Consider the following 133273-nt stretch of genomic DNA (forward strand, 5'->3'; position numbering starts at 1 on the left):
AGGAACAGGAAATCAGAGGAGTATGTAAGGGGCTGCAACCAAATATCAGGAAATGTGTTGTAGTCTATTCATGTAACACAAGGCTTAATAACACTGACAACAGAGCGTGTTTATACCCTGACACAGAAATAATTAAATTTTCTATTTTTAGTATTCATGCTGCGCCCCACTGTTTGTACAAACTGCCTCAGAGGTCCAAAGAGGAGAAAATTGAAGATGCCTTGCTGTGTCTGGGTCCACTTGTAAGTAAAACCAAACTTCTTTTTTTTTCTAAATTAAGTTTGTTCCTGTGTTATTGATGATCTTCCCATGAACAGATTTTAACCACCCAGTTGCAGACTGTTGTTTCATCTTTCTTTTTTTTCCCCTCAGGGTGAAACGTTACCTTCTCCTGCTGATCAGAAAAACAGCTTCTTAGGTTTGACAGCCAACAACTGGCTGTATCGCCTCTCAGCTGAAACAGGAGAAGAGATGCAGAGGGTTTACCTCTCTTCAGACTATAAGTTCAGGTATCTTTAAGGTTTTGAGTTCTGTATACTTTGAGATTGCTAATTTAATTTTCAGTTGGTTTTTTTATTTTATTTTAAAATACACACTAACTTTTCAGCATGTTATTGTTTTGTAGATATCTTGGCTGGGATATTTCACAGGAGCGATTTTATGTCAAATCTGTTCAAAAGAAAGACACACCTTTAGCTAGTCAGGTAAAGAGAATTTATTTACTCACAACATTTGTGCCTTAATTAAGAGAGAGAGTACACTTTATAAAAAATAAAATAAAACCTAGGATTTTACTATAAATGTTTTTTTTTTAAAAGTTAAGAATTTTGAAATATATACATAGCACCCTGAAATTACTTAAGGAATTGAGCTATCACTAGTCAAGTCTCTATAACTTAGCATTTCTGCTGCTCTTTAAATGCACTAATTATTTGTTTAGTCTTCAAGATGTTATAAAATATTAAAAAATGTCTATTATAATCTCCCAGATCTCAAAAAGATGCCCTCTAGTTGCATGTTTTGTCTCACCAACAGTCCTAAACGCAGTACATTCAGTTTACAGTAATAGGCAAATCTGGATAATCAGTGAATCTTCACATTTGAGGAGCTAGAACCAGTAACCCTTGGCAATTTGCTTTGTAACTGTCTGCTTTGATCTAATTAAACAATATAATTTTACTTCTAGCTCTACAAAAGGATCTCTCATGTATTAAAGACATTTTACCATTTGCTTTTTTTTTTTTTATTCCACAGGCAGATATCACTCAGAACACAGTGATGCACCTGGCCATTTTTACTGTCTTCCCCTTGCAAGTTGTGGGCCTTTTGGAGATCAACAGAAAGGTCCGGAGATATATTTTTAATTTATGTTTTTTTTTAAACATGTCTTATGGGCGTCATATGTTTTTAAAACGTAAATCTTTTTCTTACAGCAATTTGGGAATGGTGTTACTGACGTTGTGCTGTCTCAGGGTGTCCTTGCAGTGTCTTACAACAACAAGTCAGAGAAGATGTACAGCTTGGAGTACATTATTGAAAAGGTTTGCATTTGTCTTGTCCTGGGCTTACTGCAGTGTTGAAGGCTGCATGTTTACATCATAATTTTGTTTTAAAATTTGCATCAAAAATACATTTGTTGAAAATAGTGCGTCTGTAAATATTTGCAAATGTAGTCCTTTTTTTTTTTTTTTTTTAATTACTGTTCTCGCTCATCTTGCTACTTAGATCTATGTCTGTGTGATCAATACTGCCCTGGTTTTCAGTACTTGACAGAGAAGGTGACACTTGGAAAGCAGAGCGCACTACTTGGAGGCAAAACAGTGGGAGATGCTCCATTTGGGATCCCATTAAACATTCAGATCACAGGTGGGTCAGTGTTTAGCTCTAGACCAGTGCTGTCTTTGTGTTGAAGATTTGATTAAAACTATTTTTCTGCTGTGAGCAAGAAACAAAATAAGAAGGTTCTTCTTTTTCTTATTGCACAGACTGCCCTCCGGTGCTTTTCGAGGTGTCGTGTTCTAATGACGGTGTGCAGATTGGAGGCTACCCTTGGCACTACATCTACACACCACCACAGAGACGTCACAAAGGGACCTACCACGTCTGTTCACTCAAGGACAGCACTGTGGTATGTTCAGAGAAACCTTTAACTATACAACATCATATTTAAGTAGGAGTGGCAATTAGAGATCGACCAATATGAAATATTCTGGGCTAATGTTGATGCAGATTGTTGGCAGTTAAGAAAGACAGATACCTGATATTTGAAACCAATACATTACATGTTATGTTATAGCAGCATGATATAGCAGAGAACCTGCCATTCATTACTGGCATTCTTCAATAATGATTACTATAGCTGAATATGAATGCTAGCAATGGTGTCAGAGCATCACAGGATGTAAGGACACTCCTTTGTCTACTGTGAGAGCAATAACTGTCCTCCTGCTCTTAAGTCTGTCACTCTTCTCTGTTTTGATCTGCTAGAGAGACATTGCTGAGACCATAGAACGACTACAGAGTCTGCTGCATCAGACCCAAAGTAGTGCATCTAATTTATCGATCGGTTGTGATCAGTCAGTGGAAATCTGAGTGCAAAACGTAACACGTGCTTGACTATTTTAGATAAGTAGCCCCAATCCTGCTGTGTGATAAATTTAACTGCTGCCAAATTGGTCAGGGTCTGTTGAAAGAGTCTGGGTAAGAAGGGCCACAAATGTTTTTGACAGTCTTTGCATTCAGCTGCTGGACAGAGCAGGACAGAACCAAACCTGTAATCACTGATCAGACCCAGTGTCTGGTCCTAATCTTCGCCTAATCACACAGGCTTCTCTGTATTTTTGCTAGATTACTACTAATTTTGTTTTTGATGACACTACTTTTTTTATTTTTTTTTCAATACAGAGTCACATCACATTTAGCTGTTGTCACTTGTAGACATTCTGCACAGCGGTCTAAAAGAAAAACACATTTGCACCACTGTTTTTGAAATAGTAGCAGGAGACATTATTAACAGATCTTATTAGACTCATATCAAACAGCAGCAGCATGTTTCACAATCATGTTTAGACGACACTCCAGTTAATCTGCACTCAGTCATTTTTGGGTGGAGTATCACTTAAAGGGACAGGTTATGGTCTCTCCCAGCAACTCTGATCTAAAGACGTGCTATCCAATCCCATTGCAAATCAAATGGCTTTATAGTCATTGTGAATGGCCAAACAGGAATAACTGCACATTTTAAGACGATCTCTGAGTGGACATGATAATAACATGGCATTGGGTTTCCATGGAAAATAAATAGTTAATTAATACATTTAGTGTCTGACTCTATCCAACCCTCTGACATGAGGTTTGGACGGACCATAAATCCAGTTTCAGTCAAGTGACGCTGTTTCCCACATTGTGAGCCATTAATCATCATTCAAAGAAAGTCATTAAATCCCTCCAAGAACGAAGGCATGCTCGAATTTCCTGTTGAGTTTTTAGAAGAATTACATGATCAAAGCTATGTAGTCATGGTTTTGAGCACAGTTTTCTAATTAGTAACGTGTCATTATTGAGTCATATGTTATTTTGTAATTTTGTGAAATTAGGCGACAAATGGAATACGGAACATGAACTGCTGGTCTCTGGAGAGCGACGGGATTTTCTTTCATCCTGATGACTCGGGAAGAATCATCCATATTGGACCCACAACTATAAAGTGAGTGCTTTAGTAAACATTTACATATCATTTAGTCAAAGAGTGCAGAGTGACATCATTATCATTCTTTACATGTACATACAATGTCATTGTGATGTTTTTTCTTTTTTCCCCCCTTTTACTCAAGTTTCCTAAAAATCCTTGATGAACTGAACGGTGCTTTGCCATCAAAGGTGGTTGAGATTTTCTCCATGGCAACCGATCGGACTGAAGTAAGTTTAATTTTTAACTGCTCAGAAGTTTCACACTGTGCTGTTGTGACAGGGTAGACTTTGCTTCAGATGATCATTGATCAGCTTTGTGTTTATATTCTGTCTTTACTGCATGCAGTACTTCAGCCTAAGCAGAGGCACAAAGCTGATAATCTCCTCAGTGTAGGGATAAAACGTACATGTATAGTCTCAGAAAACACATCGTTTCTGCTTTCCCTCTGCTGCAGTCTGCCCCACAAGTCACTGCCACCTCAAGAGGCCGAAAAGTGAAGAGACGATTTCGTCGGCTGGATGATGACCCATCTCAAGAGGTACCAACAGGATTACACTTGGACTTGGAGCTTAAAGTGTACAAGCACACAGTGTGGTGCAAATAACTTACACAGACCTACTGTGTGTGGATTATAGTGTACTATGAAATCCAAGACGCATTGTGGGCACGTGTGCAAAACATGGTGGGGTTTTTTTTTCCATTAGCAAATCCCATGAAAAGTCTAAAATAAATGGTTTGATCATAGTATTGTCTGTGTATTCAATGCCTAATGCAGGTTGTTTCTCTGAGTCATCAGCTGTCTAAAAACTACTGAAAGACTCATAAATGAGTCACATCTCAGCACAGGCCTTACAGTAGTTTATTTTTAGTCATTCCCACCTACGATTATCATTTATAAATGCTCACTGGAGCAGCTCATCTGTGGCTGAAAATAGACCTAAATGTAGTTTTAACATTTTCTGTAAACTATGGTGTCCAGTGGGAAATTATCATTATTTTGCTTTTGGTTTAAAATAAGTTATATATTTATGACTGTTATTTTTAAATTTATTGATTGAGAGTCGATAGCAGGTATTCAAAACATATTTAACATATATTAGCAAAGTTTTGCAACAGCTTTGTGTGCATATCCATCCCTGTACTAAGTACTCAGGCCTCTGCATATTTTTATATGTAAGAAAAAGTTTTCAGGGGCATTCTTTCTAAAAATTTAATCAAGATCAAACCAGTGATGACTAATAACACAAGCGAATATCCTGAGAACCATATTTACAGCTGAGTAGTAAAAGGTAAATGTGGTTGCTGGATTTCAAACAGCATTTCAAGTGCTAAGTCCCCAGAAATATTACCTTTAATTCTAAGCAGGAGCTCGATGCATTTAATTGTGTGAACAGATTCCTTCAGGCCACATCATTGTTAGATATTGTATTTGTAACCATTGCAAACACTGACGTCAGAGTACCGATCGCGTCTCCGTGTACATTTGTGCACTCAGGGCTTAAATGTAACCACTGAAGGGCAGTACGGAAATGTTTTTTCAGCTAATGTGAAGCTCCTGAGGATACCGATAAGTAGCAGGACACAGGGTTACTTGTGGAGTTGGTACCAGCAGTAGTTGTAAATACTTAAAACTCCACACAGTGTCTCCGATGTCAGAAATTCACAACAAGCGTTTGATGTTGCAGACTTTCCGAATGGTGGAATATGAAGATGAGCTTGACCTCCTGGCCGTCGTGATAACTAAGGGTGATGAGGGAGAAGGACGGGCTCACGTTCGACTGCACGACAACCTGAGCGGACAGTTATATCGGAGGATTGATCTGGTTGAATCCTGGGATGAGGTGAGTAACTTTCCATGAATGTACCAGCGTCAGGCTGCATTGAATAGTCTGTGCATGGATTCATGGGCGCTCCTTATCTTTTGTTTCAGACGTATCGACACGAGCTGTTCTTTGACAAAGACACACTTGTTCATATTGAACAAACGAGCAACAAGTTCTACTGCCACGTTTACAAACTCAACCCGACCAGATAATAAGTGGTGCAAGACTGAACCGACGGTGCTGGAAAGCATTAAATGATCGCATTTAAGATTTTGTACATGTTTGTTTGAAAGTTGTACACCTTTTCTGTATAGCTGATAATGCTGTTTTTTTTCACATCCACATCATTGCAGAATTTCTTTTGTGTGATGTACTCTTGATCACTAAGTTTTTAAAAAAAAAAATTAAATCACTAAGTCTTTGCATTAACTGTCACACCTATAAACATTTTTTAAACTTTTTCTAAAATTAAATGTTATATTTTTTCAATTTTCTCTTTATATCTGCTTTCGTCTTTCTTTCCATTACACACATCCAAATAACGAGCCTTTAAAAAGTTGCCCTGAGTCAGAATCTGAGACAGTTGTGAGGTTGTTTGCTTTTGTTAGCAGGCTGGTGTCAATCAGACCTGATGAAACCACCCCGACACAGTCCTGATGAAGTAGGTTTCACAAAGTGATTTGCCAGCTGCGGGGCTCTCGTGCAGATTGAATGTGGCGACAGTGTCACGAATGATTGTTGCTTGCAAATTGCAGATCAGTTTACAGGGCTCTTTCATCGTCAAGCATGGCTTGCAAATATGGTGTTTTGATTGGTGGAAAGTGTTTAAATTAACATGAGAGAAAATGATCTTCTTATATGTAACCTTTACTTCCACTGAGGAGGAGGCCTCTTGCACATGTGCTGAGTGTACATCAAACACAACAAACATAACAGCAGCCAGCGAAAAGAGAGATATATTGATGAGATATAGTAAAAGAAAAGAGACCGTACCTGTTAAAAAAAACTAAATAAAAATACACTTAAGCATGTGGAGAGACCAATAATGTAAAAACAGCTGATAACGTAATAAATTTGCAGTTTTTAAAATGTAATAGGCCAATAATGTAATGAAAGTCCTAAACTGATAACGTAATATCTTTTGACCAATAACGTAATAACTTATTACGTTATTGGTCTGGTAAAAAAAACTAAATCTTTGCAAATAACCAAGCGGAAAGTTATTACGCTATCGGTTCAGGACTTTCATTACATCATTGGCCTATTACATTTTAAAAATGGCAGATTTATTACGTTACTGGCCGTTAATACGTTATTGGCTTCTACAGCATGTATAGAATATTGTTGGAAGAATGTGTGTAGCTAAAATAAATCTTGCCCTTATGCCCTCATACACTTCAATAAAAAAAATAATGTGTAATTTATTATATTAATATTTGTAAACAGTTCTGGGGCTCTATGCTTGTTTTTTTATGATCTAAGGCATCAGGAAAGATTTTTGTCTCATGTTTTAATAGTCCTAACCTGCATGTTTAATGACAATTTTTTGTGGTTTAATGCACTCAGCTGCCAGTTTACACGGTACATCTGGCTAAAAATATGAATATTAAGTCTAAGACAACAGTGCTGCCTTGATGACGCTTGTCATGTTCCGTTTTGGTTGAAAGAAGTATTGATTCAACTGTGAGCTCACTGACGACACTGAAATTAACTTCTGATATTCAGCTTCATATTCAGCAGTTAGGGCTGCAAGATGGAGCGGTGGTTAGCGCCATTGGCTCACAGCAAGAAGGTCGCCGGTTCACGTCACCCAGGATCTTTCTGCGTGGAGTTTGCATGTTCTCCCCGTGCAGCGTGGGTGTCTCTTCCTCCCACAGTCCAAAAACATGTTGAGGTTAATTGGTGATTTTAAATTGTCCGTAGGTGTGAATGTGAGTGTGCTTGGTTGTCTGTCTCTAAGTGTAGCCCTGTGATAGACTGGTGACCTGTCCACGGTGTTCCCACCCTAAATCAGCTGGGGTAGGCTCCAGACCCTAGTGAGGATTAAGAGGTGTATAGATAATGGATGGATGGATGGATTCAGCAGTTAACAAAGCATTAACTTAATTTAATCCACATTTTTATGATGTAGATCTATGTAAGATATTTTAGATAAGCCCTTAATGCTGCCTGAAACCTACTTTCAAATTTGTGAGACTTCTTTTTAATGCAAATGTAGAAAAGGGAGATCTGTTTTTCCCCACATTAGACCAATTCCAGAGCCTAAAACCAATACAAACATACTGTTCAAATCTGGATTAGGTTGTCCTACAGAGGCTAAAGAGGCTTTCAAACACAGTCTCTGAGTTGTGAAAGCTGTCTTTTTTGTGTGAAATGCAAAAAAGTAAGCTTTCACTGCTGTTTTAGACATTTGAACCACATTAGACCAGAGTTTTTAAAACAGTCTCTGACTTGTCAAACCTTTAAACTTGTGAATATTTATGAAAATGCAAAAGACAAAAGAAAAAACAGGGAGATTTCACTTCACTTTTCCACATATGGACCACACTAGACAATTCCACATTCTAAAACCACTACATGTACACGACTGGTCAGATTTGAATTAGATTTCCCTACAGAGGCGAATAAGTCTTTAAAACACAGCCCCTGATTTGCAAAACTTTTCTTCTATTTAAGACATGCAGAATAAAAAGTGTTATTTTGTTAACATGATGACCACATTAGACCAAATTCTGATTTAAAAAAACACCCCCAAAACTGGACTATATTGTCCTACAAGAGTCTTTAAAACAGTTTCTGATTAGTGGAATGTTTGTTCTATTTGTGAACATTTAAAAAAGGGAGATTCCATTCTTTTCTTTTCTTCTTTTTTCTATCTGGACCACATTAGATGAAGTCCAGACCTAAAACCACTATCTACAGACTGGTCAAAACTGGTCTAAAGTGTCATAAAACACAGTCTCTGCTTTATGAAACATTTATTCTAGTTGTAAAAGAGCAATAAAGGGAGACTTTACTTCCCTTTTTTTCTTAATTTGGGCCACTTCGAACCAACTCCTCGTCTTAAAAACAACGCTATTAAACTGCACCACAAAGTGCAGATGACCAGTCAAAGCAACATGTGTGCAAAAAAAAAAAAAGCATTAAAACCTTTTTGTGCATGACTAACCTGGAGCTTTAACTCCACACAGAGAGGCTGTGATTAAGTTTTACTGAAGCCAGAGCGTGACAGAGCACAAAAACAAACCCATCGCAGTAGTTTTGACTGGTCCCAGACTCTTCTGTAACCACCGAGGTTACAAAACGCCTCTCCTCCAAACATGAGCGCGCCTCGGGGTCACGTGACCGCGCCGTCCTCAGCAGGCTCCACTTGAACGCGTCGCAGCTCCGACGGCAGCTGCTGCAGCTCAGACTGAGGAGGAGGAGGAGGAAGATGGACAATCTGAAGCAGTTCCTGGTCGCCCTGTGTGCTGCCGCCGCCGTCGGCTTCGTGGCCATAATATTCGTGCTCAGATGGGTCCTCCACTTTAAGGAGGGTTTAGCCTGGGACGGAGGACTGGCTGAGTTCAACTGGCATCCGGTGTTAATAGTCACCGGATTCATTTTCTTGCAGGGGATCGGTGAGGAGACTCCTTTTTTTCTCTCTCTCTAGGAAATAAGGCCTGGAAGTGGAATGTGTTGTTTAAAAGAAAAAATGTAAACAGTAAGTGGAAGTTATTGCTAAAGGCCAAGTTACACAAGGCTCCCTGTCCAAGGATCCTGGGGGAGGGGAGGTGCTGATGATAAGTTGGTGATTAGAAAAGCACAGATCAGTCAGTAAACTTTCACTGAAACTGGCTTAAAAAGAGCTTAAGTTATTGCATCAGCCACAAACAGACACTGTGCTTCCCCTTAATGTGAAGTTATGAATTGCTCTGAAGGAAACATGAAGTTTACACATGGCGTAGAGGTCTCACTTGATCTTAATAGCCTCAGGAGTAAATAGTATAATCACTATAATAGTATCTGAAGTGGTTCATATCAGCCTCAGTATGTGCCTGACAAACAGGAAATCTCACTTAACCCCAGCAATGGAAAATGACTTTGCTGTTTAAACAGTAACAGAGTCAAGTTTTAAAATTGTGCATCATAGTTACAACTTTACAAACATCCTTTTTCTCAAGCTGTGACATTAAACTTTCCTCTATACAGCAGTTCAAACACCTAAGTGTCATTTACAGGCTGCTAGACCTTCTGCAGGAAGATATTAGACTGTTAAGGTGATTCTCAGCCATCAAGAACTAGTTCTTTTCCAAAGCCTGTTTCTGTGATATGCTTTTGGCAGATGACCTCTTCAGTGTCGACTTTATCTCCAAACTCAGTCTCTCTGTGCTCCACAAGTACCACCTGCTCTTTCTTCTACTTTAACTGACAGCGAGTGATCCTCTCTTGCAGCCATAATAGTCTACAGGCTCCCCTGGACCTGGCAGTGCAGCAAGCTGATGATGAAGTTCATCCACGCAGGCTTGAACCTGACAGCATTTGTTTTTGCTGTTATATCCTTGGTGGCCGTTTTTGATTTCCACAATTTTGCCAATATTCCCAACATGTACAGTCTGCACAGCTGGCTGGGCCTGACTGCAGTTATTCTCTACTGTCTGCAGGTAAATACACGCTATTTTTCAGTGTTTATTTTGAGTGTTTGATTTTATAGCAACGCAGAATGCTGACATTTCTACTTGTACTTGACATTTGTTACCTAAGCAAACTGTTTTCATGCTACTGTACCATTTCCAGCTTTAGTAATATGTCTTTAATGGAGCTGGGGATTGGTTAAACACCTGAGAAAGGACATACAGAGTAGTGCGGTATCGCTTTAGGATTCTCTCTAACAGCCTTTTGCCCTTGTGGTCGTTTCTAAAAAAGCTAAGTCACTGTGATAAGTGCAAGCATTTTTTTCTCTCCCTCTCTCCTTCAATGAGCAGCTTGTTCTTGGAGTTGGCATGTACCTGATACCTGTTACACCTGTATCCTGGAGAGCAGCATTCATGCCCATCCATGTCTACAGTGGTCTCTTACTCTTTACCAGCGTCATAGCCGTGGCACTCATGGGCATCACAGAGAAACTCATTTTTGGCCTGTAAGTTTTAAAAAGTAAAGGCTTAAATAATCTGACCAGTATAATACGAGGTGTGTCAGAAAAAGCTTCAGGATTGGTGTCCCAAAAGATATATTTCAAATCCGAACAACAAGCTGCAAGTTTTCCCCTTCGAAGTAATGCCCCTGGTTGATCGTCTGAAGGGGAAACCTTGGGACACCAGTCCTGGAACTTTTGTGGCACACCTCGTAGAAATGCTGCTTAACAATATGTGTAACTTTTGTCTATTTTTTTGTGACAAAGGAAAGACCCAAAGTATAAGGACTCCCCTCCAGAGGCAATTTTTGTGAATGTTCTGGGACTCTTCCTGGTGATTTTCGGAGCTTTAATCCTTTGGATTGCCACTCGACCATCTTGGAAACGTCCCAGCGACCAGATCTTACATACTCTGCATACCAATGGGGGAGGTGAGGACAACAGCAAAGTTGGTCCAGCTATGTCTCAACTGTCTGATGAAGCTGAGGCTGGAGGGGATGTCAGGAGGAGGAGCAATAAATTGGATGAGCAGGCTAACTAATAATATTCCTGTTGGAGCTGATAGTGTCTTCAGCGTTGAATGTATGTACAACCAGTCTACACTGGTCAGAGAAAGTCAGAAGGAACACCTGGAATTGTTCTGCTCCTCCATTCATAACTTTCTCTTTTGCACCTTGGAAGTATTTTATTATGAGCTTGTTTTCTCTAACATTTATTATTTCAAGTGCTTGTAAATAATGGTGTATTAATTAAAAAAAGATTCAGATGATGGTGAGGGAATGGGCTGTATTGACATACACTGTCGTACCAAATAATCATGACAGATTTTCTATACTCTAACTCTAAATCTCTGTATTGTTGGGTTTTTTTTTTTTACCTACATTATATTTTGTAATAAATATTTACTTTTTCTGACTATGAATTACATGAGTATTACATGAGTGTGTAAACAAACATTGTAGTCGCTGTAATAGAGGAAATGTCTGTGTTATGAGCATCAACTTGTTATTATTGTAGATTTACAACACTAACCATCAGCACTTTGGCTCCTTGTTTCAATCTCATATTAATATGTTTCAGTGACAATAGAGTAGCATTTATTCATAACATGAACAACTACCTTTAATAGTATTTCTAAAACCACTATATAGACACTGGTCATATCTGGACTGGTGTATTCTACACACAAAAAGAAAAAGTTTTTGATTTCTGAAACCTTAATTTTATCTTTAAAAATGCAAAAATAAAATGCATGCCACATTAGACCACGTCCACCATACACATACTGGTCAAATCTGGACTAAAAACTTTAAAACACAGTCTCTGATTTGTGACCTGGTCCAGATTGTGTAGTTTGCAATGCAGTCTATGCAGAGCAGTGTTTCTGATGCTTGCCTTCACACCGGTAATGCTGTCTGGAGGTTCTGCCAAACTCACAACTCTCCATGCATGGCCTCAGATGACCGCAGCCACGTCAAAGCGAAGTGACTCTTTTTGGCTCCTCTCAGCACCTGTAGTTGGTTTGGCAGCCCGATTGTTTTGGCAGTTTCTGAAAGGCATTAAGTGTCGGGTCGAAAACCTGCTACAAGGTTTGTTATCTACATATTAGTGCCGTTATAGCTGCAGTATCACACACCTGTAACATCGTGTCCGCCTTTGTCGCTGTACTTTTAGACGAGCTATTTATTCATCGTGTGGTCAGTTCAGTTGAAGGCGCATGACAGTGCTGCGGACCGGGTTAGCCGCTGGAGCTAGCTGCTAGCTAAACGCCGCATCTCCAGTCAGAGGCGGTGTGTTCAATTATACGAGTCATTTTCTTTGACTTTAAAAACACCGATTTACGTAGGAAACTACATTAAATCACTCACGGTGCCAGTGAAGATTAGTTATAAGGTGTACAGCTAAGATGGCTAATTTAGCTTTGTAGCTAGTCACAATAAGGAAGGCTAACTTTAGCTGAGGCCGAGTGGATGCTAGCATGTTTTGTTCTAGACTGCGGTGTGATTTGTGAATTAGAGCATTATATGACTTGCAGCTGAAAACGTAAACGTCAAGCTAACAAAACGAGAGACAGGAATCTGAAACGGATATCATAAGTCCATGCTAAGCTAACCGGGTGTGAACGGTGTTGTGCCAACTAAAGGGTGGGGCTCTCTGTTAGCTGACAATGACTGGTCATCAGAGGCTTACATGGAACTGGGAATTCATGTCTGTCAGCGAACAGAAGATATTTAACTCACCCAGATGCACAGAAGACACTGTTGGACGGCCAGTTTAACTGTGAAAGCTGTGAAGTTGGGCAGCTAGCTGTCTGCATTGTTGTGCAAGGTGGTACTGAAGCTGAGAGTATCAGCTATCAGGAATTGATCGGCTTTTTAAAGAGCCTCTGACTTTATTTGTCAGGAAACAGCAGAGAAACAGGAGAACACTAGACCTCATGATGCTTAGCTTTTGTTGGACAAACTGAGTTGACACTTTAAGCTGTACTAGTTTTGGCTTAGACGTACCCTATTCTTAACTGAATGTAAAGATAATCAGAAATGTTTTGTTTACATGCAGCTGTGGCATCATGTCTGACAAAAGTGAGCTGAAAGCAGAGCTTGAAAGGAAGAAGCAACGCTTGGCCCAAATCAGAGAGGAGAAAAGAAGAAAGGAGGAGGAGCGCAAGAAGACGGTATGTTTAGGTTTTTGTAAATGTTTTGAATATTCTCTAAAACTGCAAAAAAAAAAAAATCACTATGGAAAATGAACACACTAGAAACCACTTCCTCAGCATCACAAAATAATGTGTTTTGATTTACATGCATTTCTCTTCCCAGATTGTTGTGAATGTTGGCGGTCCAGATGTTGCGAGAAATTAGTATTAGCCACTCAGTTTATCAAATGCAGTCTAGAGCCTAAGAGAAGTGCACAACTCCTCATGTTGTAAAGAAATACACACAAAAAAGTTTCAAGGCTTCTTTGCAGACATATGAGCCTCTTCTAAGAAAATTCCCATACTTCAAAAATGTAAAAAATAAAATAATCAGCTGTGTTTTTAAGAAGTCTTTCTTGCAGACACTAGTTCTGCAGCTGTCAAGGATTTCAGAATCGTACTGTTTATATATGTTTGTGTCTGCATGTAGTAGTTATAATTCTGCAGATCTCAGTTCAAGTGCAGTTACCTGGTGTTCAGACACTGGCAGGAGAAATGTCACGACTTGTTAATAACACATCTAATTGTGCAAAATATTTTGGAAATTGTAGAAACAGTCTTCAGCTTCAATGTGTGGTCAGGGACAAACATACTTTTAACAGATGATGGTCATGTATAAAAACTTGTCTTCTGTTCAGAGGCCTTACATCAAAAGAAGGTTTTGGGTGGCTTCTATCAATCAGTTTTCTAAATACTCAGGTTTTATGTATGATCTGCCTCTTTCTTGCTGCACTTTCAATCATCTTTGACACTTCCAAGGTTCTTGCACAAAGTTCTATTCATGCAATTTAGACAGATAATATTTTCTAATTTACTTTGTTAATTATTTGAGAATGTATTCAAGTCCCAAAGCTACAAACCACAAAACCTGCAACCAGAATAGTTTAAATTATGATCAGGTTATTGTCTGAGATCTTTGCAGTGTAACAGTGATATTTAGAGATTTAGATGAATGTGTGCTGTATTGTTGTGTTTGTAGGCAGACCAGCTGAAAGAGACTGTAATTCACCAAGATGATTCTGACCTGGAGAAAAAAAGACGTGAAGCTGAGGCTCTTCTGCAAAGTGTGGGCATCACCGCAGATGTATCTGTTGGTATGTTTTATTTGACATTTTGGACAACACAAATACTACCAACTGTTATATCTGCTTTTAAGTTCTATACTATTAGAAAAGAACTTATATGTCACCAGGGTTCCCAGAAATATCATTTTCAAATATTTTCTTTTATATCTATTTAGAGACGAAATGGTTTGAGCAGCTTGTTTGCCATTATATCTCACATACGTTTCAGTCGCTGTGTCAGTGAGGGTGTCCATTTTCATTCTAGATGAAGAGTGTATGAATTTTTACACAACAGGATAAAAAGTTAGAACAAACACATTTTCATGGCCAAACAGTGGAGTTTAGGTAATCTGATGAAGCTGAAGAAAAAAATCCAGAAAAGACTGAGTAATAATCAAGCTGTGGTAACCCTCCGCCAATCAGCCTTCAATCTATGTACATATGACATATTGCAACTCTTTTTATGTTGTTGTTTTTGTGTACCTGGCCTATTACTATGTCCTAAAACTGGATTACCCTGAGTGGAAAAAGATCAAATATTTTTATACTTTTCATCGCTTATGGATGGAAACAACCTCATATTAAAGCTGAGATTAACATTTTAATCCAGCATTTCTTAACAGTCATTTCAGATGTAATGATCAGAAGCACAGAGCCAAAGGAACCTAAATATGCTACTGTCTTTCTGTATGCTGTATGTTACACCATTTTTATAGGCTGCCACAAAGAGATTCGTCAAAACATTGCGCTTTAAGACAAAGCTAAATGATGAAGGTAACAAAAAAGAGCCAAAGAGTGTATTTCTCTTCATGAGTATATACATAATAAGGCTTTATGTAAATGACTAACTCACAACAAATATAAGTGCCACTTCAGATAATAATAGAGTTCTCACAAACATCTATGTGTCATCAGGAGGAAGCCCTGAATCATTTTTGTAAAACATTGCTGGTGTGCAGCGTGTGCTGTCTTTTAAAGCACTGTCATGTTGCTAACAGCAGGTGGCAGAAGAGATCCATACAAGAATCAGAGTGAGGGGTCGCAGAGAAACCTGAGGCAGAAATTAAAAAACATCATAGTTGTGTTTTTAAAGTTAGCTGCTCAGTTTATTTTTTTGTCTGTTGTGCTTATTCAGTTTCATTTAAACATAAATGAATGATTATATATTTATGTTATTAAAGCCTCTTTTTTTACAGTATGGTTTGAGCTCGCCACAGTTGAGGTTTGTTGTTTACATACTGATTTGTGGATTTTGCTCTCTTTGCTACTCATTTAATGGTTTACACACATTGCAACATGCACATTAACAGTATATCTGTCAGAGAAGTTTAATTCCAAGGTTCAGTAGCTTTCTACCAACATTTAAAACAACAAAGCACTGATGCATCTGCACTGTAGTACCATGAACAGCTTAGCATCTTTATATTCTAACAGATGATTATTGTCTGTCTCTCTGTGTAGTCCCTCCTCCCATGTCTCCAACTGCCAAATCGGCGGGCACGCCAAGTGAGGCAGGGAGCCAGGACTCTGATGGAGCCGTGGGACCCAGGTACACACACACACACACACACACACACACACTTCTCAGCAACTGTTTGTACAGTACTTTACAAGTGTGGAAACAATGCAAGTGTCCCTGTTTAGCAAGGATTAAAGACTTACTCTACCCAAGGCAAAATGTTCAAATGCTCAGTGCTTTGCTGATCTCTCTGCATCTACAGCATGTTATATTTGTGCTTTTTTTTCTTCTTTAACAATAATGCTTATGCAAGCAAGAACACGTTTGCAGTGTTTGTTCAGTTGCAGATGTGTTGCAGAAAAAAAAGTTAATTTTAAGAATGTAATTTATTTCTGCTTTGGATTGCTTTCTGCCTCTAGACAAAGATGATGAATACCTGTAAAGCATGATTGTATGAGGAGCCACTGAGCTAAAACTTTACATCATTACAGTGAATGATGACAAATTTATGCCAACTGAGTACATGTTTATTTCATTTGTGTACCGTTGAATTAGAACGATCCTAAATTAACAATAAAACAGCAGGCTGCTGTGACGCCTGGGGGACTTCTTAACCCCTAATTAGAGCCCCTTCCCTGGGCTGAAATTCAAGCTCCCCCAGTGTCCCATCAGGCCCAGTGAGCTGTTCCCCCTACGTGTTGACTCATTTCCCTCACCAGCATGGCCATTTCCTACACACATGGAGGTCATGTTTTCTCCCTGAGGGTTCTCGCTCTCTCTCCCCACTCTGCGTCTACACAACACTCAGAGCTTTGGTGTGAGACAGTTCAGGCTGTATCAGCCCCACAGGCTGCACATTACACCCTGTGTCATCCCACTCAGTGGATCTGTGTGTCCATGCATTTAAGCAGATACATTCTTCCATCTCTGGGTTTTGTGTAAGCAGATTCAAGCCTAATTTGACAAGAATAAAAGAGGTCCAGTTTGAAGTGCGCTTTGATAACATGGACATTTAATGGATTTGTGTTCTAGCATCCAATCAGCATGTTGTGTGCCATATTGCTAACTTTATTTCCTCTCCTCATTTGTGCTTGCCTGTCTCTCTCTCTCTCTCACTAATGCTGCCTTGTTGCTGTGACACTAATCAGGACTCTGCACTGGGACTCTGACCCGTCCACTCTTCAACTTCACTCTGATTCTGAGCTGGGGTACTGGACAATCTCTTCTCTCCTTTCCTGGTCATTTTCCCTTCTCTCAATCTATGGCATGATTACTTTGTCTTTCAGAGTCATTATTAAACACAGTCCAAGAAAACAGCGAAGTTGTGCATGCAAGTACAGTCAGACAGGCCTTTTAATTAATTCACATTGGTTGTTAAACTAATCTGAAGTCTTTGCCATCCCATTAGGGACTAATTTACATACTTTTGATCAGCACAAGATTCCACTTGCCAAGTGGTGGGAATGGTAACAGAATGAGCTGAGAATGGTTACAGTTTTAGGACTGTCTGTATGTTTTTGACTTGTTCAAATTGTAGCTGTTTAATAGTGATTATTGTGCAAAGTTTGAGTTGTTCTGTGCTTTTAGGCGTGGAACTCCAAAGCTGGGAATGGCCAAAGTCACACAAGTGGACTTCCCACCACGTGAAACTGTGTCCTACACAAAAGAGACCCAGACACCTGTCATGACCCAGTCGAAAGAAGGTGACTCACATCATGTTTTTAAGGTTGAGCTTGAAAAGCGCAGACAAAGGTTGTGTGTGCATGTGTGTAACTCTGTGCTTTAATGTAGGGGTGAAAAGGGAGCTTTGACTAAATGTTATTGTTCATTAAAACATGCAGTTTCTTTGCTCACAAAAGTTTTCTTTTCCTACATGAAGGGTACACCGCTTCTTGTGAATTATTCATAACAGGGGTATTGTGGGCTCTCTGAGAGCACAAGTGGGTACCGGAAGTGAACAACAAGGTGAAGAGGTTTGATTTTACTGAGATGAAAGTAAAGGGAAAATGGGGCCCAGGAAACATAAGAAGTCAGGGCAGAGATTAAATTCAGACAAGCTCTGCTCCTCTGAACCTCCCAAGCAACTCCGCTTTGGTGTAATTAATGAGCAGGATGAGAAAACCAGTGACAGGAAGGAGAAATGAGATTGGAGGGGAAGATATGAAGCCTTGTGCATACGACTGCCTACTGCCTCTGAAGCGTGTCGATATGTATGTAATTGCTGCACTGAAGCTTTCATGTGGTTAGACAAAGAGAATATTTGGGTTTATGCTAAAATCCACATGTTGAACACATGTTCTACAAAATATGCAATATTTGTGATCACGCTGCTTGTTCTTGGCTAATGTTTGTAATGACAGATGGTGAATATTGCACATGACTGAAATCTTGATTAAGATTTTTGTGTTTTGTTTCCACTCAAACCTACTGGATGAGTCTGTCTTTTTAGCTGTTCTCTCAATTTATTTGCACCAGCTAACACATGTTTGTGAGCATCCTTGAAAGCCTGGTTAGGATTTTTTAAACAGTGTACTGATTGGTAGTTGTTGTCCGATCAGGTGATGTGTAGAAAATCCTGAGGTGGCATGCAGCGCGAGTAAGACAAAATTGTGTGATTTTGTGGAAAACTATGAGCAGAACTAGTGAAGGATGAAGAGCATCCCTGCGTTCCTCATCGCTCTTTACTCTGGACTCTACTGGGCATTGTAAAACTGTGTTAAACAACGATGGTTTCTGCCAGCTGTTCAACGCGGGGCCCCCTTCCCCTCTCTGCCACTATGTAATCATTTCATCAACTCCCTCGCTTCCCTGTCTTCTCCCTTCACCGAACAGGCACATAACAAAACACACTCAGTGACATTGTGCATTTTCACACCATCACTTCTGGCACTCGATGAGACGGCATCCCCTTCCCAGCTTGCTCCCCTCGGCGCATTTTTGATGTGTGGGGTGGCGTCAGGCCTGGTTTCTGATTGAGCGATTTATCATGTTGTCAAAAGGAGGCAACGGCGCAGCACTCTCAAGGTCAGCAGGCGGTGGCATTAGAGGGAGCGACTGCCATGCCCTGGCTGCTGCAAACTGAGGGTTCCCACAGTGTCGCAAGACATCTCGGAGAAAGGAGTAAAAGATTTAGGATTTTACCATCAACCGCCCTATTGACGCAGAGAAAATCCTCTGAACGGTGAAGGAGAATGCATCTTCATTTGTATATTGTTTATTGGTGAAGGTGTCATTCTCCCACCAAGATGAACTGGACACTCTTTGTTATCTCACCTGTGCCATCTCAGAAACCTGTGAATTAATCCATTTGTAAGAATTTATCAACATACAGTACCGTGCAGATGTTTAAGACACTTTAGGTGTTGAGGTTGTCCATCAGGGAGACCTCCGATTGGTCCCACATTCGTTCAACAACAGCCCCAAACATACAGCCGGAGTCACAAAGAACGACTGTATCCTCACCCATGAGAAGAACATTGCGTTCTGTGACAGATTCTGTGGCTCCCACGGAGCCCCGATCTCAACATCATGGAGGATTACATAAAGACACACACTAAATCCACCAAACAGTGACACGTTTTCCAAGATGATTGGAACTAACTCCCCGGCAACTAGCTTCAGAAATGTGCGCGGAAAATCGGGGCTGTTTTAATGCAAATGGTGCAAATATTGATTTCGCTCTTTCTCCTTATCGCACATATTCAAAGTTAATTGATGACATAACAAAAACTCTTGGTGACATTATTTTCGAAAAGCGTTATCACCTTCCTTTCAGCTCCTGAAACTTATTACCGTAGATCCATTTTTTTTCATCTGTAGGTAGTTTCAGAAAATGTGTCAATTTAAGCCATTAAACTGGTAAATGTGCCACCGCTACAGTATTTCCCAGACTGCACTAGTAGGTAATGTGCAGCATCAGTATGCGCTCCTCAACAAGAGGCTGTAATTATAGAGTAAGATATTGTTGAAGGTTGGGGTGGGGAGGGGGTGGTGGGGCGGCTGTGCGCGGCTGGACTGGTTGGTGTAGTACTGCATTTCAGATGGGCTCGTCAGGCGTACGAGTACGTCGAGCAGTTCAGTAAATCTAATATTTAATTGAATGTGATTGTTTTAATCACTCTGAATTCAGAGGCAGGTCAAAACTTTTAATCACAAAAGCCCTTAATGGCCTTCTTGTTTTAAGTGCCACTTGTAATCGTGGTCAGCTTTTATGCACTTGATGATTAGTGCAGTTAAATATCTGTTGTATCCTTCTGTCATACAGTAGCTAATCATTTCGAACAGAAAATTTGCTATATTCTTTCTTTTTTTTTTCCCCCTCAGGGTGTGAGTCAGTATCTGTACCTTTCATGACCTGCTTTTTGTTCTTAATCTCATGTAACAAGATTTTTGAGGCAAATGCTGAGGTTTCCATTTGCATTATAGCCTCGGTAAATTAGCTTCACTGCTACGTGCAATTTTTTTTGGAAATGCATTTTGAGAAGTACTTTGTTCAGGAAACGAGAAATGATACTGCACGTGTATGTTTTTATCGGTGGAGTTCTGCCTTCTACGCTTTCATTATTGGCCTGTGTTTGGCTGAGAAAACTCATTTGCACGTGCTGCAGTCAGACCGTTGTTCTGTCTGGACATATAGAAAGTGGAAGACACCTGCAACAGAGAGCAGAGGTCATTTAGTTTTATAGTTCATCACTGGCCACATGCCATGTTTGCATTAATATATTGTCCATTGACTAAGACTTGTGATTACTCCCCCACCTCCCCTCCCCCCCTCCTATCCGTCTCCCCCCCCCTCAAAAAAGCTTTTATTTCCTAAGTGGTACAAAAGCCATAATTGGGCCTGCTTTGAGAGGAGGTGTCAGTGTATGGGACATCGGTGATCCGGGTGAATTCTGTTAAATGCAACCCACCCACCCTTGCTACTACCCCCCCACACATCCCCAGCGGGGTCACCAGGATCACTAGCTTTTCTCCAAATGGCCATTTTGGCTGGCAGGTGCATTATACCCTTTATTTTCAGATTGTCTATCCGCTCCTAATGCCTGGCAGGTTGATTGCTCTGGCTGCCTCACCAGGGAAAGGGCTGACGAGCACAGCCGGGACTTGCTGAAAGACAGTGATTACTGTTTTCCTTTAAGCCTGATTGAGGCCCTTGAAAGGAAAGATTTTAACCTTCTCCTGTTGGTTGCAGAGTATGGCCGCACATTGAAATGGCTTGTGTCATCAACCCAGTTCTGTAAACTCATCAGTGCACCCAATAACCTTCATCCCCAAACCTCCGTTTGAGAAAGGGGATAAATCACTTTATGGACAAAGTGACAGATGACATTATCATTTAGATTATCTCAGTAGGAAGGAAATTCTGGCATGTGGTGCTGTCATTTTAGATTAACTGTAAAGCTCATACCAAGATAAACACCTGTAGGAACCAGGCGAGTATTTTCCTTTTCCTTCTGAATCTGTTTTGTCCTGCTCTTGCACTTATTTTTTTTTTTTTTTACATTGAAAGCATAGGCTACATACCGTCTCTAAGAGATGTGTTTTGAAAAAGCGTGTTCATCTTCTTTGAGGTAGAACCGGTGTGCAGTTTGCCAGCTGGTGTGGCCTGTATTTTGTTGTACATTCTCTGAGGTTGAATAGGAGTTGCAGGACCTCCTGCTAGGATGGTAATTGCACAGGCTTGTCGTTCAGGGAGAAGCTTGTCTCGGGGCAGCCAGGCGGAAAACCTCTGTGCCATCCCCATGCCACCTCTGAAGAGCACAAGACAATCCCAGCATCACCATCTGCTTTTGCACCATGCCGTCATCTGGCCGGTCCAATGGGACGGGACGGGGCAGCTGCTCCACACCCTCTGCCCTGCTGCCCCGTGGCCTAGAAGGGGGCAACCTGCTACTGGGACACAGAGGAAACAGCTACACTGACAGCTAGACTCTATTGAATGGAATGAGTCTCATTAACAGTTGGGAAAGACAGGGGTCCCTATGACAACAAGACACCCGCTGCGCTGTGTCCCTTTAATACAAATGACAAACTTCCCTGCTTTAGAGGAGCAGGTTCTTTTTGAAAAGCGACATTGTGCTGGCAAACCAAACAAATGCAAGGCAGAGATACAAAATCAGCCCATTGCTGTGCCCATAATCACTGGGTGGAGCTTTTTTTTAAAAGAAGAAAATAATGAAGGTGGAAAATGTAGTGACTGAAAGGTATGAAACTGTATGGAAGCGTAATCATGTACATTGTGAAGGTTGTTGCTTTGAATTTGATTTTTATTCCCTGTTTACATTAGGAATTCCAACCACAGCGTAAACAAAATCATTTTGCTTGCAGGAATGTAGTTTTTACGGTGTGGCTCAGTGTGTTTTCTGATGTTTAATAGACTTCACTTTTTGATCCACAGAGGAAGAAGAAGAGGAAGAAATTGCTCCATCTCAACCGGTAGTTGAGATTCAAACTGAGAAACTGGACCAGAAGGAGGAGGAAGAAGGTATTTCATTACCAGTGACGATAACTGAGATATTCTACTGTAATTGAGCCACTTGCGTTCTTCTGTGAATGTTAAAATGACATGTATAATTGTTAGTTTTCTGTAAAAAGTACTTAGAAACCTCTCTCTCTCACCTTTCTATTCTTCTAAAGGAGGGCATCAGATTCCATATCATAATGGCCACGAGCAGCAGGGAACCTCAGCCAATTCAGTGTGTTTGTGTTTCTCTGTACAGTACCCCCCCACGAGCTGACAGAGGAGGAAAAACTGCAGATCCTGCACTCGGAGGAGTTTGTAAATTTCTTCGACCACAGCACTCGCATTATTGAGCGTGCTCTGTCTGAGCATGTGGACCTCTTCTTTGACTACAGTGGCCGTGACCTGGAGGAGAAGGAGGGGTAATAATTGGACAGCTAGTGTTTTTAAAACTTGTAATTGGTTTCTGAAGAAGTGCTTTTTATTGATTTGTGCTGCTTTGTTTTTCCTCAGTGAAATTCAGGCCGGAGCAAAGCTCTCGCTTAACAGGCAGTTCATGGACGAGCGCTGGTCCAAACATCGTGTTGTCACCTGCCTGGACTGGTCTCCCCAGGTCATTTTTTTGTATTTTTTAAACAACTCCTTCTTAATGAAACCAACATTTTTAAGCACTATTAAGAAATTGACGGTCAATTCTGTTTCTCCTTGTGTTTTGTGCTAAAATAGAAGCAATATGAGCATAATTGTTTCTAATTGACTGTTGAAACAACTTAGATTTGCACAGCCTTAATGCTTTATGATTACATCGCTTGAGTTTGACAGCATTTACTTTCAGCCGCAACTCCCTCAGGAAAAGTAAGTTATGTCCCATACAAATTGTCACTTAGTCAGAGGCCGTAATGATTTGTTTCCTCTTGTGTCTAAGGTCATTTAATGCATGATTCTGCAATGACTTGTGACAGTGATTGAACACCAACTCTTTGTTCACTGTATTTTCTTGCTCAAAGCGATATTCGCACCCGTGTGATTTGAAATTATGTATTTACATAGTGTAAATCTCCGATTCTAGTATTAAACGCAGTGGAGGTTAATGGTTTGTTTACATCTGGCTAGTGTTTCTGTAGTCTGTGTTTTTAATATGCACTTAAGTGGGTTTACATTTTAAAAAATCCTCGCTGAGCTGCTGAGTCTACTACTGTGTTCTCCTGAGCCCCTGCAGAACTGGTTAGAATTATGAAAAGGAATTAAAACACCATTTAACAAAGTTAAAGTGGGAGCAGGTCGACAGAAATGTGCCATAAATCTTTGAGGAAATGGTTACTCATTCTTGAAGGCATTCACAACACCACGGAGGGCAGGCGAGGCTTTTCCACATGGAGCCTAGCCTGGGGGGCATGTCTGCCTCCCCCTGACATTCATTCAGCCTGATTTTTTTTTTTCTTTCTGTCACCAGTATCCTGAGCTCCTGGTTGCCTCATACAACAACAACGAGGACGCTCCTCATGAGCCAGACGGCGTGGCTTTAGTGTGGAACATGAAGTACAAGAAAGCTACACCGGAGTACGTCTTCCACTGTCAGGTACCAAAAACAACGTTTCTTTGCTCTTTAGCTCCCCCCCTCTCTCTTTCTGCCCCGCTGTCCTCACCAGTGGCTTCTTTCACGACAAGCTTGGAACATCATCAACCATCCCGTTCGCTCACCCTCTTGCCTCCTCCTCTGCTCGCAAACCCCCCCCCTTCACCCCTCCTGCCTTTACCCACATCGTGAGTTCACCGTGCTGGCATCCACCTCCACCACATCTATCCACAAACACATGTTAGTGAGGCGCCGGAGAAGACCTGTGGTGCAGGAGTTGAATGGAATCCGAGCGCTGCAGCAGGATTAAGTGTGTGGGGCAGGGCTGGTTATCATGTGCATCTAAACAAGGGCCCTGTGTTCAGACAAGCTAGCTGGGAGACCAGTTGAGCTCCTCCACTCTGCCCAGCCTTATTATAATGCTTGCCCTGAGGCTCCTTCACCAAGACAAGTTGAGTAGAACCACATGTTGTTGCCTCCAGAGCGGATGTAGACGCAGGCGTGTTGCTCAGATGAATAAAACTGAGCAGAAGTGTGAATGCAGTTTTCCTTGTGCCTCCAAGTTGGCTCCAAAGGAGATTTTCCTCATCTATGTGCCACAATCTTGTTAATAAACTCCCGTAGAAAAAATATTTATTGTGATAAATGAAGTGAGTGTGTTTAGGCCACCTACGTCATAATCCAAGAATATATACTAATCCAGTTGGCCCGCCTCGAGGGTTATTTGCTTACACTGTAAGAACCTAGGCTCAAGTTATGACAGATGTTTGCTTGTGTTTTTGGAAAAGAAGCAACATGTAAAGACAGATATTTAACTTTGAGATGAAGCAGAGGAAGAAAACTGCAGATTGAAGTTGATGTTTTCCATGTTATTGGAAGATTTTAAGTGCTGCTGATATTCAGTTTTGGCATACATAGATTTGACCTGTGGTTAGTTACCTCAGTGGAAAAATAGACCCAAGTTATGTTCACATAGATTTATATTTCCAATCATTTCTTTCATTGTTTCATCGTTTTCAGCAAAACATAATGTAAAATGCCTGTATTGTTAAAAAAATGTTTACAGTGGTGTGCGTAAGGGTAATCAAAGTTCATGTTCTATACATAAAAATGAACCTTAGTAAAGAAAATACATTAAAAACAATCTAAATACTTACAAATATTGAACTGTGCTTGTACAGATTGTGTTGAGTTGGGAGTGAGTATTGAAGATGAATGTGCATGATAGGTGGTTAATTTAACAAAGATGGACTTTGACTGTGGATCAGACTAATTAGCTGGATTTCAGGGAAATGTCTGTTTGGTTTTTAGAAAGGTAAATTAAGTAAACTGACACTTCCTTTCTAACTACGAATATAACTGATGGAACAACCACATCAACCTGCTCAGTTCCCCTTCGCAGAAAATATTAGATTTTTGGAAGTAACAGGAAATTTTACTGGAGAATTCAGTGACAGCAAAATCTTCCAGTGACATAAAATCTTACTGAGCTGATAAGCTGTTGCTCTGTACTGCGCCTGACAACATCCTCACCGCTGTGTATTATCCTTCTCATCACTCGCTCTGCCAACACTGTTACCAAAACCGCAAATTAGGAGCCTTGTCTTCTTCCTTTGTTTTGGTCATTTTGGTGTCACTGTTTGTTTCCATGGAAACACTGGTCAGCCACTGTCACCGGCTGTTACCATGGAAGCGCAGATCAGCAGGTGTTACCGTGCGTTACCATGGAAACACTGGTCAGCCAGTGTTGCTGATTATCACCGTGGAAACGCTGCTCAGCTGGTGTCACTCTGTTTGGGGTGGAGCAGTTAAATCATTTAGACTGAGATTAAGTTAGTGTTCAGTTTTGTGGGATTGTCTAACTTGTGTCATACCTACACACCAGTTTGTAATGTCTTCATGAAGCTGAGCATCATGGTGCATTGTGACTGTCTCACTGCCTGTTTCACTTTTTTTAACCTTCTTCCTCTTATACTTTCTCCTTCGCTCTGACAGTCTGCTGTCATGTCTGCTGCATTTGCCAAGTTCCACCCCAACGTTGTGGTGGGGGGCACATACTCAGGGCAGATTGTACTGTGGGACAACAGGAGCAACAAGAGGACCCCTGTGCAGAGGACTCCCCTGTCAGCAGCAGCGCACACGGTAGAGAAAACACCTGACACAGCGGGCCGGGATTTCATTTATATTCATCAGAAGAGTAAACTTTCACCTTCATTGTCTTTGCAGCACCCGGTATACTGTGTGAATGTGGTCGGGACCCAGAACGCCCACAACCTGATTAGCATCTCCACTGATGGAAAGATGTGCTCCTGGAGTCTGGACATGCTCTCCCAGCCACAGGTAGCACATATACATATAAATCCAGCTCTATATGTGTGAATGTGTGTGTCCTCAGAGCAATATTTCTGAATTACCTAAACAACCTTGGATTAAAGTGTTAACCATAAATTTAAATTGCTATGTTAATGATACATCACATTTTAAAGAGGAGAGGTTATTTTTTATGGTTGGTCTTCCTGTCTCTTCACTTTCACGTTGCACACGTTTCCTGTCCCTCGCATTCATGCTAAATGTCAGACGTTTTGGCTGGACTCCTTCCTTTTCGCATTCCAGTTTGGTATTTCCTCCGACTTTACCCTTATTTTTTCTACAGCTCATTTTTCACTTTGAAGGAAATTATTTTTGCTAGCTGTGTCATTTCATCCGTGCTGCCAAGACCTCAATGTCAAACTTTCGTTTTTTATAAAGTGCTAGTTGAATTTAGATTATGCATTAATAAACTGTCGAGTGATTTTTATAGGTTGTGCTTGGCAGCGTGTGTGTTAACATAAAGCCTGAGCAGGGAGCTTGTTATGGATGTTGTTCCATGTTCCCTCCCCTCCACAGGACAGCATGGAGCTGGTGTTCAAGCAGTCCAAAGCTGTAGCTGTCACCTCCATGTCTTTCCCTCTCGGAGATGTCAACAATTTCGTGGTGGGCAGCGAGGACGGCTCTGTCTACATGTCGTGTCGTCATGGAAGGTGCGTCTGTATGCAACCACAGTCCCCAGCGTCCCTCCCGAACACCAACAGGAAACTGAGGCGACTTGTTAGGCCCACCTAGGACCGAGTGTCAAATAAATATAGCCCACTCACTTCCCAGTGCAGCACAAATCCAACACTTGATCTCCTGCTGTTTGAGGTTTCACTCCTGCCCAGTCATCCTGTTTTTCTTTTCCGCTTGTCAGTTGTGTTTGTAAAGGTCGTTCAACATAAACAGGGCACACATGCAGGGGAAACAAATCATTTTTTCCCTGTTCTCTTTTTTTCTTTTCAGTATGTTTCTTTGGGTGAGAGAGTTTGTTTACAGTCAGTCGTCCCAGGGAGAATTAAAAGTGCAGTTCATCCCACAATGTTCTCATTTAAGAGACTGGGGCTCCTCTCATGGTGGATGGTCCTCAGCAGAGAAATGTGGCTTAAATCAGAGCTGCCAGTGAATAGCGTGTCAGCCCCACACTAAATGTCCTGCAGTATGCCCAGAGACCGCAGAGAGGGGATAGCTGCTAGGTTTTGCACAGCAGAATCACCTCTGTAATTGGGGGAATAATTTTCCACCTCATTTACAATGGTATGATACTCTCATCGCAGTTAATAATGCATAAGCATCACTCATGCTGAGTATTTACCTCTCTACGTTAATTATCTGAGCCTCAGTTGGGTAACAGCTCTGCAACATGTGGTTGAAGGGATGCAGGCACTTTTGCCACCCTGCTGGTAATTACATGATATAAGTAAATGATTACTGTGAATACGTCCAGCAGAGGTCCATCTGCGCCTGTTGCTTTCTTTCATGCTTAATGTAACACCTAAATGGTTAGAAACACAGTGTTAACTGTTAACCCTTTGAAATTTTGTTGTTAGTTTGTCTTGTTTCTGCAGTGCAGAGAAATGCATATTCAAACATTTCAACTGAAGGTCACTGCTGCACATCTGCTGCTTTTAAATAATACATATGCCATGCTGTTGTGTTTAATCTATCAGTTTGTCTGCTCTGACTCCCTTCTTCGTCTGTGCTCTGCAGCAAAGCGGGCATTAGTGAGATGTTTGAGGGCCACCACGGCCCCATCACAGGGATCCACTGCCACACAGCTGCAGGGCCGCTGGACTTCTCCAATCTGTTTGTTACCTCTTCTTTCGACTGGACTGTCAAGCTGTGGACCACCAAGGTATGACTGAGATCTGAAAAGTCAGAGCAAACCTCTGAGTTCATTTATTTGATTGAAAAAAAGACAGCTGTGTGTAGGAAAAAGTCTCTGCCTGCTGCGTGTTTTGTTTGTCTACAAGGTCCCATATAATCCAGTTATTGTTCATTTTCAACTGTAATATAGCTCAGGGGAATAATGATTCTTTTTTATGATGAATTTAAAGCCACATACTTGTTTTAAAGAGGTATTGATTGGATTTGAAGGCAGATGTCCAGACACCCACAGCAGCAACAATAGTAGATCCTGTTTAGCCAAAAGAATTAATTTGCTCCCTCTAATTTAACGAGCATAAGAGTCTTCAGCGACAACAAGCTCACTTAGGCTGAAAGCTCCTTTAAAAAGAGAGACAGAGAGATAAAAGTTGAGATTTGTTTTGTGAAATGGAGCCAGAGTGTGCAACACTTTATTTCCTACTCGAACGTTAAAAACCAAACAGAGAGGTGTTATGTTTAATATAATTAGATCTCTGTTTAGCTCATGTTGGTAGTGGTCAATGTGCACCTTTGATTTTGGAATGAAATAGGAGTTCAAGGAAAATTAAATACTCCAGAACACTCTTAAATCTGATATTTAAATTAGACAAGAAAGAAATGATGAGAAAGTTAACGATAACAATTGTTACTGCAGCTTAAAACCACTCTACCTGCTGGTAATTGATTATCAGCTGATAGAGGTTTGAGGTCTTATCTGCTTGCTGCACTCCATCACCTTTATTTAGCAGTGACTAAACACAACAGCTGATTAGTTTTTAGGGATTCAGTTACAAAGTGAATTTGACAAATTGAAAATTTTTGACTTGCTGATGGGATGGAAGAGAAGATTACAAGTCATCCATTTTGGCCTTTTTAACAGAATGATGTTGGTAAACAGGAAGATATCAATCAAACTTTTTTAAAATAGAAACCTTGTGACTTAATTTTAAATATTTCGCACTTCTTACCGGTGATTTAATGGCAACTAAACATGTCAGTTTCATGTCTGAACACCATGCTCACTTTTCTCACTAGTCAGTAGACTTACTAACATGGCACAACTGCAGCATTATTTATTCATGTGTGTAGCACATGATAATATCGTTATATTATAGATACACACAATTAAGGAGCCGATTTATTAAGAACATACAGCTACGGCTAATTCCGTCCTAATTTAACAGCCCTGTAATAAATCCTACTTTCATGAAGGTTGCAAGGTTCAGTTTTTATTGGGAGGTTCAGAGAAGTGCTGATTAAACTTTGTGGTCATCTTGGAGGCAGCAGTTTGTGGTGCTATAGGATTGTGTTGCCTTATGCTGACAGGCGTTTTCTATTAATTCGTCGAGCCCATTTCTATAAGTGATGGTTGGCAGGATAACAGAAACACCTCTCTGTATAATCCAATCTAGTTCAACAGCACTGAGAACGTCACTGATGGACACCCATATAGCAGAAACTGACCACGTTATTAAATGGGGTGTATAAAATAGTGTTTTTCTTCTCCCCTCTACAGAACAATAAGCCGCTGTACTCATTTGAAGATAACTCGGATTACGTGTATGATGTCATGTGGTCTCCGACTCACCCTGCTCTGTTTGCCTGTGTGGACGGAGTTGGTCACCTCGACCTGTGGAACCTCAACAACGACACTGAGGTAATACATTCCTACTAACTGTGCACACAGATGTCAGATCTTAAATGGAGACTTTTTAATAGAAGAGACACTCTTCTGTAGACATTACTGACTATAAAGTTCCATGTTGGATACAGTATGTGTTGCAGAGCATGTTTCCACTCACTGATTGTTATTCTATGTTATTTTAGGTTCCCACTGCCAGCGTCACTGTACAGGGTAACCCAGCCCTCAACAGGGTCCGATGGGCTCATTCTGGCAGAGAAATCGCTGTGGGAGACTCCGATGGACAAGTTCTTGTGTACGACGTTGGAGAAGTGAGTAAACTTAACTCAGCTTTTTACATTCCAATTTCTGATTGTATTTTTTAAAAATAATAATCACAAATCAGCCTCATCTGCTATAACATGTACTTTACTGATGAGCAAATAATTGCACAGCATGGCCAGCTCACCTTAATGAGATCTTGTTTTTCTTTTCAAGAGCGTCTCAAGAAATTAACTAACAACATCCGGTGGTGGTTTGAGTCTGTTGTTTGCCTGTGATGCTGCAGCCGAAGCCTGCGTTTTGTAATTCGAGTCTGTTGTTGCCTCTCCCTCACAGCAAATTGCGGTTCCACGAAACGACGAGTGGACCCGATTCGTCCGCACACTGGCAGAGATTAACGAGAACAGGGATGATGCAGAGGAGCTGGCAGCTCAGCGTCTGGCTGCATGAGCTAATCGCCACGGACGCACCGATTAAGGGACCAGTTGTGTGCTTGTTAATATCAGCCATGTTTTGATAGAAGGAAAAGATGTGATGACAACACGAGCGGAGGAAAAGACGGAAGTGTTTATCAGACAGAAGTACGGACATCTTTTGATTTCCAACACTCTTCTTGTTTAGACAACTGCCTTCTCAGTTAGCTGGATCGTCACCAGTCTTCCTCGGGATAACACAAGCGACAGGGCTATCAACCTCAGACACTAACATTTAAGCCATATTCACAAAACAGTCATCCTTTCTTCTACCAGATGCCTTAAAGTTTAGTTTTAATCTTGATTGTAAAACCCTTACCTGTCTTTATTTACAGCATGATTAAAAAGAGCCTTAATTTTGAGTTACGTCACACCAGTGCTCCACTCCACGTATTGATGAAGATCAGTCAGAGCTGTTCTCTATTGCCACCAAAGTTGAAGTAAAGCAATCGCATCTTTAAATACCCAGGAATGTAATTATCACATAGCTGTAGCCCATGTTGACATCTCTGTTGCTTTAGATCTGATCACATTAACATTCACGTTTGTAAAATAGTGAAATGGTCTTTCTACTTCGATATCGTTTTATACTGCACTTGTTTCCCGTTAATCAGTGCAGCATGAGTTAGTACTAAGATTGGTGGAATATCCCCAAATGTCTAAGAGGATGATCATGTATGCTGTAACTGCTCCTGTATGTTGATGGGATCTCAATGGTTTGTTTCCTCAAAGCTTGGTGTCAAAACTGAGAATGTACTTTTCACAGTAGAAACAGTTTGAATGATTTATTTCAATAAAATACAATAAATACATTTAAATTATTTCCCAAGTCCCTGGTCATGATTTCAAAATAAATACTTTGAAAATATCTGTACATCCTCGTGTCTCTTAAACATAACTGACACATGCACACCAAAGCTATTGCACGCCAGAAAAACGCAGTAACAATCTTTTTCAGTGCCATAATGTCCCTCTGTTGAGAGGTACAATATGTACAATAAAATTGTGCAAGCAACGCAAAGAAAATGCAACAAAGCCATACTCATGCAGCATTTTAAGTAAGACAGCCGCTCAAATGCATCGAATTGAAACGTGGATCGGTAAAACCATTTTGAAGGAAACGTGAGGACTGGAGAAGCATGCAGCCCTCAGTGACGGTTTATGAGGCTTGAGGCTCCGTTTCGGACGCCGCTGGTTTGATTGTCGGCTCTGCAGAAGGCTTGAACTTTGGCAGGTGCAGACCAAACTTTCTCTCCACGCCAGCAAAGGTTGCAGCAGCCAGATGGTAGCCACCCACGTGGTCTGCAGTCACGGAAGGCAAGTCCTCGATCGCGGGTTTGGGAGTGGGCTCAGATCCGGCAGGACGACTGAGGAGAGAGTCAAGTTAGGGTGAGATACACCTCATGATATTAATGAGGGATTCATTCTTGTTAAAGTACTTACTGTCCTCCAAAGTCTACGTAGAACCATCTCTGTAGCAGCTCATAGGTCACCAGGGTTACACCAAACTGTGGTGACGATCTGCAGACACGAGCTGATGGAAGAAAGTTTAAGCTGTTGGCTTTGATATTTCCGTGATGGAGTTGTAGATATTTACAGCCACAGTTTCATTTCCTGTCATGAAAGCACTTCTAGGACAATGACTGTTTGTGTGCAATACCTCCTGCTCCCTTCCAAAATGCCCTGAAACCTTCCTCCTTCAGGATCTTCCTGAAGCAGTCGATGACTCCATTGTACGTCGTCTGGCCTGCTCGGGCCGCCACCTGGAGCCTGGTCTTGATGACATCAGCAGGGGTCACCAGCGAAGCCGCCGGTATACCTTGTTTTTCACAAAAACACATAATGAAGTGCTTTCACTATGCACAGATGGTGTCACATTCTGATATCCCCACCGCAGCATCACGCAGGGCTTGAAATGGCTATACCTTCACGATGCGATAGGACAAAAACGCTGCATATACAGTCAGACTACTGAGAGACTGAATGGATGGAGAAAGCACAAACAGGGAGGAAACCAAAATGCATTTTTTTTTGGAGAACAAAATGTGACACGTCCTTTTATAAAACACACAACATGGTGCTGTTTGGATGTCCAGACACACTCAGCTTTCCAGATGTTTGTTACCTGCAATAGCTCCAGCAGTGAGCAGCTGCAATGCCCCCAGCCGTCCTTCCTCATCTGCCAGCTTCTCCTTCGTGTGGGCATAAACAGGGAAGTAGATGGCCGAGAAGGGGATGTCACGCAGGAAGCAAGCTTTGGCTCCCTGAAAGAAAAACAAAGATCATGTCAGAAATACATGCATCCCTACAGGACTGATAAATGAGCAGAGGCAGTGTTTGAGCAGGTTTGTGTTGGGGATTAAGTGGCCGAGGAGCTGATTTATTCAACCTACAGGGGGCTTTAGTGCTGATGATGGAGCCAAAGAGCCCCGGGCAGAGCTGCAGCACTGGGCCTCCAGAGAGAAATCCATCACACACACACACACACACACCATGGACCTCCGTGTGCTGGCTTCTTCTACAGAGAGGAAGTCAGCCTTTTTTTTTCTTTTTCTTTTTTTCTTTTTTTTTTAACAAGCCACACACTGTCTGCCACTCATTAAAATATGGAGTATGAACACATGACTCGAGCTGTAAGTGAAGCCACAAGGATCTGGAAAGGAGCAGTAGCAACGCGTAATCCCTCGCTAATTTGCTGTTGGTCGTTGGCCGCAGTTCCGTTTGCATGTTTAACACTGTTTTGGAAAATTGCAAACAGTCAGCAAAGCAATGTTTGATCTTCAAATTTGTGTCTCTGATCTCCATTATGTCTATGTACACATACAACTGTTGGTTCGAATACAGTAGTGTTTCGTCTGTGCATCATTACAGGAATCAAATAAATGCACGTGTTAATAAAACAGAAGCAGAAAGTAAAGCGCATTTGCATATATACTTAACTGAAGTACATTAATCCATTAAATGTATTCAACAGATAGAGTTCATACAAAAATCTAAATAATGAAGCTACAACCAGCTCCACCTTTACCAGTTACAACATTTAAAAAGTCCTTTCATGCTTCTGATGACCTAATAATAAATTCTTTCAATGATTTATACCAGTATTTTCTTGTTGCATGTTATTTGCAACTACACTGAGTGCTGTAAAATTGTTGTATTGCTGCCAACGCTGCTCAGTTAATTAACTGCAAACTATTTAAAATAATCCAGTAATTGTTCAAGCAAGAAATGTCTAAATTTTCTAGTTCCATGTTTTTAATTGCAAGACTTTGTTGCTGTTTTTTTTAATGATATACTTATTTGATTTTCTTTGAGCTTTGGGCTGTTGCTCTAGCAAAACAAGACATTCTAATACATCAACTTTGGGCTCTTTTTTTTTGCAATTTACTTATTAATCGATTAATCAAGAAAACAACTAGCAAATTATTAGATGATGAGAATAACTGTTAGTTTTAGCACGACTTCTTAAAAGACACAGAAACTTACAAGTGCAAACCCTAAAGTGAACAATAAATGTTGTTGGTTTTGTATCCGAGGAACATCGAGCGCCTTTCACTGCCCTTGTATGACAGCGAGCAGAGGTTGATGCTGCAGACGTCATGGTGCTGCAGAGGTGCTGACCTACCTTGTAGAGGCCAAAGAAGCCCAGGTCTCTGACAACACTCAGGGCACTGACCCTGGGGCCTGTAGTGATCTCTCCAGCCACCTGCAGACGGATCTTAACGATCTCCAGAGGATTGGTGAAAATCACCTGGGAAGCTCCAGCCTGCAGGATGCAACGAGGGGGAAAGAAAAAACAAGCAGCTGATGAGCAGTTTGTATGCAGAGATGGAGGTTTCTAAGTGGATTTTCTGTGGTAAGTGAGGTTACACATCTGAGGGGTGAACTCTGGGTGCAAATGGTAATGATGTGTAAGCATTTCTTCCTCGCAGGAATTTTTAAATTATCTCAGCGAACTTCAGCACAAAAGATACTATTTTTTCCCTCGTTCTGGCCTGATATTGTCAGAGAGTGGCCTTGACGGGAGGAGGAAAAGGCAGGCATTGATGGAAGAACAACTGGGGTCACGCTGGAGCAGGAGAAGTCCCGGCTCATGGTTGGGAGGCTCTGACCCTGGCACCGGCCCTCTGCCCCCTCGCCTCCCCTGAGGCACCTCCTGTGGCAGGGTGAGCGGCCCAGCCTGGCCTCACCCTGCACACTTCCCCAATTCACCCCCCATTCCCAGGGGAGCGCGCTGAATCACCCGGACGGCTCGGGGTCCAGGAGAGCGATGCCCTAAAGGCACAGCACCCTCTGACTCAGGCACATTTATCACCCTCCCTGAATCTAATCAGGCCCCAGGATGGCTGCTGATGACATTCAGGGCAGGGGTCTTATCTGTAAACATCCGAGCAAAGGTCTAAAAAAAGCTCTGGCACATTTAGTCATTTTCAGAGTGGAGGGGGAATATCCGCCGCTCTGAAGATTGATGCACTCGTCCCTTCTCTTTTATCTTCTTCAGTTCTCTCTTCTGGTGGAAGCGATAATTTAACAAGTTATCAGATTAACAGGACTTTAAGGGCTCGTGAAGCAACATGAGGATGTGGGACACTTCAGAATGAATTAGGGAAGCCCATGGATGGAAAATATTCTTAGCTGTGCGTAGTGGAAACATCCTTGTTGTCCTGAGCGGGGACCTGTACGCCTCAGGTATATACGGCGTTGTCAAACTCAATCACACTGAGCTGGGCCCAGCTTCATCCAGGACCCTCCAGGGCCTCTTCCTCCAATTACACCCTGACAGGGGTCACGACCCCGCAGACCCCGATCCTCTGAGTCCAACCTGCGGCCTCGGCTCCACGGCCCGTCTGTTTCATTTCAGCGCAGCCGGTGGAGAGGCCGAGTGTCGGAATTACATCTTTAATCCAGTGTTGCACTCACTAAATGTTAGTGCAAATTAGCCGGGATTAAAAAAAGAAAAAAAAACAACTAAAACTAACTTTTGTCTTTCTTGTAGCCACTCATGGGCTGACATGAGAATCTCTCACATGTGTCATTATCACTGATGGAAATAAACTGATACATGAAGTCAGATAGAATAATGAAATAAAAGTAATGTTCTTAACAACTTATTAAAATAGTCGCATAAATTCCACATTATTACAAATCAAATATGAACAGCTCACAAAGATGCTAGTGAACTGTTTGAACGAGTTTCGGTCACCTGCTTCTCTGGCGGCTGTTTTTAGGTGAATCAGCAACATTCACACAAACAGTTTAGACGTATTTTATCTAAATGAAGAAGTGCATCAAATACTCGACATCAACAACAACAAAAGCCAGTTGTACATCACTTGCGTCTATATTTCAGTGGGGAATGTGCCAGATAGAATGTAATGTTTTCAGAGATGCTTTTTTGGTTCCCACACTGTTCTTCTTAAAAGGCAGGACACTGTTCTCTAAGGACGTTTTAAAAATGTTTGGTGATAACGCTGTTAGATGATTATGTCTCAGGATTCTTACACCGTTTTCTGAATGTTGCATTAATAATGGTGCTCCATTGTTATCATGTAACATTGTGGGAATGTTTTTATAATGTGTCACCTTAACATCTCCAAAAGCATCCTCAGAATATAGCAAGCACAGTGTTCCACTGTTGTTAGAATAACGTTTTCGATAAAAACATTCTGTCATCTGAGGCCTTGATAACATCTTGAAAACATGTTTTTGTTAAATTTGCTTAATCTGTGGCCCTGACAACATTATCAAAGCATTCTCTGATTGATGTGGTTAAAGTGTTTTGTTGTAGTTAACTAATAACCCATAGCAACATTATTTGAAATGACTTTTTAAAATGTTCTTTGCACATCAGATAAAACATTTTCTTTCAGACAGACTTTGTAGGTAATGTTAGCCAAGGAAGTCGTGGGAACAAGCCCTGCTGGTTGGGATTATACAGAAAGCTGCTTCACAAATAACATTTCTATTATGTATTGTAATAAAACAGCCAATAATAAAATGCTACTCATTTATAATGTTGCAGCAATAATGATCCAATTATACGTCATATACCACTTGCATGTGCATCTGCTTTATTAGTATTCTGTTGTTGTTTAATGCTTTGTGTATTTAGCTTATAGTACCTTGTATGCACTTTTAAATAAGTGACATCATCAATGCAGGAGGTTGTAACAGAGGGTTTTTATGTTTTTTGCTGTATAAATACTTTTACTTTCAGAATCTGAATACCTCATCTGTCATGCCATGTAATCACTGTTTCTTGCCTGTTAAATACACAGATATCTGCATGCAAACAGCAGTTTGTCTGGAATGAAGAATGTGTTTTGACAGGAGAACGCTTTACATCTCAAATGCCTGCAGGTAATTTAACATCTCTTGCAACGAACTGGAATTTCTAGTATTCCTTCACGTTAATCACTTTACATCATGCGTGCTTTGCCTATCTTTGAGGTGTTCCTTGACATGGTTTTGTGTGCAGACTGAATTTAAAGGATGACTAAAGTAATGCTTACACATCCACCAGCCAGAATCTCTGCAGGAAGAGGGATGGTGTCATCTTGTCTGGTGAACTTGTCTCTGACAAAATCATTCATCTGGAAAAAAAAATAAAAAACAGGGAAGAAGACATCAAGAAAAAAGGCAGATGAGACACAATCCCAATCTTGATAGCAGGGCATTAATGTTAACTTGTGGTTGCAGTCACATTTTGATTGTGAAGTGTGTCTTTCTGCATGTTTCTCATTCACAGTGAATCACTGAGAGCAACTTTTTGAGCACTCTAAGCTACACAGTGGAATGACTTGCCGTGAGTTTGATAGCTTTCTCCGGGGCAACGCCAATGAGCTGCGGGAGGAGACCTGCAAAATATTATTCATAGATACCATTAGAATACCTGACAGAGAGAGACAAAGTCTGGCTGGAAATGAATGCACATTTTTATCTTCGCTGAATGAATACATCCACTGACAGCTAGAACAATATAAGCTGCAGGGTTCTTGTGTGCGTAAAACAAACCCATAAATATTTACAGATGGTGGCTGATACATCTGATGCACCAGAACACAAAGGTCCCATTGAAAATGAACAAAAGTCCAAAAATATGACACTGCTGCCGCGGATGGGATCAGCATTGTTGAGGCTTGATCCCACTGTTGGTGGGGAACAGAGAGAGCTGTGTGGTCACGGACAAGATCGAGGGGGGGGGGAGGCTGGGTGCTACAGTGGCGATAACTGCCATACTGTTTCACCGTCTGTCCTTCATCAAGCCAGATAAACTTCTGAAGGAGCTGCTGAGTGACTGCTGCTGGTATGCAGCCAGAAAACAGCCGAGCGTGTCTGTCTCTGAGTCAATCACCCTCTTATCATGTGCAAGAGAGGAGGAAGGGGGGCAGAGGGAAGCGGATCAGAGCAACAAAGCGCTGCAGTGGTGGAGGTAGCAGTAGATGGCAGTCTTGACTTCCTTCATATGAAGAGCCTGAGGGTAGAAGTGTTGTATATCACAAGCCTTCAGCACCATTATCAGTACTCGGGCAGAGGCAGATCAGACACTGCTGCTACATGAATACTGCTGGTCATTTTCCTCAGGGAACTCTCCCAGGTACTGAGATAATGAAAACGTGACCCCTGGGTGCTGCTTTATTCACTGCTGAACAGGGAAGGGCAAAGGTTTCTGGTATCAATTAGCAAACCATGTTCCTGATATTAGTACACTGGCGAATCCTGATGCTTTCCCATCAGATGGTTTGTGTTGCACATGTTGGCTCCGCACATGTCTTTTATACGTACTATAAAATCTGCAAAGGATTACCTCTGTAAAATCCGAAAAAGCCCTCGTAGCGGAGCACTTTCTTTGCGCAGTCGAAGCTGTTCTTGTACATCAGCTCTCCTACGAAGGAGCCTGTGGAGCGCTGGTTCTGCATGCGTGTCTTCACCAGGTCGATGGGGTACACAGCCGTGGCGCCGGTGGCTACGAAAACACACAGATTGTGACTGATTGAAATCTTTGTTCTGTTTTTTTCTAGAAAGAAAAAAATGTGTTCAGAACATGAACATGTTCCACATAAAGTAAACGCAGAGCTTTCTTTAACACTACTGAGCATTAGGGCTGAAACAAGGCACAAGGCGGCACCTAGAATTTTATCATTTTGTCCGACCAGCCGTCTAAAATCTAATTAATGTGCACAAACAAGACAAAGTAAATCAGCAAATTCTCATATTTGAAAAGCTAAAACTAGTAAATATTTGGTCTTTGTGCTCGAAAAATGTCTGGAACTATTAATCATTGCAAAAAAATGGCCACTTTTGATCTAATTAAGTAATTTTTCTGTTGATCAGCGGATCAATTAACTAATTATTTTAAGTCCTCTTGACACATATAAGCAATCGTGTCACACTAATTCATTTGTTAATGTCCCCTTCTATTAAAATTTACAGCAACAATTCAGCAGCTATGTTTAACGATGATGTTTATTGAAGTGTGTTTGTGTGTAAACTTGAAACAGACAGTTATTAAGCTCAGAGTAGGAAGTCTGATGACTGTGGGAAAACCTATTTAGAGCCTGTTTTGCAGGAGCGACGCTGAAGCAAGTTCGACGAAGCCCCAGCCATCAGCTCTACTTGCCATGTCTTGTCTGACATCAAAGGCTGCTGTAATGACTCTCCCCAAACATGCAAACAGCTCGGTCAGCACAGAGGGTGAGAAACAGCTCATTATCGCAACAAAGACACGGCAGTTTCACCGCATGTCTCATGATATGTATCTCTCTCTCTGACCCAGCCTGAATTGGCCGTTGCTGAATGACGGCTGATAAATCTTTGCGTGTTTGGGGAGAGCGCACACACACACACAGAGTCAGAGTGTGTTCCTATCTGTGGGGCAGTTATGTCAGAGGTTCCTTGTATCAGTTCCCTCCAGTGTAATTAGAGAGGGAGATTCCACAGAGTGCGGTTCCGGAAGATTTGTGTCATTCCAAAGCTCCGACTCCAACGACAGCCTGGAGCCACCGGTGGCACGGCAGCACAATGCCGGAGCCTCACATCACAGCCCTTCTCCTCGCAGCACAATGGCCGGCCCCGGGGCCTCAGCGCGCCAGTCGGCCGGCTAAGGTTACCCCTCGGGCGGGCCGGGGGCTCCGCCGCAGACATGTCACTCACCTCCAGCGATTGAGCCCAGAGTAAACCTGTAGGCAGACTCCGCAGCCTGGAGCCAGACGGGCCGAGACGTTTCGTGAGCGTGCTGTATGGGAGAAAAAGACACCAGTGGTCAAATGAATCTGGAGAAAGACGGGAGATCAGAACACTAACCATGAATCGGCCGGCTATTAAACTATAGCGAACCAGATACATTGTGGAAAGGAAAATGCTACGGAGCACTCAACAATGGAGGAAGGCGATGGAATGTGGACTTGTCATATAACGTCTGATTCATCATCAGCCAGTATTAAATGTCACAGACAGACTAGCTCTGGATACAGTAAATGACTGTGTGAACCTGTTGCCCAGTTTTCCACACATGCTACATGTGGTGGGCTACAAGCTCAAAGTCTTCTCCTTTTTTTTTTTACAACAAAGAATAATTTCTCTCTTCTCTGCTGGATCTCTGGATTGGTGTTTGATGTTGAAAGCGGAGCCCTTTTGTTTTCACAGTGGTGCGGGGGAACAGATTAGCCCCACAACCCTTTTCCATGTACCGATAGGAATCTACATGAATATTACACAGTCCGAGTGAGACTCCGTCCAACTATGTGTGTGTGCAGGTCGGGGGAAGTGAGCAACGTCTCCCACACCAGATGAGAAGGGGAGTCGAGCAGATCGCCCCTTTCCTCTTCCCAGATGCTTCCAGCGAGGGTTGCATGCTAACAACATCGAGGTCTTGATCAAAGGGTTTAAACAATTAGCCTACTTCCACTAAAGGGCAGGCCTGAGAATTGCAGCATCCCCCCCCCCCCCCAAAGGAATCAAATTCCAGACCTCTGAGCACGAGTCCCAGGAGCACGAGTGGCCTGAAAGCTCTGACCACAGTCCTGATACGAAGCCATCCAGTGGAGGCAGGAACTATTTTGTTCTCCCACACCCACCTTGACTCCCACTCCCCTCCTGCCATTAGCAGACTTTGCTAAAGGCTCCTAAAACTTCTCAAGCCCCACACTGATAAAAGCCTCTTATTAGCGTCTCAGATGTGTGATTGCAGCTGATGTGTATGTGCAGCTCGGATGAATAAAATGGGGAGAGCCTTTCACGGAGAGGCGCAACGCAACAATCCATTCCTCTTCTATGACTATAATTGGTGTACTTTTATCTGGGAGTTTAAGAAATGCACTTCACAAGGGAAGAAAAACATGGGCACTCCGCTAATTCAGTGCCTGAACATTCTCTCCCCCTCTTTTTTTTTTTTTTTTTGGAGAAGGAAGCCGCGGGAGAAGAGGAAAAGGCTTTGATGAAAGGCAGGAGGATGTGAGGTGTATTAGAGGAGTCACTCAGGCTACCTGTCTATGGGCGTCTGCTAGGTGGTATGGCATGGCTCCTTCCTCCAGCGGGGCTATCCTCTCGATGTCTGCATGGTTCAGCCGCCTTAACACACAGCAGCAGGGGAGGGAGGGAGGGAGGGAGTTAGGCCAGGAAAAAGCCCTGCATCTACTTTGAGCAGCAGCCAGTGATGTAAGATTTTCCACAGACCTTTTACTGCCATATAACTCGGAGTTACTGTAACTTTAATTTGAGCTTATATAAACAACAGACAAACAAAGCTGGATGCGTGCCCGTGGCCCAACAAGTAAATGAAAGTGTTTTGTTACTAAATGGTTTGAGAGCAAAATATTCCCCGCTGGCCTGACGCATCATAAAGTCTGTATCCATGTTTTATGTTGGGCTTGTAAATCAGACAGTGGAGCCACCGTTGTTAAACTGAACGAGCAGTAACTTTATCTTTACAGCCAATAAACAGTCCAGTAACATACTTGTTCCATTCATGGTGGAATTTACCAAAACAAAACAAACGAACAAAAAAAACGGTTTTGCATGAATTTGCACCATTTGAGGGCTAACGGCGGACTCTACCTTGGAGATTGCAACATATTAGGGAAAACTTGTGGAGTCCAGGTTGATTTCGGTTCACTTTCTATGCATTGCCCTCCTATATCGTATCCTTTATCAGCACAAATGCAGCTTTATGCTTTAAGCATTATGCTGCCAGAAAACGAAACAAGAGCCTATAAAAATGAACGAATCTTCAGTTATATTCACTCAAATTATTATTAGAATTTGTTCACACAGATGAACAAGTCGTGGCAACATTGCACAGACGATATAAAAGCAAAGTTTATCTGTGCTTTTTTAGTTTTTGGGGTTTTTCAGGATAATTGGAAGCTTCAGAACTTTGTCTATTGTCTGCACAGCTGCTGCAATTAGTCGATTAATCGATTTGTTATTCAATATTTTATCATTATTATTTTTTTATTATTTAGACAATTGACAACTATTTTGACAATCGATTAGTTGGTTTGAGTAACATTTTTACGAAACAACAAAAAATCAATATTTTCTGATTCCAGGTTCTTTACTGTTAATTTTTTCCAGTTTCTTTCCTCCTCAATAGCAGTAAACTGAATATCTTGGGCTTTGGAAAACACAAACTGACATTTCTCACCATTTTTGGACATTTTAAAAACCAAGAAAGTAACTCATTATTTGAGAAATTAAAAAGTAATCGACAATGGAAATGATAGTCAGTTGCAGCCTAATCGTCTGTGTTGGGTTGTAAACTGTGTGAGGATGCCTTACCTGAACCTGAGTATCCAACAATTCAGGGGTGTAAAAAATATAAAATTAAGATTTATACACACAAATACGGCAGAAACAATATATCAATATATCTGCACCCTTAATATTCTTGTAAATAAAACTACCGTTCTATGGTTCTTATTTTATTTTTTGCTTCTGCTTTGCACCATTAGTTTTTATTTTCAGCTACTTTATTTTACTCTATATTTATTGTTTACTCTATATTTTTATTGTTGTATTGTTGCACCAACCCACCAGAACAAATTCCTCGTATTGTGTAAACTATACCTGGAAATAAATCTGTTTCTGATACTGATAAAAACATTCAATCATCTTATTCCAACTCATTTTTGTGCCTTTTTCAATGACAGTCCATAAACATCTGTAAATCACTGAAAATATGAAAAATAAAATATTCTAAATAAGAGGGTTTAAATAGCTTTTTTCCCCCATTTTCTCTCTGCATGTACATATACAAACAAAGTTTTGTTACTGCTCAGCACAAAATATGTTCACTGGTTAACACACAGACTCCACAGATCTACAAGTAGTAATTCAGGATCTTACCCGGAGTGAGAGTGGAGACCAACCAGCTGGTACAGGATGTCAATCTCCATGGGAGTGATTTGACCAAACTTATTTGCAGCATGAACAAACTCCTCTACGATTCAACAGAGAGACGAGATAACACAGTCACGCAAAAACAGAATTTCAGTCATTTCAAAAGCTTCAATGTTTTACAGTCAAACAGGAGGCTGAGAGGTTAAAACACGTCAGGAATTTTCTACAGTAGGCTTTTGTTATATAGTATTTGCAAATACTGTTCCTCGTTTATTTTGGTGTTATTGTTTTAGTATGGATGTTTGCTACCAAACAGGATATTTAGAGAGGTTACAGGAAAATATTTAAAACCAGTTCTGTATGTGCTTTACCTCCTTCTCCCGGAGCAGCGCTAACTGAACATGCATTCTCTCTGCAGCACCCTGCATCACTCTTTTATATGTGCTCTATATTCAGTTCTTTACTGCTGCCCGCTGAGAAGCTCCATTGCCATCAGGTGGTCTTTCTAAAAGGAAACCTAATGGTAGTTGTTGAAGGAGGGAAAAGAGTTAGTTATTCACTTCCCCCACAAAGAGCTTCCTGTCAGATTCAAGGATTGCAACCTCTGGTTAGAAGCCTGCTTCGCTTGATCTCGGAGACTGCAATGATATGCTTTCCTGTGACTGACAGCTGACATGTGAGTGGCTGCTTTAAACTTAATGATATTTGATATGTTTGGGACCAAATAACAATAATTATTTGCAAATACTATTTGCCCAAAGTCTTTTCTACAAGGAGGAAAGCCATGAAGAGGAAGTCTAAGGTCTGCATCTCAATGGAAAACACAATTAGGAGAAGATGCGACTGACAGTACGACTATCAGTTACTCAGGTATACATGTGGGGAGGGGTGATCTGATTACCAGATTAAAAATGTTCATTTACCTTCGTAATTTAGTGCTACAGTAAATGTTCCCTGTGTGTTCACTCACACCACTCTGTCAAGAAAGTCACAGTATGATCGAACAGCTACATTTCATAACACATATAAAATGCACACATGATTATTTCAGGAGACGCTCACGGGTACCTTTGGTAACAAGAGTGTCTCTGTGAGTGCCGGCCAGGGTGCTGTAAATCTTGCGGACCAGCTCCATGTTGTTGAGGAGAGCATTGAAGGCATTGAAGTAGGAGAAGCTCACCATGTGGGAGGTGCTGCCTCCTGCAGCCTACAGAAAAATCCAAAGTCTGTCATTCCTTCCGGATAGGAGGACTACAGATGGGTCATATTAGGTTCCTTTAAATTCTTCTCTACCTGCTAAGTGCCTGCAGTTGTTTGAAATATAAATTACTAACATGGATGTCCGAGCCAACTGCCGTGTTGTTTTAAAAATTGAACAACTAGTGTGGGACGTTTTTGTGCAACTCACAGAAACCAGATTCTCCTCAACAAATGGAGTCAGCATGTGGTGTCTGATGGTGGCCATGATGTCGCTGAAGTCCAAGGCAGTGATGGTGCCACTTTTGTTCTTGTCTTTCTGTGCAAACGCCTGGCGAGCGTGCTCAAACTGCAGCTCCTGCAACACACACACACAACACACACACACACCCACACCCACACAGAGGAGGTCAAGCTGTTAGCTGACAAAAAAAAGCCAAGAGGAACGAGGAGCATCGCATTACGAGTCAGCGCTGAAATGGAACTTTTCAGGAAGAAAGTATAATGATATCAGTGTTAGACAGATGTGAGAGTCATCAGATGTGACAGTGTCAGACACTGGCTTTTGTAATCACCACCGTCTCTCCGGAGACTAATGGAAACCATGTCCCGAGGAGTCTGATCCCAGAGCCGAGCAGAGCGGCCGGCGAGATGGTCGGCAGGTGTGTCTGATGATTCAATATGACAACCATGCAATCAGAAGGGGGTGCAAGGGGAGGGCGACCCCGGGTCAACGTCTGCTGTCAAAGCTCATCGCGCATAACCGGAGGATTGTGGCGCAACGACGCTGCAATACTGAGCCGTTTCCTCATCCTCACACTGGTTCTGATAACATAATCAGTGAATTGTTGCTGAAGATTAATTCTCACAATGTTTGCTGATTATATTGTTGAGAACCCCTGATGGTTCTTCGTCATCACCTCACAAACAAACTTTGCTGCACCTTGTCTGCGCTCCCTGAAGTTTCCAGCCCAACGCTGCAACAAGCACAACGCGGCAGAGCCAAGACTTTGAATAACAAACAGTCCAATCTACACACAAAGTTGTACTTGCCCGTATTTTAAGTAATACTCTGAAGAAATTAAATGTGCTTGGACATGACAGAAAAACAAGATAATAATAATGATGGATGTAAATGAAATCCTGCACACACAAGGGTCTTTGGTGTAGCGGTGGGAAGCTCTAGTCAAGTATGATAAACCACAAAGTGCTCTGAGGGATCCCACACTGAAGTGGAGACGGAGCGCAGCCTGCATAACTCTCGGACCACCCAGCTTCTGCCTTCGACCACAGGTTCCTCCATCGCACTGCCGCTGCTTTTGCTGCACAGAAGTCTCAGCGAGGTACAGGCAATGACCAACAAAGCAAAACAACAACATTAAGCGTCCTAATGGCACACTAGGCGACCGCAAACCACCACTAACGATGCAACTCCCCGCTCGCCTCCCTTTCAATTACTCCAAGAGATCATGTACGACATGGAGTTCACTTTACGTCACGTTTCATTTGTCCTCCAGCTGCATAAAAATGTTTTACCACAGAAAGAATCATTTCGCATGTGTTGCTGCACAGGCTTTCTGTTGACAAAAAATTACAATCCATCTGCTGCCAATATGTTTTATCCCACATCCTGTTGCATTTCTGTACAAAACTGTGTCAAGCTTTAGCAGAAATGTACGGACTTTAGAATGCACATTATTTTCAATGATTAAGCAATTAGTTGTTTGGTCTATAACATGTCAGAAAATTGTTAAACATGTTGATCAGTGCTTCCCAAAGCCCAAGATGACGTCCTCAATTCAAAGATATTCAGTTTATGATCATAGAGGAGCAAAGAAACCAGAAAATATTCACATTTTTGAAGCTGGAAACAGAATTTGTTTACATTATTGTCTTTTTAAAATAAATTAAATGGATTAAAACGTTTTCCAAACAGCTGCTAATTAATGTAATAGTTGAAAACTAATTGGTTAATGATTAGAATATTTGATGTCTAAAGATTAAAAACAAAAAAACTTGACCAATCCCCACTTTAATTCACTAACTAGTGAGCTGCCAGTTCACTCTGCATAGTATAAAGATTTACAGTTTTAGAGGGGATTATGTTCTTGAATATCTTGGTCTGGTGCCGTATAAATTATAAGCAATGTACAAATAGTTTGTTGTTGTGATGCAAGGTGTCATTTTCACTCTTTGGTTTCTGAATGGGTTCAACAAACACAATATCAAAGGATGTAATACTTTGTGAGCTTTAGAGGTTTTGCTAGGTGTATTTGTTTTTAGCTTTAGACAGAGTCAAGACAGCTGTTTTTATGCAAAGCTGAGCAAACTGGTTGCTGGCAGTAGTTTAATATTTACTGTGCAGATATGACAGCTGTATCTTCTCTTCTGACTCTGCATTAAAACAAAATTATTCCTCCTAAAAATATTCATTTAATTGTATAAACTGGATAATTGTCTGTGACACTTTATCATGCAGCTCTGAAAAAAAAACTCAGGATAAAAGTGGATACCTGCAGAAACTGAGTGAACTCTGCGTAGCTGAGGTTCTTGTTTCTTTCATGGCCGAAGTGTAGCCTGATGAACTCACAGTCCCAGTTGAAGGGAATGTGGTGATGAACTGTAGTCTGGCTGAAGATGTCGCGTACATTTTCTGGAAGAGTGAGACATGAGTCAGCAATAATAAACCACAGGAGGACAAACATGCAGGATGCAGCTCTAACGTCCATCTCGCATGCTCACTGCATTTGCACAGAACCTCGTTAAAGGAAAGACTCAATTTGGAAGCTGAAGAGGTTGTTTGACAGCCCCACACTCTTTTTTTTTTTTTTACTATTTTCAGGGTTGCGAGTTCTTCCAGGAAATTTTCCTTTATGGAGGCCCATTGCACAGAAAGAGCACAGCAGCGACTTCTTTGTAAGACTGTCTTGGTTTATGACTCACTGGATTCATTTCTCTTTGTGTCAGATGGGGCTGGGTATAATGTGATGTTCCACACAGCTTGATGTGGTCCTGCCCTGAGATGAGACCTGAACAATCCACACTGCTGTGACACCCTACGGTAAACCCAAAAAACATGCCTACCGCTACATTTATTGACTGCACATGCTTTAGTAAGAACAGCAATTCCACGGTGTTTAATGTTACACTCAAATGCACCTCGAGCCCCCTCTAATAGTCATTTGTCAGCTTTCCATCATCATTGTTTTCTATTATCCATCAAAACGATGACAAAACAATACAGCGCCTTCTGACACCCTTTATTACCTGCATGAAATCAACATCTGTAGTCAAATTGAGTTATTATAATGCTTTGCTGTTTAAATGATGCTTTATGTGTGCAACATTAAGCTTAACCTCCTGTAGCCTGAGCACGAAGTACACCCCCACACCAGTGTGCTGACATTAACTACCATGTACATACCAAATGAGATGTTCCCTGTGCCAGTCTTGTCAAACAATTGAAAGGCAACTATGAACATGGCATCCGGGGCACATAGTACTGATTCAAAGGCCAGAAACTCCTGGAAAGAGATCAATCTGTTTGGACAAGAAAGAAAAAGTGCTCTCTGAATAAAAGGTGCATGTATCTTTGACAAAGTTACAAAAGCTGCAATTAACATCACAATCTATCCTGCCAGCTGGATTGACCAGAGAAACAAACCCACTAAGTACTTACTGATGGGGACACTAATGTCAAGCAAGAAAATGCAGTAATGTGACATAGCTGAGCTTCAAAGTTCACTCTTGATTGTGGAAACAGCAGCTGAAAAAAGGTGCGTTTAGCAGCTCTTCTGGAGCTTTCGATCAGCTATGACGCAGGTCGTAGATGTCAAATTTGCATTTTTTTTTCCTGCAAATTTCTACTCTGTTTACATTATAGATTCCATTCACTGGCCACTTTATTAAGCACATCTGCAAAATCTAATGCAATCCAATAATAACAACTTATTAGCCATAAATCACACTTCTACAAAGCCTCCACTTTGTCAGTTTGTTGGGATTGTCCTTTCTTTACTTTATCTGTATTATTGACGTCAGAAATATTAGGAACTCTTCTAAATGTAACGCAGCCCATTTCAGCACCAGCACTGGATTGCATCAGATATCACAAGTTTAAAGTAACCTGTGGTTGTATATACATATATCATTCTTAATAATAAACTACAATGAACTTTAAAGCTCAACTTTTAAACCAACACTGACAAGACGTCCCCATTGTACTCAGAAAAAAAGGGAATGTGGACGTCTCAGTACTATTAGATGAACTTGTGTTGCTTGCTACTGTGGAAATCCAACTACTGATATAGATTATAATTAAAGAGTAATTAAGTTTTGAGTTTACTGTATGCGCAGCTATGATCAGGTACTTCACAGATAATTTGGCTTATCAAAGGATCAGCCACTGACTGATACAAGCGGTTATTTAACTGTGCAAACATCCCTGATATCAATCATTAACAGTCTCTTTGGCATCTGCTATTGTTCTGTCACTGAGCAGCTTCAGTGAACCTGTAGAATATGTAATTAACAATTAAGTTTTAAACTAACTGTAACAGGTCGGGTACAATAAAGCAAAAATAATTATGCACGTCATGTGAAACACGTCCAAGGTTTGCTTTGTCATAAACACAGACATAAGCTACATTTAGCTTATTATAAATAGATGCAAGTCATGCGTGCCCTTTAAGAAATCAGAGTTACAAGATTGATGTAATGGATTTACAGGAACATGCCTCTATGATATAAGTGCAGGGCTATATCAATAGATAAAGTACTGACATAATTACATATTCACATTTAACACAACATATCCCTCATATAGCAGCTAATAAAGCATTGTTTTGTGCATCTGCCAGTTAAGACTGACAGGCTTTTTGTGTAATAATTCCTGTTTGTGTACTGTAGGACTGCGCTGACAGCTTGTAATCTGCAATTTCCAGCTTTACTTGGAACTTACACGGCTCTCGGGACAAGCTGCATAAGTGGAAATAGCGTGTTCAATACGCAAAGAAAGGCAAAGAGGCAATTTAGCACCACAAAGGGTATTAGAGCGGACACCAGAGATTAAAGAAAGAAAGAAAAAAAAAAGTGAGAGGAAGCTAAATTCAAAAACATTTCCTACAAACCATAAATACAGGAAAATGCACATGTTTGAAACCTCTTCAACAACAACCCTCATTGCGTGCTTGTCGTTACTAACCCATCCTTAGTGGTGTCGGCCACTCCAGCTATCAGCTCCACAGTTTTGGGATTGTGTTGAGGCTGTGTGTGCAGACCCAGGTAACTCTGCACAAAGTCCCTGGGGGTCATGTAATGCTCTCCATCCTCCACCACGCTGGCATACTGCGAAGGAGATTCAGAAAGAGCTTGTAAACGCTGCGTGGATGTTAAATGTGGAGCGATGTGTGGATTTAGATTGAGCATCTGCAAGGTACAAATTCTATTGTGTGCATACAAAGATGAGGACGTGCAGCTCTCTCAATGGATATCTCTTTTCTTTGTGACAATAAGATGTTTGTGCTCTGCTTTCTGTACAAGCACATAGAAATCTCAGTTTACTGGCCCTACACAGTATTTTACATTTATACAATGCTTTGCTGCACCCCATAATGACAGACAGTAGTGAAAAGCATCAGTCTCTTTCAAATCATTGTCATCCTTTCACTTCATTTAGTGCAGACTAGCAGTACATCTCCTGACGCTACACACAACCATGTGCATCTCATTCTCAGATAAGCTATTAAAAAGCAAAATAATAGAACAAAAAACACATTTTTAAAAAGATATAAAATTGGATATTTTAGCCATAATTGCTACAAAACATAAACACAATAGTTAAATGTAATCACTACCAGGGATCATCAGGGTATCAAGTCTCTTTTATGTTGAAGGTCAGAGGTTGAAAAGTTCAGGACCCCCTGAGCCATACTGTACTAAATATGTTCTCCAGTGTTTAATAAATAGCTGAAATAAAAGTGTCTTCGTGTCAAGTGTACTGCTATGTTTTGCCCTTTATCTTTTCAGGGTAGGACTGCTGAGCATTCACATTCATCAACACCCTGTTCACACTCATTCAAACCTGGGAGCTGCAGTGCAATCAGCTGGCCGCTGGACCGCTCCAATACAGCATTTGGAAGTTCAGGGCTTTGCTCAGGGCCACATCAGAGGAGGGCAAGTGTTGCTGTTTCACTTTCTCCACACAAAGTCATGCTGCCTGTCTGGGGCTTGAACAGGGGCTTTCTGATCACCTGTCTAACCTTCAAGCTACCAATGACAAACATCAGGACAGCTTGTTTGTGTTTTCTATATGTGCTGTTACATCACACAGTGGATATATGTTGCACCCCAGTATATTTTCTAGAAACTAACTTGAGCAAACATTAGTGGACGCAGTGCTAACATTGTGAATCAGTGTCTGAAATTCAAGTTACTTCACTGCACTAACAAAAACAATTCTTTAACTCTCAAAACCCCAAAACCAGCCAGCAGGTTTGAAAGTCATCTTAGCTTTGTCAAAAAAAAAAAAGTAAAAATTCCACCACTTATTGGCACATGATGAAAACAGAGAGTCTTTGAGTTTCAACCCTCCACTGGTCCTTAAACTAATCATGTGTGTCGTGCGGCTATGTTGAAAACTTAACCAAATAGAAGCTGAAATCCTGATATTTTATCAAAACCACCCTATTCCTCAAGTTTCATTTAAAAATGTGCCAAAGATAAACAGTTGGCAGTAATCAGAGTCTAGAAAAAATACATTTAAACATCTGTGATCCCGTCTGAGCTTCGACTAACAGTTACATGACACACATTTAGAGCCTTTTTCGACTGAACTGCAGGCAATGTTGACACGGAGCAAATAGGAGACACGTATGGACGCAAATTAACAATGTCAGTAGTCAAATATCTATCGTAAGTAGGGTCAGTATTTGTTTCAGTAACACTCGTGGACACTTGGAGGAATATTGTACATGCTGATTCCAGGTGTTTTAAATTTTTGTAAAATAAATATTCCAATAAATTCAACTTGTTTTTTGGTTTTATATGATTCATGGCATTACAACTGTGTCAAACTGTACACAATACATTCTAGTGTCTCTCTCCTTCTAGTCATGGTTGTGCTGTTTCCATTGAGATGCAGGACTTTATATTGCAGTGAAAAATGAGCCCACAGTGAGAAAATAAAATGTGACAAAGAAAAAAAATACCCAGAAACTGCTTGGGGTTTAGAGGGTTAACATTACCAAACCAGTCCTGCTCACTGATTTTAAAACCTCCGGGGTAATGTGAATTGACAAAATACAATACTAACAAACAAACAGCATCAACTTCTGAGCCCGGCATTGAGAATGTGTTTGACTCCACGTGACCAAAGCCAAACATGCAGCGCAGCACTGTGCTGAACCTGAGATCTCCTTCAGGCTTTAAGACGTACGGTCATTTTTAGAGTCTGGGTTGGGTTTCAAGTTGGAACCGAGATAGCTCTGTGGAAACACAAGCGCCGCATGAACTGGCAACGGAAAGGCCAAACTCATGGGTCTGAGCCAAGCCCAGATAGAGAGAGCGTGAGATGAACAGAGCAGGAGTGTGGGAGGAGATCTCCACGCCAAGTGGTTTCAGGGCTACAATTCAATGCACTCTGCTGAATTAATGTTTTAAGTGAAAATATTAATTCCGAGCAATTTATTGCCACATTTCTCCATCACATGATTGTGTATCTATTCACCCTCACAGTAGGCCTCAAGTAGTTCTTAATTAAATTATACAGGCAGGCAGAGTGAGCTTTCAGTAATTGACTCTTCCACCTGAATATGCATCGCAAATTATGCAGCCCTGTTATAAAGCTAAGTGAAGAGATGTTCAGGGACTATAAGGCGACTTGCAACCCAGAGAGAGTTTCAGGAGCAGGTTTGAACTCCAAACAAGACCTGTTGGGCGTAAACAAGCCTACGAGGTGGCCAACGGACGAGAAGAAATTCATGCTGAAGATCAACGCAAAGTCAAAGTGAAGTCAGATTCTCTGTTTAAGCAGATCCAAAATTAGTCAAAGCATTTGTGTGACCTTTACTGAACTATGTACCCCAGTGGACACCCCACAAACTACTGGGCGACTGGAACGCCTCTTAGTACACTTTCTATACACACTTTCTGAATGTATTTGTGCGTTTTTGTTTGTGTCCAAATGTTTCTCTTACCTTCAGAAAAATAGCCTTCAAGTCATGGGGGTCGCCTCTTTTTGTTGCTTGCACCTACAACACACAAGGAATTTGCTGTGAACAGAAAAACATCACGACTATAGTTTGTCTTTTCAGCAGGCAGCTGTGCCATCAATACAGCTGAAGTTCAGCCTCAGTGTTTAGCTTTGATTTTAACGCAGGATTGATCACAGGCGACTCTGACAGCCACAGCAGCCCCCTGCATGTGGAAATAAACCGTGCTGCGACTCTCTTTTTCAGGCTGCAAAAAAAAAACAAAAACAAACCCCACAGCTCTCACATGTACAAAAGCAGCAGAGGAAAGAAATGACAGCAGCAGCAGAGTGAGCGAGGCCGGCGGAGATGCGCCTGTGTAAAGATGCACAGATTGAGATAAAGGGGGACTCCGCTGCCTTTTTACACAGAAGCGCTTTTAAAGCCGCGCAGACGAGCTGTCCTCCGCGTCCCGCAGCGCGAAGCCCCGCAGCCGCTTTAACCGCCTTTAAAACGAAAATCTGATAAGAAATATTGACGGAGTCACCTTGACCGCCATGCTGGATGTGACGTCAGCTGCAGTGAAGTGGCGCAGGCGCTGGACATCAGGAGGACAGACTGACAGACGGACAGACGGGACCGAGACAGGACCGAGACAGGGCGCTAAATTTAGCCGATATTGTCCCTGTGAGTGTGAGCAGGAGCCGCTGGATGCTCCGGACACAGAAAGCTGCTCAGCACGTGTGTTGCAGCGTTTCCTGACTGCTGGGGTCAGACGAGGACACTGAGCTGCAGACAGACAGTCCTCTGCACTGGATGTGACCGAAATCATGTGTGGTGAAAAAAAAAAACAAAACAAGAGTGTTCATCTCTGTTGTGAGGTTTGTTTTTTTTTCTTGTCCCAGCCCGAGGCATGGAAATGCCACTAAATAATGAAAAATTTCCAGATGAGTTTCTCATTGTCCAAAAATATCCAGAACATTAACCATTAATGTGCAGGCGACATCCTCTGCAACCAACATCTTTATAATCATAATAACTTTATTCATATGCCACTTTATATTGCACCAAAAAAATAAAGGTTTACAAACTGCTTTACCAGACCATACAAAAGCAGACAAGACACCATAAGAGCAATAAAGACAGAATTAAAACAAAAAGGCTGTTCACATTTTTGAACAACAGTCATTTAGCCAAAGTGCTCTACTGTAAATGAATAAGAATTTACCTAACAAGGTTAAATATTAGAGTCCAGATCCAACAATAATATATAAAACACACATATACCTAAGTTAAACACAAAGGTTAAGACCCTACAGTATAATGAGTAATGCACGTTTACCTGACTAATTTAAATGTTATAGTTAAAACCCTGCAATATTATTTAAAGTACAAATTTACCTGACTAAGTTAAACAATTAAGGTTAGGACCCTAAAATATGATTAATTTGGCCACTCAATTTACCTGACTTAGTTAAACATTAAGGTGAAAACCTTACAATGTTATATAAAGTATAATATTTCCTGATTACGTTAAATATTTAAGATCTTACAATACTGAGTATGTAAGAGTGCCTCACTATTTATATTCACATATTTGCCTGACAAAGTTAAACAGTAACTTGAAGACCCCACAATATTATTAGTTATGCAAATGCATAAATAATGCAGCTGCTTATATATTTCAGAGGGCCCTACAATATTTTAAACTCTAACAAATTACGTGTCTGATTTATAATAATAAAGGTTAAGACTTTACAAAATGACACATGAAGAACCAAACAAAATGTTCCCTGAAAGCAGCACACTGACGACAATGGAGAGGAACAACTGTCTTTGGCAGGACCCGGCTCAGGGAGGACAGACATCTGCCTCGACTGGTTAGGGTGAAGTAACAGGGCAAAGAGAAAAGGATACAACAGACTGAAGGACTCCTGCACACTGTCTAACTTGCAAAAATAGATTTATTCATGTGTGACTTGTAAAATGCAGCAACTGCACTTCATGTGGATTACAACCTGCTTGGTAATCCTGAAAGTATACAGACTGGTGGAATTTAACTAAGTATGTTCACTCAAGTAATGTACACAGGTACAAATTTGTTGTCCATTTATTACATCTCAGAGGGACATATTGTACTTATTGCTTTATTACATCTACCTGACAGCTTTAGCGGCTAGTTACTTTACAGATTGATATTTCTGCACACAAAACATGAAGATGAAGAACTTACAAGATATGATGCTTAATGTTTTACAACTAAAATGATCAGTCTATTAATCAATTAGTGAACTGAGAGAAAATTGACCACTGATCTGATAATTATGTAGAGGGCTTGTGATGATAGTTCTCACAATTTTCATACTTTTATTTTTATTTTTTACAAACAAAGCAATCAGACCCTTAATGGAGAAAATAATCAGGAGATTAGTTCATAATGAAAAATAATCATTAGTTAGTTGGGTATGATTCCAAATGAGCACTACCTCAGCCAACTACAACAGTAAAACTCTGCTTTTACATGGACAAATAAATAATAATGATGACAAAATACAACAGTCACAGGGGACATATTGTGATAATACATACGTTTCAATGCAAGGGATTTAAGAGAGTCATTATACATTGTGGTATTAATCTTTTTACTTGAGTGAAGGAGGTGAGGACTTTCTCCACCGATGCACTGAAGTTAAGGTTCCATGTGTCTTTATAAAAAAAGAGGGGGAAGAAATGTACAGATATCACTACACAAAATGCTTAACCACCAATACCAGCACCTCAACCGATACCCTATCATCTTGTTTTTAGCATACTTGCTGTCAGTTTAGGGTTTTTAGGCTGTGCTGTCTTATCTGCTATTATCAACGCGTGCAGGAATTAAGAAATTAATTTCGTTTTGGCAAGTCACTCTACAACAGTGTTTGAAATCCACACTCATCCAAAATGTGACTTGCGGTCATGTGGGGAAGTAAGCACTTCCCATGGAAACTGGATAAGCCACTGAGCCTCTGCCTTTCCATGGAACTGTGTAAAAGTGTGCTGTGTTGCTGTGTGCAACTAGAAAATACAGTTCAACCAAGTTATTCATGCATACTGGAATAAGCACCTACAGTAAATATAAGCGGATCTAATTTAAAAAAGTAAAGATTTAATATTTTATGAACTGATTTTAATGCATGCTTAATACTTATTAGATCATGTAATTCAGTATGAAATGTTTTGATATTGTTAGAAAGTATAGCTGCAGTAAAAAATTTACAGTCTGTTAATTTGCATCTCATAATGTGTACTTGTCCCATTGATTTTCACATCTGCTCGCAAATTCTTAGTTTGGACATTCTCCGGGTTTTCTGTTGTTAAATAAATGTCCTTGCTAAATAAATTGAGGCCAAAACATGATATAACATTCGGACACTGTGTGAAAAGCAATTTGGGGTTCAGTGTCTTGTTCAAGGACTTGTCAGGGATCAGCCCACCGACCATAAACGTAATGACCAACACTTTCATCACCAATCGACTCCAGTCAGAAACACTGTTGAATTTATTTGAGAAAATCTCTACCAGGAATTGACTGTGCCAAAATTCTGTACCTCTACAACACTGTATTTCCCACCTCCATTGTGGAATCTTCTAAAAAAAACTCTAAACAACTGTAGTTTGAAGTTCAGAGATCAAGCAGCATGTATTGCCTCCATGCAGACACAATTTGTTGCCTAAGGATTGTAAAAGGTATGGTATTGTTCAGGAAAGGGATAATCTAGTGCTGATAGTGTAGTAGAGGTAAAATTACAGTGGCTTAAACATGACTGGGCAGGTCATTCATTGGTGCACCTGGAGGACAGAATAGCCGAGGCTGGGATGATAGCACAGCATTACCCGGGCTCACAGGGATGTTCAGGATTGCACTTTCCCCCGGAGAGTAAATTTCTGTTTATTTCATTGAGATATCACTGTAGTCTAACCTAACCACTTTCTTTAGTCTCACTAACTTGTTTGAAGGAGGACTTTTATCCCAAATGAGTTGTTTGCCACATATTTGTATGACAATAATCAGATGTTCACATAGAGTGGTGTGACTTCCCCTCACATTTCATTTCACTTGTGGGTTTTTTTTTGTGGTGGTATGACAAAGGAAATTTTTAAAATTGGCATTTAAGCTGAACACAACAAATCACTGTCTTGACTGAAAAAAAGAAAACATTCACTAGATTTTTTTTTACCTCCTGCACTGCATCAAGAAAACATAGTACAATAAAATGACAAATACAAACATGGATTTCATGTTAAACTCTATATTTTACATTACAAAAGTAAATCTGTCCTAACTGCATTCTTCCCATGATATATTTATTTCCATGACCTCAGTATGTCTCTATAGGCTTGTTAGTTGCTCAAACACATTGCAGCCCAAAGAATATGAGTTTTTAAACTGAATATTTTAAAAAAAACAATTTTTTTTAGATAATCCAATATTGACATATAAGCTGATATTGTGTTTTTATATCACCATAGAACATAAACAAATAGGAGAATGTTAATTGTAGTCCTTTAAATCTGGGTAATAAACACTGTGACTAGTATGTACCAAGTAAACTATTTACAGTTCAAAAAATAGCTTGAACTTGTACTTCTGTGATTTTGAATTAATGTGTCTGAGTAATGACACTAAATAAATTTGAGCTTCATTTACTTCATACCACCATTTAGAATTTGTACATTTTGAGGATAAGCTCATTATTTGCAGTATTTGTACAGGTTTTTAATTTAATTTTTTTTTTTTTTTTTTAATTGTGATAATGGTAACAATTGGACATCTTGGTGTTTAATGTGGGTCTGATCTATGTGTATCACTTAAAGATAACGGAAATTAATATTTCTTTGTATAACTGTATTGTCAGTATTGTCTTCTATCTCAATCAGGGACTAAAATTGACTGTTAATTTAAAATGTTGACATTTCACAAAACAAACTGATCTTGGTTGAACAGAAACAAGCAAACTGGAGATGAACTGGGTAACAGCATTATATAAGCATGATATATTACAATAAAAAAATATAGTCTGTCTGCCTTTAGTGTATTTTTTTCATCATATTATATTCATAAATTTTCACAAGAGGCTGTTTCTACCTGCAGCTATCAAACTGTATAACTCAACAATACATATTGCAGAGAATATATTTGTTAATTTTGTTCAAACTAATGGGTCACTCTCCACATGACTGTTATTTAACTGCAAAAAGAGGCTTTTATATGTAAATTCTTATTTTGTCCTGTCAAAATGTTACAATAACATACTTCAAAGCCAACTATTTTTGATTTCCTTAGACCAGTGAAGTTATACTAGTACTATTTAAAGGCTAATAAGGTCACTATTGTTAAAAAATAAATAAATAAAATAAAGGACTGAAAATTAACTATATTTTGTGGTCAGGAGGGGAATTATGGTGGAGGGTTTTCTTGCCACTGTTTATTATATAACTCTGAGTATAGCTGCTTGATTTATTTTGTGCTAACTCAATATCCTGTCATTTTAGTAACTATATATATATATATTTCTCTCTCTCTCTCTCTCTCTCTCTTTTTTTTTTTTACTATCATAACCTTTTTATTCACTTTTTCTGAGTGAATTTGTTGTAGAGTGATTATTTTAACTGTGTCCCCGTTAAACGTTACAGCTGCCGTTGAAAAAAACTAGATCCTGTTGCCACGGAAACACAAGGACCCGGAAGTCGTCGTGATTCCGCGGGTCTTTTGGGACGGCAGCTCAGCACAACACAGTGTGCAAAAATGGCGGGTAAGAGGTTAAACGTTTACATGCTGCATCTCTTCTGTGTTCATTTTAACGCATATTAAACGACTAACGTACAGTAGCGCTGCTGCAAACCCGCTGAAGCTCCAAACTAGCTTGTTGAAAGCATAGCGAGTTAAGCTAGCTGATGCTGCGCTGCACAGACAGCAATGGGCCTGTTTGCTAACGCTAGCAACATGCTATCAGGATATCACAACAGGCAGTGTGTTTGTGTTGATGCAACGCTTGGATTTCTAGTTGAATGTGTGCTCTGGATTTGTAGATGGATGCAGACATAACGTTAGCTCACGACGTTTTAATGCCGCGTGTAGATTATGTAGGTTATTGTGCTAACAGCTGCTTGATGTTTTGACAAGAAACCTGGCTTTAGCCTACATGTAGAGCACTTTCAATATCCACGTTGATGGGTGTCTTTAGCTGAGAGACTTGCATGCTATTTTTTAAGGATCATATTTGTGTCTGATCGATGTACTCGGATTGTCAGAATCGATACTGATGCATCAGGTTTTCAGTGCAGAGCTTCATCGAAAATCACGACATTTATGCTCTCAGAACTTAAACTATTGTAACTCCTAGTTGGGGTCAAGTTGGTTAGCTCGTCCATTGTTACTGTGGCCGGTGAGCATTAGCTGCTGAGGAGCAGCGTGGATGTTGTTGACAACATCCGGCAGGAATATGATTCTTCATCTCCTCTAAGAAAGCCATCTCCAACGCTGTTATTTTTGGGCTTGAATCTATGTTGTTGTGCAAATAATTTCCTGTACCAGACACATTTATGGCTTGACTGTCACAAAGTGAAGCATCACCCCTGTCCCCAGTTCTGTGTTTTGATTTATGACAGAAACTAAATATAGTTGTAGAGTTTATCCTGTTTGGTTTAGAATGAAATCCTGTTAGCAGGGAAAAAGGAGTTTAATGTAAAATCTCTTTCTTGATGCACTGTAATTACATAGTCTTAAGCAGGGCTGTAACTATTACTTTCATTATTGTTTAATCTGATGCTTTTTCTTGTCATTGTTTTGTGTATAAAATGACAACAGTGAATCATTTCATAGATTTAAAGGTGATTATTTACATGTCCTGTTTTAGGGTGGAATTAAAAGATATTCAGTTGAATATCATGTATGACAAAACAAGCTAGAAATCCTCAGAATTAAGAAGCTAATAGCAGTAAATGTGGACACTTGTGCTGAAAGAAACTAAAGTAATCATCTGATCATCAGAACAGATGCAGACTAATCCTTGAAGCAATATTCTTAAGATGAAATGAAAAAATAGAAAGTGCGTTTGTAGAAATAGCTAAAGAAACTGTAACAACATGGTTTGTGCTTTGTGTGTTTCCTCAGCAGTGAATACCATGGAGAAGAAACTGGCTGAGTACAAGTGTGACACCAATGAAGCTATAGGCTTGAAACTGGGTTGGTTTATTTTTGCTTTGTTTTGCATCTCTTGTAAATAGATAACATGGTGATGTGGGGATGTGTAGAATAACTGCATTTTGTGATCATTTCTTTACTTTTTGTCTTAATAGCTTAGATATTTGACCCCAGTCTTCTTTTACTTTCAGTTCGCTTTCCAGAGGATGTGGATGATGATGGCACCACATTCCACCCCGAGTACAGCCACCAAATTTTTGGAGACGAGTAAGCCAAAGGAATATTTTTTTTGTCATGAGTACAGTGCTTGTTATAATGATAGAGAAAAGACAGAAATGTAGTAACTTCTGGTACATATTTGCAACCACACAGTAGCAATGTTGGATAATGTGCTTTGCCAGAAGCCTTCAATGTAAGTTAAAGAAATCTATTCCAATCCCACTAAGAATATGTCTAGAATAAAGGTGAAAAGTCAGTTTGCAGTTCAGTTTAGTTTATGATACAGACCTTATTGCTCAAGACTTTAAACAAAGTTTCTTACTAAAAACGAAGTGCCATACTAGAAAAGTCCTTATTTATTAATTCTTCCCTTTGACATAACATGCAGCAATGGAAAATATTAGACATGAGGGCTGTACATTAAAAAGGCATCTCTAAATACTACAGATAATTTTCAAGTCAATCCTGAACCTTCCATTCAGTCACAATAATCAGCCAGCACACATGGCTGTTGGGGAAAACATTACATTGAATGGTGGTTATTGTCTAATTGCTGGTGTATGTTGTGCTCTTACCTTGATGAGAAAAATGTATGAACATTTGTTGGTCGCAGACCCCTCTTTCCAAACTGAAAGTGATAAATTCTGCTATTCAGTCCCATTTTGCATGTAAACAGTAATTACAGGCAGCATGAATTCAAGCTAACTGGAATGGATTAGAGATGCACCAGTATGGAATTTCAGGGCTGATAACCACTAATTATGTGCTCGTTGGGGCCAATGCCAGTATGATAACTGATAATCTTACACATGCACAAATGTGAACAGGAAGAAATAGATGTTTTTAAACGGCCAAGTTTATAATCCTAATACGACACCAATATTAAGAGAAACCTTCACCATCTCTAGAATACAAAATGAATTCATTTTTTAGTAGTTTATGATAATTTCTAATAGTTTATTTTTATATTCTAAAGTAATGTCAAACTTTATTTTTGTTTTGCTTGGTCTCAACCCCAGAGTCTGCAAGAATTCAGCTGATTTTCAGATACATGGCAACTTAGACTCAACACTGTTTTGATCTTGTTCACAATAATTTACTGATGGTATATTGTGCTTCGTATGGATTTGTGAAGTGTAAAACATACACGTTTTGAGAATGAAGAAAAGATTTTGAGCTGACTGTGGAGGACAGTTAAAACCCTGTTTTTACAAGTATATTGTGGTCTGCTTGTTCAACAGGTGTTTGAAAAATTGCTCAATCTGTGCTCTCAAAATCTCAATGGTGGATTTTGTTGTGTGTGAAGAATACATGCTGCCATTTTTATATTTTCCTCTGCTTCCAAGCCACATACTGAATGTGTGTCAGTCCGGCCTTTATGCAAACGGGCAGAGAGACATACATTAAACCTCATACCTGGGTTGTTGTGTTAGCAACACGTCCAAATGTAATTATCATGATAATTGTTGCATCGGAACAATAAAAAGTAATGACATTTTCCTACTTATTGGTCAATAATATACCCGCTACTGATATAGTGTGTCCCTTAGTTGGATTTGTTTAAGGCTGCAGACGGAGGCATAGGCACATCCACTTCAAGTAGTAATCTTGGTTCATTTCAACCTGGTGCATTTCCTGTTAATGTAGCTATTGTGGCTCTAAGTGTCATACTAACTCTCCACCCCTGCTGACGAGATTCAGGGGAACAAGCAGTCACACAAAATAATGTATAACAGGGCAAGCAGCGAGAGCCTCCTCCTGGTCTCCAAAATAAACATCTTTTTTTCTTACATGAATTATTTCAAAAGCTTTTCTCTGAGACTGACTGAAAGTAAACATAGAAAGTAGCAGCCTGGAGCTAATCCCATTTGACACTGAGCGAGAGACAGAGTGCACCTGGGACAGGTTGCCAGTCAATCACATGACTGACATCTAGAGACAGGCAACCATTCACGCTTACATTCACACCTATGGGCAGTTTCAGTTCGCCAGTTACCCTAACCTTTGGGACGAAACGAGAGTGCCTGGAGGAAACCCACCCAGGCACAGAGTGACCCCAGCCAGCCGGCACGCTTGAACCCAGAACCTCCTATATGAGGCGACAGTCTCACATAAATTAACTCACTGTTGGCAAAGGCCCAAGACCATGTGGTAGCTACAGGTTTCTGAGCATCCTAAACATAATGACTAATATATTTTTTTTCTTTTAGTGGCTATAAAACTGTAGATACTTCAGGAGTTTGTCTATAGTTAATTTTAGTATGAACAGAAAACTGTATTTGCTGTTTAAGTTACTGAAAAGTTCTTTGGATGTATGAAATTCAAATTGTAAAGGGACAAATTGCAGAGAACTGTGCATTTGAGGCTTTAGAATATTTGTTTTTTTTTGTAACAGACAGCGTTGGCACAATGTCTGCTTGATCATATCATCACAGAAGATAACAGGTTGCACAATAAAGCTAAACTATTGAGTCATCAATATAATAAATCTCAGATCTGAATCTCATATAACAAGATGGCAAAAGAACGAGGAGTAAGACCTAAGTGTTTTTTTTATGGTGGTGTTAACATTAAATGAAGTCTCCAGCAGTGGAAAACAGCCTCTCTGCTGTAACATGGGTGAGAACGATGGTTATTCTGGGAACACAGGCCTTTATGGACCAAATTGTTTTCTTTGTTCCATCAGAGGTTTTCTACACTTCTGCAGTGTGTGTTGGTCTGGTGATCTTGTTTTTGGCTGCTGAAATTCTGTGCTGCACTTTGCTAATGTTAGTATGTAGGTGAAAAAGTGACAAGAATTTCTAAAACACTCCGTTTTTTGTCTCTTGTCTCACCATGTATTTAGTCATGAGATCCAAAATGCCCCCAAAGATGGCCGTTTTTGAGGATGAACTACAACATAACACTAGCAGCACTTTGCACTAATGGTTGATTCCTCCCATTTTTGTTTCATCAACATAACTTAGTTTTCTAATTTTACAAAATAGGAATTGCAAATCTTTTGTCAATTACTTTTCTTTCAACCCACTCCGGCTTTTAGTCTAAGAAGAAGCGTGTTGGTTGCTTATTTTACGACCTGGCAGAGTCGGACTTGGCTGTTTGTTCTTGCCTTAAGTCTTTAGGCTAAGCATGTCCTAATTTCACTGTATTTAGCTCTGAGACATGAGACTGATAACGACTGCTGAAAGAAATGTTCCATTATATCTTTAAACCGCTGAACAAACATGCCTACTGTTCTACTTATCACATCATTTATTAAGTTCTTTTTTTATTACTTCTCCTGAGGCCCTTTGATATTAGTGCTTATTGCTTAAATTTGCTCTTTTACACTTATCTATCGCTGTTCATAGTAGTCGAACACTTTCTTTTCTCTAACCTGTTGCCCTTAACTGCATGATTAAATACTTTAAGAACAAAGACAAACAATATCCACATTCCTTGCATGTGTACAAGTCGATAAAGCTGACTCTGATTCTGATATCGATTTTGAATATTTTAGTACCAGTTTGTCATCTTCATGATGGAAACCACAAAATGAAGTTTGCAGTGTCGGGCACAGAGAGGAACTGAGCACGTTAGCATGAACAGTAATTGGTCTTGCATGTTATTGTAGACTCACAAAAAGCTGTTAAGAGTTGCATTAGTACTGTAATGCGATGCACAATAGAGGCGTTGAACCTGAGCAAGACTACATTATTGGCAGTGACACCTGTGTCTGTGTGTAGACTTACAGTAGCATGTCATTATGCTCTAAATTGCATTTCCAAATTAGTCAAAACTGGGATTGGTTATTTTTGCACTTGCTGCAATCAGCTCAAAGGGAACTCTGTAATTGGGGCATTAATTATTTCAGCAAGCGTAATTGCTAGTAAACCTTAATCACACAGTTGCATAATGATGAATCTGTTTTGTCATAAACTGCTAGTGATATAATGATGAAAAAAACAATGCAACAGAGTGAAATAAGTGACCTACAGTAAACATTTATTATTCACTCCAGGTGTATATTTAACAATTTTCATGGAATAGATAATCAGATGTTTGTTATTGTCCCTCTGACATATATTTAACCTGGACTCCACACGACAAAAACTGTGATTTTATTGTTTTCTGTTTCTATGTCACAACCTTAGTTACACATTTTATAATCTTACTCAGACTTTTAATAATTTCCTCTTTTTTTTTTTTTCTGTCTGTAGTGAAGTTGCGTTTGGATACAAAGGTCTTCAGATCCAGCTCTTCTACACCGCTGGAAACCTGAGCACCCTCTTCAAAGTAAAATACTCCTCAAAGGTCACGGAGGCGTTCGATTGTGTGGAGGTAAGACATGAAGTTACATTTATTCTCTTGATTTAGAAATTCTAGCCTGTTAGAGTCAGTGCAGGATCACTGCTCACCACACTTGTGACAGCCTTCTATTACTGTGATGACAATGGATAACCATGTTGTTACCATCAGAGCTTTCTAGCATGAACATAGTATGCTTTAAACATGCAGAAGTATCAAGAAATGATGGCAATACTTTGCCTCCTCCTGAAATGTACCAAAAACTGCTTTGTTATGCTTTAAGTAGGGGGTATAATGTAAAACCAGAGTGGTCTACGACTTGGGGTGGATGTTGCAAGTGGTGATGAATTTTACATGCCGTTGAATCAAAGAAACACTTGGACTGTAGTAAACCAAACTCTCAACACTCTCCACATTATTTCTAGATCAACTAAAGCACCCACAGTCCACTGACTACACTCTACCTGCAAGCCTAAATGAACTATTAACAATATATTAGATCATTTTAAACTAGTGATTTATGATGATAATTCGCATTATGGTGTAGTTTTTCAGATTTTAGTGAAAGAAGAGGATTCGCATCGGTCTGGTTCCAGTTGCTGTCACTGGTAGATGCTGGAGCTGTGAGAGCAGGTTCCTGGATGTTCCTGCCACTATAAAACAATTAGTAATATCAGATGCAATATATTGAAATATGCCAATTCTGATCTGGTCGCACTCAAAGTCTCAAGGAAGTTGGGGGTTCATCCTAATGTGGGCAAGTTAGCCTACAAACGTTCTGCCATGTTAGCTGTTGAGCTGTGATATGCAAACAATCCCTCTACCCCCCATGTGATCTGATAAGAGGTGTACACTGGTTTGTGGTGACATTTTGTGCATCCTTGTTTTTGTTTTTATTAATTGTTCATGACAGTCTGACAGACAAAACTTCCTCCTGTAGAGTATTATTGAAAAATTTTGAGTCATCAAATTCAGTCTCTGCTGTTTTTTTGCCCTCGAGTTTTAAATGAAGCTGAGTCTTCAGTTCCGCCGTCACAATTATTGCGTGATCGCCTGATCGAAATTATTTGATTGGGCCACAATCAGTTTTCATAGTTGTGAGAATCTTTGGCATCCACCTGTATAAACGAAACATCGTATTTCAGTCGCTGCTTCTACATCGTTTTCCACTGCACCCACTTCTTCTGCTATGGTTTAATGGCACTAGCTGTTTATCTCGTGGTAACTTCTCATGTTTGACATTCTGTTGACATTAACGTCAGAGATTTTGCTGCAAAGCCAAAAACCACAGTGTTGCTGTTTTAAATTCTGGTTTAAGTCAAATAAAAAAGGAAAGCCCAATAACTTGGGAGAGCCAGTTTGTCGGATTTGCAGTAAAAAGGTTTCAGCCAAAGGCGCCAATACCACTAATCCAAAATAAATAGAGGCATGAAATGAACAGGAAGAGACAATTAAATCATGACAGTCCCAGTCTTCAGGCACTCAGGTCTCAGGTAAGCCAAGTCTTCTCACAGACAAGTCAGTTTATAAGTTCTTGAAGTCCATCCCAAGTCTAAAGTCAAGAGTTTTGCAGTGAGCTATATACAGTATTTACAGACAAACTAAAAAAATTGGCACAGCTGTAGTTCGACTTGAGCTTGTCCTGTTGCATCGAGCAAACACTGTTGAGGGAGACCACCAAGGGGTCTGTGGACTCAGAAGGAGCGACAGGGTACCGTGGCTGACAAACAGTGCATTAGACAGTTGTCGGCTGAGTGCGGCAAAGTGGAAGCTGGCTCCATGGTCTGAGACCAAAACTGAGCTTTCTGGCCAGCAAACTGAAAGCTATCATTAGCATATTAAAACACTCCACATCAGCAGAAACACACCAACCCAACCCAGAGGCCGACGGTGGGCAGCCCAATGATGTAGGGGTGCTCCTCTGCACCAGCAGTCAGAGGGCTTGTAAGGGCAGATAGGAAAATGAAAGCAGTGAATTATAGAGAAACGCTGGTGGAGAACCTGTTGTAAAACAAATACAAGTTTGAATAAAATAACTCTCATTGGCGACTTAATGAGGTACATTGTGCCTAAACTAATAAAATCAAATTCAACAATCTAAATGCTGCTGTCATTAAGGCTACAAAAGCTGCTTTTTAAAATTGCTTCAGAAAGGTGTTTGTTCAACCTGATGATTATTTTGGCGGCTTTAGTTTGCGGTGTTGTTGAATTGCTGCCGTATCGTGTTACACTGAGGTGGTTGTGTTTTGCTCACCTCATTTATATCAGTGAGTGTGCGCTAGATAAATACTAACAGTGATATCAAGATTCTTCTTAGTCATTAAAAAGTATTTTCCTGTTGAACAGTGTCAATAAGCTATCTTGGCTCACTGCTGTAAAAGTGTAGAAAATGGAAAAAAGCTGAGGGGGAACGGCTTAAAAGCTCTGCAGCAACTGTGATGCATTTGGGTAATCTGAAGGGAAAGACATTTATTGTTTTTTGACAGTAGTTTTGAAAATGTTAGTTTTGAATAACCAGTGTCACATGTAATTTGTGTTTTTCGAGCTAACAGCAGGTGACGGCAAAAGTAAAAAATGGAGCAGGATTTTATTTTATTTGTCAAAACATACTGAAAACAACTCCACATATCAGAGTATAGAACAAAAGGTTTCCTTATTAATCTGAACTTTCGCAAATCAAGCTGTAATTTTGATAGACAAACACAAGGCAGCTTTCCTGAGTGGCTGCCTCCGTAATTGTGCGATCAATTACTCTTTAAAAGGAGTAGATAGACCTAATGTACTCTTTTCTTGTTTCTGCACCAACTGAGGGACCTCAAAGCCTCTCTCAGGGGTGACATTATTCCAGTAAGCGATCTCCTGTTTTGTTAGACTAAATCTCATCCCACTACGGCCCCCTGTGCCGGTACACTAATCCTTCTCCGCCCTGTCGGAAAAGAATGGTTTCAAATGGTTTTATACGTAGGGACTAACATGAGGCATTGATTTGTGGCGTTTTCTGTGATTGAATCAGCAGGAGAAGTAATGTGACCCGGTGGGATATATTGTACGTGTATTTTCAGGAGTGAATTATTGCTCAAGTTATTGACAGTCAAGACCTTTGCAGTTGAATATGAGTTTCTGTATTTCACTAGTTCTTTAAAAAAGGACACACTCATTTCATGTAATAGTTACTGCATTTATTAATATATTACTCAGCTGATGATAGTTAGTTTAAATGTTCTTCTGAGAGTAGTGCTGCTTAGTATGTAAAAACTATGTGTTTTTTTAATTGCCTGGCACAGTTATTTACATATCAACAGCTAGTATTTGGACAAAAGCGGACAGTAAAGTGAAATGCTTGTGCTGGAGACTTCACAAAAGGCCTCTGGCACCTTTGAATATTTCCTGAAGCTGTCAATGCAACAAACATGCAAAACGAATACCAGAATTAGCGAGGGGCCCTGCTGAGGTCAAATGATTCAACTTTGGGACATCTGTCCTGTCTGGAAGCAGCAGGGGGGCTTCCCTACTGGACAATGTGGCCTTCAACTGGTGGTAGTGGGAGCTCTGGTAGAACTTGTTAACTCACGAGGATTTGCTGTTTCCGTGGATGTTCTCAAATTATAAATAACCCCATAGAACAGTGCTGGCTTCTTTCATCTCTGGGGAGGGAGGAGAAGAAAAAAAAGAAAAAGAAACCCATAGCAACCAGTTCACTGTTTTTAAACGTAAAGAGAGCCATTACACTTTTTGGGAACATGGTTTGAAGCTGATATTCAAACTGATGGCGGTGTGTGCCGCTACTTAGTGTTCAGCGTTGACCTCTGAGTGTTCACCTTGTTAAGGGTTTGAGTGCAGCTGGTGTAGAGGCAGAGAGCGAGGGGAGCAGCAGAGTTCAGGCTGCATCTGAAGAGTGTTTGTCTCTGAGTGCATGTGGCCGGTCGGGGTGCGGTGCAGCTGGTGAGAGAAGAGAGACGAGGGGAGGCAGAGATGGAGTTGATGCAGCTGCCACGTTGATACAAGACTCTGATCAAAACTCACCTTTTAATCAGCCAAAAACACCGTACTGCTGGACTTCTCCCAGAACACTCTGATTTCGTGCCAGACCTTTTGTGCACATGTGCTGGAAACTGAAGGAAGTTGTTGAATACCTGTGGTCGGTCGTTCGATGAAACTGTTTACGTTAGATTCGCAGATCACGCGGATGTGTGTTTGCTTTCACTTTAAAGGTTTAAACTTTAATTAAAAACGGACAAATTGCTCAAAATTATCGGCGTAGCGTGGCCTTTGGAGTGGATTAAAGAGATGAAATAATACCAACACAACAAATTAGATAGTTTGTACTCCCTTTGTACTTATTGTTAGAAATCAAAGACATTAACAAACTGTTCTAAAGGAACATTGTTAAGTTATATTCATGCCAAACTAAGGCATCTATTCTGGAAGGCTGTGCAATTTAGTGTCTAGTATGTAGGAGAGTGCCCAGGACAAAGGGACTTGTTTGTCCATGGCCTTTTAAGTGTGGTCCTTGTTCCCTAGAAATGTGGCTGAACAATTACAATGGTTAAGAGGCATTCAGCTGCAGGTGCATTACTTCCAGTTAGATATTAGCTGATGTCTGAAAGGGAGGAATTAGCAGTATGTTGTATTAGCCTTTTGTAGTGCATTTTGCTCAGACCTTCTTCATTTCCCAGTTTTCAATGCTGAGCAGCAAGGGTCTCTGTGCCGAAATAATGCCCATCACACATGTAAATGGTGTGAAAGGGCTGCTTAGCAAAGTGTTCTCATGTCAATCCTTGTGGAAATGGATACAATGCAAACATTACAGCTGAACTAACCACACGTTGCACTGAGTAAAAAGTCCTAGGGTAGGGCCCCTTTGTCTATGAGGCTCTTTGAAAACGCAGGGGCAAATTCATTTGATTGGGTTCACTTGGCAGGATTAGAGGAGAGGCCTCTATTATGGATGCCCAAAGGTTTGTTAAGTTGAGATCAATTCATAAGATTTTATTTCCCAGTGAGAAGCAGAAATGCGTTTATTGTGGCAACTTCATCACATATTCATGGTTTAACATAAGTAGTAAATGTACTGATTTAAGTGGCCTTTTCACCGGGGAGGGGGGGAGGGAGGGTGCTGCTGCGGTCTCTGCTCAGCTGACAGTTTTAATTGCCTAATGGTTTTCTTTTCATTCACAAAACATGTATGCTTCCAGTTTTTATTTTGCACTTTAAGCAGTCTTGTCAAAATTAAGAAGAAAAAAAAAACCCAAAGCAAATTCTACACGAAAAGTCAGTTTTAAATTCGTTTCAAAATCCGTTGTCCTCCATCATCCCGATGTGTTTGCTGAATTGCTAAATTGATTCTCATTGTGTCATCTAGCCTGATGATGTCGAGGGGAAGATCCGGGAGATCGTTCCTGCTGGATTCACCTGCAACACTGATGACTTCATCTCGCTGCTGGAGAAGGAGGCCAATTTCAAGCCCTTCGGCACCCTACTTCACACATACACGGTTCACAACGAGGAGGCAGGAGAGCTCACATACCAGATTCACAAGGTACAAACATCACTTACTGCCTCACCAAAGACACCCTTCTCTTAGATTTTAACATCCCTTTTCGCCTAGCGTTAATTATTTACGGTGGTTAGTCCTTAAACCATGTTTGATGTTTGTGTTTGCTGCCAGGCTGATATCACCTGCCCGGGATTCCAAGAGTACCACGAGCGCCTGCAGACCTTCCTCATGTGGTTCATAGAGACTGCCAGTTTCATCGACGCAGACGACGATCGTTGGGACTTCTTTCTTGTGTGAGTGCCCTCCTTAATTGACATCAAACCCCCTCCACCCCCCCACCCCTACCCTACAGCCTTTATTGTGTCATTGAAAAACAAAGCCCCCCTTTGAGGCGCTTGTGACCAATTACCAGGCCAGTTTGATTATATTTCCCCCGTAGGAGAATTGTTGATCAGGCAAGAGCTTCCTTTGTGCCAAAAGCCCTTTTCAGATTTTTCAGGGGCAAGAGCTGAATTGAATACTGTTGTCTTTTGAAACACTGAACAATGTCTTAACAGTAAAAAGAGCCTCTGCCAGTGTTTTCTTTACCCTGGCACCTATTAATAGTGACAATGGGGAAAATGGACTGAAGTGATTTTTGAGGAGCTCAGTCCCTCCTCCAACTCCTTCTCTTCCTCTAAGTTGCAGTACTCCAATTAAGTGCATAATGTATTCAGGTTGTAGCAGGTGTACCAATCGGGCCCTGGCTGCTCTAACATGCTGATGTTGGGGGGTTAGGGGTGGGCATGAGAACAGAGAGGCTAAAATGGACACTGCATGGGAGTGTGCCTGTAATTGACCTGTTTGCCTTTGTGTTTTATCTGCAGATTTGAAAAGTACAATAAAGATGGGGAGACTCTCTACGCAACTGTTGGCTACATGACAGTTTATAATTACTACGTGTACCCAGACAAAACCCGACCACGTGTAAGGTAATTGCTGGGGCAGCACGTGCCTTCCCATTCTTTTGTATGAAAAAGGAGTGGAAAATTATACATTTCTTTATCCTCTTCCCAAAGAGCCCAAATTACTGGCTTATATAGCCAACCATTCAAGCAGATTTTGTTTCAGTACCAAACCAGGGTGATTTGTATCTGAAAACAACTTTATAGATAAGCTTTTGATGTGATTTGATTTGTTGCATTGATGGATCAGTGTAACAATCTATTATTTCCTGCTTTCAATCAGCCAGTTTCTGTTCCTACTGAGAAAAACAACTCTGATGCCACATAAATGTGTTTTGTGACTGACCTGAATCCTCCACGGCTTTATGTTTACGTGTTACGTCTGACCTTTAACTAAACAGCCAAATGCTGATCCTGCCTCCGTTCCAAGGAGAGGGTCATGGAGCTCAGCTTCTGGAGGCAGTGCACAGATTTTACTGTGGCCTGCCCAAAGTGCAAGACATCACAGGTAGGCATCAGATTATTACTTTTTTTTTTAAAGGTATTAACTGTCGTAGAAGGTGGGATAAACATTTAATCTAAGATCCAGGCATCACCCACGAACAGTTTAAATGATTTTTCTCTGCAGTTGGTGGATCCAGACGGTGAGTTAATTTGGAAGGCTGGCTTGTATACCAGAATGTGCTCTATTGAAACTAGTTGGATCGAAATAGATGCTTTGCATGCAGACGGAGGATGAATACTAAAGAGGCATCCCAGCTTTTTCCTTTCAGAGTGAAAACCTTTTCAAGAAAGAACTTTAAAATTAAGCAGTGAATATGCAGAAGGTTCCTGCTAGCGGTTTGTCTGGACTTGAGTCATGTTTCTCTGTTGTGTTGTGTTGTGTCGGTAACTTATTTTGAAGTTTTATGGTTTGAAAATTGTTGTTTTTTTTGTCATTTATATAGATACAAAAGTGTAGTTGGTAACTATATTCTGGTGTCTGTTTCTAGCTGAAGACCCCTCTGATAACTACGTGAAGCTGAGAGACTACGTGCTGGTGAAGCTTTGCCAAGGCCTGCCATCCTTCGCTGTAGACAAACTGCACCTCGGCTTCTCAGCAGACATGGCCAAAGAGGCACAAGAAAAGCTGAAAATTAACAAGGTGCTGTATGAGACTGTGAGCAGAATGTAACAGACAAATATATAAAAACTGATTATTAATGAGTCTGTGTTGTGTGCAACATTTTAGAAATGGCAAAGGCCTGTTCTGATATCAGACAACCTGAGGTGACCAACAGCTCAAAGCCCCAAATAGTTATTCTACTGTAATCAGAAAACGGAAAAGCAGTAAATCCTCATGTTACATTTACTGCAACTCACAAGTGTTTGCTGTTATTGCTTGTTAAATGATATTAGGTTATCGATAAACGGTTCCATCAGTTGACTCACAGAAAACAGTCCCATAAATTCAGTGATACTGTGATAGCGACAATATCGTCTAATTTTAGCTACTTTTAAAAGAGAACAACATTTTCCCTTTGGGTCCCTTTTTTCCCACTAAGATGAATGCATCCCTATTTCAACTTACAGACAGCTATAGGAAACTAAAGTTAATGTAAGGAACTTAGTTTACATAACGTGATATTAAAAGTCACAGTTTCTAAATTAGAAATGTGGGTGACTGGTCGACTAAATGATTAAAGCATGCCACCCTCACTAGTCAGCAATAGAGAAGACGAGTAACTTAACTAAAATAAAAGAAGAACAGATCAAAATAATACAGCACGAGACAAGATAAGTAAAGTTACACTACACGGTCATTCACACACATTCATGACGGTGGTGGTACAGCCCCTCCAACCACCACCTCACACAATCCATTCATACGTATTCACACCAGGCGAGCTGGGTGAAGTGTCTTGCCCAAGGACACAACGACCATGACACAGGTTACAAGGCGGAATCGAACCGCCGACCTTCTGATCATTGACCAACTCGCTCTACCACCTGAGCCACAGCCGCCCCATTAATTATTAGTATTTTATTTATGAAAAATGCTGGTTAACTGTTGCATATAAGGTGATAGGCAGCCACCTGTCACTAGCAGAAGCCACCCTCTCCCTGCACTAACGTAGGATGTGTTCAAATAAACCGACATATAAGCATGAGACCGTAGTAATATGTAACCACATTCAGCGTGGACACTTGGGCGTTAACCTGCAGGGAATAAAAGACTGCTGCTGCTAGCACTGCTAATATTAGCCACGCTCTGCAAAGCAGTATGACTTTGTTCACCTACAGACGCTGTGATCGATCGAGCTGATGTGAAAAGATAACGCAGCCATGACACACATTTCAGCTGCCTTTTTAAATACGATTTGGTTATTAAAGAATGCGAAGAACTGTTCATTAAATTGTGCTCAGTTTGACTGTTATCTCAAGATTAATCAACAGAGAGCTTAGTCATTAGTTACATCCCTCTTCTAAATGTGAATGTGTACTTTATTTTTAATTGATAGTCTCTCTTCTCCACAGTCTTTTTACTAATATTTTCTACAAATACAGCAAAACTTTGAATAGCCCCGTGTTTAGCAGCTCTACTTCCTTGTCTGAAATGCCTTCATTCTATGTTGGTTCTTGCAGCTACTGGTAGAAGTAGTTAAAAACAAAAAAATGCAAATTATTAGTTGCCTGATTTATCAAATGCCCCATATTTGACTTCGGACTTCCAGTAGCCATTGTGCTGGCCAGTGTGTTAGGCTCCCTTTGAGGTGTAATGGCTTAAATATAATTGAATGAAAAATGATTTTAATCAACGTGCTCTTTTTTCCACAGAAACATGCGAGGCGAGTGTACGAAATCCTGCGTCTCAGAGCTACAGACATGAGTGATGAAGTAAAAGCACGAGAGTACCGTTTAGAGGTGAAGAAGAGGCTATTTGGACCCTACAGGGTGAGGTTTTAATTGTCACTGCTCCATAGAAGAATACGTTGCATGTCAGTGCAGAGTGGGTCAGAGTGACGTTCTGAGTGATTCCCTCATGTATTCAAATAAATCCGAATGTCAACTTGTCTCTGTTGCTGTCAAGCAAGACTCCAGTCTTCCACCTTTTGTTAGCGTAGCATTATAGCTGTTCAGTGTAGGAAGAAAAAAAGGTGCAAGTACAGCTTACAGCAGTGTGTTGTCACTGTTTATTATGTTACCTTTTAAAACAGCAGAAAAATTGATCTTCAGTCCTGCAAAAATTGATAGATTACTAGTGCCGTATTGTTACAGCCACAATAGGGCGCACCAGGCGTCTGTGGTTTTGCTGCTGCTGGAGCTTTTTTCTATTCAGGCACATGTCATTAGTCAGGATTTGCATTTCTTTGGGAGAAATAATTTTCATGAAAGTGTGTTTAAAGCACTTTGTCAAAAAAAGCTGCGACTATTCAGAATTCAGTGCTTTTCCAAAAGCAGTGTAGGTTTTTTTTTTTTTCCTCGTTGTTTTCTCCTGTTTTTCTGGGCGAGTTTCTTTGAGGTTCAGACGTTCGGTGTAACAGACGTGCGCCTGGTGAACAGAATATGTTCAGTGTGTCTGATTCTGTGTCTCAGACTTGACAGTGGGAAACACTGAGTAGTTCTGTGCACCAGAATAACTACCTACATCCTGTTTGCTTGTGACATTTTATGTTTGAGCTGCTCACTGAGACTTTGCATACCATCCATTAGAGAATTTGCTGTCAGCAGTGTAACCACATGTCTCAAGAAAAGGCAGAATCTGACATGGAAAAGACCTATGTGGTGGAGTGGGAAGGAGGAATTCCTTGGGAGAGTGGCAACGAAAGATCTGGTGGCCAGATGCAGAGCGATTTTCCTTCCCCGAGGAGATTTAGCATGTAGTTAGTCGAATGGCAGAGGCCGCTCCTCTGTGAATGTGAGGGGATTATACATTTCTGCTCTTACCCGCCAAGTCCCCAGTGACCATGTATGCATGCATGTGCATGCAGGTTGTTCACACAGCAGAGTGCACTGGACTTAGAGAGTCTGTCCTTTGTCTGTCCACATCCACAAACCTGCAGAAATCACCGTCGCTTGTACCATGTTTTATGTCACACCTTACAAAAGGTGTATAAATTCTATCTTAATTCATTCTCTGTAGATTTACCTGCCCTGTAGCAGGTAGTTGGTTACTTGATGAGCATCCTCATGTTGCACTATATGTTTTTTAAAGCTTTGATTGAATACACAGAAGGACCCCTTAATGGACGTCTTAACACTTGCAAAGCTACAGAATGAGGCCAAAATGAGGGTGTTTATTGGTCTGCTACCACCACCACCACCTTCAGAGAGAACTGTGTTTACATTACTGTTAGAATTGTGCTCAATATTTGTCATAGCATAAGTATCACCATTACTCACATGTTCAGGCTATTTAAAAATTGGAGTGCAAACCTGTTAAGGGTTTAGCCTTCCTCTGTCTGAAAGAGTTTCAGGCTGTTTGATAAATTATTGGAGTGTATGAAGCCTTTATTAGACATTAACCTGCATCACTCTTTGACTGGTGTGACTGTGAAAAAGCCATTAAACTGCATTGTGTGCAGAAATCCTTCACATGTTGCACATCGACAGAACTGAAATAAGAATGTAACATAACATGACAGACTCATCTATATTCATGAGATAACACACAAGAAAAACAAAGTTTGTATTGACTAAGGCCTTGTTCAGGCTGCCAGCCCATATCCATTTTCTGGCATATCCAGATTGATTTTAGAAAGTCTAGACAGCAGAAAAACACATGAAATGCCGTTTTCAAAGACAAATTTGGGGATGGCTTGAAATGTAATTCCAATCGGGTTTGTACAGGCGAGCCTCAGTCTGGACACTCTTGCTGCTCAAATCGGATTTCAAAGTGTCCTTTGTGTCTCTAACAATGCGATGCACAGCGACAACATGATATTCAGAGTGATGGAAGTACTGAGCACAATCTAGAATCCAGCAGAGTGATATAAGGGACAGCATGCAGAACAACAATCTCTGGACAGACACTGAAACATATTGTCTGCTGGCACTCTGGGGGGAGATTTCTTTACAGGCACAGCTGGAAGGAACCTACTGTGTCACCAGCATAACTGCATAGTTACCGATGCCTATATCATGACAACAGAGACCGATGCAGATAGGTTGGAGACGTCTGGACACACGAGTCTGATTGGATCACTTGCAAATGCCGACACTTTACACTGACGTCTGATTTGAGGAACATATTGGATTGGAGTATTAGATCAGACACAAAACTCGTTAGAACCAATTATTATACCCACTAAAATGCCTTGACATTGGTACAGTCACAGAAATCTTCAATTTCTTTTTAAAAGTTTTGTAATCCTTTGGAAGAAGTGATCAAACTAATGTGCAACGTCTGTTTTTGCTGTTCATGTCGTGCAGAAGAATCAGAGGGAGCTGCTGAAGATGAGGAAGTGTCTCCGGCCGGAGGAGCTGGTGTCCCACATGGGTCAGATGGACACTCAGACGCAGCACGAGGAGCTGGAGAAGAGTTATCAGGTGGTTGTGGAAGACTACAGGAGAATCATTGAGAGGCTAGCGACGCAGGCCTGATCAGACTGTGAGATACTGCTGGCCTGGAGCCCATCCACTCAACATACAGGTGCTCTGCCCAATCTGTACAAAGCCCACATCACTACAGACTTCTGCTGCAGCCGAGTAGATGCGCTATCAGTGTAACAAAGTCATTGTTCTCATTGAGGAGTGTCACAGATGTATAGTAGCTGGTGAAAGGCTGCAGCAGAAAAGGCCTGTCTGTTTCCCAGCTGATGTTGATACATGAGGGAGGTGACTAGTGAAGCTGGAGGATGTTTAATCACATAGTGTGAGATTAAATGATACGAAAAATTTCACAGGTGATCAGAGGTCTGCTACCCTGCGGAGAAACTGCTTCTTCTCCATGATAGACATTTTGTAAAAGATCTTTTGTCTAAAGAGTTCCCGGTGTGTGTTTTGAAGCACCTCATACTGAAAATAATAAAAAAAAAAAAAAGGTTTTGTATATTGTTCAAATGGGGTGATTCTTATTGTTGAGCAAAAAAATAAATAAAACTGAACAGCTGAGTTTCTGTTTTTGTCATTTAGGTTGAAACATTCTGACATTATACAGTATTCAACAGTTATATAAACATAATAAAGAAAACTCCTAAAAACCAAAGAAAAAGAGGAAAAGATGACAAAGACATCAGTTATAGTAAAGGGAGCAAGAATAAAAGTTGCTATGACATATTTAACCATCAGTTTATTTTTTTTAAATATATATATTTTTTTGGGCTTTTGCCTTTTATTTTAGCGCAGTGGAGAGAGACAGGAAAGGGGGGAGAAGAGTGAGGGGGAGACCTGCAGCAAAGGGTCGCGAGCGGGATTCGAACTCACAACCGCTGCATCGGGGACTGTAGCCCCTGTTCATGGGTCGCCCGCTCAACCAGGTGAGCTATACGGGCACCCATCAGTTTATTTTTAAAAAAACAAACAAAAAAAACATAAATTGAAAAACCCAGAATGAAATATTCAGAGTTGCCACATTTGTAAAAATCCAGCCCAAGTTGGCTGATCATCAACTACATGTAGAGGTAGCAAAAAAACAAAGTTTTTTATTTCACATCAAATTATTTTTTTTTATCCACATGTTTCGTAACATTAATAATTCGTGGAATATATCCAAACAGCAGGTAGCCGTGCTTTCAAACATTGGATTTTAGTTTATTTTTTTTCAGCCAAAGTGTTGGTTCCTGCTGCCACCTTTATGTTTTCTACATGAGATGCAAAAACTCAGGCTCGTGCTCTACCGACTAATTGGGAAATCATATCTCATTCTAAAATTGCATCACAGTATTTCACAGATTTAACATTGCACTTGTATAACATTGATGTATGAACGGTAAAACAAACAAAATAAACACTGCAGAGCCTGAAATAAATTTTTCTTCCTCATCAAATTTTGGCGCCTTCGTTACCCACAATGCACCTGGACTGCCTTCCGCTGGATTGAAGACTGGGCTGTGCTATGCTAGCAGCAGCTCCTGTAACACTGAGCAGGTGTGCAGGAGCTACAGGCTGAGGTGAGGTAATGGCTTTTCCTTCTAACTACGCATGTTTTTGATTTATTTAGTTAGTTTTAAGCTTGTACTTTTTGTGCAGCACCTCCGAATGCCTTTCCACAAATTTTACCCACATTATCGATTGTGCCACTGCTTAAGTTTAAACATTGGCACATGTTAGAGACACTTCTGTGCCCTACTGTCTATGTGATCTTATCTAAGTGTCTTAAATAAACCGGTTACCGACAGCCCGAGCTAGCGGTGGCCTGATATGTTTGTTCAGAGCTAATACCAGCATCGATTACTAGCAATCAAGAAGACCAATAGTCGATGTACATTTGCAGTTAAACTTGGAATCTTGAGTCAAAATGTAGATAAACTCCTACACAAAACTTTCTTGAAATGCCTTTGTGTATTTGTGTTTTATATGTGTTACGTTAAAAGAGAACATTTCAACTTTTACCCTTCAGTGTTGATTGGCTTTTACTTGTGACGGGTAACTATTCGGGTTTGCTTTGGGGGAGCATTACTCAGACCAGAGTGGCAACTACCAACAGAGAGAAGTGGCTGAATCAGTGCCAAAGTGTTGTATTTTTAAAGTAGTTTATGTAATCGTGAATTCGTTTTTTAAAAAAATGACAATAACTGAAAAAATTCTGAATATTGCATGTGATAATCGACCAGGCAGATAGTTAGTTGTCCCCCAGCAGAAACTCTAAGATCTGATGACATTAGATATTTGTTGGGATTCTGGTTAGAGGGTGTTTTATGCATTCGCTTTTATATTTATGTATTTTTTGCATCTTTTTTCAAAACAACAGCACACAAGTCAGGTCCACAAGAATAATATCCTTGTTAGAACATTTATTGTCTTCAGTTGAACCCATTTCAAACAATAGATAAACCCGACTTCTTCTCTTGTATTCTTTGTAGCCCAGCTGACATTTGATGATCCCATCCTGCCACAACTCTTCTTTAAACTCATTACATTATTGCTTTTAGTCTCTGGCTGGTGTATAAACTAGTTTTAGTGAGCCATTCTCTTGTTCTGTTAAACTCAGATGCCCCCCCATTCACTGCCGATATTATTTTTAGAAATAATCATTATCGGTTAAATAAATACTTACTCAAGCAACTTATCTTCCACTTATTGTTCTATCCCTGGTTGCATTGCTTCATTTCGCTGACTGCTATTTTCTGCTTTGAAACGAAACACTAGGATGTATTTCCTTCAGCTTTGTAGGTTTTCTCTCATCTCTCCCGGTTGTACCCTTAAGTTGAATAATGATGTCAAATTGCAAGGAAAGCCTCACTCTTTTCAGATCTGTAAAACTGGACTGTTCCCTTCTTGAGTGTCCTCTAAATACAGATTAGAATAGAAGGAAAGTAATTTAGATATTAATGTAAAGTTTCTAGTGGGGTTTTCTTTTGTATAACACCATATTAAAGATCACAACTGGCCTGATTAATTCCTTTCCCGGTATGTGTTGGGGATGTTTTACTCGTGTAAGGGGTGTAATTTTGCCCGGGCACCCTCTCGCTGCTAATGCAACTTCTGATTGGTGCTGATGTTGAGTGTTGAGACTAATGAGTATTATGGTTTTCAATTGAAAACCTTTGTGCCACTGTATTGCCCCCGCTTGTGCAGATCATTGTGATGAATACCCATCATACTTTATAATACTTTAGCACATTGTCACTAAATGAAGGCTGCCAGGTCAATTTTCAATTTTTTCCCCCTCTCCACTTGAAACAAGACAAAACCTTGGAACCCTTCACATCTCTAATTCAGACTGATTGAATCCACTCATGGCCACGAGGGGCCTCATCTCACTGTAGTTTTCTCTGCTTTTTCTGCTGTGAGTGCACATTTCGCATTGCACTGCACAAGCTCATCCGACTGACCCGCTAGTGGAAAGTGGCATTATTGTTTAGTGGGCCCATGAGTTTATGTGCCGTCTCATTAATTCCACCAGATTTCCATCGTCAGGCTTTCCTGCTGAATGCTGATGCACCTATACTCCGGTCTTCACGTATCTGGTGAACCAGGGCAACGAACCGCTGTGGACTTGGCTTGTTTGGAGGATCTGCAGGCCCCTGTGTAGCTGTCAGAAGGTTGTGAAAGCCCCTTTGCCCCCTCAGACCACACAGTTGAGTTTACAGAGGCTTAATTATTCCCCATACATTCACACGTTCCTGGGCCCTCTAAGTCCAATTGCACCTGTCTGTGTTGTTTTAGAAAAGTTTGACATTTTGGGAAATAGGCTTGTTCATGTTCTTGCAGCGAGGTAGACCAGTTGCCCCACATCCACTGGAGTCCTGATCAATTTTTACACTTACTTTTTGTACAAATTAAATAAACCAGATGTAGCGTGTCAATGACTACACTTTAGAGGCGCTGGGAAATTAGTTTTACAAAAAATGGACAATAGCCTCTGAGTCTGAAAAGTAATGCAGAAGAGCCTTAAACCTGCATTCTGTCTAACAGCCAGCAGGGGGCGACTCCTCTAAAGACAAAAATAAGCCAGATTGTGTAGAGGTCTATGAGAAAACAACCCTACTTCTTCTTTGATCTGATACCTGAGTAAACATTTTCCAAATTAGTTTATGGTCTGAATCGCTAGTTGCAAGACTCCTTCAAAGCAGCATGATGTGAATTTTGTAACTTATGGTCCCATTTAAAGAAAAGTAGCAGATAAAGACGGGGATGTTTTAGGTTGTTTGGTGTGCTCAAGTCAGATCCACCACTCGCTTGTTATAAAATAGGAAGATGGAAACAGCTCCTCAGAATGTTCCTCCATAAACTAATGAGTGACGTCATGGTCACAGGGGTCGTCTTTTATATTCAGTCTATCCTTGTAATATTGTTCTACTTTAACTAATTCTTGGCAAGAAAGCAAAAAACTAAATTTTGCGCCACATGAATATAGTCATTTCTAACAACCCTTAGAGTGGTAACCTGCTTGTGGTTTGTTTTCTTCTTTATTTCATAATCAGTGTGAGTATTGACTTCTGATTAGAGCTGAGACAAATAGTCGGTTATCAAATTAGTCAGGTCAACAAAAAATGAGTCAAACTTCACAGGTAATCAGGCCATTGCTTTGAGTCATATACTTGTATTAGGCAAGATGCCACGCGGGCTGCAGCATCTGACGTGTGAGTGTTTACTGCTTTTCTTTGGTTTTGGGTGTTGGTCCAAAAAACAGCACGTTAGGGTGTTCAGATTAATCATGAAAATTATCTTTAGCATTTCATACTTACTTTGTTTAATGTCACTGTTCATAAGGGGTTTTTTGTGTTTGTTTCTTGTGAATTAAAAAAAAGAAGTCTTTATGAACAGAAACTATTTTCTTAAAGGATTGGTACCAGTTTGTTGTTTTTAATGTTCTTTTGGGGAGAAGAAGAAAGCTTTTGTCTTGATCATGAAGTGCACTTTTATGTTAAAACTGGTCTCTTTTTCTATTTTAGTTTGGCAGATATATTTTAAAGCCACTCCAGATGTCAGGTTTTATATATATATATATGTTCAAAAACAAAGCTATGCCCCGGCTAAGAAGTCTGATATTCAACATGTCTATTTCAGCCTATTCCCCTTCTGCAGTCGATCAGCCACTCAGGTGCAGTGAATTGAAATCTGAAGAAGGCAGTGCTCTTTCTGCCGGAGTCGAAGCTATTACAGTGGATCCAGCAGTGGGCCCTCAGCTGCTGCGCTTTCTGTAAAGGGGGGATACAGGCTGTCTGTGTCAGAGTGGAGATGTGGGAGGTTGATTTATGTCTGAAACTCTCAGGGGTTTCATTCTCCCCTCTTGCTCTTTTCATATTTCCCCAAGATAAAAAAAAAAAAAAGTAGGAACATGCATTAATGCTTCCCGATCATGTTTAATCATGCAAATAATTGCATGTAACCTACATTAAAGCAGGCAGAAGAAGGCTCAACGCCAGTTCTTCTGTGAAATAACAACAACAGTATCAAGCTTGACTTGAATATTTGGTTTCACCTGTTGGCATTTGTGCTACTGTTACCTTATGGCGCCTCCACATCTCTCCGCCGAGGCAGACAGTCAGGGGGTTTGGACGGGAGCCCAGCTGTACTGAAGGACCTGCTGAACATGATACCTGTGTGGAGGAGCTCCAGCGTCTTAGCCCCCAGGTTCCCAGGAGGGAGCCGGGCAGGAAAGTTGCAGTCTCCCCCCCCCTCCCTCCTCTCCCTCGCCACCACCACTGCTCTTCTTATCGTGTATCCATTTCTTTTGTGCTCCTTGGTTACCCACATACCCCCGGGCCACTGAGCCCCCTCGTCACCGTCAGTGAACCTGGCCGGTCCCTTTTCTTTGCTAAATGAGTCCTCTTTAAGATAATGTTTGATGCGTTGACAGCCAGAACCAAAACAGTGTAAAAGAAACCGAGTTTGACATCTTTTAATTGTACGTCAGAAAAGCACAGATTGTGGTTTCTTGGACTGCTTTCAGATCATGCTGCTGATATGGTAATTTGCTCAAGTGAAGGATGTGATGAAAGTGGTGCTGTTGATAGTTTGGTAGCAGAGGTCCCTGGAGTCCAGTCGGCTGGTTCCCCTCTCCATAAACATGACATGATTCATAAAGCGGCTCAGATTTAAACGGCATTTGTTTCAGTGAGTCACTTTAAGTGTCAGCGAATAGAAAATAAGCAGAAAAGGTTTGATTTTTTTTTTTCAACACAATGCGTTGTCACACAGGGGGGATCTTTAATCTCCTGCAACAAACACGAGTGTTCATTATGATTTAGAGCGAGCGAAATGAGAAAGTCCTGGGAGTGAACCTGCCAGTGTCTTTTTCAATATTCATGGTAATTGATTTCCATCTATGTACGACCAGAGCTCGTGGTTGTGATTACATCTGTCGGCTAAATGAATTGGGATCATGGTGTACTTCAAATTGAGCGTGCTTTAAGCCGGATTTCTATTCAGATGACATGAAAATAGATCAGTTAGTGTATAAAGCACTGGATTTTGTTATGGTGATTGACAGTGAGTGAACAGCCTTATGACAAGACTTGTTATTTTTGTCACAAGCGATGCATGTTTGTAGAATAATCTTTTCCGTCTTTACAGGCGGATAAAGATGATGTCGCTTATTGAGAGGCTTAATTTATTTCATAGTTTTTTTTTTGTATCCTCCTCGCTTTCTGTTGTGCTATTTTAATTGACTTCAACAAATGCAAATGACCCTATGCTTTGTAAGTCATCGTATTACATATAATCGCGCTGACTGGAACCTGCTGTGGCATTTGGTTTTCATTTACTCCATGTGCAGCGCTAAAATATGACATAACAACATCTACCAGGAAGTTGGGCTGTTTGTTGAAAATCCAAATGAGTTGTGGGTAATTATTAGATGGAAGAACGGGAAACATTCATGTGTCAATGTTAAGCACAGCATGGAGGATTTAATTGTTGGTTATTTCTGTAGAAAAAAAAAAAATCAACATCAACAGTGGGTTTTATGTTTTGATCTGCACATGAATGGCCTCCTTGACTAAAGCTGCTTTTTCTTGAGACTGAAATTTTCTTGTACTGCAATGGGCCCGGCTGAGTATTAATCTCTTAAATGAGCCGTGCTGCGGAGTTGGATGAACATGTGCTTTGCTAGATGTAGTTTTTCCTAATTTAAACTGTCCCATTAGACCGTAATTGTTGCTATCTGAGGTTGGGACAGAGCCGCATGGGAGGGGAGCGAGAAGTCAGGCCGAGATGGTATCGCGGGTCGCGGAGACAGGAAGCCTCTGTGTAATCATGTCAGGGTGGAGATCGGGGGCTGAGATCAAGCCAACTGGACTGCTCGTCTTGTTGCTGCGACTTCACAGTCAGCGTGCTGAGCTGCTGTGAACGCATCTTTGTTCTTTCCGCAGGGGCCTGGATTTCACCTGGGTGTTTACGAGTTGGAACAATTTCAAGTTTGTATTAAAAAAAAAAATGAAAAAAGAGAGAGCCTGCTGTTGTGGATTTGATTATGAATGCCAGCGGGGATCAGTGGTTAGTTTCTGCTCAGAACTTAGAGGGAAGAGGGAACATTTGCTTGGTTAGAATAAGCTACACATGTGAGGACAGGTTGAGAACAAAAGTGCAGTCAGATTATGTGCAGTTTTAAATATTTACACTCGTGTAATGCCTTCAGAATCATCACAGGTGATTAAAATATGATTTATTGGTTATACTGAGTTAAACTAATACACAACAGCGGTTCAAAGGCCTCTAAGAAGGAGGGATTTCCTTCTAGTCGTGACAAAATCAAACTCGGTAGCGAGGAGAATTAAACAAATCAACTTGAGGAGTTTTCTTTCTTACTGCACCAACACAGTAATGGATATGTTGGTGCATGTGCCCTCCAGCAGAATGAGGAATGCTCAGTAAACCTTAACTGTACACAAGAGTCAGTGGATAATGAGAAGAGCGCTCTTATATTACACATACTGTATGTCACTCACAATACGATACCATAACACTCCCAGGACCCGGGTCTGAAACGCTGCAAAGCTCTCGCTGTGTTTGTTCCAGCTGAACCCAAGCTTACTAAGTAAATAGGAATGCTGCACACAGAAACACACTGACATTTGCCAGATGCTCGATGCTAATTAGGGCCAAGTATTCCCCCTCGGATGGAGTGTGTGAGAAACCGTGTAAGTGCACTGCTGGCCGACCTGTAAGACCTGACTGTGTTTGTACTCTGCGTGCTTGAACATAAACTCGGGATTGTTATTCAGTGCAGGAGTTTGTTAGTTCAGTTTTCATACGAGGAGAATAACACGAATTCCAGTTGTCTTTGAGGTACAGTTTCAATGTGGGACTAAGATCTCTGTTAATTTGGAATCCAAACAAACAGTTTGCAGGGTATTTTACTTGCAGACGCGAGTGCTAAACTCAGTAAAGCTCAGGATCTCCCAGAAACTCCACTTATATGCATGAACAGATACTGCTCTGCTTCTTGACTCTGTCATTTACATTATTTTTTTTTTTGCAGATCGGTGCTGCCAGTGTGGGAGAGCCACAGAAAAACACAGGTGCTGAGAGGCAAAATGCTTTGTTGCTCCCGGTTAGCAGCTTACCATCGACACACGATACCTTTCAGTTATAACATCCATCATTTATCATCTAGCCCCCGTATTCGAGTCTACGCCTCCAACTGTGATCCGACTGTGGATCTGCAAACCCTCCTCCACCCCCCAGAATGGCGGTGCATTAAGCAGGAAGTGAAAGGAGACCTGAAAGCCGCCGCCGCCGCCACCCACAGAACCACCCTTTACCTCTCCTCACCCTGCTCTCCCAGCATTCAGGCTCTGTGTCCTGGCTCCCGTCCAGGTTCTGGTGCTGTGATGGGGAGGGTCACGGTTTGCGTCTGACCCCGGGCCTGCATGTTGGATGTTGTTATTATTAGAGCTCCGTGCCCCCCGGGCGGGCCGTCCCCAACGCAGGAGGAACTGCCGGGCTCTGGAGAGGCTCTAAGACCTGGAGAACAGCTGTGCGGGTTAGAGGCTGCTGGGGCCCCCTGGGAGGATGGAGCGGTGGAGGGGGTTCCTGCACCGACCCGCCAGGAGGTACAACTGTTTTATATATCGACTCTCTGCACAGCTTCATACACTGACCAAAGCATGTTAGTGGACACACCAGAGGGCCGTGAACGCTAACAGACAGCTGGCCATACATGCAATAAATTACAGTGCAGGCTTTGATCAGTAGGGTTGGGCTTTATGACAATACATACTGATTTTTCATCCAGCAAAAATATCCCATTTTATTTCTTTAAGATCTTGGGCGCATTAGAGCAGCAGCACATTCATTTTTAAAGGATCTTTTGGCCCGTAGCACCTTCAAATGTAATAATGCGATCACCCAACTCTGTTAAAGTGATTTTAGGTTGTTTTATTTCAGGGATTTTTTTTTTTTAAAAAGCCTGACAAGGTGAGAGTTTTTAGTATTTCAAAGAAAATTTTAAGAAAATAAATGCATGACTGAATATTTTCCATCTTTTCTCCTTTCAGATGTGCATTGAGGGTCCTGACTCCCCCGTTTGGGAAGCACTGTATTAGACTGAGGTGAGCAATGTTGAAAATCCATTAGCAGGACTGCTTTATGAATTATTAATAGTGGATTTGTATATGGTTTTTGCATTAATCTCTTGAGGCTCTTTGATGTTCCTAAAATAGCTAAAAAAAACAAATCAACATCCTTCTGTTTACAATCCCTTCATTGATTTTTCCAGCTAATTAAGTATATCATGATATATCTGGATATTTACAGCGTCCCAAAGGCTCATTATTATTTACTGGTGTCTGTATTTAACAGGTGCTCTTCAGTGTAGAAACTCTCTGGGCTTATAAACTGCATTTGTGAATGTGTTCTGTATTTGCTGCACACCTCATATACTGCGGGCAGAATTTTTTATTTGTGTAAGCCATCACTTGCTTTGTGAATGGATTACAGCCACAAGAGGCCAAAGGGTATTTAAAAGACTACCTTCCCTCTCCCTGCCATCTTAATTCTGCCTATTCTTGGCAGGTCTGGAGGGGGGCCTTCTAACTGTGTAAATAGCTCTGGAAATTGCGTGTGGCCTTTGACTGTCTCTGTAATTGCGAGCCTCTTGCAGTATTTTGCTTGGCAGTCTGAGAGGTTAACCCCTGAGGGCTGGAGGCCTGGAGCTCTGCGTCTGACTGGCAGAGGGCTCCTCAAAGCCCCACTTGTTCACCTCCCAGCCCGGGCAGCTCTGAGCCACCGCTGATCCTCTTCTGGGCGAGAGGAAGAGTGGGAGGCTGCTGCATTCAGCCGTGGCTGAAGCTCTGCAGGTTGAAGCCTGAAGTGTCACAGGCCCACACAGACAACCTCAGGCTGCCTGACTGCACCTGGGCAGGCAGCAGCACTCGCAGCTTTGTCACCTCTGCTAGAGAGCACCACTTAGCTCGGGTTTTAGCCGTAATCAGATTATATGGATGCTGCCGTACTAAGTGCTTGATCGGTTTCCCCAAAAACCTTTTTCCCATATTCCCATGAAATTGTAAATGTGGACTGCAGCTCCAGTTAATTGTGTGCAGATGGATGCACTCAGTTTGGTTATATTGAATGAGTGCTTGATGCACTTAAATTTCAATTTATCAATTTACACAATGTATCAGTGTTGATTTACAAAAAAAAATAAATAAAATTGTCCTGCAAAGCCACAAAATAGTGTCGAGTGAGTGAGATTAAAAAAAACAAATGTTGAATATTCAAATACGGCCAAAAATAATATCGTGTTTAATTGATTTGGTCCCAATTCTGCGCATTAATCTTCTGCTTTGAAGGTTTCCACATCCATGACTCTGTTGATTTTGATTCTCAGACGAACTCAGGGGTCAAGTTGGGGATTTGTGTAGAGGGTCCAGCCTAACCTGTCCGCTGTGATGGATGATGTTGCCGTATGAAATGGTCTGTAAAGATGCAGCCTCTTTTGGAGTCACAGCAGAAGCTGCAGAGAAAAGACAACATGTGCAGTTTGCCTCCTCGGATTCCCACATTGTTCTCGCCAGCTCTGCTCCCCCTGGGCCTCGACAACGACTCGCTACACCCCAGACAAAAGTACACTGGCAGAAAAGAAATATCAAGGCACAAAGGCTCTTTATGTAACGCTGTCAAGTTGCATTGATTTTTTTTTCTGTATATTTGACAGACAACATAAAATCGTTGCTTCATGTCATGTCAAGCTGGGCTTCGGAGATTGCATCGGCTCTACCAATATCACTCAGTTCTTTGGTAGAAATATTTCTTGGACTGCACTTTGTGGAGAGATGTTTAATTCATTTGTGCGAGCTCTGAATGTGTTTGTTGCCTTTACACAGTGACACATAGACAAACTGTTCTACAGAAAGTCAGATCTGAATTAGTTTTGGAACTAAACTTTGTGCACTGAACCGCATGGCAGCGTGCTGCACAGCATCTGAGGCCTGCGTCTGTTTTATCAGTGAATGGATGGATTCAAGGACTGAAGCAGGACCCGGGGTGCTGGTTTGTCTCCGGCTTTTTTTTGTGGAGGATCAGCAGCTGTGTAATCAGACCTGCCTCTGACCCTACCTGTCCGGACGTTCCTCCACACCCTCCGTCATGTCCAAGTGTCACGCACACGCTGATGAAGCGCTGGTCGCGTGCAACCTCTGAGCCGGCTTGACCCGCGGTCTGATTTAGTGAGGATAAGCCACAACTGCCAGCACTGTGGAGACTTTTAGGGAACACAGAGCATTATTCTTTTCCCTTAACATTCATCAGGGCTTTATTTAAACTCTTCTCTGATTTATTGCAGAGCTGTGGCCACTCAATCTGTGCAATACGGAGGCAGATCGCAAGACCATCATAAAAACCCACTTCATACGGTTGTAGATCTCGTGCGAATGTCCCCTCTCCATATAACAGGGAAAGATTCTGCTGTTTAGGCCGCTGATTGAGGGTTTACACTTAAAACAAATGAAACATATTGGGTGGTAATGCATTAAACTTTTGAGTAGCAGATACAGGATTAAGAATGAGTACGTTGCAGCATTGAAATGTTGCTTGCACATGAATAAATTAATAATCCAGTCATACAGTATGTGCTGTGTACTGTCCTACACAAAGAACACCACCAGTGAAGCAGAGGAAACTAGAAAAGGGGTATAAAGTTTTTATTCTGTGCAGAAAATTGGGCAGCAGATCAAAAGATGAATGCCTTCTATTTATGTTTTTTGGTTTATCATTTTACCCTAAAAATCATGATTTATTGATTAAAAATGCAGAATTAATGTATCTCCCAGCAGTATGTGTTCTTTTAGCTTTGCTGTTGTGTCTGCACAGGCTAACTGTAGCCTAAAAGACTATTAATGGGTATTCTGAAGCTGATTTGATAAACGACTCCTCTAATTGACACATTCACGTATGTAATTTACGTAACATAAATAAAAGAAATTGTATAAACTCCAGCTGAGTCAGAAATTGAGAAGTACTTCTGATCTACTAAGCGACTTATCGTTGCTCGAGTTCAGCTGCGTTTATCTCCTTCATTGTTAGATTTAGCTGCAGATTTATTATTATTTACCAAGATGCTGGTTTGTTAGAAGTGATTTTTTTTAAACAGCATTGATAGTCTTTTGTCTGGCTGCTGAGTTGTGCAAATTCTTATTCTTTTGGTTAATGCAACTTTTTTTACGCTGTTGTCATGGAAACTTTACACTTCTGCAGGATATTTAATTAATTATGATAACATAACACTGTATAATGTGCATTTTTCTTTGCATACATTTTGCTGCTGATTTTAAAGTTATGTTTACATGATTTTTTTACTTGCATTACCAGCATTTTTTACACTGTAGTACTACAGCTTTAACTTTAGCGAGGGATCCAAGCACTTCTTCCGCCCCTTTTCTCCGATAAAGAGCCACAGTGTGCGCCGACATTGTTTATCCGATGACTGAATGTGACACAATGGATGAAGCAGCCAGCGTCGGACATGTGGATGCTCTGCGGTCCCCGTCGAGAACACTAAGCTCTGTATTTGCCCTCCTCTTGCTGAGTATAACAGCCTCTCCAGCCCAGGTTAGGAGTGGGGCTCCCTGCAGCTGCTGTCTCTGTGGCTGATTAGTGCAGTGATGAGCGAATGAGGGCCGGGGGAGACGCACACACACACACACACACACAGACACACAGACACACACACTATGAAAGGGTTAAGCAGCCGGTTAGGGAGGAGACCTGCTCTGTGTCCAGGATGTTGAGTGCTGCAGTGCGATGGTGTGCTGTTACACTGTATGAGGCCTCAGCTCCACTTGGGCTCTGATTGGGCCTGTAAGATCACAGCTACCCCCCTACTTCCAACCCCAGCTCCCCCCCCCCTCCTCCCTGAGGGTTTCTCTCTCCACATCCTCCCTGTTGATTATCACCACTGCCAGAGCTGACTCTTGCACTCCAGCTGCTGTCCACACTCTGGCTCTGGGGCTAATTTATCCAGGCTGCATGGAGGGAGAAAACTTTCTCACACGGTACAGAGAAGCCTCAGCTTGTTGCCCCTCTGTAAGAAACCGCCATCAACCACCACCACCACCACCACCGCCACTGCTGCTGCTGCTTCTGCTGCTGCTGCTGCTTGGCTTTTTTTTTTTTTTTCTGTCAGCCTTCCCCCAGTGGTGAGTTTAAACAGTATCCAGAGCTACAAATGTTCAGAACAAGGTCACCGTCCGCTTTACTTGGAGATAGTTCATCAGTGAAAAATAGACAGCAGAGGTTTTCCCTGCGGACCGACGGGTGTTGGACTCTGCAGGTGTTTCCTCTGAGCAAAGCCAGGGCAGAGGGCCGCCTTCGCTGTCCACAGGCTGACTCTCAGCAGTCATCTCCAATGTGAAACTCAACCCCTAAGCTCTTGATATAAAACACACATACAATATCTCACTGGCTACTGTATATCAAAGCATTGTGCGCTTTCTTTACAATGCAGCCCTGAATAACAGACGTGAACGATGTTGGGAAGATTGACGCCTTGATGATTTCTTTCTCCAAGAAAGAAGACTGAGGATGAAAAGTGAGTTGGAGTTTCTCCCTGAATTGCTATTTCTGCATTAGGGTATTTCAAGTTATTGTTATTTGATAAAAGCAAAGGCTGAATAATTCACACAAACATCGTCATAAGACGGAGCGGTGAAAACATCTATTTGACTTTGTGAGGCTGTGAGGGAGAAAAACACAGTAATTGACCAGTCAAACAAGTGACTTTGGAGCAGGACAAAAGAGGTGGATCTCAAAGAAGACAGGAATCACAATAAAGTGTCGCCTTCAGGTTTTCTGAGGAAAATTTGAATTTGAAATGTAGCCGGCTTGCAGAAAATGTTCACTTTATTGAAAGTGGCTTGTCAAAACCGTAATTAATTTCTATAAGTGACACATTTTGACTCCGAAAATACAGTTTATTCTCATCATGGGAAATATTATGGTTTCCATTCGTATTTAATTCTGTGTGACAGTCAATAATTCAAACAAGGTCCCATATCCTCTGCCCTGGCATATATCCATAAGCCCCCTTGGACACACGCCAGCAGCTCTCGGAGTAAAGCCTTATCTTACTTGTGAGTCTTTGCCAAAGCAGCATTATATGAGTGTTGATGGGGGGAGTCCTCTGTCAGCCGGCGGGGCTCCGGTGTCTCTCTGCTGGGCTGTCCCGGGTCGCACAATTGGACAGAGAGGGCAAGACGTGGCTCCACAATCCCAGCCGCCCCCTCCTCAGCCCGCCATGTTAAATGAGAGCATTGTGACTGCAGACCTGCTCTCATCTTCATGTACAGTTTCTTTTTTTCTCCTTCTCGCAGTACATAATGACCCCAGACTATGTGACGACAGGCATTGTATCCGACTGGGCCGACCACATAGAAATTAAAGATCTGATTCGGAGCTGCAGGTCTCGTTCTGTCGTCCAGAGATGTTTAAGGTGCGTGGATATATTTCAGTGTTTATTAATTTTACGTCGTGATCCTCCACGTGGCCCCTCACGTTGCTGCAAACACTAAGCAGGTGGTAACAATTGATTAAATCAAATTTCTGCCCAGAGGAAGAATTCAATTATGGCATTACAGCTGTAATCTGATGCACTCCTGCCTTCACATGTAAGCTGTGTAAATTGACAGTATGACACATATCCATAATATTAATCCCTATAATTTCACTCACGTGTGATAGTGAAACGGTGCAAGGAGTGTATGGTTTGAATGCTTATTTTCTGAACAGGTGCGTGTCCATACAAACACACTTACATCAAATCCTCTGTAGCAACAACAAAGACGGAGATGAATAAAATTGTTGAGAGAGGAAAATCACACATTCCTCTTTCCTCCACTGAAATGTTCCTTCCATCATCTTTACAGTGAACAATGTGGTCACACTACACCTGACAGGTATTTAAGCTCTTGTAGCCCTTTTAGCTTGGAATCCCCCTCTCTTTCAATTATAAGGTGCAATTTAGAAATCAAACCCAGCGGCACTGTTCACTGGCAGAGGAATTATGAGAAGGTCCCTTTTTTTCCCCCATTTAACTAAAATGCTTTTTGAATCGTGCAACTTTTTTGTGCACAACAAGAACAACCCTGAAACACTTCCACCAAGATGGATTCTATTTAAAAGATGATTGCTGTGTCATTCTGTGTGATGCGAAACAATACAAACTATTGGTTTGTATTACTTACAAAGTGTCCTCTTGGATTGTGTCATCAATACTTACTGGCTGCTAAATGTCGCATTAACTTTAATTGTTACAACAGAAACTGGTGCCTTGGGTTTGTCTCACCTTTATTACCTGCTGGAAATACCTTTGCTTTCCACTTTGCAGCTGCTGCATGAGCATGAATCCAACATATTGTAGCAGCTTCGGTGGCTATTTTGCAAAGTCAATCTGACCACAGAGATAGCATCTTGGAAGGCAATTAAAAAGAAATTAACTTAAATTGTGTCTAATTTTGTGTTGTCTGCTATTTTCCCTGTTTATTTTGAGAAAGGTTTCTCGGAAACTCCCACTTTTTAATTGCACCAAGCGCTTATTTTAGTTTTTTAACTGGTCTGCTTTTCCACTGGCCTGCAAGTAGCGGTAGATGCTATCAACAATGATGCCAGTGTGGCTATTTCTGCCCTATAAACGCACATATACGCTGATGTGACGCATGTATAAATAATTCTCATAGGTCAAGCTTTGATCCTCCGATACAGACTCTCGGATTGCCAGTGGTGGCAGGAAAACCAGTAGATTGAAAATGAGGAATGCATCAAGGGGTGTGCTGTTTACTTGTAGCACGGGCAGCTGGTTAGCCACCCCTCTGCCGTTTTACACCCCCCTCCCTCGCTTTTCAATTCCAGCCAGACCCCAGGCTCGGCTACTAACTGGGGGCTGGAATATTGTGCACTGGGGATCAATGCAGCCCTGAGTGAAATGTCAACTGTGGCCCTGCAATGTGTCAGGCTGTGAGGGAGTTGTAATGGCTATTGATCCACTGTGCGCTTAATGCAGAGCTGCCCCGCCACGATGCGAGCCAGCTGCAGCAGAAAGATATGTATGAGATGAGCTAAAACTGAGAAAATAGAAAAGAAAGAGCCCACAGTTTGGTCCCCCTCCTTCCATCCCTCCCTCTCTGGCTGCAGATTGATCTTCCTCTTCCTGCTGATTCTAACTGGGGTCTGTCATTATCTTACTCTGTCATTAGGGGCTCCATTGACAGCCTTGGCCTGTCTGTGTCACTCTATTGAGACAGCAACACTTTTCCCATGCAGTGTTCCCTACATTTATTAAAGTCTCTGACAGCCTTGTCTTAGCTTTCTCCATAGATGGCTGAGCTTCAGGCTGTGGTGCTGCAATGTAATTGGAAGACGAGGCTCTCTGTCCCTGGCTAGTAATATCTGTGAGGTACAGCTGTAGGTCAGACTGGTTTATATCAGACTGCTGGTTATGAAGTACAAAATCAGACCACCTCTGTCTGAGGGTCAGCGTCTGTGCTAGTAGGGGTGATGGTATACACCCCACATTTATGCCTTTATCTAGGAATCATGTGCATGATTTGAGTTTTCTTGCCGCCACTGTTGAGGAAAAAAAATATTTCCAAAATGTAAGGGTAAGGGACGGCGTGGAAATTAGACGCCGTGGGGGATCACAAATGGGTGAGAGATATGTTTTGTTTTTTTTTCCTTTTTGCTGAGGAGGAAGGCCTTTTAAGCCTTTTAAGTTTTTGTCCTCCCAGAGTTTGATTATGTTTTGGTCTAAAATGTAAAAAGATGACACTTTAATTAACCATTTAAGTTGGATTTTGTGTTCACCTTCGATTGCAAACATATATATTTTTCATTTTAGGACAACATGAGTGTCTTTGTATTAAGAGTTTATTCACATGATTAAAATCAACTAAAACTAATAGAACAAATACATATTTAAGGTTTAGAAACGTGGGACTCTACCTTCGCTTGATTCTGCATTTTTACGGAAAGCAGAACATTAAATGTGTTTAAAAGAATATTAAACGTGTCATATAAAGCGACTGTGGCAGCTGTTATAATTTCAGGAAAGTGTCTCATTGTATTGTGTTTTCCAGAGTTTTGCTGGTTGCTAGTTTTTTCCTTTTGTTTGATTGATATAAAGTGATTCCATTGCAGATTAAATTGGAGGACACCATCTCTTATTCTTTGTGCACTTTTAGTTATTAATGGCAAATTGAATTACAATATTTAATATAAATATAGTGAAATGTTTCTAAGCCAAGTGGGATTGCCAAGAAAATATTAATAATGCAGGATCTTACTTAAATCAGTATTAATAATTCTAACCATAATAATAATTATGAGGTTCAGCCCCACAACCTTACATCCATACCTTCATTAAAGTCCCTAAGAGAAACAGCCTTTTTATTTTTAGCCTGACCACTGTGCATTTTCAAGGGTTCGTTCAGCCAACTACTAGAGTCAATGCAGTTTTATTTATAAAGTCACAAATTTGCCACAATGTACATTAAACTCTGTACAACAAACAGGAGACCCTCAACAGAGCAGCATGTGATTGTAACATAAAAATATAAAACACAAGAAAAATTCAAAATTCAACTCGTTAAGTAATGACATGTTAAATTAGAGCAACGGTTTTTATCCCTATGCACTGCTACACATTGTTCAGTGATAGGGACCGTACCAAAATGACTGCAGCGGGGCCAAGAACGGAAACTTGTTAAAAAAGCAAAACCCTCCCTGCTGTTTTTCCTGAAATATTTTGGGGCCTGTTATTGATTTTGAAAAGATTTGCAACAAATTGATTCTGATATTGTCAAACAATATTGTTTGAGTTGGTAGGTAGCGGCTAAACATGAATAAATAATTAAAGATGGTGTATTTGTATTTCAAGCTAGATATTTAACACGACCACTAAATCACTCCTCGTTGTGGAATTAGCTCAACTGATGATGATACAATATTGTTTACAGCATACATGTGAATTAATAGAATCAAATATCAGCCTGTTATTCTAAAAAGTCAAAGATTGTTCCCTTCACTTTCAAACAAGTTAAATGATCCTCCCTTTAGAGTGAAAGAAAGAATACTTAACACTGCCCCTTCTCTTTTTGACACCACTAATAATTTCCAGACAGTCCCTTACTGCTGTCAGAATAAACAAACCTGTTTGTGAAAAGGAATACAGTCGTGACTCGATAATCCGACCCTTAACAATCTGAAAACCTTGCTATCCGACAGGTTTTAAGGAAAAACGAACAGAACCCATAGAAAATAGCCTTAACATACCGACAGCCTTGGATTCCGACCTGAAATTTTATGTCACCAATCAGGATAACAGCGCATTATCTGACTGAACAATCCAACAGATTGGCTACGTTCAGACTGCAGGACTTAATGCTCAATTTGGATTTTTTTAGTGAAATCCGATTCTTTGCGAGTTCGTTCACATCTCCAATTAAATACAACTTGTATGTGATCTGCTGTGTGAACTTCATTCGACCCAAAAGTGTCCTGCATGCACAGAAGAGGACACCACGACGTCACACGCAGTGAGCATGCTCAGTGTTTACGGAAACAGGAAACAGAACTGTGACCCCTATTCTACACTGGCATGTGCGTTCCGGCCACTTCCACCCCATCGGAGAGCACCCCCGGGGTGGAAATGGCCGGAACGTGCACAATCGCACCGGTCAGTTAGTTGTGAAATCCAGCGATGCTTAGTGTTCTAACAATACAGTAGTTACTATAACAACTATAAACAATAAATATTAACAATAAATTAGCCTTCAAGCATCAAGCCCTCCTTGTATCTCGACCTCCATCTTGACAATCCGACAGCCTTGCTATCCGACATTAAAGAAGGTTTTACATTCCGTGTCGGATTATCGAGTCACGACTGTATGTGATCAAATATCACTGCAGCTGCTGCTACAGACAAAGAGCTACAAGTGAAGTGATTGAAGAAGCCAGTTTGGTTCTGCGCCAAGCTGACCGAACAGTTTAAACATTACAGCAGCGTTCCACGTGAAACAAAGTGAAAGCAGAAAATGAAAGAGGCTGGAAGACTCAAGTCAAACATCTTCTTACAGCCTTTTTACATAACCTAAATTTCTGATCATATGATTATTGTTTTGTTGTATTCTTTGCTCCCGAACTATTACTGCAGGGACTTGACAAGTTGAAAACATTTCTGGAGGCTGTCAGGAAGTTCACAGTGGGGTGCACTGAATTGAGATTGGTGGTTTGTGGGTATGTGCATGTGTGTGTATTTGTGTGCTACACAAAAGCGACGCTGAGTATAGGCTGGTGGTGGGACCAAGCTGCTTCTCCATGTTACAGGAGGCACAATCAAGTAGGACCAGGGGGTCTCTGGCTGTCTTGGCCCCCGTAACACACAAGGCTGCTCAATGGGACGGAAGTTATTGGGGGGTTGGGGTGAAACTGATGACATGGTGTGTGACAGAGACTCATCATTTGAGTGCGATACAAGTATTTGAGCTGCAAGGCTGTAATGTTGCTCGGCTTGTCTGGAAAGATTTATTCCAGATTGCAGGGCCAGAGGGGTCAGCGGCCGCACATGTGGGAGGTTGGTCTGGAAAAAAAAAAAAAAAAACGTGCACTTTTGGGAGAACAGAGGCGATGGGCATAATGAAATGACATGCAAGAGTCAGTTTATGGAGGAGAAGTAGTAACTAACCACCTCTTTACCCACCAGTCCTGATGTTATTCTCTAACTCATAGAAACAAAGCCTTCTTACAAAGTTAATTTCGTATTTGCTTTCATGCAGATGTGCATTCGTTGGATCCTTCCACGAATACAATGAATTCCTGTCTGTGCAGAAGTTGGACTTACAGCCACGCTCCTGCCTGACAGATAGATGCTTTTATTTTTTTCCACCAAGGAAGAAGAAATGTTTAATCCAACACCCACTGTGAAAGGAAAAAGTAATGCATATCTCACTATCTCGTCTGTCTCCCAGCGAGATGAAATTGAAATTTTAATGCATTTCAGAGTTTTTTCCCCCCGAATGGAGACGCTGATAGACACGGGGATGTCATATTTACAGTAGGAACACTCATGGTTTAATGCACTCTACAATACTGCCATCTCCAAGTTCTTTGGAACAAAACATGCTCTTGAACATAAAGGAAAGGCAAAGAACAAAATTATTCCTCAAGCTTTCTATCAAGCTTTTGCATTCATGGCAAAGTCTAAAGGGCATGTCAGTCCTCCTGCCTCTGAGAGAGGTAATTATCCTTTTCCTGTCAGAGAACAACAAAATTGTAGCCAACTATGGGGGTGCATTTTCAGGAGCTGAAATTTGTCAATAGGAAAGAGAAGGAGGTTTAATTTTCTGGCAGCTGCATATCTACTTTTATCATGCTTTTTTTTCTCAGTGGTCATTTGTTGCTTTTTTTTTTTTTTCCCTGTTCACATGAGCTTGCTCAGTGTAGTGCTGTTTGTTTATGTCTGCGAGCTTCTGAGGGTGTATTTATGTGCCCTGCATTAACATACCTATTTATAGTCCTACACTTTCTTACAGTCATCTTTTTTTTTTCTGTTGTGACCATTTCACAGATTATATATTGTCCAAGTAATTTCCCTTTCAGCATCTGTGTTTTTTACCTTTCAGAGAAAGCAGTGAATGGAGGGAAAATTATCACAATTACTCATATAATTGAGCCGTCTTTGTAGCAAGTGCAGCTTCAGTAGCCCCTTTTTTCCATCAGCCAAAATGGTTTCATTATATGGGTTTTTCATATTCCCTGACACAGGGCTCTGCTGAGGGCCTGGCGCGTGGATGAGAATCATTAAGGTCACAGTAGGAATAATTATCCCAGCTATGGAAAGAGCATCTACAGCCTTTTTTCTCCCCCGGCACAAATGCAATGTCCACGGCTTTTAGTCACAAAGAACTTTGTTACAAATGGAGCTTCCACCTTCTACTTATACAAAGAAGAGAGGGGGAGAGCAAGACTTGTATCAACATGACAATTTTCCATCATTAAGACTAATGACAGGCACAGACTGTGGGGATCAAGGGGAGCACAAAAAAGAGAGGCGCATTCAGGTGTTGGCTGAGTGCTGACCTCCTTCCTGTCTTTGTTGGAGACTTAACTCTTAACAAAAACTAAAAAGGGTTTCAGACTAAAGGCGCAGTGGCAGCTGAGCGTCAAGCAGCCCAGCTCTCCATGGGCAAATGACTTAATTGGCAAATTTGCATGTTTTCCATTTGCGAGGAAATTAATTCAATAAGACCTACATGTAAAGATGTTTAATCAATCGTTGTTTTAGTGTTGGTGAAATAATTCCCCAGCTTATAGCTATTGATTTTACGTCTGTGATCCAGCTCTCTTGCATCACTGCAAAGACTTTATTACATTTTGAGGCATCTGCAAAATTCATTTTCTGATTAGCCGATACTTTGAAGCCCAGATCTTCGCCTAACAGGTGGTAAACTGTAACATGTAGCGAGGACGAGGCGTCAATATGACAGTAGTTTCTTTTACAGTTTAGCTGAATTAAGTAAAAGCCATATTTTTCTAAGTCCTTTCTCCCCAGCCTTCACTCAGGTAATTGGTCATTTTGCAGCCAATTTTGGGCAGGTTGGATGCTTGCTGCCATGGCCTGACCCCTGCTGCTGCTGTAATGGGGACAGCATTTCTACCAGTTCACTGGGGGCTTTTCCACACTGTGACCCCTGCTTTCTGAGGAGAGGGCTGCTCTGAACACTGAAATGGAAAAGGGAGTTGAAATGTGACTTTTCAGCTCTGCAACGAGCAGCCTCGAGCCAGTCAGCCAGCATTACATGTGGGTTAATTATAATTCATTTCATCCACCGAGGAAGTTTTTTGTAGTTGTAGGTTATCATGCTGGAGACCAAAGACTTGGATTTAGGATTTTTCACAGATGTTGTGCGCTCGAAGAAAGAAAAAAATAAATGAGTTAGAAAGCAAAACAAATGTGCAGGAAAAAAAAAAAAAAAAGATGTTGGATTTAATTCCACTTCCTCCGGCTGGTTTTACTATCACCAGGCTGCAGCGCTGAGTAACAGAGTCAGTTATCCACAGAGCAACAAGTCCAGTTTGGAGTCCAAGAAGCCTTTTGGTCATTACATCCCAAAATGATGTGACGCAGGAGCTCCTGAAGTCATCAGTGCCTGGAAACAAACCAAATCATCATTATTATCCTGCACACAACTTTTTAAAAATCACCACAATTTCTTGGTTTATTTATTTTACTGTCCTGTAAAACATTTTAAATTATTTCTTTATTTTAAAACAAGGAAATAATTAGATTGTTTATTGTGTCTTTAAAACATGAGACTAACAAAGTTCTGATGCTTTAAACAAAAACACACAAATGTTTTTAATTAGGATGTAAAATTAAATGAATTAACTTTTTGCTTTATAAAGAAAAATCTGATTAATTGAGTCCCTGAGTATTTTAAAAAGAATTTGTTCTTACTATCATTTAATTTTACAAAACAGAAATTGTGACTTTGCTGCAGGCAATAAAATTAAATATTAACATCTGATTATGAGATAAAAATGTCATATATCCAAGTTATTCAAACATGTTAAATTAATGTAAGGTGCAATGATTGTGAGTTTTCATTTGACTGACTGAAATAAATTCTGTATTTTATATAAACAATCAAATAAATCTTAACACAATCCCATTCTCTCCCTGCGCCCCTCCTGACCCTCCTGATAATACAATAAATTAACCAACATAACAATCTTGTTTCTCAGATACTATGATTCATTTTTTTTTGTTTTGTTTACACATAACTCTGTAAGCAAAATCAATCCACATTTTGAAGCCACATTGAACATGAAAATAGACATTGAATCGAGTTAATTGTAGTGCATCTAGTTTTGCGTTCATTGACGCTGCAAATTACAGGATGGCAGCAAGAAGCAAAGGCAGAGAAGAAGCAGAACAAAAGGCAATTTCACTTGTTTGATCCGCTGCCTTTAAAACGTGAAACACAACCTTCGTGTAGTTTGACATTTCTGCTGGAAGTCACTCACTAAATTACATTTAGATGTGTAGCTGAGGTGATAATAATGTGTATAATGGGCAGTTTGAGGAAAGATGAGCACTGCTGTGAGGGAGAGAGAGAGGAAAAAAAACATTGTGGGGGTATGAATTAATCTATTTGAGACATACTGTTAATATATGATTTGGGATGAGTGTGCAGCATGATGTCTGGTGCATGCATTTAATTTTATTTTTAAGAAAGCTGTTCATTTTTTTTTAAACCACGTGCAAACAGAAAAAGACAGAAGCTGAAGCTGCAAAAAAATAAATCGAACATATATACAAGTGCATGTTGAAAAATTCTTGCTTAAGGAAGGTAAAACTCACATTTCCCTGCACCTCAGTAATTAATCTCACATGCAGGAGTGTGCAGGGCGCGCAGAGAGCCGAGGCTTTCACGCAGCGTGGACACACAGGTTTTTTTTTTTTTTACCAATGCACCGCGGTCGGGATAATATTTGGTGGCTGTTAAAAATGTGGGTTGGTGTGGCAGCTGAGGAGGGCTTTCTATCACCGGACTGAAATGAAGTCTGTGACATCTTGGCCCGTTTAGCCCTCCACCTCCCCCACCTCTCCTCCCCTCCCCACCTCTCTCTCTCTCTCTCTTTCTCTCTCCCTTTCCGTCTCTCCACCTCTGCACTAACCCTCAGGTGAAGAGCAGCAGGTGTTAAAACACCCTCAGCCACAGAGCTACTCACTCCTAATGAGTCCTGCCTCCGCGCTCCATCCATGCATGGAGGACTTTATTTTTAGTGCGGCTAGTTAGAGCCCTGCTTGCATGGAAAAGGGACCTGAGCTGTGGCCTGCGCTGCCCTCCTGCCAGCGAGCGCAGGAGTCAAATTATTAATGAAAGTGGTAATATTATCACACGTCTGCCTCCTCCTAATGGCACCGAGGATGGCTTTGAGGAATAAACTCCAAATAAACAGTTTGTCTTTTAAGTGAAGTGAGCAAATCTACACTAAATGATGGCGAATGAAATGAATATGCAGGATCTTTTTTTGTGCGCCAAATAAAAAAAAAAAAAGAGATCTCTCATTATTATTGCTATTATTAGCAGTATACTCCTAGTATTAGCCTATTTTACATTTTTTTTCCTGCAAATTCTGCCTCTATTCTGTTAATGGTTTTGCTCACAGCCGTCTGTAGATACTATAATCGTGGGAAAATAATGACAGTTATCAGTCGCACCCACCAAGTACCCATAAAAATCTGTCCTCTGTTCTGGAAGATGATAATTATTGGTTGTACTACCATTATCATTGTCGTTGTTGATAGAGGAAATCTTGAAGCATTTTTCGAAAGTAATTCCAGAGAAATCACTTCAAATTGGCCTATTTTAGGGGGGACAAGGGACCAGCTTTCGTTATAGCCTAATATTTCACAGAAATCTTTAAATTCAGGCATCGGCAGCCCGCCTGGCACATTGTGGCACACGCGCCGTGATGTCTGCGCCTGCATTTTTGATAACACATTTTGCAACTTGCTAGTTCTGTTTTGAGTTCAATTATGTAATTACACTGATAATCACAGTGACGGAATTTAACTGCCTTTAATTTGTTATTCAGGTGGAGACGGAGGGACTGCGGATGGAGCAGCCGGGCTGTGCTGCTGCTGCTCTGCACAGACAAACCAGGAGAAGAGCTGCAGCCTGCAAATGAAACCTAATAAAATGAAGAGCCGCTGGATACTTTCTGCGTCTTTCTCCAAGTGCGTCCTGAGGAGGCACGGATGGCTCGGATTTATCTGCTCCATCACATGATTTTTATTTTTCTAAGTAAGTGGATATATATTTTTTGTTGCTTTTGGATTGGATTTAGAAAATATAGCCAGGTGTTTAACTTAGTTGAGGAGCTAAAGGTGGAGGTGGAGGGAAGAAAAAAAATGTCTCCAGTTTTGTCAATTCAATTAAATGAAATGTCCGGGGATAATTATTCTTGTTGGTGCTGCGGGAGGCTGGCCGCACCCCATCCTCACTCAGAATAATCAAAGGTGGCGGTGTTTAACAGACCTGTGAGCGTTAATTGATTGCGACGTTAGGTGCGTAAAAGTCGTTTGGAAACGCATTTAAACAGGATAAGATAATAGGTTTCTCTGCGTTAGAACACAGGCCAAACGCTGGAGGGGAAATTTTCATGCGAGCAAGGAAAAGAAACCAGTTTTCTCACCATTATACTGCGCGTTATATTCTATTATAGTAAAATGATTCATAGCAGCAGGCAAAGATTACAACAGATTGTATTGGGGCTACTTTAATTACAATTATTGCTTTATTCTATTTGCGGTATTTTATTGGTGCTGTGGTTGTTTTTCGGTGTTATAAAACATCATTAGGCCTGTACCTGAACCCTTCCTCACTTCACATCAGAGCAAACTGTTTTACCGTCCCACTGCTGCCAGGTGTAACTGAGACCTCAAGTCACTCAAAGTGTTAAATACATGACTAATTACAGACCTACTTATGAAAATTGAACGCCAGTGTTATGCTAATACGCTTTCCTCCTGATGGAGCATTAGGAGCTTTAATCAAAAAAAAAAGAAAAAAAGAAAAAAGAAAAAGGAGCTTTAATCAAACTGGCCAGCACACAGAGCAGCTTTAACGAGGATGGAAATGTTCTTTAATTTTATTAGACGGCTGGCAAACGTCGCTTTTTAAAAATACTGCTGTAAATAATAATAATAATAATATAATAGTCTTAATAATAATATAGTGGATCTTGACATGTCAAAAGGAAATCTGAGGTTTTGTGGTTTTCCTTGACTTTATCAGCTTCTTCGGACCCAGCCCCAGCGTCACCAATCGGCTTCCCTCTTGGAGAGAGTGGACCAATCAGCGACAGTCTTTGATGAATATTCATGAGTCCGAGATTCAAACCTTTGAGCGAGTTTGTCTTGGTCCACAGCATCATTCCTAGGACTTTTCACAGGCACAAACTACATTTTCTTATGAATGGAAAGAGAAAAAATCAGTTCGGCTTAAATTGGGACCCATCCTTCACTGAGATCATAGAAGGAAAACAACAAAAGCAAGACAAGGGGAACCGCCAGAAGAGATGACAATGACTACGATTCCAGAAAGTCTTAATAGCCCCGGCTCAGGAAAAACCGTTTTCATGGAGTTTGGACCCCCGAGTCAACAAATGTCGCCTTCCTCCATGTCTCACGGACATTATCCCATGCACTGTTTACATTCTGCAGGTCATACACAGCACGACAGCTACAGTCCAGCCTCGTCGTTTCCCAGATCTTTGGGTTATCCATACGTAAACTCGGTCGGCAGCCATTCCACCAGTCCATATCTCAGTACAGTACAGACTTACCAAAACAGCTCGGGACTCACACAGACGCGATTAGAGGACGCAGGTAAGTGTGCAACAGCATGTTTGCATCTTAAATATCAACTTTCTGTGCTGCTACGGCTCCGGTACAGTCTTCACTGCATGGAAAAAAAAAAAACAGACGACCCAGATGTGGAATTAGGCTTGGTAATTATTTATTGCGTAACGCTATAAACAATGTATGCAATTAAGGGTAATTATACCTAAAGTACAGCCTGTAAAACTTGCGCTGGAGTATTCATTGCTGCGCAGCACTGTTGGCTACAACTGCCTCCTCAATTTTTTATTTTTTTCCCTCCTTCTCTTTGCTCTCCTCTGTCTCCATCAGCGCCAGAAACAGAGAAAAACACGGTGGTCGAAGGCGGAGAGGTGCGATTCAACGGCAAAGGGAAAAAGATTAGGAAACCAAGGACTATATATTCCAGTTTACAGCTTCAAGCTCTGAACAGGAGATTTCAACAAACTCAGTATTTGGCGTTACCGGAGAGAGCGGAGCTCGCTGCGTCGCTGGGTCTCACTCAGACACAGGCAAGTCTGTGGAGCTCACACATAGCTTCACTCTGCAGCAGCTGCACCAGCAGCAGCATTTCTATACATTTTAAATGCCATTTGTTTTTGTTTTTATTCCCACAACATGCATTATTATTATTGTTATTATTATTATTACTTGCAGAATTTGATACGATAATAATAATAACAACAACAATAATAATTATAATAATAATAATTATAAATACTAATAAGATATTCGGTCTTAGATATTATGTCAAATGTGAAATTTATATGCTGTTTATATTTCTCCGTCTTATTACAGTGATATAGTATAATGATTATCTACATATAAAGGCTTTATATGATGGATAATATAATATTTTGCCGTTTACTGTTTATTTTCCCAATGCGTAAAACGTGCGTAATTGTTTTAAAACAGTCTCTGACACTTTCTATTTCGTCCCTATTTTCTAACCCAAGTACATTCTTTATCTTTATTCTTTAGGTAAAAATTTGGTTTCAGAATAAACGGTCAAAATTCAAGAAACTGATGAAGCAAGGCGGTGGCACAATTGACACCAACGCTTTAGCCACTGGCCGCGGACTTTCGAGCGGCTCTCCCTCGGTGACACCTGTCTGGAGCTCGCCGACCACCGTGAAGACTTCAGTGGGCACAACCGGATCTTACATTCCCAGCTACACCTCATGGTATCCAACCACGCACCAAGAGTCTATGCAACAGTCACAGCTCATGTGAACACAGACTTTCAGCATCAGGATGGTGAAAAGCCCCGCAGGCGCTACGCGCGGCTCAGCATTGATAATGCACAACAACAATCCCGGAGTTTGCTGCTGCTGCTGCATCCCGCCAGCTGACACAGAGGCCTCCTCACACTGGATGACGGCGAGCAGAGAAGATGGAGAAGAAAAAGCAGGAGGAGAAGATGAAGAAGGGAGCTGAAAAGGCCCACAATGCGCCCAAGGGCACAAGTCCGTGACAGTCCGTGACAGCGGGAATAGTAGACAAATGGATCCTCTTTTTTTTGGCTGCTGTTGATCACTTTTATGTCAGTTTCTATTTTTTAATTCATATTTGTGTGAACAATTCTGTTGTTGAGTTGTAGGCTACATGTTTATTAGAAAAACACGTGTTTGTTTAGGCCAGATGTTGGGCCCAAGGTGATGATGACCTAAAATCAATCTGCATCCAATGACAGTTAAAGGCCAATTAGGCTGTACAGGCCACAGCAGTGTTTCTTTAACCAAATAATTCATTCTAAATCCCACCGGCAACCATCGGGCCATGACGCTTACAGCACATCCACCCACAGAGCATACTGTGCAAAGCCTCAAGTTGCTACTATGTTGTTTCTATGTGTTTGTTATTTAAGTTAAATTATTCAGACTAGTTTTTCTGTTGAGGTCAGTCTGTGTTCATTTTGTAAGCGTGTTTGAAACAACAACCCTGTGTTGTTAATGCTGCACTAACGCAAGCAAAGCTTTTCTATGCCGTGCCCCGATGTTATGTGAAAAATGTAAAAGGCCTGACGATTTGCTGCTTTAGAAAAAAAAAGAATCTCCTGAGGGTGAGCAGCTCATTTGTCACTGTATTTTGTACATAACTTTCAGATTTGTTTTTGTGCTGTACTGGATACGCTGTGAAACAGGGTTTAGGCTTTGTGTATTCGTCCAAATGTGTTTAGTCAACATAGAAAATATTTAGTTTTGTATTGATCACTTTAATTTATTTATCCGTTTCTGAAGTTTATGTACATAATGTGCAAAGTTTCAAAAAGCAGTAAAATATGATTTAAATTATGTCTAGAACGGCGTCTGATTCCTCCCCCTCCTCCTCCACCTCCTCCTCCTCCAGCCCCCCTCTCCTCCACCCAGCCCGCCTGTGAAAAGAAAAGGCTTCAGCGTGGTGCACGTTTAATGCGAGCTGACACAAAGCAGTATCATGTTGGCTATTGTAGCAGACACCATGTGAGCGCGTTTGTGTGGACTGCAAAAGGCTCCTCGTTTAGATTTATGGTCATGTTTAGCATTTGGCCTACATGCTGCTGCTGCTGCTGCTGCTGCTCACATGGCTGCAGATGTTGTCAAACCTCTGGAGCGACCTAAGAATTACAAATCTGACCTTCCATATGAAGAAAAAAATAAATCCACCAAAGTGTCCTTATATATTTCAAAGTCAGCGACGATTTAAAACATTAAATTTAAAACATAAAAAAGAACATATTGTTTAAAAAGAAAGAAAGAAGATGTCCCGACACCAGAGTGAAGCCTTTGGCACATAAAAGCAGCATCTTTTAACTTGTGATTGAAGCGCTGCGGTGCGGGAGGCCTGGCCTCATTCAACAGCATCGCTCATTTCTTTTCAAGCTTTTCTTAAAGATAATCTCTTTTCTGTTTGTCTTCAACTATCCCTATTTTTTCCCCCCCGTCATAAGAGAAGATCAATTGTGTGTGTTAAGTGAATAATTGCGCAAGAGGCACTGAAGGCAGGTGCTGCAAAAAAAAAAAAAAAAAAAAAAAAAGTCTGGATGAAGAAGCAGAGCTGGTCAGATGGAGATGAGTGAAAGTGAAAAGTTCAAAGACCTTGTTGTTTGGTTAACAGAAAAAGAAAATGCTGCAAGTAGCATCTACGATTAGATATATTTTTTAAAATGTGTTTGAATATATCTACAGACATGTTTTTTGTTTGTTTGTTTTTTTTGTTAAATGCATTTGACAAAGATGGATTTACCTGCCAAATTAAACTACATAAATACCAGGTTAGGCTACATGTTGAAAAAAAAGAAGATTTAACACAATGAAATGAAAAAAGAGGCAAAAATATCTATAAAATAACATTTATTTAGTTTGACGTTTGCATGTGGCTGCAACGAAACAAAGAATTTCAGGAAGAAATTGGTACAGCGTGACCTGCATTCGCTGTTTTGCAGCTGTCATGAAATGTTTTGTAATTCTAATGACAAATTTCATGCAATTTGTGGCAGCACAAACTGACTGAAAGCAACATCCAAAAAGGTAATTGACATTTCTTTAATTTCTTTTTTATTTGTACTTATTATTATTATTATTATTATTATTATTATTATTATTATTATTATTATTATTATTATTATTATTATTATTATATAAAATGTATAAGATTCACCATAAAGAAGCTCAGGCCTCGTTCATTGTCTGCTCCTTTTGTCACATTCTCTTTAAAAGTTGCAGCAGTCCCTTTGTGGAGAGCCTTGCATCTAGAATAGGCCTATGTATATTTCACTACCATTAAGGAAGAATATGAATTGTGCTGTTGCTGCAGTAGTGCACATAAATCTGCCTACCTAGCCCTAGAAAGGCGCAGCTGCACATCCAAGAGGGTCAGTGTTATTTCGCTGTATTCTCCCCTTGATTATACGAGCTGAGCCCATCAAACCCAGCATAATTACAGTAATTTCGCCCTTATTTATTCTAATGCAGTTTCCTATCTCTGAGGTAATTATGAGCAATTTTTTGTCGCACCGAGGATCTTTCTGCTTTGACAAAAGAGATAGTGCTCTGAAAGAAATTTTCTGCTGCAATAGAGGAGGAGAGAGAAAAAAAAAAGCGAAATAGGTGAGCTGCCATTTCGTCACTGTTCCCTCAGACTTAGCCTATGTATAAGACTGACAAATTGCTTGCAGGTGTACATCACCGAGTTGTCAATGCGAAGAGGCTTGAAAATTAGCAAAGCACAATGTAAGAGTAACGAGTGCAGCGGCTGAAGAACAACTTCTGTGTCTCTCCTTCCTTACATTTCCTCTCGGCTTGAACAGCTTTCTAAGCTATAGGAGTTCTCCCCCACAAAAGGAGCTCCTTGGTTGCGCGTCAAATGCGCATGGAGACACAGAGATAAAGTACATTTTCTCTTAAGGAACTAGGCTTTGAAATTTTTTTTTTTATGGCATCAAAGAATCAGCAACATTCACCGATCTGACTGGGAAATTAATAAACCTTGTCGGCATGTGAAAGAAATGGATAAATTAGGGTCTGCACTGTGAGGAGAATCAAGCCTGTTTCCTGCTTTTAATGATCCCCTCCCCAAAAAAAACGAAAAAAAAAATGCATTCAGTCAGTCCCGCTAAAAATTTTTTTTTAAAGAAATAAACATTTACCTTTCAGCTTGAAATTGAAGAGGCGAGCTCCCTCCCAGGATTTCCAGAAATCAGCATGGAGGCAGATGAGCAGCAGCATCCTGCAAGCACAGACACGAGATGAACGCTTAAATCCCAACAAAATGTGTCCCATGTGTTGGTCTAAGCTATAGCAGCAGAGTTCAGAATATGACTGAAAATGTCTGCTTTATTTCCCCTCTTTATAGCTGATGGGGAAAAAAATGTAGATTATTAGCATAAATGTTTACTCCTCATTACGCTGATGACATTGTGCACTCGAGATCTTGGTAATCTTTGGGGGAAATTATGAGTAATTTTTTAAAATTTAAAGCAGCAGTTACCATGCAATTCAGGCTAATTCTGCGTAGGCTCCACACGGATATAATTATCGTTGAGTCAAGATGTTAGGCTAAAAACTATGCATTGATATTCCCATTTATTATGTACATACAACTTTGACAATGTTGATGCTTGAAATAGCGGGAAATTGTCTTGTGTAAAAATTACACCCCATATTAGGACATCTAAAATTGCGAAGAATTATATAGTAATTGCAGGCTTTCAGATTTGAAAGCCAGAATGCTCAAACCAGAGCAAATGTGGATGAAATTACAGATCAGGGTATAAATTAGGATAGGGGGTATGGCATTTACAAGTTGCCTAGAGAAATGCAAAAGTATAAACCACAGCAGCTCTAATCCATGAATTAAATGACAGAGAGCGACAGAAAAGAACCAGAAATCTTTTATATTTTCAGTAAGAAAGTAATAAATGAGAATAGTAAGAACAAAAACATGGTATTATTTAAGAGTTTATTCTGATTGCCTATTATCTGAGTGCATGGTGCAGTGATGTTGCAGCTGGGTGCATACAGTCATTTACATTTGATCATTTGAAGCATATATATATATGTGTGTGTGTGTGATGTGTTAGCACAGAGCTGCTGCATGCCTGGGCTCTGAGACTGTCAGCCCCAGGGGGGAGCCTCCATCATGCAGATATAGCAACCGCTGACAAGCTACAGTCCTAATTATGTACAAGGAAACGATCCCACTTTACGGCCCGTGGTTGTTGGAAGGGGAGTGCGTGGATCAGACAGGAATCAGAGCCACAGTGAGGGACAGAGCCTCATATAAACAATACGAGTCCTGTCTACCTGCTATCTATACGTTGGAGTCAAAATAGCTTGAATAAAATTGCATTAATGTAAAATACGTTTCTATGAATTTTGTACGTGTGTCTGTGTTTTCCATGCAGCCCAAAGGACCCTCCGTGAATAATGTGGGTCAATCTGCTCGTCCTCGGAGATCACAGACTTGACTTGTGAGGCGTGAGAAATGTTTCCATGATGCCGTAGCTCCGGGCTGTCTTGGATCTAGTTCCTGTCTCTTTTTCTCTTGTTAGGCTGAGTTCATAAAACGTCTGGAAAGCGGCTCTCTGACTCCACGGAGTCTGTTGTGCTCATTCATACCCACCCTCGTCTTCGCCCTCTCGCATGCCAAGGAGTGTTGTTGTGCTCTCAGCTCAGCGGTGCAGCAGCAGCAGCAGCAGCAGCAGCAGCCCGGGGCCTCTGCCTCTGCCTGGCCGAGCCCAGCCGCGGCTCGGCTAATCAGCTGCTGACGGAACCGGGTGAAGTGAATTTAACCCGAGACAGTTCAGGAATTATCCTAAGCTTGTGAGAGCACCCTAAAGCGTTCGGGTAACTACATACAACATTTTAGAACACGCTATTAATTAAAAAGTAGCATTTCCTCCTCTCTGCTGCGGTAGCTAGCCAAACACCCGCCTAGCTTCAAGTCCAACCGTCCCGCTAACTTACAGTCTGATCTAATAGTTGCTTAGCAACACAACTAGCAGTTAGCATAAATGCTAAAATGTTACGATAATAATTTAGTTAGCAGCCACAGGTGTGCGTTCGACAGTCAGCGTTTTTACAACCAAAATGCAGGTAATTCTTATTTTGATAAATACAGTTGTTGTTTTTAATTGTTTGTAGAAGCCTACGTTTTTAAATAAAGACATTTTATTGTTCTAGTGAAGTGAACAAATAATACTATCCCGGGCTGTTTTAGTTTTCTGCAATAAAACCATTTGACGTGGAAATATCATATAGCTAGCATAAAATGCATATTATTAAAACAAACAAACAAAAACAAAACAATAACTCTAAATTTCTGTAAGTAAAACAGGATAAAATAATAATAAAAATGTCATGAAAACATATATTTACCAAGATATTATACCGGCAGTAAAAAATAAATTAGCAGGACACAAATTCTCCCATAAAGCTAAAGAAAAAGTCAGGATGCCAATGCACAGAAAACATTTTATTTAAATAACGTCTGGCCATATATGGAACACTGCTAAAATAAATAGGACCAAAAAAATACAATTAAGTGTGATACAATTAAATCAGAGGGTAGAACAATCAGTAGCTTACGGTGGATAATGAATTTGCACCAGAAAGAGTCAAAGCGACATGGGCTATCAAAAAGCTGTGGTAAAATATTTACAAACGTGGATTCAGACACTTACCCCCCAATATATTCAAATCAACTACATGAGGAATGGATAAAGGTAAGCTGTTTTTTTTTTTTGTCACACAACAAAATGAGGTCATATTGAAAAAGGCACGATACAGTTAACTTGTGCTACATTTGTGAAAGGTTGTCCTGCGATGAATGTTTTATTTTGCAGGAATGGCAAAAAAGTGACGTCCGCGTAAAAGTAGGCTTGCGCCCAGGCTGTGATTGCTTTGGGTAATAGTGGTTCATTCATCCCTCACATAAACAAAATAAATAAATACAAAAATAACTGTAGAAATCTGTGTCTACCATTTGCCAGCGCGAAAGCTGGCAAGGTCCATGAACCTGTCTGGCTCCATTAACTTCTCCTATAGATGCTTGCGCGTAAAGTTCGCATGGCACACACACGAGGTCTGTATAATGAAGGTATTGGCATTTTTCTTTTTTTTTTTCACCAGTATTGTCCGATTTAAACCCGATGTTGTTGTTGTTGTTGTTTTGTTTGTTTTTTTAAATTTCAGAATATCGTCCCAGCGCTTATGGCGGCGTTGTGGTGGTGCTGGACCAGAGGAGGCTGCAGATGCGTCGTAGAGTTCGTGGTTGAGTACCAGGAGTAGTTTGCCAAAAACGATGAAGGCGCAGTCGTGTTGGGAGGGCTGCTGCTCTGAGGTAAACTTGAGCTGACACTGTTCATTCTTTGAGTCTGTGGAAAGTCCCAGGCAGTAGTTGGCGGAGACGTGCATGGGGGAGATTCACTGGAAGCAGCGTGTTGTTCTGGGGGAATTTCTCCACTTTTCCACAACTTCTTGAACTTGGAGCGGCGGTTTTGGAACCAGATTTTGACCTGAAAAAAAAAAAAAGAGAAAGCATGAAATTGATTAACCGATATTTTCCGGCTCAAAACCTCATTCGTCAGTTTTAATTTCTTTTCATGAGACATAAAGCGGATATTTGACAGCATATGAAACCAGGTCTTAGATGTACCCACCTGTGTTTGCGTAAGGCCCAGCGAGGCTGCCAGCTCGGCCCGTTCTGGTAGGGCTAAATACTGCGTCTTTTGAAACCTCCGTTGAAGTGCAGCCAGTTGGAAGCTGGAATAAATGGTTCGAGGTTTCCTGACCTTCTTTGGTTTTCCATTAACCATCCGGATTTCTGGCTCGCTCTCTTCTTTCTCTGAGGAAACATTCAAATGGGATGGATGTTATGCATGAAGGTTTTGTTTTGTTTTTTTGGTGCATATGTTCAGTCATGTAGAACTTTTACGCGCATTTGCACTGCACTCGTTTGTTTGGCAGATTTGTATGTGACTACTAACCCAACCAACTTAGTTTGATTTGAATATTATAGGCTAACGATGTGATAAAATCCAGGTGATATTATATATATATGGGAGTTGTTAAAAATAACATCCTAGAAATTGGCTAATATTGTGTCGCCCTGTTGCGCAAACAAGAATGTTTAGTAATTTCTCACCAAATAGTCTAATAAGCGTCTTATTAGTCATGTGCAATAAATTGTTCAACTTGCCCTCTTACACATTTCCTGAGTTAAGGTCACACACAAAAGCATGCAAATCTCATAAATGGTTTCAAAATCCTACCTGTGTCGGCTGGAGTGGGAGAGGAGTTGGAACCGTAGGAGCTGTATGCACCATAAGACGAGTTGAAACCAAGGTCGTATGACTTTGCGTTATATGGCACGGAGCTCGTGGCGCTGCCATGGTACTGGTAAGAGCCGAGTTGGCCAAATGGAGACCCGGCGCAATGCCCAGGCTGCTGGCTGTTGTAGTAGCTGCTGTCCGTCGCCGTGGATACCGGCAAGGTCGGGGACTCCTGCGATTTGTGCAAGCTGTGGTAATTGCTTGAGGTAATCTGGTTCGAATGCATATCAGTATTTAAGTTCTCAAAAACCCCGGTCATCTTCGAGTTGGAGCGGAGCAGCCTCGTAGCCTATGCGCAAAAACCAAAACCAAAAAAAAAAAAAACCCTATGCGCAAAATTTACGAAACTGCAAGCTGAAAACACGACTCAAATCTTGCACTGATGACACCTGAATCAAAACGCATCCCCGTGTAAACTGTGGCAAAATCAGCGGAAGGTGTGTCCCTCTCACAGTGGCCTGTGATTATCTGCTACGGTCGGCGGTGGGAGCGCATTTATGAGAGAGTGAGAGGGAGAGCTACTGTGTCTGAGGCAACCAATGAGTAAGAGCTGCACGACTGACTACTCCCCACCGCGTCCACCCTCCATTATTTGTTCAGGTCTGTCTGTCCCGGTTGTCTGCCGACATTTTTCTCCATCAAAGCATCTTAAAAGACTCAGAGAAAGGTAGCGTGACCAAAAGTGTGGGCCCTACCAAGTAGCCTATTATTATCTCCATGTCCAATCAGCCGTATAAAGAGGATGCAAAACTGACTCAAACATATGGGTAACATGTACTGCACATTAGAAAAAGGAAGGGTTGAATTGATGCAGAAAATTGGTTACCAGTGGCTTTGCAGTCAGCCCTCTTCATGTAGATTTTATGCTTGCAATTTAGCAGACAAACCCTGGCTATATATCCATTTATTTCCTTCATATTGGTACAGTTTTGTTGGAAACATTTCTGGTGTACTGATCATCCAAATTTGAGCCTCAAAAGCCGTAAAATTAAGTGACACTAACTAAACAGGTCAGATACAAACACACACAAAAAAGAGATGGACACAGGGGAGGCTGGTCAACGGGGGAGTAAAGGTGTTGCTACTAAATCAAACCCTGTGGATGAAGGTGAAGGTTTGGTGACTGCAGAAGAAAGCTACAGCGTCCCCTGGTGATGACAAAGTCACTTACAGACCGTTTTCTTTTGCAGTCCCCTTTGTGCGTACTTGGCACACAGTAGTGGACAAAATGACCCTCAGTATGATGTTGCTCACTTTACAGGCCGTCTGAAGAGGACCACGTTCATGTGGAGTCCAAAGCGTTGTGCTGTTTCACCCTGTGATGCATTTAATGTCCTGGAACTGAGAGGTTCATGTGACAAAAGTTGCAGAGGTGCCTGTGTTCATCACCACAAGATGGCAGCACAGTTCCTTTTATTATCACAACTGGCATCGATGTTGAGTTTACTCTAATGCCACTGATTGTACTGATGAGGTTAACATGCAGATTGTCAAGTTGCTATTTTCTTCTTTTTTCTTTCTGTTGGCGAGAGCATCACTAAACAGTCCAGTATCAAGGGCACAGAGGACTTAAAAAATCAAACCTTTACTATCCAATCCACGATTCTATTGCTTTCTTTATGAATCCTGTTCGTCAGTGATACCATGAGCTCTGGTTTGCTTTTGAAGTTCTGAATTTGTTGGTATGTTATTCCATTTACTTAAATTAACATCTACAGTGTCACACATTGGATCCACAAGAAATATAAACAGTAAATTGATCCCAGACAGAAAAGATCTGCAGCAACTCCAGTTTGTGCCACATGCTCCTTGTTCTTAATGTTGGTATGGAATGCACACATACAAAACCATTGGAGGTTAACAGCTTCCAAGTGCATTGAAAGATGGAGTTTTCTCTTAAGAATGCACAAATCATCAGATTTTTAGATGGCAGCCATGAAGGATTTCATAGCATAGTTCGACATCAGGACGTGCCTGAGTTGACAAAATCCTGCTCAAAGGGATACTCACATGATTTATTACTGACAATTTCCTCTTTGATATTGATTTACTATACAGCTGTATAAAGGAAGGGCACTTGAGGACAGTTTGAAATGAGAATGATGCAAATTGAAGCTGATTTTTAGTTTCCAGGAAGAGATAAAATTCCAGAAATGCAGGAGTAATGCTAAATTCCTAATGTTGCTTTCTTTTGTCTCTGCTTGCCTGCATCTCCATGAATGTTAGGCTCCCTTTTCACATTTCATAGCACAGGCTTCTTGTTATAAATCTGTGTCCGTGGTCAGATAAAGATGGACTGACACTTTGTGTAAAATCAGTGAAGTGCTCCTTTAATTTTTCTTGTCTGTAAAAGCTTCAAGTGGTCACCATTCTGATTCTCTGAAGCATCGTTCAGTTTGATCCATTTCATTTCGCACAAGTAGTTATTTCCTTTATTCTGCCCATTTGCCAGTGAGGGCATGATGCGCTTTCTGTAGCTGCTCTGCTGACGGACCCCTCGCTCAAGTCCAGGGAGGATTCTATCAGCCCATTGTTTCCCTGAAATGCAAGCGGTCCTCTCCCACCAAGGGCCAATGTAGCTGCATGTCACTGCTCATTAGTGGAACAAAGTCTCTGCATTCAGCCGCCTGCCATCAGAGCCAGAATGAGCAAAAACTGTCCAGGCGGAGTCACGTAGAGGCTGAAAAAGGCCGTTTCTCTAATTAATTATTCTCATAGTTAACAATGGAGGTCATGGGAGCAATAATATTCTCAATACAGTTAAAAAAAATTTCAAACATAAATTTCATGACGTTTGGGGAAAAAGGTCTTTTAAATTTACTGCATTTAATTCATGGCATTTAGGGGAAGCTATGAACAACTTGGAAAACAACTGAAAGAAGAAGGAGGGTTGCTCTGGAGAATGCACAAATCATCAGATTTTTAGAGAGCACTCAGCAAGGATTTCACAACACAGTTCACAGTCAACCCAGAAATGTGCCAAAACAACAGATTCTGCTTGTTGGGCAACATGGTTCCTATCATGCCTTTTCTTTCACCTTAAAAACATAAAAATAGAAATAGTTATTTTTTGTTTTGTGCGCATTGCTGCTGAATACAGCTCTTTCTGTTTGTTATTTCTGTTATGATTTCCCCTCTGTTGCAGAGCAGCTGGTACGGTGGATCTTGCCAGTATTCAGTGACATGGAAATGATGCCAAATGACCGCACACAGATGTAAGTAGCTTTTATCATGCATTCCAAATCCCCCACTTACACAGGAGTTTCTCTTGACTTGCCTTTAGCACAACAGACAATCAAACAGCTTTGCATATATAGATCCAGCTCATTCTGTCACATCTTTGTTTATTCCTATTATAAAAAGGGACACAACAACAATATACATAATGGAGGCTTCCCCTTGTCTTTTAATCTATCAATAATTTAGTCGTAAAATTACTAAAATGCCCATTATTTAAAAGCAATGAGAACCTGGCTCCCAACTGTAAATATTTCTTTATCATGTTAAATATTTATACATCTTTGGGTATTATTCAATAAGATATCAATGCTTAAAACTTCAGTTGATCTACTTTGTCAGGACTGGTTTGATCAAAATTAATTGAGATAAAGCTCTACAACTATTTCTACATTCTTATTCCAACATTAGGACGAGGACTAAGCATCATAGGTTGAGACATTTTTTAGTGTCAAGGTTCAACATACAGTCCACATCATTAAATGTGTCTAGTCGACATTGATCTACAGCCAAATATCCTAAAAACTAACCGTCAATATCAGCCAAAGTGCACAAAACAGGAAGTCACTCTGAAAAGGTAACAACCCTGACATTCTGAGGAGTTATTGATCTTGAGCATGTGTTATCTTGTTTTTATGTTGCAGAAGCTCAAATTGCAAACAAGAACTGACATCTCCTTGACGACATACGATTTGCACTCACTAAGTTCAAGAATGTTCGAGATACTACCAAAGGTTAGGGCTCGAAAGAGAGATGGTGAAAATCGACATACCTCCCTGTGACCACACAGTGTCTACTGTCTGTTTACACTGACACTCGTGCAAAAATTATAACACAGCTGGTAATACATAAGAACAGCGAGAGGAGGGAAACTCTTCCCACCTGGAGCGGATGTTATGCTGATTATTACTGCTAATGCCAGGACATAGTGGAAAGTTTTAAATCCTGACTAAACCAGTAGCTTGTTCATAATAGTGGGCTCTGAGTAATCCATTAAATGCAAAACAATGATAATGGTCTTTGCAGGAAAGTTGGCAAGAAGCTTAGGGTGGGTATGCTGCACAAAGGTTGTACTTCACAACACCACACACCCCCAGCGATTGTATGCAAAGATTGTTCTGCATCTTTTGGTTTTCAGTATGAAAGCCTTACCTGCTCTTGCTCTGTGTTGGTGTGAGCCTCTATGTGTGGCTAAACGGAATGAGTTCTGTCTTCTTGATTTGTGGATGCAGCAGATTCTCCAAAATGACACCCATGTTCTGGCTGAAGATGATTGTATCTGGTTTTGAGGAGCCATATTTTATTCGGGATAGTGACAAATCTGTAAGTTCTTTTCTATGTGGGTAAAGACATCCGACTAAACTCCTCAGAATTTTCCTTTCCACTTTCAATAAATGTACCGAAGGGGGGAAAAAAGAAGGACTTTTCAACACCCAAAGTGTGTTAAATGTTAAAAGTAGTCAATATGATTCAAACCTCTGTTTAAATAACAGATCACAGATTAACAAAAATGTAATATAAGTTGTATATTAGTGCATTCATCACAGATGCAACCATTCAGGTACTAAGGCAGTATTTAATTTTTAGGGTAAACATTAATGAGTGTAATATACGTACTTTTGCAATTTATTTATATCAATTTAAAATGCATGTTAAATGTGCACTAATTCTAAATAGAATGATAATGCCTGGTATTATGTAGAGTTAAAGTACTGCTTTTAAAAAAATCATTATTAAATAAAGTATTGCATTTATTTATTTATTATCTTTACAACACATGCAAAATAATTCCGTTCAATTTAATTAGTATTTCAGCATAGGTGGCAAACAGAAGTATGCAGCAACATATGATTCATAGATCTTATTACATTTAGCCACATATTCAGAGTCGTTTCAGTTCATCACAGTTTGAAGTAAACTGATGTTGAATGCATTCAATGCATATTCAGCATTGCAGTAATAATATGCAATTCTATAAAACAGGTGTTTCATATTCTGTGCTGAGGGTCGTCAGGAGCTGCAGTGACCCTGTTTGCATCGCCGTGAGTGAAATGCAGCAGGTTTCTACCTCACTAGAGTGATTTGGCTGTTGGTGGATTCTCTCAGCTGATCTCCTGCTGGGTTAGTTGGAGCATTCATCTCCTTGGCAACTCAAGCTTTTACTCAAATCACATTACTGCAAGTTTTTCAGCTTTGGCTTAAAAGTTTAAATACCTCTGTGAAACGGGTTCTCACAAACCAAAGTCACAGCAGGCGGTTTATTCGTTCTTCTATTGTTTCTAAAGCTCAGCAAATAAAACGTCTGCAGTGTCTGGCATACATTCATCTCATGAGCCTCCTGCAAACATGGAAATGATCTACCAAGTGTTTCTTGACCTCTCCATTTCAGAGGTTGAGCGTTTCTGCATGGCTCCGGACGTGAGCGGAGTTTAGGTTGGAAACCTTCAGCAGGGTGTTCATGATTAAGCATGTGTTTCCTAAGAATTAGTCATGGTGGCTTTTCCCCTCAAGAGAGGTTATTTTTAACAACAAAGGATTTAATGACGAGCACAGGCAGACAATAACAATTGGAAGGAAGTGTTCGGTTTTGAGCCCATAACAGATGCTGAGGTTAATGTTTGACACTTCACACTGGGACAATCTGTGGTAAAGATCACTGTTGTGTTTGCGTTAGATGCACTCCACTAATTATGCATATTCTTTAATGTACTAGGAAGGGAACATAAATAATGTATGCATTGCTGATGCTGTGATTTTTTTTTCTTTTAGATTTGAATGACTGCATGGTTTAGCAGGTTGAAAAATGTTCACAGCCTCGCAGAATTATACAAAAACAAACAAAAAAAACCACCAAAACCTGAAATATTTAACAAATTCCTGACCCTGATGACACATTTCTAAGGATGGTTTCCCTCAGTTCATACGAATTCGATTATCTTAAATGCTGTAGGTTTTAGAAAGTCCTAATTCAGGTATGCAGTTAGCCAAGTGTATAATTTGATTGGCATGACATAATGATAATAATGTATCACAGTGGGCAGTCCCTCGCAATAAAGCAGAAATGATTTCTCATTTTGAAGGACTAACAAAGGAATCCCTAGAATTCCCTGTGTCATCCGCACGGCCTGTTTGAGAAAGAATTCAGAGAGGTCTGCGAGGTCCTGCTCCCTTCATTGTTGATTCAGCTAGTGGCACACCCCCACCCAGGAACCATAAATGGAAGCGGTCCTTTGTGCGAGGGGAGTGGAGCAGATTTACTGCGGATGGTCTCCTTACAAAGGACTGCACCACTGTCACAACAGGGCCAGGATCAGCTGCTCCAACTTTCACACAGTATGATTTAACACCATGCTTTACACAGCCACTGATGCAGACACAACTTCTGTTATCACTCAGCAGCATGCATCGCCACAGCGCAGCAGTATGGGATCCTTCTTAGCTATCTGCGGATGCAGCCACAACTAAGATTATTTTATTTATGTTTGCCTACTTTTCACATGGCTGAATTATACTAGTACCAGTCTCAGCATTCGGTCAAGGACACCACATGTCTGAGACAAACCTCCCAAAATAAGGTCTGCTCTAACTCTCAGATTATTTTAAAATCAGGGCACAAGACTTTTCTGTTTACCACCACCTTTAATTAAATTAATAATGGGACAATTCATTCACATTTTGCACTGCACTGGAACTGTACTGTACTTCCTCCCCATCTAGTCTTTCATCTTATTTATGTTTTGGTTTAATGTGTGAAAAAAAGGCAAAAAAAAAAAAAAAGAAATATGATAACTGCACATGCTTCTTTGTGCTGCATAACTGTCACAAACCACTTGGATTAGAGATAAATGTATTCTATTTAAAGCTGCTTTATTCTAAAATAACAAAATCCTTTCACACCAGCCTCCAAACTGCCTGTGCCAGCTGTACATTTCGGGCATGTTTTTTGACTCTCTGATAACTTGTGGGTTTGGTTTCCTCCACGAGTCGCTGTTATGTTGGCTTAATTTTGAAACTCAAGGAGCTGTCCCTTCTGTCTCACCAGAAGTGCTGGTAACCCAAGAATTCACACTAATAAAGCTGTGAGTGTCTCTGTCAAAGATGGCCAGCTTGTTGCTGATACCAAAAATATAGGATTTAATGTCTGAATAAATCTACTGTCATTGTAAAGTATTATAGAAGTCCTCCATTTAAAGCGACAACATCCATCTGTTTACGTTGTATCATAGTCATCACTATGGTTTAATCCCTTGGCACACCAGCAAATTGCCTACGCCAGCTGCGCATTTTGGGCATGCTTCCTTGCCTCTCCGATAACTTTTGGGTTTGGTTTCCTCCATCAGTTTTTGTTATGTAGACTTCAGTACTGTGAAACTTAAGGAGCTTACCCTTCTGTTCTACCAGGATTTGAATTGCAGAGCTTTTAAAAATCAGCTTTAGCATGAAGGTGGCAAATCAGTGAAATCCCTCCAAAACAGTAACTGGAGATTAGCATCTCTGAGCAAAACTTCTGTCCATGAATAAAAAAAAGTCAAATAAAAGAAGCTCAAAACAGCTGCTGTTACATTTGTTGGTTGAGCCATAAATGAGTGCAACATGCTGCTATTTTGAATAACTAACTATTAGGGTTCAGTGTAAATAACATTGTAGAACGATACAAAGGTTTTATTCTCCTCATCCTAAAACCACACGAAATACCTTAAGCTTTATTTATTTAAATCAAAGGTAGATGTTGTTGACAGTATCTTACTTGTCTTAACATCTTGACTTACTGTGGAGACTGAGGTTGTTAGGAACAAGCGGTGATTTCTGGAATCAGTGCGTTACATCTTTTCTCTTTATAGCTTTAAGCCAGACTGACTAGACTGCAAAGTATCTGCCCAGAGATGGAGAGTGAAAAAGTCGAGTCAAGTTTTCAAACTATATGTACCAAAAGAATGCATGTAATATTACATAACAGTCCCCTCTTAGGTTTTATTTTAAGAATATCAGCCTTTACCCACAACCACTTAAAATAGAAAAAGAGCAGTTTGGGTTGTGAGCAGGTGTCAGTTTACTTGTATAAGCTAAACACTGAATGTGGAAATGAACAGTTATGGTGATAAAACTGCAACTACCTATTTGCATTTTGCTTTTTGGTGAAACGTTGGGTTTTGTTAACTCAAAATCTGAATTTAACCAGCTTAATCTCTCTTCCAGTGATTTGACTGCGGGGGCCACTCAGGCTTCTTCAAGTGAGCGTCCATTCTGTTCCAACAAAAGTGCTGCTAATCTGCGAAGAAAGACCTCGTCACCTGCAGGGGTCCATCTCCTCGACCTGCACCACGTCTCCGGTTTCTCTCTTCCCACTGACCTGAGACAATACAGGGCCGGCCAGCTTCACCCTCTGTCCCTGCTCAAGTTACACAACCACCCAGGGCAAGAGGGGACATGAAAGCTCTGCTTCTTTGAGGTTGGGTGAACTCAGGTGAAGGCAGTTACACACCTTTACACTCCTGGGGACACACACAGACCACACCAAGTTGAACCACTGGAGCAAAAGAACTGTTTTTTTCTTTATTTGGATTCATACTGCAACACTGATATGATAATTTGCTGACACATGTGCCGCATCATCAGCAAGAACCATCGCCAAACTGAAGGAAACTGTTATCCAGGCATTTACAGTAACATTCTTGTATGTTAGACTGACAGCACTTCACCTCGGTTGTGGCTAATTTCCACCGGTTGCTGGTGAAATACAGAGTTAAGTTTAAAATTGTACTATTTGTTTGCCTTTAATCATCTACAATACATCACCAATGTGCTAGTCTCGCTTAGCCAGCCCATTCTATACTGCATAATGGTCTGGCTGCAATTCACTGTCTGCTGTAGCGGAAAACAATGCTGTGGCCTGTTTGTGTTTCTTGAAACCAGTCACAATAGCCTTGAGCAGAGTTAAACAAAACATGTGGATTCGGTGCTGCCTTACTACACGATCCAGATCCTCTGCAAAGCTTGAAATTTTCAGGGTGGTATGAGCATGTTGTTGTTGTTATTGTTGTTTCCTATTATAAAGTGGACTCTGAAAACAGAAGCATGCAGGTTGCAAAAGGGGAGGAGAAAGCCGCCTGAAATGAGCGGCCAGTGCTCGGCTTTTACCCGACTAGTCTGACTTATACTGAGTCCAACTATCAATGTGTTAAGTTTGTTTTCTGTCCCTAGGCCAGTTAGATCATCATCACAGTTACTCCCCTCGGTCTCTCACTCAATAAAAAGGCACCAGGGCTGCTTTGGTTTGGCTTTGGAACAGTCTCCCATCTCTTATTAAATCTATCCTGCTGTTATCAATTTCAAATCAAAATTAAGGGTAAAATTAGGAGTTCCTGCCGATTCTGCCTTCGTCATCCACTAATTCATTTGTTTTCTTTCCCTGCTGTTTTGTATTGATTGACTGATTTACTCTGTTTTCTCTTTTAGTATTTTGATATTAAAGTTACACCTCTTTTCAAACTTACAATTGATTAATTATACAGATTTATGACCAAAATATACATGTGCATAAAGCTGTGACTGCTGTCTCTCTAAAAATTCATCTGTATTAATGTGAGTCAGATTTTCAATGATCTGCCTCATAGAATTTGTCTTCTGAGAGCGTGCACTGTGGGGACTGTGGGTGACATCAGTAAAGAGGCTTGTGATGTGTTAAGATCTGATGCATCTGTTACCAAACCCACAGCAACAGAGATGCCTTTCACATGTCTTACACTAGAACCCCCCCAAGTCTTTTGCTGCAATTAGGAATGTGGTTAAGACCCGGCTGCACCCCCACCCACCCAATCACCCCCATCCATCCAGGCGCATACACACCCCCGTCCGCGGGCTGCCAACACACACACACACACACACACACACACACACACACACACACACTGACATACGCTGCTCTTTCTAACTTCAACAATGCCCACATTGTGTCGCGTTCTGCTGTGTGATTGTGGCCCAGGCTGGTTCAAACTTCACACCACCATCAAACACCAGCAGATACACTGAGAGAGGAGAAGCGGTCGGGCAGCACAATGAATCTGCTTAATGTTGGCTGGCAGGTTGGGGAAGATGACACACAATGGCCTGTATCACTCCTGCTCGTGGGTGGAAACTTCAGACTCCTTAATGCCAGTTTTCCAGGGATAAGTCTGTTCAGCTGTTTGTGAAAGAGTTCCTAAAACCTGGAGGATCGTAATGTTCCTTTAGCTGCTCCTCTATGATCTTTCAGTTGAAGTTAAAATATGAGCATCGCTAGAGGTTGAAAGATATGATTTTGAAATGAAATCAGAGTCTCCTCTGGAGTGATTATTTATTTATGAGCATGGTGCTCAGCAGGTGTTATTAATGATGGCACACATAAATATTTTATTCCAATTTTCTTGAGGAGAATGATTAACCTCTTACCAGATTGTCTCGCCCCTGATCAAATTGATTTTTCATTTTTTTCTGTTTTAATCACCATAGAGTTTATTTATTTTACAGTAAATCCTGATATTCTGAGTCTTTAAAACACTGTGTGGCTGTTTAACGACCCACAGCGGCTTGTCTCCTTGTCCGTCTGAATTTCGGAGGTTTATTTGTCCAGCTGACGCACACACTTGCTGTCTTTGTGCAGCCACCCAACTAAAATAGCAAAACAAACTTCATTAATGTGCTCCTGGCTGCTCCATTCGTCTACTGCCTGTCTCAGAATGTAGAAACAGGAGCTGATGTGGGACAAATTCTAACTCTTTCAATTACAGTATAAACATATACGTTTATGTGTTCAGATCAAATCAAGTTTATTTATATCGTACGTATTTAAAAAGACAACAACAACAAAAAAAAAACCTGAGTGGATCTAAGGGCTGCACATGTTATAGGACAGTCAGCAACAAAAAATATGTGCAAAAGGTAGGTCAGGATACAGACTTGTAACATCAGTTTGCAAAACAAAATAAATATGAAGTACTCAAAAAGCAACAACAAAGAAATATATGGAATACTTAAATATTTTGACCATTATAAGCAAACAAAAGCTATTGAAAACACAAACGTCCTGATATTTTTCTTAAAAATATAAATGAAGGAGGAACATTTGATTGATTAGTTCCAAAGCTTTGGCACTCAAGGAAGTAATACACAGATTTCAACTCATCTTTAGTGCAAAAAAAGTCTTTTTGTTCAGAGTTAACAAAATTGAATTTAAGTCAGACAGATGTCACCTGTCACCTGCTGTTAAATATCATGTCACAAATGAGGAATGCTGTGAAACAAAATGGTGATGCCAAATGGAAGGCTATATGAGGAATATAAATTACAATTATAACACATTTTGAGGCTATTTATTTTATCTGAGCACAATTATATTTGTTCAATCTCTCATATGTCATGTATGTGGTCCAACAATGCAGATCTACCTCATGAGGCGCTCCCCTGCTGCAGTTCGCCCTGTCGGCCGGAGGAGGCGCTGCTGCTGGGAGCCTTAAAACCACTACAGCCTTCAGTCATCAATTGACTGAGCAGAGAGGAGCTGCGGGACCTGCGGCTCTCAACTTTGGGACTGTTGGACACATCTGGATCTACAATGCTGCTGCAGGGAGAACTCTCTGCTACTGCTGCTGCTGCACTTTTATTGAGTTTATATTTCCTGGAGCCAGCTTTGGTGCTCGCCTTCAACCTGGACACCGGTCATGTCATCAGGAAACACGGGGAGCCGGGCAGTCTGTTCGGGTTCTCTCTTGCCATGCACCGGCAGCTCAACCCGGATAAAATGATGTGAGTAAAGCTTTTATCTCGATCTGCTGCTAGAACACCTGAGGAGGCAGATTCACTTCTCTCTGTGGGGGCTTTTTGGCTGCTATTTAGAAAGTCATGCAAATTCAAATTGGTTTGCATGTACTGAAAAAAACTGATTGAGAGGCAGCAGACACATGAATCATTTTCACTCAGTTTAATTTTTGTCTGCATAAATCTGGCTTAACCTGGAGAAACCTGTTCATGAAAGTTACTGTAACTGTCTCCCAGAGCTCTTAGTGTTTTGTTCTGATTTTGAATAGATTTCGACTTCCCCACATGCAGTGATGCTTTGAATATGAAATGGGAAGCAGCCAAAGGACAACAAGTGCAAAAACAATGGCTGGAAGTGTCATGCAAATGTGCCTGGAGAGTCAAAAGGGAGCAGTGAGAGGAGAGATATAATGATGGAGATTAAAAAAAGAAAAAATCATTTTCTGGAAAGCTTTGCAAAGGTGTGGCTACTATAGATTTTAAGGGTACAGTTGTAGCCCTAGATAGGTAGGTAATCTTGTTTTCACAGCAAAAAGATAATTTTTCTGTATCAGTTTTGCTTGTTCATATCATCCATTCCCTCCTAGCAGTGGTGTTTCCTGGGTTGTTCTGTAAAAACCTGAAAAAGTTCCCTGAGTCACTGAGCAGGTGCTTTTCCATTCTGCATTTTTACTGATAAAGTTGGATTGATAAACACTCGTCTCGGTATCTGATCCTACAGGCACATGTTCACATGTACAAAAACGCGCCAAATCAGAGACGTGTTAAGTTTGTGCCAAGATGAAAGTAAACAGCAGTCTAATTTTAAAATATTTCTTCAATGCAGCGTTTCAAGAATGTCTGGCAATGCTGTGATACGTACACTACAGGAAATTGTCTGGTTCGGCCCGCCCTGAGGGGGCAGAATAGACAGCGGTGTAGTGAGTCTGATCCTCTTGTCACACAAAGTGTAACAGGGATAAGTTGAGGAGAGGGAGTGGCATATCAAAGCCTGCACAGAGAGTGAGGCTTTGTGCAGGAGGCACTGTGCTGGCAGGCAGAGGACCCTGCAGGAGCATGTTGAGAAACACAGGGCAGGGATGAGACGCCCTGATAACAAGACTTAAAGAGATTTCCCAAAGATGACATTGATTAGACTTAACTTCTGGAATTTTATCTAACTGCTGTTTTGGCTATTGCGCAAAAGCAGGTCACGGTGTAGTGAGCTGTGCAAAACTTCCAAAATCTGTTGTTGTGCAAGGATTCCTTTGGACACAAAGAGCCCTGTAAACTGAAAAGAGGCACTTTTGCATGTGCCAGACTTGACAAGAGGGAAAAGTCTTGAAACTGATGTCATATTTGTTGGGCAAATAGACGCTTGAAATGTGACACAGGCTTGATAGTTTGTTTTCAACCAGTAAAAGTAAGAGGAGAGTGCAGATTTGCCTCCCTTACATGCTGCTGTATGAGAAAAGCTGCCATCATGTGCAAAATTTGGTTCATGAGAACAAAAAAACAAAACCACTGCATGTGACTTACAGCCCCTGTACTATATATATGACAGTAATATATATAAGCAAGACTAAACAGGAATACTTAGATGTCACATGTTGGTGTTTTTTTCTAGTCCTCAGTTATAGCTAAAACTAATTCATGTTTTATTACTCAATAATAATAACTTGATAGACCATGATGTATAGATGATCAAAACATGAAAGGTTGTGGTATTTTTGCCTCACCCTGTCAACCCCAGAACCTGCTGCTGGGTTCAAAAGCCATGTAGTCTTTTAAAAAATTGCCAAAGTGACACCTTTATTAGAGCCAAACTGTTAAAGCAGAAAGAATTGTCAGATTTCTAACTTTCCGACAGTCCATGAACTGATTTTCCGTGGCATGCTGGGAAAATTAACCAAACTTAAATTAAAATTTTAGGGTATTTTATCAAAATCTCTTTATTGTACACGTTTCATTTTTTAAAAAACTTGCCAAAAATTGTGTTTGCAGTAACCAGATTCCATAAAAAAACGAAAAAGTCTGCACTCCTCGGCAAAACCGTGAAGCCACAGTGGCTTAGCTGTGACAAACAGTCAAATGTCAGAAGTTCAGGGACTTTTAGGCTAAACTGCAGGCTGTGTTTATACAAAGCAGATAGGACACAAGTATGGAAACAAATTAAAATGTAATTAGTGAAATGTCTACAGTATGTACAGTTACTATTTTTTCAGGATTGGTAACACCTGTGGGTGCTTGGTAAAATGTTGTAGATTTTTGTAAGATGATTAATCAGAGAAATTCAACTTTTGTTTCCCCCTTTAAAAAAAAAACTGCACAGAAGACATTTTGAGTTCTCTCTACTTCTAGCCATGGTTGTGCTGTTTCCATAGTGGTGCAGGACTTTATATTACAGTCAAAAATGAGCCTACAGTGAGTAAAAATGTAAGAGGAGCAATAAAAACACAAAGCTTTGCATTTAGAGGGCTCAAAAATAACTTCAACAAATCATCAACTTATCAAAGTAGCAGCCGGTTTTCTTTATCTGTTCATTTTTGGTTTCACCTCTACTAAAAATCAATCACTTTTTAAATGTAATATATAGATCATGAAGTCGATTGCTAGTTGCTGCCCTGTTTAAAATTATTCACATTGTTGAGCTCTCGTGTCTCAGATGAAAATATATGAAGACAGAGTCACTGTATGGAAACGCACAGCGGTTCTTGTTGTTGTAATGGAGGAAAGTGTGGAGTAAACAGCAGCTCCTTCTCCTCAGCCGTGATCTTAGCTCTAAATCCTCATGTGACCCTGAGATAATCAGCCAGACGAGTCAAGTGGAAGCTCAGCAGAGCACACAGACCCATGTAATGAACAGCCTTGTCTGACTAGGAGCAGTGACGGACACTGAAACCAACAGTCAGCGATGTGTCACACACTCTGCATCTGTTGCTCTTGTTCTCGTATGAACATGCGTTTGATGACGATCGCTGGCAGCTGCAAACCTCTGCTTGCCACATTAATCTGATTATTATAAATCATATGTGAAGAGAGAAACGCTGGCCTTCACATGGCTTTTTTCCTGAACAAGCGACAGGAGGTGAAATATAGATATGACTAAATAGGCCAGATTCCTTTCATGACAAATGCAAACTGTCTTTTCATTCTTCTGCGTTTCAGAGCTAAAAAACAAATCTTCTCAACACTTCTTTTTGACTGGACTGTTCTTTTATTTATAGCCACTTCTGCAACTCTCTCCTTGCTGTTCCTCTAATGGTTTCTTGGTGTTATCAGATCTTCCTGAAGCAACAAGGAAATCCGTGTTTCAAAACAAGACTGAATATAATGTGGCATCTTGCAAAGAGGCAACTGGATGCCTCTTCCATGAATAATGTGCACGGTTAATGATGTGGATTTAACATCCTTTGTATGAAACCAGAGGAAAAGAGCGTTTGACTGGACATGGACGGCCATCTGTGCACATGTAACCCGTAGATTAGCCGCATCAGTGAATCATCAGTCGTTCCAGTTAAACTTCGCATTGGCGCTCGAAGAAAGGGGTTAATAAACGCAGTTAAACAGGTGCATGGAACTTGTTTCAAACTTTTTTTTTCTTTGCTTGACATGCTGAATATTCATGGTTCCTTCTGTGATGTGTTTCCAGCCAATCACAGGTCAGCACCAATCAGTGGGCAATGTGCAAACTGAAACAGTTAGAACAGCTGCAGCAGTTCCTGTGAGTTCTTCTTGCTTCGAGTGCACAGCTGTGAGAGCGCTGGAGCACATCTGTTAACGGAGACCAGTGAGATCACTGTGTAAACCCACACCAGTCACCATGCATTCCCATTTACACTGCAGTGAAAGACAATGTGCATGATGGGATGCGGTTTCACGCTGTAGACTGACACATACTGGGTAGATGTAAGTTTGAAAAATCCAGCAACAAGAGGGTTACAAATGACATTTTTTACGGATTACTCACAGTGTGTGACTCAGTGTATGATATATCCATAGTGGGACATTTTACATTTGACATGCATGCCTATACTTTTCCCAGAGTGGCCCAAAAATACTTCTTTTTAGGCCAAACTACAGTTTTCAGGGGTCAAGAATAAACTCCCTACGTCAGACATATTTAGCATTTTTGCACCACAGTTTTTAGTATGTGAATAATAACACATCCATGAAGAGCTAAAATCAGCCAGTGTGCCAGTCCTGTTTTATGGAGCGGCCTCTGTAGAAGCAAAGAACACGACCATAAAGTTTGAAGTCAGTTTCATTCTTATCAGCACACTTTGATGTATTTCCAGTGTGACTTTTCCTACTCTATAATTGTCACACTGCAAGCAAACTTTGCATTAATTCCAGCTGCTAGAAGGCGGATGAATTAGTGTATTTTTTTCTATTTTCAAACTGAAAAACTAGTGCATGTGTCTACTTGACTGACGTGTTGCATGTCAATGTTACTCCACAGTTACTTGCTAAATTCTACAGCTTTCACAGTGATGAGTAGCTCTGCTCTTAAGTTGCAAGTATTTCTCTTTACCTGTGTTACAAGCTCTTCAAAAGTGGAGTGTTTTCCTGCATGTGGCCTCGTGGATTTTACTTCTCTTAGTGAGGCAAAGAGGGATTTAGGCAGCTTACACTTTGAATACCTCTTGAAACATACAGCAGATGTCCACTGCTTGGACAAAGCTTTCATTCGTTAATCATTCATTAATCGTTAATTGTGTACTCTTTGTTAATTGAAGATAACACAATCTCTGTCTGTGTGATTTCTTTCACGGGGGCTGCAGCCAAAAAGTATTCCCATTATCGATTAATCTACTGTTTTTCTAGGTGATCCATTTCTTATATCAGAAAACAGAAAAACATTTTGATATCATTACATTTTCATGATTTGTTATATCTGAAACACAATCTGACACCCAGACATGTTCTGTTTTTATGTCATATGTCACATTCTGACATTTGAAAAGGTGGAACCACAAATGTTTGGAATTTTTACTCAAAAATGACAAACTAAAGAAACTCCATTTAATCTCTGCAGTCTGTCACCCTTTTCCTGTAGCTCAGAAGCTTAAATGTGACACTTAAGCCAACTGTAAAGCCTCCTGTTTGTATTTGCATCTCACTGGGTTTTGTTTGAGGAGACAGTTTACGGTTTGGTCTCCAGTCTTCCATGAGGCCTCCTTGTTTAAGCAAATGAAGAGGCACAGGGCAGCTCAACAGATCAATAGGTGGCTTATAGAAGGAACTGCAGAGTCACGGAGAGGAGAAAAGGGTGGAGAGGATTTCCTCTCCCTCCTTTGAAGAAATTCCTACATTGTGAGTTTGCTGCTCAGCTCACACATGGTGGTGTAGCGTCTCATCGGCAGTCATTCATACAGAGAAAAAACAACGTACGCTAAGAGTTTTGGTGATTATACAACTGTGAGAAAAACAGACTAAATTAACTTTAAAAAAAATTTAACCTTATGTTGCTTAAGTGAACAGTCTTTATTGGGGAAACTATTGTTTTAGTTCTAATCAGTCCGTAGTGATTCACATCCTGCAGTAGAAGTTTACAGAGATGTTCCTAAAGTCTAAGTGAAGACTTCAGTCAGCCTCGAGTCTCTAAATGCTCTGCATTAAATGACACATTTCAAAAGTGTGTGGCTGCCGCTGTGTTGTGTGTTGCTCTGATGCCACTAATAGGAAATATGGCCCACATGCTTTGTGGTTTTCTGCTGTACCCTTGCAGAGGTTCGACACTATGTGAAAGGCTACAAATGCGAGGTTGCTGTCACCACATTGCAAAGGTGTTAAACACAAAGCTTAACTTAGATAGTGCAGCGAGTTAGACAGTTGCTGACCCAGGTATATTTCCTGAGAGCACGGAAAAAAAGTGTTGTGCACTTTTGCTTCATATGCATTTTCTCTTTCATTTGGATGACATGTTTCATCATTCAGGCGTTTTTCAAGTCGACAGTCATGCTGAAAAAGGACTGAAGGCCAAGTCATCAGCACCTCACTGCATCCGTGTGTGTGCATTAGTTTCCTATTATATACAGATATATCTTCTCAAAACTATGTGTAACTATCTACGTTGCCGCTGATTGAGTCAAGAAAATTTACACTATCATTTAGAAGTCTCAACTATTATTCTTTTAAGCTGAGAGTTAAAATTACTCTTTTCTGAATTAGATTCTATCATCTTTTTATGCTTTATAGTTTTTGTTCTATATCACAGTTTCCTCTTGAAATGAACACTTCAGATTTCATGTTGTTAGACCCTTTTGCTTTCTGTCAAATAAAAAGAAACCTTAAAAGCATTTTTTTTTTGTAGCACAGAAAGTATTAGACTTGTGTTGACAGTTGTGGGAAAACAGATAAATTAAACACGTCTGTTCATGCACTTCACTTTCTAACTGCAACAGCTCTTAAATTCATAATGGTGTCATTGTGAAGTTCTGAGGCTGCTTTGGGTTTTTCTCTGTCCAGCAGCACGCGCAAGTCCAAAACCTAATGTGTAAAAGAAAATCTGATGACGCCTCTTTGATAAGTGCATGAGTGTTTCTCATAATGTCACCACACTGCCTGCTGCCCCCCATGAAACACAGCGACTCTTCATGCCGGTTACGAGCTACTGTGAGAATGTGGTCTTTGTAGGGAAGCTGTGGTCAACGGGTGAGACATGCACACAACCACCACCACAATATAGAAGACACTTCACATAAGATTGTCGGCAGATTGTCCGAACACTGGTCTACTGTCACATATGGCAGCTCTCTGTTTTCTGTCTTCTAACAAAATGTAATTGCTCTTTGAGAGACTGTGTGACAGACTTATGGTGGTAAATCATCAGTCCTGTGAATTGTGCAATACATGCAATATGCAAGAATCATAGAAAATAAAAAAGACATATTTGTGAACAGCTTTGTTTCCAGTGTAATATTCGTTGTCATTGAGTTGTACCAGAAGGCCTTTATAGTCAGGATGAGTCAGCATCATGAATCTCAATGAGATTATTTGGAATTTAAGGTTTTTAAATGACTGCAAGGTGACTCAGTGGTTAGCATTGTTGCCTCGCAGCAAGAAGGTCCTGGTGAGGACACCTGGGATCTTTCTGCGTGGAGTTTGCATGTTCTCCCTGTGCAGCGTGGGTTCTCTCCGGGTTCTCTGGCTTCCTCCCACAGTCCAAAAACATTGTTGAGGTTAATTGGTGATTCTAAATTGTCTGTAGGTGTGAATGTGAGTGTGCTTGGTTGTCTGTCTCTAAGTGTAGCCCTGTGATAGACTGGTGACCTGTCCAGGGTGTCCCCTGCCTTCACCCTGAGTCAGCTGGGATAGACTCCAGCCCCATGCGACCCTAGTGAGGATTAAGCGGTGTATAGATAATGGATGGATATAATATTCATGGTTACCTGTTGACAAATGATTTTGGTTCCTTTAGTGCCACTATGAGTTTGATAGTTTGTGGTGTTGAGTGAAATTTCTCAATAACTCCTTGGATGAACAGTTATTATAGAGATTTGTGTTTCCCTCAGGATGAAGTGTTGTAACTTTGGCGATCCTTAACCTTTCTTCCACGATCATGTTGAAATTTGATTTGCAAAACATCTACAAAATTGGTGACATTCCTGTCAGCCTTAGCTGAGTTTTGTGTTCAGTGCTTTGGTGCACATGGTAGTGGTCCATCTGCTAAACCTGAGCGTGTTAGCGTTGCACTCTACATATGATTAGTTTTGAGTGTGCTGTTGGTACACATTTGAAACATCCATCCATCATCTATGCACCGCTTAATCCTCATTAGGGTTGTGGGGGGCTGGAGCCCATCCCAACCGACTCAGGGCGAAGGAAGGGGACACCCTGGACAGGTCACCCATTTGAAAAATTTCCAAAAAAATAAGTATTTAATCTTCAGAAAAAAATATTTTTTAAGTTTAACTGGCAGTTTCATTCAAAAGCTGCGGTTTGATTGTCAGCTAACATCGCTCGTTTCATTTCCTGATTGTATAGAATGTATGTTGATATTTGTGTATGCTAAGTGCTGAAACAATAAACTATGAAGATTAGTACACACTGTTTGATTAGAGACACCTCCGTCTTGTTAGCCACATGTTGTTGTTGGCTCATGTTGTATTTTTGAACAATTCCAATCTGGTTTCCGGGTTTTTTGCTGTGTTGAGTCAAACAGAGTAGATCATTTCTGTCTCATCCGTACTGCGGGTTTAAGCACTGAGTATCCTTTTCTGTTATAACAAACAGACAGTTTTTTCTTCATATTTATCCCACAGATCTTTCTCACATAGTAACTCTTTATTTGACAATTTAGTCAGGAAACAAAGTGAGAGAGAGCGAGCGAGGTATGACATGCAACAAAGGCTCCTTGGCGGAAATGAATCAGGGATGTTATGGGTATAAGGTATGTGTCTGAGCCACGAGGCCTCCAGGATGCTACTATTGTTCTTGGTTTTTTCAAGTTGTTGTACTTGTTGCCCCCGTGTGCGGCCCTTTACATTGAGATACTTGCAGTGCAGCTGCAGTGTAATTTAGAAAGACAAATAGGCTTGGGCTTTCTAGGCTTTTTCACTAAAACCGTCAGACAAAAAGAAGAAAAAAATTCTTCTGCGACAGTCACCACAATATCAGTATTGCAGAAGACATATTGCATACTTTTTCTAGACAGGAAAACATTGATTCTTGCTGTCTTTTGATATCGCTGTCTCTGCCACTGCTGATGTTGTTGCATACAAGTGTTAAATTCAACAAGCTGTTACTCTGGAGCTTGTTAAAAGGAATCCTAACAAATGTAGAGGATGGTTCACTGAAGCTGTAGCTGAAGCTAGTTGGAGTGAAAGACGTTTATACCAAAAAGGGCAGATTCTAATACTTTTCACCAGATCCTAGAATCCTGAAAATGTCTTTCTTTGTTGTATGTTCCTTCAGGCTGTTGATCGGTGCACCAAGAGCCAGAGCTTTGGGAAAACAAACAGCCAAGATCACAGGAGGCCTTTATAAATGTGAGATCACGCCGTCCAGTGCTTGTGAGCGCATTGAGTTTGACAATGAAGGTGAGAATCTGTCAGCAAAACAGACAGAAGATTTACAAACTTAATAGTATTGTATTTGGGTCATTCAGTCTCAAATCATCAGATATTTGTAATAATATTTGCTCGACTGGCTTTGATTTGCCTACATTTTTTATAGCATAAAATATGGATAGTTATAAAGATGCTTGTAAAATATTAGCTTAAAATGATAGTTTTTTTCTTTTTTTTTAGTTGCTCATCGACCCACTTTCAGCATGTTCATGTGTTGAAATTTGAGGCTATGTTTGGATGACAATCTGTGAGGAATTATTAATGATAAAAGCTGGAAATTTCACTGTTATTTCTAATAAAGCAATTGATTAAGAATTTTAAATATTAGATAAGTAGATCAGTTAATTTCGAGTTGTGGCTGAGTTAAAATCTGAAAATATTAAGCAATTTTTATGTATAATATTTTACTTATCAAGTTATTGAGACAGTCTTGTTTTACTTTCATAACTGATTGAGCATGTATGACAAGCTGGACCACAACAACAGAAATACTGTTAAATAGCCTGATCCAACTCCAACAGAGTTCTGGAGTTTCATAATGGCTCCTCAAATATAACAAAGTTTATTGTTGGTTTGGTTTT

General features: G+C 40.7%; 8 protein-coding genes across 11 annotated transcripts in view; 6 read left to right on the forward strand and 2 right to left on the reverse strand.

The window, feature by feature from the left end:
- The window catches only part of dcaf17 (ddb1 and cul4 associated factor 17), a 7779-nt gene extending 1765 nt beyond the window's left edge, over window positions 1-6014 (forward strand). Inside the window, exons 3-14 of the mRNA XM_008278701.1 lie at window positions 152-242; window positions 373-509; window positions 626-704; window positions 1255-1344; window positions 1434-1541; window positions 1764-1866; window positions 1986-2128; window positions 3597-3706; window positions 3834-3918; window positions 4146-4229; window positions 5377-5532; window positions 5622-6014. Coding sequence (XP_008276923.1) covers window positions 152-242; window positions 373-509; window positions 626-704; window positions 1255-1344; window positions 1434-1541; window positions 1764-1866; window positions 1986-2128; window positions 3597-3706; window positions 3834-3918; window positions 4146-4229; window positions 5377-5532; window positions 5622-5726 — 1291 coding nt within the window. The 3' untranslated portion in view covers window positions 5727-6014. The remainder of the gene's footprint in view (window positions 1-151; window positions 243-372; window positions 510-625; window positions 705-1254; window positions 1345-1433; window positions 1542-1763; window positions 1867-1985; window positions 2129-3596; window positions 3707-3833; window positions 3919-4145; window positions 4230-5376; window positions 5533-5621) is intronic.
- A 2858-nt stretch (window positions 6015-8872) lies between these two features.
- Window positions 8873-11654, forward strand: cybrd1 (cytochrome b reductase 1). Its single transcript, XM_008278704.1, has 4 exons — window positions 8873-9134; window positions 9949-10157; window positions 10479-10633; window positions 10895-11654. Exons 1-4 carry the CDS (start codon window positions 8948-8950, stop codon window positions 11166-11168), a joined length of 825 nt encoding a protein of 274 aa, XP_008276926.1. The 5' UTR covers window positions 8873-8947; the 3' UTR covers window positions 11169-11654.
- A 459-nt stretch (window positions 11655-12113) lies between these two features.
- dync1i2a (dynein, cytoplasmic 1, intermediate chain 2a) lies at window positions 12114-31293 on the forward strand. Of its 2 annotated transcripts, XM_008278707.1 has the most exons (17): window positions 12114-12216; window positions 13187-13301; window positions 14302-14416; window positions 15848-15935; window positions 16994-17083; window positions 17433-17548; window positions 22243-22329; window positions 22565-22727; window positions 22819-22918; window positions 23759-23884; window positions 25877-26023; window positions 26108-26221; window positions 26768-26901; window positions 27941-28085; window positions 29613-29753; window positions 29924-30049; window positions 30336-31293. In XM_008278707.1, exons 2-17 carry the CDS (start codon window positions 13197-13199, stop codon window positions 30447-30449), a joined length of 1911 nt encoding a protein of 636 aa, XP_008276929.1. In that variant the 5' UTR covers window positions 12114-12216; window positions 13187-13196; the 3' UTR covers window positions 30450-31293. The 2 variants fall into 2 exon arrangements, with proteins under 2 accessions (XP_008276929.1, XP_008276928.1); XM_008278706.1 differs by lacking the exon at window positions 16994-17083.
- On the reverse strand, window positions 31275-52854 carry LOC103355057 (calcium-binding mitochondrial carrier protein Aralar1). Its single transcript, XM_008278705.1, has 18 exons — window positions 52745-52854; window positions 52204-52257; window positions 49212-49354; window positions 47433-47548; window positions 46522-46661; window positions 44220-44366; window positions 43880-44018; window positions 42818-42911; window positions 40957-41041; window positions 39626-39707; window positions 38280-38438; window positions 37277-37329; window positions 36985-37065; window positions 34098-34238; window positions 32598-32736; window positions 32133-32291; window positions 31916-32006; window positions 31275-31839 (listed from the first exon to the last, which is right to left on the reverse strand). Exons 1-18 carry the CDS (start codon window positions 52754-52756, stop codon window positions 31632-31634), a joined length of 2043 nt encoding a protein of 680 aa, XP_008276927.1. The 5' UTR covers window positions 52757-52854; the 3' UTR covers window positions 31275-31631.
- A 5074-nt stretch (window positions 52855-57928) lies between these two features.
- Window positions 57929-76423, forward strand: hat1 (histone acetyltransferase 1). 2 transcript variants are annotated; one of them, XM_008278708.1, is made up of 11 exons: window positions 57929-57992; window positions 59354-59425; window positions 59575-59650; window positions 63802-63922; window positions 69252-69428; window positions 69558-69679; window positions 70253-70357; window positions 70732-70838; window positions 71323-71474; window positions 73148-73264; window positions 75743-76423. In XM_008278708.1, exons 1-11 carry the CDS (start codon window positions 57986-57988, stop codon window positions 75911-75913), a joined length of 1227 nt encoding a protein of 408 aa, XP_008276930.1. In that variant the 5' UTR covers window positions 57929-57985; the 3' UTR covers window positions 75914-76423. The 2 variants fall into 2 exon arrangements, with proteins under 2 accessions (XP_008276930.1, XP_008276931.1); XM_008278709.1 differs by having other exon boundaries at window positions 57975-57992; window positions 59357-59425.
- Window positions 76424-102496: 26073 nt separating this feature from the next.
- On the forward strand, window positions 102497-104030 carry dlx1a (distal-less homeobox 1a). The gene is made up of 3 exons (XM_008278712.1): window positions 102497-102806; window positions 103110-103309; window positions 103779-104030. Exons 1-3 carry the CDS (start codon window positions 102497-102499, stop codon window positions 104028-104030), a joined length of 762 nt encoding a protein of 253 aa, XP_008276934.1.
- Window positions 104031-109738: 5708 nt separating this feature from the next.
- Window positions 109739-112041, reverse strand: dlx2a (distal-less homeobox 2a). The gene is made up of 3 exons (XM_008278713.1): window positions 111550-112041; window positions 110938-111122; window positions 109739-110793 (listed from the first exon to the last, which is right to left on the reverse strand). The coding sequence occupies exons 1-3, from the start codon at window positions 111866-111868 to the stop codon at window positions 110467-110469; spliced, it is 831 nt and encodes a 276-aa protein (XP_008276935.1). The 5' UTR covers window positions 111869-112041; the 3' UTR covers window positions 109739-110466.
- Window positions 112042-123329: 11288 nt separating this feature from the next.
- itga6a (integrin, alpha 6a) overlaps window positions 123330-133273 on the forward strand; it is a 21595-nt gene continuing 11651 nt past the window's right edge. Inside the window, exons 1-2 of one of the 2 annotated variants that reach the window (XM_008278715.1) lie at window positions 123330-123627; window positions 132538-132662. In XM_008278715.1, the coding sequence (XP_008276937.1) occupies window positions 123437-123627; window positions 132538-132662 (316 nt within the window). In that variant the 5' untranslated portion in view covers window positions 123330-123436. The remainder of the gene's footprint in view (window positions 123628-132537; window positions 132663-133273) is intronic. The other variant, XM_008278714.1, reaches the window with a different exon arrangement.

This window comes from Stegastes partitus, unplaced genomic scaffold (genome assembly GCF_000690725.1).
Source record: "Stegastes partitus isolate 25-593 unplaced genomic scaffold, Stegastes_partitus-1.0.2 Scaffold130, whole genome shotgun sequence".
Lineage (NCBI taxonomy): Eukaryota > Metazoa > Chordata > Actinopteri > Pomacentridae > Stegastes > Stegastes partitus.

What these genes read in the sequence shown, in the direction of transcription:
- cybrd1 (XM_008278704.1), top strand. Translation starts at nt 8,948, where the DNA reads ATGGACAATCTGAAGCAGTTCCTGGTCGCCCTGTGTGCTGCCGCCGCC. An exon ending in CATTTTCTTGCAGGGGATCG is followed by an intron (nt 9,135 to 9,948) that starts GTGAGGAGACTC and finishes CCTCTCTTGCAG; the next exon opens with CCATAATAGTCTACAGGCTC. An exon ending in TTATTCTCTACTGTCTGCAG is followed by an intron (nt 10,158 to 10,478) that starts GTAAATACACGC and finishes TTCAATGAGCAG; the next exon opens with CTTGTTCTTGGAGTTGGCAT.
- dync1i2a (XM_008278707.1), top strand. Translation starts at nt 13,197, where the DNA reads ATGTCTGACAAAAGTGAGCTGAAAGCAGAGCTTGAAAGGAAGAAGCAA. An exon ending in CCAGAAGGAGGAGGAAGAAG is followed by an intron (nt 22,330 to 22,564) that starts GTATTTCATTAC and finishes TTCTCTGTACAG; the next exon opens with TACCCCCCCACGAGCTGACA. An exon ending in TGTCAGCAGCAGCGCACACG is followed by an intron (nt 26,024 to 26,107) that starts GTAGAGAAAACA and finishes TTGTCTTTGCAG; the next exon opens with CACCCGGTATACTGTGTGAA.
- LOC103355057 (XM_008278705.1), bottom strand. An exon ending in CACAGGGAACATCTCATTTG is followed by an intron (nt 46,662 to 47,432) that starts GTATGTACATGG and finishes TCACTCTTCCAG; the next exon opens with AAAATGTACGCGACATCTTC. An exon ending in TCTGGGCTCAATCGCTGGAG is followed by an intron (nt 38,439 to 39,625) that starts GTGAGTGACATG and finishes GTGTTTTCGTAG; the next exon opens with CCACCGGCGCCACGGCTGTG.
- hat1 (XM_008278708.1), top strand. An exon ending in CGTTGGGACTTCTTTCTTGT is followed by an intron (nt 69,680 to 70,252) that starts GTGAGTGCCCTC and finishes TTTTATCTGCAG; the next exon opens with ATTTGAAAAGTACAATAAAG. An exon ending in CAAAGTGCAAGACATCACAG is followed by an intron (nt 70,839 to 71,322) that starts GTAGGCATCAGA and finishes GTCTGTTTCTAG; the next exon opens with CTGAAGACCCCTCTGATAAC.
- dlx1a (XM_008278712.1), top strand. Translation starts at nt 102,497, where the DNA reads ATGACAATGACTACGATTCCAGAAAGTCTTAATAGCCCCGGCTCAGGA. An exon ending in GACGCGATTAGAGGACGCAG is followed by an intron (nt 102,807 to 103,109) that starts GTAAGTGTGCAA and finishes TGTCTCCATCAG; the next exon opens with CGCCAGAAACAGAGAAAAAC. An exon ending in TGGGTCTCACTCAGACACAG is followed by an intron (nt 103,310 to 103,778) that starts GCAAGTCTGTGG and finishes TTTATTCTTTAG; the next exon opens with GTAAAAATTTGGTTTCAGAA.
- dlx2a (XM_008278713.1), bottom strand. Translation starts at nt 111,868, where the DNA reads ATGACCGGGGTTTTTGAGAACTTAAATACTGATATGCATTCGAACCAG. An exon ending in TCCCACTCCAGCCGACACAG is followed by an intron (nt 111,123 to 111,549) that starts GTAGGATTTTGA and finishes ATGTTTCCTCAG; the next exon opens with AGAAAGAAGAGAGCGAGCCA. An exon ending in TGGGCCTTACGCAAACACAG is followed by an intron (nt 110,794 to 110,937) that starts GTGGGTACATCT and finishes TTTTTTTTTCAG; the next exon opens with GTCAAAATCTGGTTCCAAAA.